Below are 144,179 nucleotides of genomic sequence, written 5' to 3' on the forward strand. Positions count from 1 at the left end.
AACATGCACTAGTATTGATTAGTGCAGTCACTTGTACAGCTATTTTCCTTGTCTATTTCCTGGACAGAGTGATATATTTTCCAAATCTGTATCCTTAACTTCAGGTGCAATGCCTTCCGGCGGTATCCGCTACGTACGAAACTCTTTTGTTGTCGACATAAGCACAGATCCTTGTAAATGTGTTATTATCCGGATATCCTCGACAATGGGTGTTTTTATGCAGGTCTTAATGATTATGTTTACTTACACAAATAGCGCAAAACCGGTTTCGGACCGACTGATTCAGCTTCAGAGGGCAGATCAAGTTTAGGTGCACATTTTTAGATGTTTACATTTAATTTCCGTTCTTTATTCCCGCATTGTTCTGAAAATTCCCTGGGGCGATGGTGCCCTACAACAAGAAACGATTTAAGTAACCTAAAACGAAGCAGTTCTTCTTTAATGATTTGTTTACGTCTCCTTCAATCTTTATTGGCTACAGTACAGTAAACCAGGCCGTCTCTCAAATCGTTTTCAACTTACCAGGAACTTTCACCGTATGGGAGAATAAGAAACTTAAGCTTATGTGAACATCAATAAATGTGCATACAATGTGAACAGCCGTCCGAAGATGAACGTTTCGGTTCTAATCCGGTAACGGCAATATATGTGTGAATAAATATCGCTGTTTAACAGCGCGTTACTGCTTTCATCCTTGCAAATATCAACAGTTATTTTGTACACAGGCACAGTCTCAAAACGTCAGTTTTTCACAAAGTAGCAAGGATGTTTTTGTGGGTACAAACGCGGAGCTACCGACGCATTGTTGTCGGCTGTACGCACATGAAACCTGAGTCCGCATACTCTTTGCTGCTATAAAGTTCCACTGGGACTATACCGGACGCTTGTCTGACAAATGACGCGTCTGCTGCGACTGCCCTGTCCGTCCTGTAAGCGTGGTTTAATTACAATCGTCGACAGTTTCCGGTTCTGTAAATCACTTTGCAGGCCGCTTCTTTGTGCGCATAGAGCAGAGCATAACGACGTTTACGACGAACGAAGTTACTGGCACCTCGTAATTACACATTCACCACCCATGTCCCAAATCGGTCATTTGCGGGTACTTGTTCACTGGGAACGTTTTTGCGTTTATCATTAGATGCTTTCACGTGTGCCCGTTTTCGCTGCTGTCATACAGTATCCAACAGAATGCGGTTTCTGTATATAGAGTTCGCGCTAATCGTCACGTGCGGGTAACGCCCTCCATTGCGCTCCCAAATGACTCCGCACAATTTCAAAATGGCCGTCCGTTCAAGCGCACAAGTCGCCAGTTCGGTAGGCACCTCGGAAGGAAATTTCTTTGGCGTCGTCTTTCTGCCTAAATGGTTTTCCGCTCGACTGCGTCACACAGACGCGGTCTTCTTCCGTGAACAGGAGGCAGCTGCCCCCGACAATTGCTTTCGCTGCGAAACAAGTTTGAGTCGCGGCGGAGGAGGGGGCCGGGTCGGCGCGTCTCACGTGACCAGCCGTGGCGACGGAGTGGGGGTGATGCCCCGCCAGACCCCGCGCTGCCGCTGCTCGATGGACTCAGTGCGCACGCGCGCGAAGCCAGAGTAGGTCGTGTGTGAGTGTAGGTGCGCCTTATCACCCGTTTTATTTCTATATTTGGCAAAGCCCGCCGACCGTGTGTTATGAATCGATGATTCCAGCCAAGTACTGAAGACGCTGTTCCAGTCCTGTGCTGAATTACGTGGCATGCTAGCTGCGGACGTCGCTCGGAGCAGTAACGGGGTTTCTTGTGTTTGTGGAGAACGGTAGTGGAAGGACTGACCATGCTGCAGGTTGCGGATCGCGTCATGGTTTCGCTGTGGCTTCTGGTGCTGATGTCCAGGGGGACGCCGCTGTACGCGGCCCTCTGGACGAAGAGCGCCTCTGGAGGCGCCGGCAAGGAGAATTCCGCGCGATCGCCGCTCACCGTCGCCCAGTGCAGGGCCACGTGCCTTCGAGAGGTCAGTATGGCCGGCCTGTTTGTACACAACACTTGTATTACAACGCTGGCGACCTTGGTCACCTGATCAATGGGACTCCCGCACGAGTGCGCGCGCGCCACATACACCCACTTCACAGTAGTTTGAGTAGAGCAACATGTCGAACACCATAACATTGCGCTACCACCAAATATTTGCGCAGCTTTCGCTGAAAACTTCCTTCAAAGAGGCGATGTTTCTTCACTGATCACGCCCAGCATCTTTGTAAAATTATATCTAACTTGCATTCTTAATGATATCTCTCTGGTTTCATACGACTCTTTGTCGTCAAGATCCTACCACATTCACCAAATAGCTGCCGTTATCGCAACTGACAATAATTACGTTTTTCTTTATTTTTTTTAAAAAAAAAGCATGATTTGCTACAATAACATCAAGTCACCTATTTCAGCAGGTCGTCGTCAGGTGTGTCTGTTATTTGACAAAAACTTGTTTTAACATAGAAGTGACGTACAACTGTTGTGCCACAACATAATTTTTAACAATTAGTTAATACCTTTAAATCATCGCGTATTTGCTCATTCCATGTTCGGTCCTCTCCCAATGTTATTAGATAGCGAATATTTCTGTAGGTCATTGTCGGTTAGTAATGTGTAAACCTCATAACGGCTGGAATTGTAAAAACAAGCAAATAACTAAAAATTTCATATTGTAAAACACCCAGGGCTTGTGCTCTATCTGTAACAATGTGCGTTCACTGATGTGAATTCTGTCGATGTTTCTGAGAGTAAACACTAGTTTTAGGATGCTCTAAGATCTGCACGGTATCGCTTAATTTGCTGTCCGACATTACTCCGACAGATAACACGGTACTATAGTTACATCTTATCTTTATACTTTTGTAGATTGTACACCTATTACTGTCATCTGCTTCGATGTTTTTTTTTTTTTTTTTTTGTGGTATAATAATAAAATATGCCTGAAGCTGGTAAAGTGTTCTGCAGCCTGCCTCTCGTGTCTTCTTGTAATTTACATATTTTGGTGCTTTTTAGTGCATGGTTCAGCGTGTACAAAATTCTCAATTACATGTTTAATTTTGACTCAGATTTTGAGCTAATATGTAACGTGGGAGTGTATAAAATTTGAAGTGTTTAGCATTTTGACGTCTACGTAATGCTCTTATTTACTACGAAATGCGTTTAAGTCTCAGTTGCGGAGTGACAGGTAAAATGATATAGAAAAATGTTGCATAAGAGCTCATTGCTTTAATATGGCGTACTAGTACACTTGCAACATATTCTAAGAAGGTAAATTATCGTAAGTAATACCCCAGTACTTTACAACAACAGTACCCAATAAATGCCTCTAAGTCATTCACAGGAAGTAAATACAGGTGCCAAACAGCCTTCACAACAGACATCTATGCTACATTTGCTCCGCTGCCTTCATTATAAACACAGATTTACTGAGCGCAATATACTGGCCGCTCTCTTCTGGTCCATAACATTTGGCCATGAACTTCCACAACGGCTAACGCCTGAATGTGCAGGCAACACGCACCACGCCTTCAGAGCCCCCATTGGAAATCTATAGCTCGCTTTAGTCAATCGACAACCGTCACATCTACGTCAACGTATTAATTATGAATATCTCGACTGGTAACGCAAGTTCTCAAATAGTCCTCTACATAAACAATGCAGCAGATGACGTACTTCCATGACGTACTGTCATTATTTTCAGCTTGGTTAAGATGACCTCGCTGCCGCTACGGCTGTTGACTCTATTGTAGTCTCAGGAATCGTCGATCAAACTCTTAAATAATGTTCAGCGATGAATGTCGTGCTTTCTTTAATTCCAACGTCGTCCACTGTACAAAAAGTGCCCGAAAATAAGAAAATTTAAGCTCTGAGCAAGTGTACGTCAGTGAGTTTTAATCTCGCACGTCTTAAAAATGTAATTTTAATAATTAGGGCGAAGGTTCTCGAAAAAGCATTGTACCATGAAACGTGGTATATGTAACCAAGAGATAATTATGAAATGGTAGCCAGAAATTTTGCTTCAGCTTAAGCACTCTGAATACTGGAGCACTGCAACTAGCAAGGAGATTTAATATTATTTAAGTATACCTGGTACACTGAATGTACTTTTCCATGCAAGAATTTGTTACCTGCAGACTGAGCACGCATGAAAAAATCATAAGACGATATGTTTCGAAGCTTTCCACTGAGACCTTCATTTAGTTCCCGGCAATCTTGTGAAATTATCCACATCTAATGACCACGTAGATTGCGACATATTCCCTTCTTCGTAAAATTCCAAGAGGATTTTCTCATTTACATTATTCTACGTTTTCAATATACTTTTCATTTACCAATAGTATACGATGCAGTGTATGCAATATACGCCTGCAGCACAGCAAATATTGAAAAGAAGAGATATGCCTAGCACACGAAAGGTGTATGTTATTTGACCTGTTGGTAACTAGCAGGAATCATTTTATATATATATATATATATATATATATATATATATATATATATATATATATATATATATATATTTGTGTGTGTGTGTGTGCGTGCGTGCGTGAATGCTCATGTTCGTAGGGGATTATTCATAGCCGGCGTGTTTGAGTTTCTAACATGCGTTATAAGCCGACACAGAACAGAAGCTTTGCTACAAATTACAGAAGTCACAGCACTGTATGGAATTACCATTAATTCTCGATATGCGTGGAAAACGGTCATTATTACGAGTTACGGAAGCAATGAAGTAAGTCTTTTCAGGAAGTAGTGAGGGGTATAAAGAATTCATACGTAACGAGTAATATAACCAAGATGCCGGCCAATTTTATAACTATTTACGACCTGTCACGGTCCTACGTTTTATTTATAAGGAAAGTACGCTGCCATGTCATCTCTAATTTGATTCACCCGATACAAGCGTTATAAAATCTATTCTCTAAAGGATAGTCACAAGTACATACTACTAATATACTATTGGCGCACTACTGTGGTCAACGCCTTCAGCGATAACTTACTTTCCCTGTAAAGGGAGGGAATATCCGACTTAAAAGCTGCGACACATGATCACCTAAGTAATCCATTCAAATTTTGCCGCGATGTGACAGATTACTTAAGGAGTACCAAAACAAGAACCGAGTGTTATTTTTTTCATTCGTTTCTTCATTGTAAGTAGCTTTTTAGGCTACTGTGAAACTGAATATAAGTATAGAAACTAAATTCTTATTGTATTTGAAATGGAAATTTTACAATCAGTATGTGTTACCAGTTTTTCCTCATACCAATGAAACACAATTTTTATATGTCATAACTAATTGCACATTGAGGACTCCGCAGCGAGCGATGATAAAACCCTGGGAATTATTGGGAAAGCAGGAATTGAATCAAACTGAACAGGAAACAGACTTAAGTCGTAGATACGAGGATGGCTGTAATGAAAACGAAATGGATATGGGCTGTTATCGTTGAAGGCATGATATATGAGCCAAATAAGCTCTTCACTGAATTCCAAGAGAAAAGATCTTGAATAGACAGTGCGGTGACATGGATTCGGAAAATCTTAATATGTGTGAAGCTTCTAGGGGAAGTTATTATCCAGCTGTTGATGGCAGATGTCTGATGTTGGCAGTGATTATTATCACAGTGACAAAGCTCTTCAGAAAGAGAAATAAAGTAGCAGTACAACAATTTGGACCGTGCCATTACAAACACGCAAAGGAAAGTATGTACTTGACATTGTTCCATTGCTGCAAAGGAAAATTCTATAGATATCTGGACATAAAGTGTTGAAAATCAGCGGATGTTTGTAGAATTCAGTGATCCCACCATTATTCCGAAGTAACTGCCTTATCGCCTACGGAATAAGCGAGCGAATGTTTTTCATTTCTAATTGTAATTTATACTGTATCATTTTAGCAGAGAATTTGCCGACAGAGTATAATGTATGTTATTTTAATTTGTTGAACTTTTTTGCTTTAAACAATTCGACTGGTAGGTACTGAATACTGTTCTGTAGTGAGCTAAACATTTTCGTAATTACCATCATATCTAGATACATCCAGATGGTCTTTATATCGAAGATGCAAACCGTTACTCTGAAGAAAGGAGTAATCTATAAACACGTAAAAAACATTGGATGTGACCCAGGGATGCATGGTAGGTCAAGTGCTGTCCATGTTCCTTACTTATGGCTTAGCGGAAAATGATGGTCCAATCTCTGACAATTCGCGGATGACGAAGTTACAGATTAACAGAATGAGGTATGTATTCAGATCTTGATGTATGGCATTGCTGGCTGGAATTTTCTGCAAGGTTGTACTTCTGCGTGTCGGAAAGAATGTTCTTCCTCCCCGGGAATTTGCCCGTTTCGTTGAAGATACGTGAAGCGTTTGTCGTATGCGGATTTTCAGAGTCTAGATTAATGTAATGGATGCGTTTATAATATAGTGTTATGGCTGTGTTGTATGATAATGAGGATGAGAGACGAGAAAGGGTGAAACACAGTGCCGGCACATAGCCTACTTCTCTGTAATAGTACCAACGCAGCCGCCGAGCATAATGTCACCATCCGACGAACAGATCACCAACAGCAGAATTACATGCCCTCACTTCGCGTGAGACACTGCGGAAAGGTTTGGAATTAAGTCCAAGACATTGGCTCAAAGATTGTTGGTCAGGAACTTTCCGCCACCGCCTTTCCTCCATTTGCTGGCCAGGCACTAGTCTCACTGAAAACTTCATCCGTCACAGAATTCGAACAAGTTGACCTCCGAGCCAAGCACTTCGCACAGGTGTACGCTAGCGACCTCTGCAACAGTTACGGGTAATATCAGTATGACTGATATTTTAACGACGAGTTGAAAGCGAAGACAGATATGCAACGTGTCACCTGAGAGTACTTAATGTTGCAGATGTATTTTACTTTGTTGTTCGTAATGGCATACACTCCCGCTATATTATTACTATTATTTGCTTAAACTATACCGTTGCAAGTTTCGGAACTACGAAGTAGTGTGGGGGGAGGCAGGTTATTATTTTCACTGTGACAACGCTTGATTCTGTACATACTTAAGTAAGATTTGTAAATATCAGCTCCAATGGAAGCATGTAGTATTAAATATTCCCAACGAATATCAATTGCAAAAAGTGTAGCGTGAAAAAAATGAAACAATAATTACAGTGGGAAGGAACACTAAATATTCTGTAATAGATAAATATCAAAGATTCAGTCACAGTCTGTTATTCCATTCTAGTCCTTCAGAATTATCGCCATGAAGGAATCAACATTGCATCAGAGCCTTCGTCTACAATATCACAGTTGTAGTCAGGTAAGTCGTGCAAATATATGGAGCTGACAAAACGTCAGCACGCAGTGACCATCGGCTTCATAGGTCCGGTCTTAAGCAAAGTCAATAGCATGTAGTCATTCAGTGCGCTACTCGGAATTTCACTATGTCTAAGGGTGATTGTTTCTTAAATACGTTTTCGGCATCGGCTTCAACGAATCTGAAGTATGAGATACATGTCAGCTAGGACTTAAGTGTATACAGAGTAAAGGGTAACGAAATGTGACAGAATCATGATTGTTGGTTGGGTGGGGGAGGAGACCATACAGCGAGGTCATCGGTCCCATCGGATCAGGGAAGGATGGGGAACTAAGTCGGCCGTGCCCTTTCAAAAGAATCATCCCAGAATTTGGCTGAAGCGATTTAGGGAAATCACGGAAATCCTAAAACAGGATGGCCGGACGCAGGTTTGAACCGTCGTCTTCCCGAATGCGAGGTGACGGAGTAGTGTGGTTTACTGAAGAGTGTGAGACAAAAGGCCGAAGGCCGAAGTATCTGTACTCGACTAGCAGACACTTCTGGAGCAATTTTTTATTTTCTCAGAGAAAAATATATTAGTTTACAGGTGATTATCTTTTGAACCGTTTCAGCCTTAAAACCTCACCTATTGGGGCCATAATAAGTGTTGCAGCTACTCAGATATAGTCTTCCTAACACTTGTTTCTTCGTGTCATTTGAATATTTAAAAAAAAAATATTTCTGATAGATAACAGGGATAAATCAGTTATTGTTAGGTTATTGGCTACTGAGGGCATCTACATATATATTTATATGCATATATACAGATGATTCCACTTCGTTTATGATATCGGAACGAGGTAAGTTAAATGCCCACACAAAGTGCAGAAATGATATTCTGCGTTGACTTCACAAGTCTCTAAATTATAATGAATAATATTCTTAAGATGGAGGTAGTTGCTTGAATAATATTGAGATGCTGACGTTGATGTGAAGCAGCAGACTAATACAAATAATACTCGTGTACATTTCTTAAACGTTGTAGTATTGAAGCGTCTGTTATCTACGTAATCCGATTATATTTTGTAACCGATGGGTCTTGATTCCAAAGTGTTCCAAGTGCAAGAGACTCTTTTCCATTCCTGTGATTAACTTTTTCAAGCCATTTTCGAAGCTTCGGGAACACATTTTTTTTTAAAATCTCCAAACGCATATAACTTCAAAATATTGTAAATCCTCTTTTGTGTAACGTGAAATTCATTATCATACACGATACAGCTCTACAGGTACAAAGCACAGCAGTTTCTCGTATATTTATTTCTTAAGTTCTTAACAGTGTAGACATAAATTGAAAATAATTTAATTACGAAAACGTTTCACTATTTCGCATACCACGGTCAAAGTAATCAAATGAACTTGAACCTCTAAGTTGGGGGAATAGCGTTGCTCGCTGCAAGAGGATAATGCACAACTCATTAATAGCAGGGTTGCATTTGTTCATTTAATTCAGCAACCTCTTGTTTGTCATATAGGTGCACAGAGGTATTAATATGCTGGAAGTTACCAGAAATATCGGGTTTCGAACACTGCTAGCAATAAATTATCTCCATTTCTAGAGTGTATGCGAACTCTTGTTCTGATTTTGCACTTAAATTATTAGTGTTCTGTAAAGGAGGTCACTCACATATTGAGTAACACCTAACACAAAGCGTACGACTAAAACAAACTGTGCTGTAGGTTATTACAAAATGGGAGGTGTTGGAAAGAAAATAACCTCTCCCGGCGGTACAGTATTTAACTCGTATCAATATTAAAAATAGAGCTGAAACATACTGTTTTCAATATCACGTACAAAATGTAAATGTTTCACGTGCTAATGACATCACAGTGATTTGATACCGAAGAAAATATTCTGGTAACGTGAGTGATTGTACTAATAAACTTCTGCATATTTCGGACATCATCTTTGTCTAAAACATAATCACAGCGTTTTTCGCGTATCTTTGACAGTGAAACTAAGGAAACGGAAGTACACAAGTACCTGTAATCAATTTCTGTTGCTTATTTTCAAATCGAATAAGTTTAATTAATGTAACGCAGGCAGTTTTTACTTTTAATTTTTTGTGAAACCTGTGGCATTGTCCTTCGCTGGTCAAAGGTTGATTTCCGAATCATACTTCACGTTACACATCACTTATCTGACAGAAACAATGACAGGTGCAACCTAACTAAGAACCTGGAAAGTAATCCGTGATCGCAGAAAGACGTTGCAGAGTCTGCCCGAAAAAACCGTACGTCCAATCTTTGTTTATGTATTTCAGCAGATATTCCATATAGTCACTTTTAGGTCTAATTTAAAATGCTGGCGTTCAACGAACTGAACGCAATTTCACTGTTGAGAAGCGAGCTCGTATTAGTGGTATCCGTATATACAAATAATATTGTATTAATCATATAGCCATATATAATCATTTTTATCAGTGTAGAGCACTCAAGAACACAGCAACAGCACGCTCAAAGTGAGACTCGAACCCGTCCGCTTTATGAGAGAATGTTGGTACTAAGTCTGTCTACTGAGGCCAGCATATAATGACTGCTCTCAATAACACAACAGTGTCAAGTTCTCCTAATTGCTAGCTGTCAGCGAAGAAGGGGATGCAGATGGTTGTCAGGAGTTCGCTACACGCAAGCACTGTAGTCTATGCACTGAAAAATCTTGACACGTCATTACTATACTTGTACTGCAGGCTCTGCGCTATACATATTTTTGGAGTGGACACGCGCTCAAAAACGCATACCTTAAGAGATATGAGCACTTGTTTAGTAGAACAGATGCACTTCACAGTAGTGCAGACGAACAAGTGCTCATGGTGGGAATAATGCGACCTCACTGAGAAGTGTGTCAACTAGGGGCAGTCTAATGCCGCATTAAATACCGTTGCCGTAAAGCGAATGTTTCATTTTTTCCTCTAAATGTTTCACACTTTACACAACTTTTCTTTGGGATGAACTTCGGCGAGCCCTCCAAATCCTAACGAAGTCATACTCTAGTACAGAACTGCGACGTCTGTGAACCTCTTCACAAGGCTGTGGACATCAGAACATAAGCGACTCCTTCATACTATTTCCAGGTACGCCACACACTACCAACGCTTTTGATAACGACGCCCCATCCAGGAACTGTGTGGTAAAAGTTTTAAATCCAATTGCACTCCTTATTGTATCTCGATTAGTTAGGGAGCAATTAGTATTCTGATTTGTTCTTGCACTGACAACAGACCCTTGGGAAAGCCAAACATTACAAAATTATTTCAGCTGGTATACAAGATATAAAAGCCAAAGGAAATGCCCTCAGACTTAAAAAAGAACGTTTTTAGCTCCAGTGCCAAATGAAACAGGTGCTGCCAGGTGTGAAGGTTAGATTGCAGAGCATTGAGGTTAATAGTCATGGATGAAAAGTACCGACACGAATTATTTAGAGAATAATAGAAGCAGTGTTAGATGCTGACTTCGGGGAAGATCAGTTTGGGTTTTGGAGATCCGTTGGAGCACTGAGACAGTATTGAACCTATTTCACAGTTAGCGAAAGCTTTCGAAAGTGATGACAGGAATTTTTCAGATTCTAATGGTAGCAGTAACAAAATACAGGGAGTGAAACGTTCAACTGCTACGTCAGACAGATCGCAGTTTTAAGAGTCAAAAAATATGAAGGGAAGCCAGTAACTGAGAAGAGAGTGAGTCGGGGTTGTAGCGTATTCCTGATTTTATTCAATCTGTATACTGAACAAGCAACAACGGCAACAAAGGAGCAATTTGGAAAGGGAATAAGACCTTAAGTTTTGCCCATGACATTGTAATTCAGCAGAGACTCTGTGGGTCATTTCAACGGAATTAATAGTGCCTTGAAAAGAAGAGAAGAGCAGACGATATCAACAAGAAAATGATATAATCTTTTGAAATGAGGTGGTACAGAAGAAGGCTGAAGATTAAGTGAAGAGATCAAATAAAAATAAAGAAAATGAAGGCAAATTGAGCATTATGGTACAACTTGCCTGATAGAAGGTTTCAATTGGTAGGACACATCGCGAATAATTAAGGAAAAGTCTTTAACTTGTGGAGGTAGAACAAGGTTAAGTTGCAGTGGATGTGCCGGACGAGGTGGCCGAGCGGTTTTAGGCCCTACAGTCTGGAACCGCGCGACCGCTACGGTCGCAGGTTCGCATCCTGCCTTGGTTATGGATGTGTGTTATGTCCTTAGGTTAGTTAGGTTTAAGTAGTTCTAAGTTCTAGGGGACTGATGACCTCAGGAGTTAAGTCTCATAGTGCTCAGAACCATTTTTTTTAATTTTTTTTTCGCAGTGGATGTAAGTAGGAAAAGTTAGTCAGAAATGAGGCTTGCACAGGACATAGTAGAGTGGACAGCTGCATCTAACTAGTCTGATGATTGTAGACTATAACTACATCATCATTTCGTCAAAAACACCTATAAATAGTATTGTATCATTTTCACAAGCGAAGGAGTTAGCAGACAGAAATCAACACAGCTAAACTTCACGTCCTCCGTTACGAAGACTAGTAGAGCAATTTTGGTAAGCATGAAAATCAGATAGACCCAACATTCTCTTTTTCATCAAAGCAAATATGTAGCCAGTTTCGGCAGGTAAGTATTATCAGGGATGAGGAACAGCATTTTTTCTCTTCAGTTTGTATATCGAAGGTGCAGCGATGGAGAGAAAGAAACATGCAGTAACGGACTGAACTCACGTACAGAGCAAGTGTAGATAACGAGTTCCACAAAAAGCGTATACTTTCTATGCGAAACAAATAACTATAGGAACTGTTGAGCTGTAAAGGAAACGGTGCTGAGCATTGCTCTGAAAATGTGAAAACTGTTTTAAAAATAAAGCAAATGACAGTTAAGATGCTATGAATTGAGAATAAGAGTAAACAAGAAACTAGAAAACGCGTTTTATACTCTGGGTAAGAATAACTATTAACAGTCTCTTGTCACTGAATAAGAGTGATAGTTACCCTTTTGTAAAATGACAAGAAGGTTGAACTAGCGACGATTGTAGTATTAACAATATAACGAAAGGGTCTCTTTTGAAAACCAAATGTACAGATAATTTAGAGTATGGAGAAATAACATACGAAGATAAGTTTTTGTGGTAAATTCTCAGAAGACGAAATAGACGCTATTTCTGATCTTTGATCCAGTTAATTTAGAAAGCGATGGGGACGGTAGTGACTGTATTATCAGCGTAGATTAACGACCGTCTTAACTGAAACTTATATACAGAGGAGAAGCGAGGACTGAAATAACACTATAAAACAGTTCGTTTGTGCAAAATATGCTCGTTAGAAATGTAATCAGGTATTGATTTAAACGTAGTACGACTATCTATCCTAAAACAGAATGTTTATATGACCGTACGCACGTAATCTTTAGACCAGTTATGTGGCAGGTAAATCACTATTCCTCAAACGATATTCAGAGTACTGAAATATTTCTCTCGTGTTTTAAACTAATGTCTACCATATGTTGCTGCTGTAGAACAGGAGACTTTCTTAATTACTTCGCTGATGACCTGCGACAGTACATTTCTTAGTAAAGAAAGCTGTTTTACTTGCCACCAAAATTTAAAATTCTAACTTTAGGATTTTTAAAGAAAAAGTATTTGCTCTCACATCTCTGTCCTCATGCGGTTCACAGTTCGTATATAACTCACCTTAGCTCATATAAATACTACCAATTTTTTTCGTTCAAGTCCTTTGGTGAATGTACAAAGAAAACATGATATCAGAATACGAAGACTACATGTACACTCGTACAAAAAAGGGGGGAAGGAAACGGTTATTCAAGTTGTATATGAACAACTGCAATAACTCAGTTTTCTGAAAAGGAGATTATTTCGCCCTCTTCTCTCTTAGCTTGCGCAAAGATGTTGCTGTGAACCACTTATGAACCAAAATGATTTCAAAAGTCTGTGTAATTGTGTGTTTTTATCCATTGTAGTATGCAAAATTGACTTCCGTAACGATAACTTTACTTACGTATAATTCTGAGTTGCGTCTTATGATGCACAAACCAATGCGTAACATATATATACGGACTTCAAGTGTCGGTGACTTCATATGAGTAGAGAGCGAATGCCGGTTGAGAACTGGCCAGGGCGGGGGGGGGGGATTATTTTCGTTATTCGATTGTTACGTTGAAGGATCTGTACGGCACTTACTTAAATGCTTTATTGAAAATACAATCTAGAAAGGCCGTATTAGGACCCGAATGATGCCCTAGTCGAATACAACTCCGGTGATTTACACAGTGCGCCACACGGTGCAGTAAATTACAGCGACACTAAATCGCCAATTGAAGAGTGAGAGCGGCTTGCATACATGCACAACAAACAATTCTGGCGATTTATAGCGGCACCGACATGTACCAGTCAAGGCGGTGGTTTATTAATCTGTATTCTGCGTGGCCGCCCCCGTCCTCCACATGGTGAATCCATAAACCCGTTGAATAATTTAGTAAATCAATTTAGAAAGATTCAGTAGCCAACATGAGAAGTCATAACCAATGTTAAAGATACGTAAAACCGACTAAAACAGACAGGAACCACATTGCCCTGATCATTGTTCGTTGCTGCAATAAAAAACGTCGTATAGGCCTTAATATTGCTGTCGGATTTATTTGGAAACGTAAAGTTCTTTCAAGGCATTGTAAAACTACTACCAGTCTTGAGAATACCATGGGTACAATTTCAAGTGTCAACATAATTGTCGTCCAGGTTGCTATGTGTACGATTCACAACATTTTGTAAACAAGAATACAGGTTAATAATTTCAGAAGAAGAAAAATTTCTGCCTAACAGAACGGACAAAGAAAATGAAAAACAACAAAAATTATTATTACAAGGGGTTTGTTTACGAATGTAGCTGCTTCAGCGTTCTCTTCGATATTTTTCATTTTTTCACAATAAAAATGGTTGTTTTCTAATTTTGTTTTGTTCAGTCTGGTTTGATGCTATCCTGCACGATATCTTCTCCTGCGTTTATCTCATGATCTCAGAGCAGCACTTACAGCTGACGTCCCCCGTTGTTTGTTGGATATGCTACAATTTATCTCCCCCTGGAATTTTTGCGTGTTCTTTCTCCTTCTAGTAACATGAACGTTATTCTAAAATGTCTTAATATTTGCCCCATAAGTCTACTCCTTCTTGTACTTAATGTTTCCCTCATATTCCTTTCCCCATCGATTTTTCACGAACGTAATTGGTTATGAGCCTATGTAATATGACATAATATCTCAATCCCTTCAGGTATTTACGTTTCCCTTTTTCCTTTGGTTCATGGTTAAGTTTTATTCCATAATTAAGGGGTACATTTGTTTTGGCGGACTTATTTTAGAGAGAAATACCCTCTTTTCCTATGCTGGTTTGCTTCTTGTGCCCTCCTTACTTTTACACTCGTACGTTATTTGGTATCCATGACAGCAAAATTCCTTCATCTCTTGTCCATGGTTCCCAGTCTCGATTTTCAGATTGTTACGTATCTGGTATCTGCTGTTCCTCATTAGTCTCGCCTTGCTTTGCTTTACTCTCAATCCATTTTCTGTGATCTATAGACTGTTCATCGCATTCAGCAGATCCTGCCAGTCTTTCACACCTGCCCAATGTTAGGAATATCATCACCAAATTATATAATTGATTTTTATTTTAACAGTCCTGAGCGTTAAAAACAATTATTAAAATGATGACCGCATTCAAGCTGTTTCTAAGACCATCTTCAGACCATTGTCTGAAATATAAGTACATTTTTAGGTTTGGAGGAACATCTAACAACAAGGGTTACCAACTGAAACATATAAACATAAGAATAATTAAAACTATATGTACTCAGTGGTGAGAGGCGGAGATGGTACTGTATGTAGAGAAACGAACGTCAATTTCTGGATAGTGTGGTGAGGCTATAGGGTAAGAAGAAGCGGCTCCGCCCACCACCTTTCGGATGACATCAGCAGCAGCTGATAGGGCACAAAGTAAGTAAAAACGTTGCAGAAGTTACATAGATACAAGGTAGCAGCATAAAATAAAATACAAAAGCTGAAATCTAAACTAAAAAACAACAAAGCATAACTGCTAGAAGAATTATCAAAATACACCAGGTAAAGTTACAGGCAGTAAATCAATAGCAATTGGTTCTGAGAACGGAGACTGCCCTCTATGGGCAGTTCGTAAAGTCGACTTCGATATACAGTGCGTAACCACACAAAAGGTAAACTAAGGAGACGCCGTTAGTTGCCATGGAGACGGCGTGAAGAGTATCGATATGAACCGTGTGAGGCAACAAGTTGATGCTCTCAGAGATGTAACAGCGACTGACCGCTGATAATGTTTACGCGGAACGGCAGAGACGAAGATCCATTAATGTGTGGTCAGACGCAGCTACCAGTCACGGCGATGTATACATCACGATGAATTGCCAAGCAAAGCAAAAATATCGTCAGGCGTGTTTGCAGCGACACAAATGCAGTGTCGAGTTTTGCAGTGACGACCAGAAAAACGTCGTTGGTCAACAGACCTACAATTTAGTATATACATATATAAAAGCTGCAGTTATAGTCGTAGTAGCAATATTGTTTAACGGAAAAACAGTGGATGAAATAATTAGAGACTTACGATAAAGGATAACACAAATATTCATAGAAATCGCTTAAGCGAAGTATGCAGCTTTAAAATCTTCAGAAAAGGAATCAAACGTTAAAACAGAAAACAAAAGAGCAGATACAATCAACAACAGATCATCAAACAGACCATAGAGATACGGGGATTGGAACTAAAATAGTGGCAACTACTTATACACAACCAAAAAAGAGTTACATGTTTGCACCTGTTACTGTCCTTCAAAGTAGTCACCAGCTTTGTGTAGAATCCGTTGCCAGCGATGTGAAAGGCGTAGTATACCGTTAGCAGAGCCTGTTCTGTTGACGGTGCGAATGGAGCGGTCTAAGGTTATGGTGATTCTCGTGTACGACTGTGATAGTGTTATCCAAATGCATTACGTTCCTCCACGGCAGACTGTCAATACGCAGTATTATTGTTCGTTTTTGGAGCATCACCTGCAACCAGCTTTGCGAAAGAAGCGGCGACACTTTCTGCGCAACTCACCCATCATTTTGCACGATAATGCGCGGCAGCATACAGCGCAAGCTGTGGCTGCTCTGTTCGGTCGATGGGACTGGGAAATACTGTACCATCCACCATACTCCCCGGACTTAAGTCCTTGTGACTTTGATTCCGAAGATGAAGGAACCACTTCTTCGCTTCAGAACTGTTCCAGAGATTCGACAGGCAGTAGACCGCTCCATTCGCATCACCAATAGAATAGGCTCTGCTAATGGTCTACTGCACCTTCCACGTATCTGCCAACGGGTTCTACACAACGCTGGTGACTACTTTGAAGAACAGTAATAGGTGCAAACATGTAACTCTTTTGTATCGGTTGTGAATAAATAGTTGCCACTATTTAAGTTCCAACCCTCGTATTTTACTCTAAAAGATAAAGTCTTATTTATTTGTGTGCATAAATTTCTACCTCTTCTAGAGTACTCAGTATGAGTCAAATGTTTTTTATTCCAGTCTTTGATCGCAATATAAATTCCTTTGACGATGACCGGTTTCAGTCAGTAATGACGATTTTCAGGTCTACAATATAAAAAAAATATATACACCTAGTGGGCAATCTATCTTTCAACACAATACAGCATTTCATATCACAATATACTATCATACAAACTGGGAATGTACAGATATAATGAGGTAAAGCGTACCTGTTCTACACCATTTCCTAATGTCATAAAGCCGTAATGGCATCGTCTAAACATATAAATACACTCAGCATAGCATCGTCACATACATCTAAAACATTGTGTAAAATAGACCACTGGCGTTATTGTACAAAACTTACTGAGGTGCAGTAGCTACCAGAAATCTGTTTGCCCACATCCTTCATAGATGTGTGAGTCCTTTGAGGGCATTATACGGAATTTTTAAATTCCCTATAATGGACCCTTCGGAATGATTTATTTCGGTTAGGTACTGGCAAAATAATGATTTTCCACTGGTGGTGTCTGATGTATGTTTACAAAGATTGCTATATGATTGATATTTTGTCGTCCTGAACTTTAGTCCCGCTTTAGAACTTTTATTTTATTTCTTTCACTGCTTTCTCGATATACAGGTTTAACACTAGAGAAGGCCCACATCTTTTAATCTGAGGACGTTGCGGTTGACCTTTAATTTTTCTCGACTTTCCTTGATTCTTGCACTTTCTTTAATACCTTACTCGATTTCTCTTACAAAGATATTTATTTTTCTGACGGTTTCAAAGATTTTTCGTCGAATGCTTTCTTTAGGTGGACAAAATCTCCTAGGATTTGAGGGTTTTCTTATACATCGCTTTCATTGTCAAAGGAAATTATAGAACTCTTGATGCCTGTGGCCTTTCCTTGAGCCAAACACGGCAATTCTGTACAGAAGTTCGAATGTGTGAGGTGGGGATTGTACGATAGTTCTAGCTTTCAGCAGTTCTTGGTAATGCAGGCTTCTGTAGTGCGATGCCAGGCATTCAGTTTCATCGATTCTACGCACGAACTTCAATAATTGTTCGTTGTTACGTGACAAACTATAAACTAACAGCAGAATGAATCCAAGAAATTCCTGTACTGAATCAAACTTTTATGGCAGCATCAATATAGCGTCATAAAAAAAAGAAGTCACTCACACGTCACCATTCTCCGAGTCTCGTTGTGTGCAGTCTGCGCACGTCGACAGAAAATATTGGTTTTACTTATGAAGCCTCCGCACGCGACGAAATAAGTTGCCATTCCAGCCATGATTCGCACAGATCTTGCATAACTAAGCACGAAACAATCCAGTTACGGTGGAGCGTCTGCAGTTACCCGGAGATTGCCGTCGGTGAAATTGCCCTTCCTAGGCTACCGAGTAACACGTCGTAAAGGGAAATCTAATGAGAATTCTGTAAACAATACGTTTCGTGCGGAACGACCGGCTGTTCTGACAGCTAGGAATAGGCTATGCAGAACTAAGAAAATTGCTGCCAGTTCGCGCGCAATTGTTCAGGAGCCATCTCAGGACTGTTTCAATATCCCGGGTCCTGACTGTGCTGTGATCTATCACGAGAGGTCTTCGAGAAAATGGATGGATGGAACGCTGATGGGGCTGCGAAGCATCATATCGGTACGAGGAACAATAAAAAATCTTACAATAGAGTCTGATTACATGCAACCCTGTGAGTTTTCTTATTATGTGGCTTTTTACAGATGCAAGTCTGCCACCGTCCGTGAGTGGTCGGTTTACTTCTTGTTTAGCGGACACTGCGATCGAATTCATGACCGTAAGTTTGATATTAGTGTGCATTTGGAGATGATAAAGTTACTGAAGGAATTCTACAGTCGTAGGCGTGGTCCATCGACAAAAGGTTGATTAAACGTGCACTGTCTTGTAAGGTCTCTTATTGCTACGTAATTGCAATGTGTTGAATTTCTTGTGCCCCTTGATTTACGACACATTAATATTGCGAAGACCATTCGGAACGTAAGGTCCAATAGGTCGCGAAATGGAGTGAAGATCAGATGAAGCTTTGCACAGATGTTCCCTGTTGACACTACTGCTAGGTGGGGCTTTACTTCTGATGGCCTGCATCTCAATAGAATAAGGATGGATATACTGGCTAGGTTGATAGCAAATTCTTTAAGGGGGGACACTGCAACTCATGTAAGTAGCTCTTTTTTAGGTTAACCTCATTATCTACACATTCAATATTGAAACAAGATGTATCTGAAATACTTGTGAAGAAAAAAAAAGTAACAGTGAATTTACTACATCAAAATATCAGAGGTTTAAAAACAAAATTAATAAATTTCAGATCTGTTTAGATGAGCTACAGTCTACAAATCCTGTTGATATTATTTGTATTCCTGAACATCATTTAAGTAGTGAAACAGAAATGCTTAATATGGAAGGGTATACCTTAGCTTCAAAGTATCATAGAAAAGAGATAGAGAAAGGAGGAGTTTGCACACACATTAGAAAGGGTCACAATTATAGAAACATTGACATTCACAAATACTGTAGTCATCAGCATTTTAAAGCCTGTGCCACACAAGTAGAAACACACAAAAGAAAATAATTATAGGCACAATACACAGGGCTCCAACTGGTAATTTCCAGCTATTCACTAAACATCTTGATGCAGTTTTAAATTTCTTAACTTCTACAAATAATGAACTCATACTAAAAGGAGATTTTAATTAAAATTTGCTGGAGGATAGTCACTCAAGATCCATACTAGAGTCTTTTACCACTTCGTATAATGTCATTCCATAAGAATACAGTTTCCAACCAGGGTTATGGGTACCAGCAGCACTGCTATTGATAACATTTTCATAGATACTACCACACTAGCAAATCATAGTATAAATCCAAAATTTAATGGTCTTTCAGATCATGACGCCCAGTTGCTTACCTTTAATATAGTGGGGCCTGATTCAACTAATAATAGGAAGTGGGAAACTATACGAATAATAAATGGAACAGGAATTGAAGGTATAAAAAACTGTTTGAGGAATACAGAGTGGAAAGATATATACAAATCACTCAGGATAAATGAAAAACGTAACTGTTTCTCCAATACAGTCGTAGGTCACATTGAAAACAGCTGTCCTAAGAAAGTAATCAAATCAAATAGATTAAATGTCTCAAAACCTTGGATTACAAATGGAATAAAAGTATCTTGCAAAACAAAAAGAAGATTGAACTTAATTTCAAGGGAAAACGATGACTACAGAGCTAAATCACACTATAAATTATATGGTAAAATTCTAAACAAAGTAATCAGAACCTCAAAATGTACTTATTATAAAGAAAAAAGAGTAAAAAGTGAAACAGGAAAAACTGATCAGGCAAATGAGGAAATAATGTTAAATGTAAATAATGAACTGACTAGAGATACCTCCAAAATGGCCGACACTTTCAACAACTATTTCCTTTCAGAAACTTAGGTTTGCATTATTCCTCAGAAGATAGCTTTAAAATTTTTAAAAAATGCATTTCTGCAGAAGTCTGACAAAATTCAACCATAACCTACTTCACCAAAACAGATTTCTAATATTATTATATCTCTTAAAAACAAATGTTCCAGTGGCTATGTTGAAATCAGCACTACTATAATCAAATGTTGGTCCTCAGAACTTTGTGACATACTGAGTTAATTATGTAATGAATACCTCCACAGTGGTACTTTTCCAGATAGGCTCTAAATATGTTATTGTCAAATCATTACACAAAAAGGAGACAAATCATCAGTGGGAAACTTCTGCCCCATTTCATTATTGTCAATATTTTCAAAAATGTTTAAAAGGTGTAAGTGCAATAGACTTTCTAAAGACTTAGTACAGAAAAATATTCTCATTCACAATCAGTTTGGATTTTGGAAAGGATTGACAACTGATCAAGCTATATTCACTTTTACAGATGATATATTAGAATCAATAAATAAAAAGTTATTACCACTTGGAATATTCTGTGATCTGGCTAAAGCTTTTGATTGTGTTAAGCATGATATCCTTCTACAACAGTTAAAATATTATAGGATAACAGGAGTAGCAGGCTCATGGTTCTCATCCTACGGTTCTAGGCGCTACAGTCTGGAACCGCGCGACCGCTACGGTCGCAGGTTCGAATCCTGCCTCGGGGATGGATGTGTGTGATGTCCTTAGGTTAGTTAGGTTTAAGTAGTTCAAAGTTCTAGGGGCCTGATGACCTCAGAAGTTAAGTCCCATTGTGCTCAGAGCCATTTGAGCCATTTTTTCTCATACTATCTTTTTAATAGGCAACAGTGTATGTCTGTATCAGGCTTTCCACGTAACAACAGTCATTCAAAATATGAAACCATCAGACAAGGGGTGCCCCAGGCCTCTATTTTAGGTCCCTTGTTGTACCTATTATAGCCGGCCGCGGTGGTCTAGCGGTTCTAAGCGCTCAGTCCGGAACCGCGCAACTGCTACGGTCGCAGGTTCGAATCCTGCCTCGGGCATGGATGTGTGTGATGTCCTTAGGTTAGTTAGGTTTAAGTAGTTCTAAGTCCTAGGGGACTCATGACCACAGATGTTAAGTCCCATAGTGCTCAGAGCCATTTGAACCATTTTGTACCTATTATATATTAATGATCTTCAATATGCAGGTCACAAAATGCAAATTTTGTCTTATTTGCAGATGATAGAAGTATTGGTATAAAAAACAGTACTCGTGATCTCACTGAGCGATCAGGTAATGAAATATTTGTAAGTATCAATGGGTGGTTCACAGCAAATGGATTGTCACTGAATTTTGACAAGACCCAGCGCATACAGTTTAGTACCTCACAAAGAATACCGGACCCTATTAGTATAGTATTCAAACAATAAAATTAAAGCTGTAGAGAGAGTCAAATTTTTTGGGTTACAAATTAACTACAACCTAAATTTGAAAACTCACACTCTAGACTTAATGAAACGCCGTAGTTCAGCTACATCTGCGATACGCATGATACCAGAAATAGGTGATTTAAAAATGAAGAAGTTAGTTTATTCGCCCTACTTCCATTCAGTAATGAGTTATGAAATCATCTTTTGGGGAAACTCCTCTCACAAAGAGAAATTCAGAAACGAGTCATTAGAATTATATCTGGTGTCAGTCCTAGTTCATAATGCGGAGACCTCTTTAAGAAACTTGGTATTCTTACTACTACTTCTCAGTACATATACTCATTGATGTCCTCTGTCATTTCCAACACGTCTGTTTTTATACAAAATAGCGCACAACATGATTATAATACCAGAACCATAAACAATCTGTATAAGAACTATAAAAGCTTAGCATTAGTACATAAAGGAGTCAAATACATGGGTAATCATATATTCAAAAACTTACCGGAGCATATCAAAGGTCTTGTAAGTGATAAAGACCGGTTTCAGAGTGAATTAAAGAACTTCCTGTTGGCCAACTCCTTCTACTCCATCGCTGAATTTCTTGACAAAGATTATAACTCACAACTCTGTCTGCATTAGAATTGCACAAAAAAAAAAAAATGACTCATTGACTCTTTCCACATCCCAGGACTCCTTTCTAAGGGATCCACGAAAAACGAAAAATGTAATGTAATGTGATGGGCAGTTTCTCTAGCATGCCTGTCGATCGCGCCACGTCGCTCTTCTCACTTCCGAAAACGGAGTGAGCACGTAAACGTCCAGAACGACAGCGTCTCCCGCCAAGTATGGATGCCCACTGCGAGACTTTGCTCGATTTCATGCAACGCCACATAACGTACCTCTCATGCATTTCCTTTTCCGTGGCAATTCTCGGTCGCACAATCTAGGGGCAATGAACACGCCGCTGCAGCATGTTTGAAGATAAATGATCACCGACCATAGAGCCCGGACTTGGCTCCCTCTGATGTTCATCTCTCTTCACACTAACCGCTGGCTGTGAAGACAATATTTTGGCACAGACAACGAACTGCAGATCAGCGTACAGAAGTGGCGAAAGCACAGGTGGCTGCCTTCTATAACGAGGGTAGTACAAGGCTACGACAGTGGTCTTACTTGGAGTGGCGACTATGTAGAGAAGAAGTTGGAAGGTTTAAGAAACTGTTGAAAATAAGACATTTCTGATTTTCACTACTGTTTCCATTTCGCAACCGATCGGACCTTACTTACCGAATGGCCCTCGAAATAATAATTTCATGTGGTTCAGTGGCCTCGTGCAACTCTTTCTATTGGACGCCATTTCGGAGACATTCGCGTTCCTAACCTACTCCAGATACCCAGGGGGAGGAGGGGGGGGGGGACCTCGGTGAAATCCGAACCGCGTATCGTGTGTGGCATATCTTGGAAACTTTACTCAGTTTTATATTACTGAGGGTGGTGAACCACTGACCGAATGCGCTGAATTACCGCGCCTGCACCAACAGCTCACCAGACCCCATTATTACATATTGGTTATGATATATTACACAGAAACCAGTGGAAATTAATTAATTTCTATGTCTTTAACGGTAGCTAATCTCCATGTGAGCTCCAGGCTTTAGAACATATTGAGATACTAGAAAGCGATACTAATTAAACTTTAATTAATTAATACTTACAGTTGCATTTTATGGTGTTAATGGTCATATGGCTATAAAGAACCTGTAAACATCTCCATCGAGTAACTAGATAATGCGGGATTAGGCAATAACTTTCCGACATCTCACAGTTTCTGGGTGTAATTAGTAGACCATAGAGGTGGACAGATAGTTTTCCATATTTCCGGGGACCACTGTTTTCTCTGAACTTTCGGAGCTAATTTATGATCTACTTTTTGAAGTAATTAAAAAACTTCAAACAAAGAAGCCAGTTTTTTATGACGTTTGGCAGGACACCTTTTTCGGTACTTTTGACCCAATACACTTGTGCAAATACTTGTCACTGCGAAAATACAATTTACGAGTCCATTGTGTGTTCATTGTACTGCATCCGAAGACGAAAAAATTATGCTTCTGACGTGAATATCAGTTAACTTTCTTAATGTATTCATTATCTCAAGTTTCACATTTCGCGAAGAATATTCCACGCTCGCTTACGGAGTACTGACTGGAAACGTTAAGCTGGAAATTCGTGTACTGGAGCGTATAGTCATATACATTTATTGCATAACGCTTCACTATACGTGATATGCCGCCGCCCTTGTAGCACTTTACCCAGCCAGTTATAGATCTGTGACATATTGAAAACCGAGGCATGATGTAACCTCGGATATTTATGTAGTAATGGCACAGAAGAAATTCACCAACACCTGGTTAGTGACTGTTATCTTCAATCTTCTCATGTCGTGATTCGTACGATCTGAAAGACAGTTCGGTTAACATAAACCACTGAGTTTCCTGACTACCGTAACTTGCCATCGATTCCTAGAATATGTTTCTCGACACCGGCGATCAATCGAACCGTCGATGTCACAATCGTATGCAGTGCATCACGTCACCAGTGAAAGTAGACATTCTCACGAGTATAGTTATGTGACAAGTTATTGTCAACCACCCATACCCTATGTATTTTTCGGAAATCGTTCTGAACTCAAATCAGTTTAGCTTAGTTGTAATACTTGGCTCTTTCCATCGCTCGAGTAACAACTCTCTTCCATTCTCATTACTTTGCTGATCACTTGTCATTATGTAGCAAGGTGTATACTATTAATGAAATACGTAACTACAACGAAAACTCACTACTGAAGAGATTAGGTTCCACAAAACTGACTACATGTTCTGCATTTCGAATTAAAAGCGTAGTTTATCGTTGCTGGCAGTAAAACATTCGCATTCGGGTCTGCTCTAATGTATATAATTTATATAAGCGGGAATGGGCGGACTACATTTGGTACCTAATCTTTCAAAGTCGACTGAGAAAATCCGTAAATAGCAACCGACTAACGGTTATGCAATAGATCTCTCATGACAACATGGCGTTAACTAAATTGTAGTCAGATTGGTTTCGCGAGATTTAACTGTTTCAGATAAACTGTTACAGCTTTCATTCTGTTGTAACTACTGCGGAAAAAATGATGACGTGGACGATAGAAAGTTGAAAGCAGAAGCGTATTTCTACGTTTCGTTTCAGATGGGAATGACATGAGCATTATTCTCTAACGTATCTTTGGGTCATGGAGGTTTCAAGTACAAGAATAATGTGTCCAAGAAAATAAAATACTAAACAGACGGGGAAAATTATCTATTATTGGTAACTCTTCACACATCTTACGGAGACAAGCGGACTATGGAATCCGTAGATACGGGAAGACTTCAAAAATTACGTTACACATGTTGACCCACGCTAAGAATAGCATTAAAAAGAGCAACGCGTTCTCAGAAAAGAATACATATTCCTGATTCCCGCTGACAAAGTTCTACTGCGGTACGAATAACAGATGCTTCACAGCGAGGGATTCCTTTTGGCAAAACGTCCGTATTGCACACAGATTCACCGTTAGATCCTGGCGGTAAATGGACCAAATGCATTTTCGTAATGGAATGGTGACAAAAATTTCTCTCCTCCCGCACAGACCATGAAGGCCCAACGGTACCGACCGGCCGCCGTGTCATCCTCAGCCCACAGGCGTCACTGGATGCGGATATGGAGGGGTATGTGGTAGCACACCACTCTCCCGGCCGTATGTCAGTTTACGAGACCGGAGCCGCTACTTCTCAATCAAGTAGCTCCTCAGTTTGCCTCACAAGGGCTGAGTGCGCCCCGCTTGCCAATAGCGCTCGGCAGACTGGATGGTCACCCATCCAAGTGCTAGCCCATCCCGACAGCGCTTAACTTCGGTGATCTGACGGGAACCGGTGTTGTCACTGCGGCAAGGCCGGCAACAAATTGACCAACGTCGAAGAGATCCGGATGATGCTGATCAGGAAGGAAGGCCGTCAACATCGACCACAGACGAAAATGTCCAGGCAGACGAGGAACTGATTCACAGTAATTGCAGATTTTCCGACAACGAGGACCTTCACGAAACAGTTCTCTAATGGTTCCCTGACCAAACAGCGGATTTCTGCCGTCGAGGAATAGAACGATTGGACGACCGTTCTAACAGTTGTTTACAGATCCTTGGTGACTACGTGTGCAGCATGGCCTGTCATAATAAGGTGCAACATACTTTTTGCAATCCCATTGTTCACTTAATAACATGGAGAATGTGTGTTATGGACGTTGTGGCCATAGTGGATTAGAAGGGTATTGGTCCTACCTCTTGTTTATATAGTGCGTAGTTTTGAACAATTGCACTCAGGATTAAGACTCCACAAGCAAAACTGAAAGATAGTTTCATGGAAACCAGCTCCACTTTATCAGATTCTGTAGTGAAAGAAAATAACCGTGGGTTCTCGCTGTTTCAATGGAAACGTGTTGGGTCCACTGGAAAACCTACAACACCCACACGTGGCTAAATCGCTGACCTTCTAGAGTCTAATGATGAAGAAAGTAAACTGGAACAAAGGAAATGTTGTAAAAATGAGTATACGGGTAAACGTTAATTTTTTGTCTGAAATATACAATAGTACTTCTAGAATCTGGGCACAAATAAAAATTCAGTTTCCTTACATTAAAAAAAAAAAAGCATGCGACGAAATTAGTTTTCAGTCTCCTTCTTACTGTAGCAGATTATAACGTTTGGTTCATCTTGTTCACATGACCGAGAGTGCAGCTAAAGTAGTTAAGAAACAAATATAAAAAAATCCGCTGCCACTTTAAGTCCTTTTTATTTATTTACACACCATCATCGTAATTACGGATTTGTTCTGGCTGTTTAGGGTGTGGTTGATGTCGCAAAATTGTTGATGACAGTACCAACGATACGGTGTCCTTCTGTTTGTTAATTTTCGACTGATTTCCACCTACACATATTTGTCAGAGTGATGCTGGCTGATGCGGATTATAAAGGGCAACTTTGTATGTAGATCGAATGACTCGAAGCCAGTCGTGTGAGTATGAGCTAAAAAGTTCTAACAGCGCCGTAGAAAAGTTTCTACCATCAACCACAGTGGTTGATTAGTTACATGCAGGCTACACATTCAGGACTGAAACCTATATTTTGAAGAACACATTAATGCTCTTTTTCATCCCGAGAGTGGTCTGCGCGTTACAAAAAATTAACACGTGAAAAAAAGTAAGAAAATTCTAAGCTCTAGTTTGCTTTGTGCGAAAATTAATATGACCATCATTTCTTGCATCATACGCAAACTCTTTACACATAAAATTAAATAATCCTAATGAAGTGTTCATCAGCACCTTTAGAACTGTAAACCGTTTCACAAACGCTACTTGCACTGCTTTCATATGTCTACTAAAACTCTGTTAATTAGGTATTCAGCTGGAAGTCAGCGATTGGCTCTGAGCACTATGGGACTTAACATCTACGGTCATCAGTCCCCAAGAACATAGAACTACTTAAACCCAACTAACCTTAGGACATCACACAACAGCTAGTCACCACGAGGCAGAGAAAATCCCTGACCCCGCCAGGAATGGAACCCGGGCGCGGGATGCGAGAACGCTACCGCACGACCACGAGCTGCGGACAAAAGTCAGTGATTCCTTCGTAGTTAGGCGACAGCATTCTGTCGAGTTATAAGAGGGAGTATGAACTCTACAGGAAGCTGTAACTACCTTCATGTGCCGTATTTCTAAGTGAAATCACCTGTACACATTGGGAAATATTTTCTCAGCTTTGATATTACAGTACTCAGCCCACATGCAGCCTCAGAGCTACTCGAATGTCTCAAATTACACAATGTGTTCGTGGAAGATAGGGTGTTTGCAAAACTTCACTCTCAGCGGCTGTACAACGTAATTCTTGCGGTAGGTAAAAGTTCAAACCGAGGAACGATACTACAGAACGGCTCAGTCGCTTCATTGATAACTTTAGGAGTTAGTGTTACTGTCGAAAGAATCTGAACCCAGCATGTGGTTTTGCAAGAATGTGATATTTTGAGACATTTATCTTAAATTACTGCATGCCTAAATATTGGTCCGCGGTCACTAGCTGTAACGCTTTGCTGTATCTTGCGTAGTGAGCAAATATAAGACTTATGAGGCCACGAAGCAAATTACATTACAATCTGATAATTTGTTCTCCACAGGACTTTTATGGGTAACTAATGTCTGTTTAAAATTTAATAACTGATTACGAAGCAATTTGTCCCTTGAATTTAGGTTCACCCCCTAAAGTATTCCTGTTTCTCATTTCGTTGAATTTACGTTCATGGTTCGCTGCATTAAGCATTTGCTGGTTTAAAGACAAAAGAAAAAGGGCTTATTAGCTTCCTGCTGAAATATGTTGTACATTTTACTCTCTTACAGACAGTTCACATCGTCGCATCCATCAAGTTCCCCTACGTGGCCGTAAATGCCACGACGGACATGAGCGAGGATCTCCGAGTCGGAAAGGCGATTACCCGCTGGGGAAAGCTGATCTTGTATGGTTTCGCGGCTCTGAGTTACCGGGTGCTTCATATTCTTGCTTTTAATTTAAGTTTACGGTGCTAATTTCTTGTAATTTAGATTAAAATTGTGACTCATTTATTACAAGAGTAACGTCTAATTCTCCTAAACCATCATCATCATTCGCGATACATTTTCTTCCTCCTTCTCCCCTTCTTTTCCGTCGTCTGCCTACAGCTTGCGTTGATGCTTCCCATCCTGCAGTTAGAGCTTCGAATCCATGTGAGGGCACGTTTTTCAACAAAGTTTGAGATTCCATCTCTAAGCATTTCCGTTAAGTAATTGGCAAGAGCAGAGAGGCAACGATCGATCAACTAATTTCTTGTACCGGACACTTACTGTTTAAATTATTAGTTTAGCAGTGTCTGTGAGAACTTCCAAGGCGTACGTGCTAATCCTACAGAGATACATAGCCTACTTGCAAGTAGGATTGCGTGAAGCTTAGTTCCCAGTGCCACTGACATAGCCCACATATTCTCTATATTGCTTTCTTGTCGATTTTATCGGTATATTAAAATAAGAAAATATTCTCATAAATTTGACTAACATCTTTGGTGTTTGAATTGTGAAGTTTTTGTACGAACAGTTGACGTCAAAGATCCACAGAGACATAAATTCTTGCTTACCCTACTTGTTAGATATATATAGTCATTATATGTGCAAGAGATGAGGAAAGGTCTTTGCAATATGTCATATGGGACACACTAACGAGTGTTACGACATTCTAGATCTGTGATTGTATTTTTCGTGAAAAAGGAAGAAAGATACAGGTTCAAATGGTTGAAATAGCTCTGAGCACTATGGGACTTAACATCTTAGGTCATCAGTCCCCTAGAACTTAGAACTACTTAAACCTAACTAACCTAAGGACATCACACACATCTATGTCCGAGGCAAGATTCGAACTTGCGACCGTAGCAGTCCCGCGGTTCCGGACTGCAGCACCTAGAACCGCACGGCCACCGCGGCCGGCGAAAGATACAGGGAGAGAAACAAACCAGATGATGGAACAAAGTTTACCCTTTTCTAACAGCATCCAATGTTCCAATGTGTGTGAAATCTTATGGGACTTAACTGCTAAGGTCATCAGTCCCTATGCTTACACACTACTTTACCTAAACTATCCTAAGGACAAACACACACACCCAAACCCACTAACGGCATCAAGGGGACTATTACGCGTAACGTCCCTATGTCACAGGTGATGTTCTGTACCTACTGTCACTGTCATATGTGGCCACAGATACACGATAAAGAGTCCCTTTACAATACGTACAATAAACGAATTCCTTGACATGTTCAAATAACAGGTTCCTGCATGCAGATGCTTAGTACAGAGTGAACACTGTTAATATCAGAATGCCATACTTATTACCTAGTATAAGTAGTATGCTATTTGACAGACTACGTTAGAAGATGCCAACAAAGAAACTGTAGCATCGATCAGTTTACTCACCTGATATCCCGAAAAAAATTCGTCACTGGACGTCTTCGTCCTGAGGGGATTGCTAGAAAGATGAATCTACAGATAAAGAAAGGGCAAACTGACTTATGCCTGCAACTAAAAAAGAGTATCCTAATGAATCCCCATTTACTGGAACTGATTTATGTAGATTTTATATGGCACGTAGTTTTAACTTCCCTTGGACCACACATAAAAGTAAGAACAATGTGCGTGAGTGAAGGTGCTCTTTAAATCGGACTGAAATCAGCTAACTTAAGTTGTATTTATTTCAATATTATTCTAAGACGGTTTATATTTGATTTTTGAATTATTCATCTTGTAATTGAAGTGCTTTCTGTTGAAAAACTTTTATGGACTGGCTGTATGGATGCAACCGAAGGCCAACAAGATCTCCTTTTCATTTTTTTTTTTTAATGTCAGTTCTGAAATCCTAAAACGAATGTTATCTGCTGACAGATACTGCCAATGCCTCAGAAAACAACAGAAACCTAGGTTACTCTCCAGAAAAAGTGAAGTTGTGATGTATGAAGTTTTATTGAGGCCATTGCTAATAAGCGATGCTCAAAAAGACTCACGAAATTCCATGAAAAGCAGGTTGGCGTATTGTAAAGAAAGATCTTCAAACAAACTATTGGGCCAGAGGAATGAAATGGTGAGTGGAGGAGCTGGAACTATGAATTATGGGATAATGAAACAGGCATTGTCAGTTTCATTAAAATTAAGATACTGAGTAGAATTATTAAGAAGATATTTAACACAGTCCCTGAAGTAACCAGGAGGATTGAAAAACCAATGCTGGGGGGGAGGCAAATAATAAAAGTTAGAATTAGAGTCAGAATCGCAGCAGTGCGGGACCAAAAGGAAACAATGCAAGGTATCCTACTTGAGGCCAAGGATGAGGAATAGGTGATGTATCACTAATGATGATGATGATGATGATGGGACTGTCGACCTTGGGCATATGAACATGGTGCATATTCGGCAAGGGACCACTGAACTAGTCGATTAGCAAATAATACACCGATTATACAGAAGGGAAGCGGTCACAGACGGGCGCTGGTAGTAAATGCATTGTGCGAATGCAGAGCGGGGAACCTCTTACCGCGACCTTAACGTCAGGAAGACACGCGATTTCCTTCGGACAACCAGGCTGGATGTGCGGAGGTGTACACGCGCCGGAACATCGTCGTCCATTGTGCAGATAGGTCTCTCACAGAGTTCGTTAACCCATACGCAGCTTGCAACCTTTGTAGAAAGTATTTCCGTGGTTCGCTTCTAATCGACTTTTAGTTTTGATACGTGCATATACGGACACAGTGTAAACAAACATTATTTAAGTATAGTTACTTTTCGGTTGATAAAATTAATTGCATATTAATGCTTATCTTAATGACTGCACTGTTCATCGTGACTGTTACGCAGTGGTTGTCATTTATACAAAGCATGTTTTGAGAAAATATGCTATATTGTTATAGGAGAGAGTACAAGTGAAAACTAGAAAAGTGTGTGGTGTAGAAGTGTGTCCAGAAATATACACTTGTTCAGATGTGAGCCATTCTGTCGACACTGCACGAGGTGCTCAATGTGGTTACCACACATTCTCGTATTATTATGTCTCCATGCTCGTTATCAAATACGTGGGGTCTAGGAAGGCAGCCTTATTGGTTCACCAGACAAACAATTAAAAAAATCGCATTAATGACTTTTATTTAAAAAAATAAAACATCCAATACTTAAATTTGTCAAGTACACAGATGTGTTGCAAGCAAAGGCTGAAATATAAAATAAGCAATCGTCTTCAGTACAAACAATCCTAAGTCGCTGCTACTAGTACCTACTCTTGAAGTTGCTATTTGACTGGGGCGACGCCAGTCGGTCACGGCGCGTAAGCCTTCTTCACTTAGGGGCCGCTGCTGTCACGTTGTCGTCCTGGAGAAGAGTCGGTCAGGATACGATTGTCTGACGTCTTCTCACAGCCATCTCTTCTGTATCGTTCCCGACTTTACGCCGTAACACATATCCTTCGACGATCCTACTCAAAGGATCACGATAGAGTTAAAACACGAGTAACTCGTCTTTTCTGACATATAGGGCACGAGCTCCTGTAATGTGCTTGTCTTCGTTTGGTGTACTGTACTACAACGCCTTTTAATTCCGCCCCCCCCCCCCCCCAAGCAGAAACCTAAAGGATCAAGGTCAAGTGTAGACGGTATGATGGTTCTCATTATTGGATCTCTTTAACCAGTGTATGACGCGCAATACGTTTATTTAGGTGCGTGGAGTTGAAAATCGGATGATGTATGACGCAAATTCGTGGTATTTGTGCAAGGTTAATGCTCAGCAACAATGCGTAAAATAACTGGACTCGACTACACTGTTCACGATGCTCACACGGAATCACGTATCTTGTTCTGATGGAAGTACAACGTCGAAACGATCCGTGTAGTATGGCTGATGGCTGTTGTGCTATGTTTGGCGACAGCATCACAGAGTACGAAATACAGCCAATAGCAACCCCGCAGAAATGTTCTCCTGACGGAAAGAGAGAGAGAGAGAGAGAGAGTGAATATTTCCTCTCTAAAAGAAAGTAAAATAAAAGTGGGGAACCAGCTGCGTCAGACCTCATTCCACGTTCTTCGCCAAAAGTTTTGGCAGGCGAACATATTAGCACCCTAGCGTTCGAAATCCTTTTATTCAGTCTCTCTTTTTAGTTAAGCCTCTCTTTCTAGTGAAGCCTTCATACACAACGTTTCCGTATCACTACACTGGCTATATATGTCTTCTCCTTTTTCTCCCTTTAATTTACAGTACATCTCACTGCCAGTGTCTGCTCTCTTGCTTATAGAGTCTCCTTTTGTCTATCTTTCTCATTCCTCTATCGCCACCATACCTCGGCAACTCGGAAATCCTGAAGGGTCCTATTTATTTTCCCCTATGCTCATGTGTTTAAAATTTTGGTCGATAATGTGACTTTCCCTATACCTTAAAGTTCAGCGATCTGGGAGGGTCCAGTAACCCTCCTCGTTACTCCGTCCGGCAGTGGTTATTTTGCTGCCTACGTAGCAGAATTTCTTAACTGCATCTACTCTGTGACGATCAATCTTTATGTTAAGTTTTTCGCGCCTCACTTCTGCTACTTCTCATTACCTGCTGGAAGGTAACCTTAAACAAGTAAGATTATTTTTATTAGAAATACTTTACTGAATCTGCTGCCTTTCCAGTGGTATGTAATTCCTGGTAGACATTTTAAGTTCATTTAGGGCATTTCAGCACTCCTTTTTAGCAATTTTTGGCCATTGCAGTACGACTTTGAGGATACTTTTATAGGTTTGAAGTGCCCTTTACACAGATACAGCGCGTCATAAAGTTTTATTGGTTAAAAAATGCTGACTGAAAACATAGTTTGGTGACCTTGGTGGCCTTGGTATCCTTGCGATGACCCTAAAACCCTTTCCGTACGTTAACTATGTCAGTTAAAACTACATCTACGCCTCAGACCGGATGTTACGTGCATGTCTCACGTTTATAAGGACGGTAAATTTGGACATGTGGATCTCGTTAAAAAAAGTTTCGAACTTCCCAGCGACTACTAACCTAAGACCATACAGCAAAAATATGGACGTTCTGCCATTAACAGAAATAGTGGAAGTGGCCATCCCCGCAACTGGTAGTTTTGGTAGTCAAAAATCATGGTTTTTCGGGGTTTTCTCAGGTAGCGTCCATGAACAAATGGAGCTTTTGTAAGCCGCCCCGTACTGTAAGATAGCTAGAGTATGCCCGTTCTTCCGATAGGTATATAAGTATAAAAAGGGTCGCTAGGCCAAGGGCTATCCAAAACATTTGACCTCTAATATTTGCAATCAGTAAAATTCGGGATATGACCCTCTGAAAAAATCACATTTTCGTGCACGAATTTTTGGAACATATTGGTACCCATCACCGTCGTAATGAACTTCAACATCCAGACAGCCTTTACCATTGGGCACTGTCAGTGCTCATGCAAGTGTAATGACCCGTGTGTCAACAGGTATTTGTTTTCAGGCAAACATTTGCCGGGCCTTCGTTTGTCGGATCTTCTTTCCAGTTATGATCGGCAGCTTTCTTCGAATACCCTTCATGCACTCCAAAGTGTACATTACTAAAGTAGTAATTCAACTTGTCAATGCGTTTGAAGCGTGTACAATAATCTGAAGCAGAGATCGCTACCTAACAACTGTTGTAAAGCGCATGCTGGATTCTGGCAAAATTTCGCTGTCAGTGTGTAAATTAATATAGTTTGTGTGAAAGTGTATGTAGTGATATAACAACTGGACATTAAAATGGAGGCAGACAGATGGACACTAACGGAAAAAGGCCGCCCAAACTGTCGCAAGCCAGCACCCAGCATTGTCAGAAATAATCAAGTAGCTTCCAGAAACCATCTGACGATGAACCTGAAAAGGTTCGAAAACCGGTTCAAGGAATAAAACATATTTATTGAAAAAAGTTACTGGTTGCAGTTTTATATAACTTATTTACATTATTCCACTGTATTACATGAACGATAAAAAGATTTACTTAACCTCATACAATACTTTGCCACAGGAGTGCGTGATAATTTACAACTTTCCTTGATTATTAAAGCATCCTTTGGTGCATATAGTCACAAACGTTTCTCTTGAAGCAAGCTGTTAAGTATTTGGAACAGTACATGCTAATTTGTCGCATTAGTTCCAGAACATTCCTCGTATTTCGTGTAACAGAGCTGCGTGATATTGATTGCTAACTCTGTGAAACTGTTTTCAGTCCTAAGTGTTTTCCTCTTATTACAGCTCCAAACCTAGTAACTGCTGTACTGGCACTACTGATGTTGATTGCTTCATCTGTGGCCACGATCTGGGATAGAAAGCTTCGTTGCTCGCCTCTATATTGACCTCCGTGCGAGGGGTTGCTGAGCTGAAAGGGAGGGTGTGTCTTCATGAGACTATTCCATTTGTCGTTGCAGACTGCAGCAAGACATCGCTAATGTTTGTGGTGCAAATGTACATTGCTGACTCTGGTGTGGCACCACGATCTTAGGACGGTACCACACATGATATTCAGAAAAGCAATCCATCCATGTTTATGATAGTTCATTGTAACGGCAATAGAATTCAGAGAGATTTCTAAGCAACACTATTACCTCGATACATATAAGTTATTTGTGTACGTACAAAACTATGGATGCCCTTGGTCTTAATTGGATGAAATTATGAAAATGAAGAAGATGAATCATGCTGATGTTGATAATTGCCGCTAACTTCTTTCGTACTGCCGAATACGACATTTGTAGAGTGTAAATGTATGTAGAATGACGCGTATAACAGTTACAGTACTTTCATAACTCGGTGGCAGAAATGTTGATCCACTCGGACCAAATCGATATTGCTGAGTGCTTGTCACCGCTTCTGAGAGAAGAACCTTGAAGGCTGGGGGCAGCTAGAGTCGACGGGTAATGCGGCCAGTGCCGAGTGTAAACTTGTGCGGTTATTCGCAACCCGGTAAATGTTTGCTGACGACGGCAGGCGTCTCTGTGTCTTAAGAACCTGCTGCACGCGTAGAGAAATATTTGTTTGTCAGCTTGAAAGCGTTTTACGATGTTTCGTATGGTAGTGTCGAGTCATTCAAGCATGAGAATGGGGCGGCAATATCACGTTACAGCAACATTAGCTCAACGACGTTGCTCAGTGGAATTTCCATTGCTTTTAGTGGTACTGTAGACTTAACTGGTTCCGTACACACAAATACATTTTTTTCGGTAAGGGTACCGTTGCGAGGCAGTACGTAAGTATACAGAACTGGCACTCAGTAGACGAGTTAACACAGTACGATAAACTCGAAAATAAACGAACAAGAATAGCTGTGCAGCCAGTGTAAGCGACAAACTAAACTCTGGCTGTATAGACTAATGTTGACAGGTAACATCTCACGTAAAAAACAGAGTGTTATAAGAGGGTTACCGATATGTGGTAGTAGGATTAAAACAGCCGACCAGTTGCAAAGGATAAAGTAATCTTTACCTAGGTTTCGATAGATGTAAATCTATCTTCTTCAGAAGGCGGCAGTATTACATTAACATGGAGTGATATGTCACTGTCGTTTTTACAATGACATATCACTCCATGTTAATGTAATACTGCCGCCTTCTGAAGAAGATAGATTTAAATCTATCTAAACCTAGGTAAAGATTACTTTATCCTTTGCAACTGGTCGGCTGTTTTTAATCCTATTACGTGGAACCGTTGCTGTTGCGCAGCTATGTTTAAAATACTGATATGTGGTAGCCTATTTCAGAAGAAAACTTCTCTTAATGTAAAAGGGCACACATAAAAACTGGAATAGCATTTCCGTGGGCGGAGCTTGTGTAGTACTCATTCCTGCCACTACGCTTGTGTAGCGCAACTCATCGCCAGTTCAAATGTGGACCTGGCTTGTTCTGTTCATCCGCAGTGATTGTTTTTGCTAGCGCTGTTTTGCTCGTGTTTCGTTTTTATGATGGAAAATTTCAGTAAACAACGCGCAGCTGTGAAGTTCCGTTTTCTACTTAGTAAAAATGCTGCTGAAACTGTTTTAATGTTTAACAGCTTACCGAGATGACAATGTGGGAAAAACTCAAGTGTATCTACATCTACATCTTCATCCATACTCCGCAAGCCACCTGACGGTGTGTGGCGAAGGGTACTTTGAGTACCTCTATCGGTTCTCCCTTCTATTCCAATCTCGTATAGTTCGTGGAAAGAAAGATTGTCGGTATGCCTCTGTGTGGGCTCTAATCTCTCTGATTTTATCCTCATGGTCTCCTCGCGATATATACGTAGGAGGGAGCAATATACTGCTTGACTCCTCGGTGAAGGTATGTTCTCGAAACTTCAACGAAAGCCCGTACCAATCTATTGAGCGTCTCTCCTGCAAAGTCTTCCACTGGAGTTTATCTATCAACTCCGTAACGCTTTCGCGATTACTAAACGATCCTGTAACGAAGCGCGCTGCTCTCCATTGGATCTTCTCTATCTCTTCTATCAACCCTACCTGGTACGGATCCCACAATGGTGAGCAATATTCAAGCAGTGGGCAAACAAGTGTATTGTAACCTACTTCCTTTGTTTTCGGATTGCATCTCCTTAGGATTCTTCCAATGAATCTCAGTCTGGCATCTGCTTTACCGACGATCAACTTTATATGATCATTCCATTTTAAATCACTTCTAATGCCCACTCCCAGATAATTTATGGAATTAACTGCTTCCACTTGCTGACCTGCTATATTGTAGCTAAATGATAAAGGATCTTTCTTTCTATGTATTCGCAGCACATTACACTTGTCTACATTGAGATTCAATTGCCATTTCCTGCACCAAGCGCCAGTTCGTTGCAGATCCTCCTGCTCCTGTGGTTTGCTCGTTTTAAAACTGGCGACATGTCAATTGATGACAAAACTCGTTCCGGACGTCCATCAACCGCCCGGATCCACCAAAATATTGAAAAAATTCTAGAGTTTGCCCCACGTACCTTTCCCGCCTGACCTAGCTCCGTGCGACTTATTATTACTTCCACGCATGAGAGCATGAGAGGACACCTATTTGGCAATACTGAAGAAGGCAAGAAAAAAACGTGGTAGGAGAATCTGGGAATGAAAAGAGTTGCCACCAAGTTTGTTCCTCGGGTTCTGAGTGACAATCAAAACAAACGTCGAGTTGAAACCTGTGGTGCTTTGAAACGACAGCTTGCTATATCGAGATATTCTGTCAAGGTCATTACTGGTGGTGCGTAATGGTGCAATGGTTACGACTCAGAAACAGAGCAACAGTCAAGGCAATGAAAGACGTCATTGCCACTACGGAAAAAAAGTCCTCAAGCCAAATCAAAGCAGTGCTGATGATTTGCTTTTTCGATGCCAAGGGCATACAGAGTTTGTACCCCAAGGTCAGACCGTCAAGCAAGCCTCTTATGTAGATGTTTTAGGAAGATTGCGTAACAGTTTTCGTCAAAAAAGACCCGATTTGCTTCAGGAGACTGGTTCTTCCACCATGACACCGGACCCGCATATACAGCCATCTCTGGTAGACCGTTTTCGGCCAAAAAATGGCACGGTTCCGTTACCCCGCGCATCTTAACCGCCTGACCTAGCTCCGTGCGACTTTCTGTTATCTCTACGCATGGAAAGGGGGGACATGAAAGGACACCGATCTGAAAAAATTGAAGATGACCAGAAAAAAACAAGGTAGGTGCTGTCAGACATTTCTAAAGCTGACTACAAAAAATGTTTCGAACAGTGGGAGCACCGGTGGGACAAATCTATTAGTTGTAATGGAGTGTAATTTGAAGAGAATAAAGTTGTTTTGTAAACGTTTTTACATATATAGATTTTTTGGATACCTTCCTCGTACTGGTGAGACAATTATTAAAAAAGTAAATTGCCTCAGTTTGATATTAAATGCTCATTTTTATCATATATCGAAGGACGTAGACGTTCCTAGCATCATCACATTTACTAACGACTTTACAAAGTAATTATGAGTGGGGCACTGTCATTCCGGATTTACTGCTTACAGTTCTGGTACCGTCACAGCATGCGTATAAAATGGCGCGGCAACTGGAATGTTCGAATAGTCTGAGCAATACGAGTCTTGTCGGCAAAACGTCTCCATCGCACACAGGCTCCCCGTGAAGTTCACGCGGCGTATGGACCATATTCAATCTCACGTCCAGCTGTAGCGAGTGATTACAACAATCTCAAGGAGGCAGCATAAACGTGCGTGATGCTGATCGGTAGTTATAGATCTTGCACCACATGAGTCCCATGTTTGCGGCAAGCTGAAAGAACATCTTGGTGGAAAGAGATTGTCCAACTATGAGGACGTTCACACACTGCTTCTCGAATGGCTCCGTGACCGTGGAACGGATCTCTGTCGGGGAGGAATTGAACGACGCTCGGACCGTCATTTAAAGAGACGTCAAAATTATTGTCGCGTATCAGTGACACTTTTTAAGTATAATGTGGCATAAAACTTTTTGAACAACTTTTGAAGGGGTGCAGTTCGCAAATGCGTGGGCGATAATCAATGCGAAGTTCTATAAGTTGTAAACACCGACTGTTCGATTTCAGTGCTCTCCGTGATAGCTATTTCTCGGTGGTTTACTTCTAATCATCACCTCTCCAATTAGCCTGGTCTTAAAGATCTTCGTAACCTATCACCGCGGATTGACCAGACGTAATAATAAGTTTCTTTTTGAGACCCTCGCACCTGATATAAATCTTCGTAGATCCCATTATTACTGACTTCAGTTGTCCTTGAATAACGATGCCATGACGAATTTTGTGTTGCAACGACGAAATTGTCGATCGCCCGGGATTATGCTACATCTGGAAGAGCATTTCGTCAAAATCCACTTCCTATCGTAGGTCGACACCTAATGAAAGGGTCGTACCCGCATACTCGTATCTAGAAGCATCGTTTCGTCCCATACCGAAATTACGCACATGAGATGAATCAATGTGTGATATACGTGCACCTACAACCGCAGGAGAGCACTAATACTCGTTATTGTCACTCAGGCGAAAAAGGTAGTGACATAATAGCTAAAGTAGATAAAGACCTTTCGAGTGTGGGTTTTTAATTTCCTCTCCAGTGCTTCGAGAACATTAGAAAACAGGTTTTCCAGGTGAAAGAATTACAAATTGCAGTCAGGTTTAAGAGCCACGGGGCATACACAGTGCACATACAGTAGTTACTAGGTTTGGAACTGTTATACGAGAAAAACGGTTTCACGGAGCGAGCAATCAATACCAGACAGCTCTGTTACACGAAACAGGAGGGGCGTTCAACAAGTAATGCGACAGCTTTGCTTCCTGGTCAGTTTCGGTTGCAGAAATGCGGGATGTGTTGTGAGACATCGTATAATATTCCCTCTTTAGCCCCTATAGCTTCATGAAGTTCCTACAGGTGGCGGTGCTATACGTAGCCTTCAAAATGGGGTATGGAGCGGAGGTGTGCACCACGCAGAGAGCTGTCATCGAGTTTCTTTTGACGGAAAACCAAAGCAGAATGTCTGCGGAAACCTGGCAGTGATCAAAAGCACGGTGAGTCGTTGGATGTGGCGTCTGTCATCATGGCAACAAGGTCGCGCAAACCTGTCCAATCTTCGCGTCCCGTACGGCCGCACACAGCTGTGACTCCTGAAATGCTGGAATGTGCGGACACTCTCATTCCAGGCGATCAACGAACCACAGTCGAATACCTCGCTGCTCAACTAGACGTCTCTGCTGGTAATACTGACACACTAGTTCATCAGTTGGAGACCTCAAAGATACGTGCCGCTGAGTTTCTCACGGCCTAACATCTGACCATAAAGAGAACGATAGACCACCGGTGAGAAAGCTGCTTGTCCGTTACGAGATTGATCGTGACATTTTTATGTCGAACATCGTCACATGCGGTGAAACAGGGTTTTATCATTTCGAATCGGAAACACGGCTATCCATCGAGAGGCCCCACTCATCCGAAGAAAACATTCAAAGCCGGTAAAGACTCAGAAGATGTTGTTCTGCTTGATGTCCTCCCTCGTTGTGCAGCGATCAGGTCTAAACTGTATAGCACTGCCCTCAGGAAACTTCAGAAACGACTTGAGAGTGTTCGTCGTCACAAAAATACAAACGAACTTCCCCCGACACCGCAAAGAATCACTTACGGCTGTGCATCCAAGAGGAGCTCACAAAACTTCACTGGATTGCTCATCCTTATCCACCCTACAGCCCGGATCTCTCCCTTCCGCCTTTCCGTTTGGCCTAATGAAGGATGCACTCCGCGGGTTGCATTACATGGACGGTGGGGAGGTTATGGACGCAGCAAGACGATGACTCCGACGTCGACCGGTAGAGAACAAGCCCTCCCGGTTAGGTGGCGTAAGGTCTTCGCATTCAACAGAGATTACGTTGAGAATTAGGGTTACGTATCCAAAAAAGTTGGGAGTAACTTGCTGTACAGGAATTCAGAATAAAACCACCGTGCTTTCTGAAAAAAAAAAGTGTTGCAGTACTTATTGAACACCTCTTGTACAATGGCCGGCTGGGGCATCAAGTATGTCTGCATCTATAGACTACCCTGTAGTTCACATTAAAGTGCCTGGTAGAGGGTTCATCGAATGATTTTCAGACTATTTCTCTACCGTTCCACTCTGAAAAGCTGCAGGCAAAAGGAACACTCAAGCTATTCTGTACGAGTTCTAATTTATTTTATTACGATGCTCATTTCTCCCTATGTAGATGGGCGTCAACAAAAGATTTTCGCATTCGGGAGAGAAAGATGGAGATTAAATTTTTTTAAAAAGATCGTACCCCAACGGGAAAACGTCTTTGTTTTATGTTTGCCGCTTCTACTCGCGTATAATATCCGAGACATTATACCCTATTCCACGATTTAAAAAAAAAAAAAAAAAAAAAAAAAGGGAGCTGCCCTCCGAACTTTTTCGATGTCCTTCGCCTTGTTTTGGTTCCTTTCTCCAGCTAAGACTTAATTTAGCTTAATTGGTTCCAAACGAGCGTTAATAGCGCATAAAGTTTCTGAAATGGCCTACAGAAAAGGGATGCGAATATTTCCAGTATTTAATACAAGAAACGATCGCCATTCTAAAATAACAGAGGCTAACATTGTGCGATTTATATATTTTAGAAATCAATAGTAGGCAGACTGTTGACAGATCTTTTAGCCTTTAGACACACATCGAAAATGTTTCAACGCTGTACAGTGAGCTGTGTTAATGCATGATGCCACTTGCACACTTCTCTTTTCACTTTTAATGCTGCTCTACTGAAATCCCATACAATATTACGGTATCGGAAGGTGGATGATGAAAGCATTTTGTAAACAAATATTTTTCTTTGGTGTGCTGTGGTTTCACAGTTTACTGAAAGTGAAACGAGCCGTACAACCTGTCTAGATCGTTAATACTCTTTTTTGCCACCACTGCAAAGTACATGTGAAAGTTAATTGTTTGCAAACGCGAATCGTTAGTTCCACAGTCGAAACACTACTTTACTGCATCTGATGCTAAGCTTAACATTCGTCTGTAGAAAATTTGTGTTGGATTAAATCGTAATCAAATTTTCTTCTGATATCGGAGCTATGTTAATATTGAGATAAATCCAGTATAACAAATGGTTCAAATGGCTCTGAGCACTATGGGACTTAACTTCTGAGGTCATCAATCCCCTAGAACTTAGAACTACTTAAACCTAACTAACCTAAGGACGTCACACACATCCATGCTCGAGGGAGGATTCGAACCTGCGACCGTAACGGTCGCGCGGTTCCAGAATGTAGCGCCTAGAACCGCTCGGCCACCCCGGCCGGCTCCAGTATAACACTTGGAAGCTTATTGCAACCAGTATTCATTAGATAATGCAGCGTCGATTAATGGAAATCAGACATAGCCTCAGAACGTTTTTACAAGGAGACTGCGCTCCATTACATATACTCTCACTTTACTACCATTCAATCTGAAAGTAAGGAAAATTCGGAACAAATATGAAATGAACGTTAGTCATAACAGATTTTTGCCAAGGAACCTAAAATTAAAGTAAAACTGACTCCCACTAGAAGGTTGGTTTCAGCATCGCAGTTCTTTACTGGGCGTGGACCAACTGGAGATGGTATAATCTTGCCTTATTCATTTGGACTGACTTACCCAGCCAGTTAGACGTAGATCCACATCCACGGAAGAATTTGACAATTTGCATACAAATCAATCATTGCCAGAAGTAAGAGAAGCGATAAACGATAGAGAAAATATGTTATGATCGACTGGGGATCAAATCCTGGACTTCCGTATTTTCTGCCTGGCTCCAAGACAATGACAAATATTACGAGAACGATGAGCTTCAGCCAAAGACACGAGACTGAAAACACCACTTGCACAGATAGAGTAGAAGTCAAGGAATTCTGATCCATAAATAGCATACGAGCCCAATCCCAGTTTGTTTCAGCTCGCAGAAGATATTTGATAGATGGTCATTTAGGAAATAATATATGGAAACGAAGGTGCTGGGACCAAGCACAGTGTACATGTGGAACGTTAACAGTTGAATAATCCTAAATGGTGCTACTGGAATGTCTTGAAATTCTGTGTGTTGAACATGTATAAATTTGGATGCACTGTCAAAGTACGTGTTGAAAAATCGCTTAATTAGGTTGGAAAAGTATTTGTCAACCTAAGTTCGTTGGCTTCCACGGCCGGTGTCATTTTGGATAAAATAGTTTTTGCTATTGGGCCGTGTCATTGTAACTACTAAAACCGCTAAATTGTCAACTTTTCGGCCGACTTGCAGCGGTCCTCTTCAGTAATCCATTCCAGAAGCAGATACTTCGGAAATGTGTTAGAACTTCCGGGACTAGTTATTTTGCCAATACAGGAAGTGATAAACGAGAAATCAGAAACGCACGATGAAGAGTGGGGTACTTTAGACATGTTAATGTTTCGGGAATGTCGTGTGGAGGTTAGGGTAGGAAGAAGTGAAGAATAGAAGATCAGTATATATGTGAAGACAGTAACTGTTCTCGAACAGATACTGTTGATGACCGTGCAGCTGTCCCCTGGAATAAATGATGACTAACTGAAACCCTCAGCTAGTGACAGGTGTTGTTGATATACCTCGATGTGGACAGCCGAAAATGTGTGCCCGGACCGGGACTCGAACCCGGGATCTCCGGCTTACATGGCAGACGCTCTATCCATCTCAGCCACCGAGGACACAGATAAATAGTGCGACTGCAGGGACTTATCCCGTGCACGCTTCCCGTGATACATTCCCAACTGTCCACAATTCTACATATGTAATGTACCTTATAGACATTTGCCCATCCACTCATTACTCGAGCACACTTTGGCGATTCCCGTAAGAGTTTGGGCAGTCTGCGCGCATTCGCACAGATGAAGGTCAATGGCTGGGTAGCCTTTAAATACACTCCTGGAAATGGAAAAAAGAACACATTGACACCGGTGTGTCAGACCCACCATACTTGCTCCGGACACTGCGAGAGGGCTGTACAAGCAATGATCACACGCACGGCACAGCGGACACACCAGGAACCGCGGTGTTGGCCGTCGAATGGCGCTAGCTGCGCAGCATTTGTGCACCGCCGCCGTCAGTGTCAGCCAGTTTGCCGTGGCATACGGAGCTCCATCGCAGTCTTTAACACTGGTAGCATGCCGCGACAGCGTGGACGTGAACCGTATGTGCAGTTGACGGACGTTGAGCGAGGGCGTATAGTGGGCATGCGGGAGGCCGGGTGGACGTACCGCCGAATTGCTCAACACGTGGGGCGTGAGGTCTCCACAGTACATCGATGTTGTCGCCAGTGGTCGGCGGAAGGTGCACGTGCCCGTCGACCTGGGACCGGACCGCAGCGACGCACGGATGCACGCCAAGACCGTAGGATCCTACGCAGTGCCGTAGGGGACCGCACCGCCACTTCCCAGCAAATTAGGGACACTGTTGCTCCTGGGGTATCGGCGAGGACCATTCGCAACCGTCTCCATGAAGCTGGGCTACGGTCCCGCACACCGTTAGGCCGTCTTCCGCTCACGCCCCCAACATCGTGCAGCCCGCCTCCAGTGGTGTCGCGACAGGCGTGAATGGAGGGACGAATGGAGACGTGTCGTCTTCAGCGATGAGAGTCGCTTCTGCCTTGGTGCCAATGTTGGTCGTATGCGTGTTTGGCGCCGTGCAGGTGAGCGCCACAATCAGGACTGCATACGACCGAGGCACACAGGGCCAACACCCGGCATCATGGTGTGGGGAGCGATCTCCTACACTGGCCGTACACCACTGGTGAGTCGAGGGGACACTGAATAGTGCACGGTACATCCAAACCGTCATCGAACCCATCGTTCTACCATTCCTAGACTGGCAAGGGAACTTGCTGTTCCAACAGGACAATGCACGTCCGCATGTATCCCGTGCCACCCAACGTGCTCTAGAAGGTGTAAGTCAACTACCCTGGCCAGCAAGATCTCCGGATCTGTCCCCCATTGAGCATGTTTGGGACTGGATGAAGCGTCGTCTCACGCGGTCTGCACGTCCAGCACGAACGCTGGTCCAACTGAGGCGCCAGGTGGAAATGGCATGGCAAGCCGTTCCACAGGACTACATCCAGCATCTCTACGATCGTCTCCATGGGAGAATAGCAGCCTGCATTGCTGCGAAAGGTGGATATACACTGTACTAGTGCCGACATTGTGCATGCTCTGTTGCCTGTGTCTATGTGCCTGTGGTTCTGTCAGTGTGATCATGTGATGTATCTGACCCCAGGAATGTGTCAATAAAGTTTCCCCTTCCTGGGACAATGAATTCACGGTGTTCTTATTTCAATTTCCAGGAGTGTATATATATGAAGACAGTAACTGTTCTCGAAAGAACAGATACTGTTGATGACCGTGCAGCTTTTCCCTGGAATAAATGATGACTAACTGAAACCCTCAGCTGCCGACAGGTTTTGTTGATATACCTCGATGCGTATAAGGTACATTACACATGTAGAATTGTGGACAGTTGGGAATGTATCACGGGAAGCGTGCAAGGGATAAGTCCCTGCAGTCGCGCTATTCATCAATGTCCTCGGTGGCTCAAATGGATAGAGCGTCTGCCATGTAATCAGATCCTGGGTTCGAGTCCCGGTCGGGGCACACGTTTTCGGCTGTCCACATAGAGGTATATCAACACCTGTCGGCAGCTGAGGGTTTCCGTTAGTCATCATTTAGAAGATTAATAGCCGCATTAATATACACAAAGCAAGATAGTTAAACAGACATTCACTTTGTCACTTTTTCAATCATTAAATGTCCTTACTGTGAAAGCCGACAACACCAATTAACCAATACAAATTCATCATTAGTGACAAATAATAAAGCATCTGGTTGTCCTCTTCGTTTCTAGCCTTCCAATCGTTTGATCTTGAACTCGTCAATGTGACACAGTCAGTTTCCGTGTCACCGGTATTTCCGAAACTGGCTCGAAGGGACAGAGCCAGTAAAGCATGGCAGTCACTGCAACAGATTTCACATTGCAGGCGTCGCCTTCCCGTCGTTTCACGACGTCAGTGATAAATGTCAGAGCTTCGAACCTACGCGCCGGGTCATTGCGCCTAATGCGCCCCGTCTCTCAACAGCTCCCTTGTCTCCTTCACGGTGGGGCTCGACATCGTCGAAATGTCGCCTTCATTAAACGCAACGACCCATACGAAGGCCCCAAGCTCCAACTACGAAAAGAGTTTTCGAAATAACTCCTGAGCGTAGTCGGATTATGTAGTTTCATTATGTTGTGCTTACAAACATGTAAGAAATATAGAAACGTTGGACAGACCCTGTAATCCTACAAAAATTACTAATAGAGTAAATTAGAGGTAAAATGGGCGTAATTCAACGTCTGTTTTGTCGAATTAAGATTATATTTGTGACACTCACTCATTACGCATTCATTTGTGGAAGAATGTAGGCAGACCTGTTCAAACATATGGTCGATTTAGGAAGAGGTAATTGTGTTCGTAAGACTTCGACACGGAGAAGATATCTATACATTTATTAATATCTCATTATAGCATAGGGACTGGCGTTCTGTATTTAGTAGGTACGTATTTCTTTTGGTGTAAGTAAAACTGCATTTTCTTCCGTAAACAAATTACGTTAATCGACCATTAATATAGCGTACTTACAAATCTTCTGAAGTTTGAAATCATTGCTCCTCCTTACCTTTTCCGGGTTAATTATATACTTAGGTACATTTGTAGAAGAGAAGGGATTTTGGAAGCATATATCTAATACCTTCTGTGATTGCATTGAACGTCTGTGTTGGTATCTTGACGATGTTTTCTTCTTTTCCAGTTCTCGGGACATCTGAGTACTGATTCGACCTGCATGCTGACGTCCGACTGCATCACGGTAGGTAGAACTCAAGATTTTCGTTAACGAATGACTCGTGGAACATTTTTACTGCTTTTTCCTATTTGTTCATTGATTTCTTCTTCACGCCCCAAAGAAATAAATTTCTGTAAAATAATACCCACTCTGTGAGTATGAAGTAGAAAGTCCTCATACAGTTTATAGATGGCTCTGCATCATCTGCTTCGTAGATAGTTGCGAAGTTCATATACAGGGTGAAACACTTAAAACATGCTCCGCAAATATTGTATGAATGAAAAGCGCTATTTCTGTGCTGTTTTCACAGATTGGATTGATAATCAGAGACTCGTTCTGTTAGCAAATCAAAAGATTGTAGTAATATTTAGAAAATCTATTTTTGTTTGCAAACATGCACTTTTTTAAATGAAACAATGCCTATTGACACTAAATTAGGATAAATTAGAATGTCGGTGGAGTTTGTTGCAAGATCCTAGCGCCATTCATTTACGAGATATCGTATTTTGTGAAGTTCCCACACCAACACTTGCACATTACCTGTGGTAGCACACACAACACAAGCGCATACGCTAGTTACGTGGATTCTGACCACTCAGAGACATAAAATGGTTCAAATGGCTCTGAGCACTATGGGACTTAGCTTCTGAGGTCATAAGTCCCCTAGAACTTAGAACTACTTAAACCTAACTAACCTAAGGACATCACACACATCCATGCCCGAGGCAGGATTCGAACCTGCGACCGTAGCGGTCGCGCGGTTCGAGACTGTAGCGCCTAGAACCGCTCGGCCACTCCAGCCGGTACTTAGAGACAACTGACCATCACAGGTTTCGTTCAAAATGACCAACGACACCGACTATGTCGTATGGAACAACTGCTACAGACATGCTAGCATTTCAGCGGAGATGTCCAAGCAGCCTGCAGTAAAACGTCGTTGCATACCATCGGATATAGTTAGTATGTAGAGTGTGTCTTTCAGCTTCCCACACAGAAAAAAGCCTACAGCCGTCAACTCCGGGGAATGGGCCAAGGCATAGATCCACTGCGTCCAATCCAACGATTTAGAAACGATTCGTGCACCATGGGCTGGACAGCCAACGTATTGGTAGAACAGGTTCCTCCTAGTCAGCAGAGCAACGTCTCGAATCATCTGTGGATGATGGTCTGTTGGGAGGCTGTGATACTTGTGCACGTTCAGTGTTCCGTCTACGAAAAACGGACATATGAGCTGATGGTTCACAATCCCGTACCACACGTTTACATTCCGTGGGCGGTGACGTTCCACGCGACGAAGCCAACGGGGGTTATCAACAGATTAGTACTACATGTTCCGGTGAGTTACCTGGCCATGACAGGTAATTGTGCCTTCATCACTAAACAAGATACGTGATACATCTGCAATATGCCCATAAGTCAACGCAATTCTGGTAATCGTTTCCATGCACCTCTTGATGGAGAGAGGTTTATAGCGATGGAATCTATGTCGATGGGGAATGAGTAGGACACTTGCCTGATTCATGTCATTTCCTCATCCGATTGTACGGGAGCTAAGGTGAGGATCAACTGCAACAGCACCGATAACATTAATTTCCCCGTCTTCTGTCGTCTATTACGCTATGTGTTGGACTAACACTTTCATCTAACGGGTTGAAAAGGATGACAAATAAAGGCCGAGATGGTTGACATCTATTGCGAAATCTTGCTACATGCAGAGTACGACACTCTAACTACACACCCCATACAACATGACCATGTCGGCTTTTTCTGCGCTGGTACATTCCATCGTCCACTCACGACCTATTGCTTGGACTGTCACACACTAACTGACTAGCATGTTGCAGTACACTCAAGGAACACACAAGCACATTGAGAGCAACAAAATCGTACCTAGCAATTACACAGGTTGAATGGCACAAACAAGTGTCCGAGTGGAAACTTTTCAAAATACGATATCTCGTAAACGACACGCAATACTTTCACTTTGTTAATTTCAAGAGGCATTGTTCCACTTTAAAAAAGGAAAGTGTATATTTGTACAAACATTACATTTTAAGTATTATTGCAATGTGTTGACTGGCTAATAATACGAGCCCCTGGGTAGCAAGCCATTCTGTGAAAACGGCACATTTCAGCATTATTTGCGGTGCAAGTTTTAGGTGATTCACGCCGTATATAATGCTGCTTCCCTCAGTGGTGGCTTTAAAACATAAATCTGTTTTCTCAACTAAAGATGGTCATATCCGGTCATTTCGTTTGGAATTAGTGTTATTGTGTCGGACCATAAATTATTTTTAAAACTGTCAATAACTGTGCGTCTCAATGTGACTAAAACGTCGTTCTTTAAATTAATATGACTGTTGCTCTTCATTGTTGCTGACCGTTTCTGATGTAACGATCATAGTCGCCTCTCTCCTGTAACTCTGGCTAGATTACCATAAAAGACTGACATTCGTAAGTAATGCATAGACCATAGTGATCTTCAACAAAATTTTCTGTCATGTGATGTTACTGATGTTTTGGATCTTATTGATTCAGTAATGGGTCTGATGAACTACATGTTTGAATTACAGATGTGTGATCGATCTGGTTTAGCAACTGTTCTTTAGGATGGTATTTAAGGGTTTTAATTGCCAAGCATCGATATGTTCTATTTGAAATTGCTTTGAGTTGAAAACAACAAACACGAGTAGTTAACGAGGGGAGTGACGACAAGACAACAACAAATTGATTATCTTCTACCATAAAGATGGCGCAGGTACATGGCACATTAAATTCTTTCTCTATAGTTTTGAAGGAAGGTGGTCAATGTTTGATAAACAGTATATTATATTACATTCTTCTGTTGAACTGGCTGGGAACGGATTCCAAAGGCAGAAACGGATATTGACCGACTTCCAAGCATGTTACCTTTTAAGCGTTGTTTGTTAGGGAAAGTGCATCAACTACGTTCGGTGAGATAAATGCACCAGAGCAAACGTACTAAACATGACGATACGGCAACGACGACTATGTCATCACATTTGCGAAAACGTTATTGAGTAGAAACTAATCCGCGGTTATGGAGAAGTCCATCCGTTGAAGTATCAGCGAGGCATAACGGAAATGGAGTCCAACGGGGCGTGCGAGATATGATAGTGTGGTTCAAGAGCCCTCCGATCACAATGGCGTGTGGGGGATGCTAGGAACCGCTTTCGCATTTGACTGTGCAACAGTCACCTTAAACATGCAGGTTAAGATATTCCGTGGCATGAGTTTCCAGCAGTTATTATTAGGTGTCTTATGGGAACATGTTACTTCTATGATACAGATACTTTTTATATGATTTTGGAGCAAGAAAGACGACCAGAACTTGACATGTCGACGACAAGGTGGAGCAAAGTTCCCGACACGACAAGAATGGGAAAACTTATCGGCATTGTGTTTTTATGAGGAACTATCCCGGCGTTTCTCTAAATCAGTTTGTCTGGATCGCGAAATGCTCAAAAATGACTAATCGTGCAGAGGTTCGAATCGCCTCCACCCAAACGCTGGCTGCGACAGCCAGCCACGAATGGTGCCTGTGAATGAGTAGCTCTTAGTCCCTGGCTTCATATGGCACATTGTAGAAGGGCAATTCATTTCAGTAGGACATGGTCCTAAGATGACCACGCTGCGCATAGGTGCGATGTATATGGATAAGATAAATCTGGTGATGATGTCAGAAGATTTCAGTTTAAAGCAGTGTTTTTTTATCCTAAATAAGATATAATAACTTTCTTTGATAATGACATTGTAATCTTATTAGAGACGGCAAAGGAGTTGGGTAGTCCTGTTCATCGGAATGGGTAGTGTCTTGAATAGAAGCAGTATGATGAACACCAACAAAATGGAAAAACAAGGATAAAGGATTCGATTCGAATTCATTCAGGTGACGCAGGCCGTTGTCTCTCTATATGCGTGTGTGTGTGTGTGGGGGGGGGGGGGCGGTGTGTGTGTGTGTGTGTGTGTGTGTGTGTGTGTGTGTGTGTGTTTGTGTGTATGTGAGGGGGAGGGTAATTAGTGTAGGAGATCAATGAAAGTAGTAGCCTGACTGTAGCACATGTGGCTGTATCAAACGCAAACTTGGAATAGTACGAAAAGCTTTTCCAAGACGAGAAAAATATCTCTGGATGTCATATAAATGTAAGTATTGAAAGTTTTTCCGAATGTATCTTTCTGGAGTGTAGCCTGACACGACAGTGAAACATGGACGATAAACAGAGCAGACTAGTTTTTGAAACTTGGTACAGCAGAAGAAAGCTGGAGATTGCTTGGGTATGTCGGATAACTAAAGAAGAGGTACTGAATCGAATCGCGGAGAAAAGAAATTCGTGGTACAGTTTGCCTAAAATAAGGACACGTTCTGAAAGTAATTCCAGTAACGGAAGGAAATGGGGCAGTGGTGGGGTGGCCAGTAGACGGAGAACACGACTTCTTTACAGTACACAATTTCACATCGTTATATGGTACGCTAGTTATGCAGAAATGAACATACATGCTCAAGGTAGACCAGCTTGCAGAATCATGCTACTCTTCAGTCTGGAGACCAGGACAGCAACAACAACAACAACAACAAGTGCTCTGATTAATGTCTTTGACTCCATCTGGTAATGGTTTCAGTAATACGTAAAAGAACTCGGTTGACTCTATGGTGTCGTCTGAAGAGCGAGGTGCCAAAGCAAGGCTAACACCTCGGAACTCAATCGCAAGAGAAGACACGGCCACAAACGTTTCGATGCGCCACCGCTACCGCTCTTCCACTCACGGCCGAGCACAGGATCGCTCAGACCATCTCGCGATCATAGACTAAGATGACAGCATCGCCATCTAGTAGGCCAGCTGTGTGATCAATGTATTTGGCAGAACTCTACGTGAAAGTTATTGTTGAATGTAAAGTAAGAGGTATTTTGTACACATCAAGTGGTACGATAATGCTCATGTACATTTGTAAGTACTGACGACGTTCCTGTGGAAATGGAGTGTACAAAGTCAACTAATTCCTATCTAACTTATAGGCTAATAAAGTGAATTATCTTTGTATGTGTTAATGGAATCTACTCGGTCTCCCTGCGAAATAAATTATAAAACCCACCATTGTACCGACGAGTCCGGTAAAACAGACTGCCCTTCGAGCAAATAAAGACAGTCTGGATGCACCCATAGACAGCAATTAGTAATTTGATGCATGTTCCGCACGTTATATGTAAAACACCACCTCAACTGCTGTTAATAAATTCTGTAATTTCTTTCACTGGTCAGATGTTTTGTATTATAACGTAACAGATACGTAAATTAGTTATAGTAGGTGTTGTAACAAGATAAAAACATTTTAAAACGTTACCGTGTGGTTTGGTACACATGAAAACGGTTTCAGTTACTTGTGATTTTATGCTAACCTAAGCCATGGTGGAACGATAACGAGTACAAATTCCATTGCAGCGTAAAGAGCGAGAAACAAGCCTTACTGAGCCAGTTGCATGCAAACATGTGTCCCCAAGCACGTGACGAAGAACAATTAGTGTTCGTGTATGCGGCCCGACACTGCCACTCAATAGGAAAACAGTGCAAAGACATTATGTAACTCTAGTCTTAGAGTCTAATACAATATATCGATCAGCAAATACTGGTAACCTAAGAGAGTACGAGACAGCATCTTCTAATGTGCCTATTATAATAGGCAAGGTACTAGACATTTGTGAGAGTAGTGACGATTTTTTAAATGTTTTTATAGTGTAACGAAAGCTTCTTTCACCAATGTTCGTATCTGTTACGGTGTAATGGAGATCACTTGAGGATGTCCAATGAAAGAAACCGATAGCGAAAATTCATTTCCTAAAAGCAGCTGACGCGCCATCTTACAAATACCTGGAAGTACAGAGTCCAGTACAAGAATGCTGAAAAAATTAAGTGCTCCACTGCGTTATGTATGCCACAAAATTTTTTGGAATCAAAACCGCATGCATTTCACGACGGGACGCCGGCATCCGACAGCCCCGGTTGCTAGAGTGAATAGTGCCCGTTCAGCTATTTCCATTACCTAGAGAACTACAACGTGGAGAAGGAACGGAAAAAAAATGTAATGCGAAATAAGTTACTCTCGTTAGTGCACCCCAGAACTGTTCTTCACGGGAAACCAGGTAATGACAACGGGCGTCGTGGAAGCAAGACATCTTTGCTGTTTTTCGATCGTTGCAGCGAAATGACGAGAACATCTTGTTTTCTAACGTTGTCAAGAAATAACGATAGCGTCTTTATCACGCCACACTGTAACTGAGCGTTGGACTAATCCTCAAAGCCAGCATAATGTTCCTAACAGTATCATGAGCGGAGTAATGGCTGTAACTTTCACCAAGTCTGCGTTTAACTAGGAGCATAGGAGCGCCGTGGTCTCGTGGTAACGTGAGCAGCTGCGGAACGAAAGGTCCTAGGTTCAAATCATCCATCAAGTGTAAATTTAGCCGGCACGGTAGCTCAGCGTGTTCGGTCAGAGAGCCGGTTGGCCTCTGTAATAAAAAACTGAGTGGAAGGATCAACCACTGAACATGAACAGGATGTCCTGCGACGTCCGCAACGACCAAACACAACGATCAATAACGAAAAAAAAAAAAAAAAAAAAAAAAAAAAAAAAAAAAAAAAAAAAAATGGAGCACAAGTATCTTGTCAGTGTGCGGTCCACTTTCAGATTCTGAACCGTCAAACTACATAATATCGCTATGACAGGGTTACTTCCTCTGTGAACCATCGTCACTTAATAATTTTCATCTAATTCAGTGGCATAGTTTAAATCATCATTCTGTGTCTGCATAAACTATTCGATAAATTTACCATGTTATCTCCCTGAATGGCTTCTTCCTAGTGATAGTTGTAGGAGCATTTATGAGACACTATATTTTATGGTGTGCGATCATCATACTGGTGTCGTATAGGCTGGTACGTTTACACGTTACATGCAATATATTCTAGTGCTTCAAAGCTACTTCCTTTGTTATGAATAATTTAGACATTGTCTCTGCATCTGCAGTATTACGTCATCCGGATGGATTGTGCACATGACGAAAATCGAATGTCTGATGAAATTTTAATTGCCCATTTAAAGAGATGGAATGATCACAGCAATCACAGACTTTCGAATGATGCACCACCGTTATGCAAAGGAAACAACGAACAAATAATAAAATATTGATAACACCTGTTGACACACAGGTCAGTTATCTGGGGAACAGTGCATTACGAAGGCTGTTTCCGGGTACTGAGAACACGACATTCGTGATAGAAATAACTCATGCTTCCACGAAGGAAATAAATAATGCAGAACGTTTACTCACCCGAGGCACTGCAATGACAAATTTACAGTTCATCAGCGTAGTTTCACTTTCCATCCTGAAGAGAATTTAATGCTCAAAACTGGAATAATGAAATAAAATTAAGTTCAATGGAAAATAGTTTACAGCAGGAGACCAACCTTCATATTACCGTCAAAATAAACAGGATTTCCCTTCTGGAATAGACAACACCAGCATTAACAGTTGAATACATGTTGAAGAGTGATGGTCGATAAGGTGACAAGTATTTTGCAAGGATTTAGCACTTTAGTAAAAATCTCGCATCCTTATATCTACCGAGCAATGCAATGTTTTTAACACGACGATGTGTTATTAGCTGGAACTAGTAGCTCGTGAACGGAGAACAGTAAACCAGTACATTCGGTAACTCAAGCTCGTGGAAAGAGAGCAAGAGAATGCCAGTACAACACACGTCAATCTCAGCAGTCAACTTTGTTCAGAAATAGCCGGACATTGTGCCATAGCATTTACGTGTCAGTAGTGGTAAGAATACGCTGTTTTCGTAGCACTCATGAAAGTGTGTTATATGGCGAAATTCTTTCCGCGAGGAATCGAAAGCCGCTAAAAATTGTTTGCATCGTTTAAAAAGTGAACATTTTCCGTTCAGTATCTTGGCACCAAATACGTGCGAAGGTATGAAAAGTCCCTTTGTTTTACGAGTTGTCTATTTCTTGAGCAATTTATCAAGTGTGACAAAAGATATTGTTACTAGAGATTTCCTGTATGCGGAGAAACTGACACTAATTAATTTTTGCTTGAGACTCATTAGTTACGAAAAAAATACTAATGATCGCTAGCGCTGAGAACGAGAAAAATAGTGCTTATTGGTAGATGTCCGAAGTTCAGCAGCAATAGTCGAAAAACATGAGTAGTTGGGTAAGTCGCAATAGTTTTTGGCGCAGGCGATTGTTTTCGTACAATGATAAAAGGAAAGATATTCAGCCACTACGATGAGTGGATGGCAGTTGAAATCTAAGCAGCAATTGCGGCAGAAATAAAACTCTGGGAAACCGACTAAAATTTATTGAGAAAACATGTCGCTAGTTGGAACAGGGTACGAAAAACCGTTGGTCTTCCGCTGATTTATAATTCGATAGAACGAGAAGGAATAGCCCGCACGTTGCGTCCAACGATTTTCTTCACTGCAGCGTCATTTTGGTTTATGTTTAAACTCAGATCTACCCAGGTATCCACAGAATGAGCTATTAGTATCTTGTCGCTCTATGAGGAGAAGAAAAGTTGCTTGTGTTGAACACAATGATGTAAATAGGTAAATACACTGAGGTGACAAAAGTCGTGGGATAGCGATATGAACATATACAAACGCCGGTAGTGCTGCGTACACAAGGTATATAAGGGCAATGCATATGCGTAGCACTCATTTATGCCGAAGTGATGCATGTGAAAAGGTTTCCGATGTGATTATGGCTCCACGACGAGAATGAACAGATTTTGAACGTCTGACGATAGTTGGAGCTAGACGCAGGGGACATTCCATTTCGGAAATCGTTAGGGAATTCAGTGCTCCGAGATCCATAGTCTCAAGAGTGGCCCCAGAATACCAAATTTCAGACATTACCGCTCACCATGGACAACGGAGTGGCCGACGGCCTTCACTTAACGACCGAGAGCAGCGGCGTTTGCGTAGAGTTGTCAGTGCTAACAGGCAAGCCGACACTGCGCGAAATAACCGCAGAAATCAGTGTGAGACGTACGACGAAACATCTCTTGCAGCATCTCTCCTGGGCCCATGACCAAATCGGTTGGACCCTAGACGACTGGAAAACCTGGCCTCAACAGATGATGCCCGGTTTCATTTGGTAAGAGTTGGGTTCAAGTGTGACACAGACCACATGAACTCATAGGCCCAGGTTGCCCGTAGATCACTGTCCAAGCTGGTGGTGGCTTTTTAATGGTGAAGGTTGTGTTTACATGGAATGGACTGTGTCCTTTGATCCAAGTGAACCGATTGTTGACAAGGAAATGATTATGTTCGGCTAATTGGAGACCACTGGCTGCCACTCATAGACTTCATGTTCCAAGAGAAGATGGAATTACTGATGACAATGCGCCATGTCACTGGTCCACAATTGTTGGCGATTGGTGTGAAGAATCACTTGGACAATTCGAATTAATTATTAGGCCACTCAGGTCGCCCGACATGTGTCCAGTTGAACATTTATGGCATATAACCGAGAGGTCAGTTCATGCACAACATCATGCACCGGCAACACTTTCGCAATTATGGGCGGTTGTAGAGGCAATATGGTTCAATATTTCTGCAGGGGCTGCCAACGACTTGTTGAGTCAATGCCACGTCGAGTTGCTGCACTACGCTGGGCAAAAAGAAGATCCGATACGAAATTAGGAAGCATCCCATGAGTTTTCTCACCTCAGTTTATGGGGCAAGAGTATGACAGACTGATGAGTTCCGAAGTAAATTAAATTTCACATCTCATCAGCTGCAGCTTGTACAATAAGCCAAGGAGATGAACTGCACTGATTCCCAAAATCAGTCCAAGCATGTCGTATCTGTGCGCTTTTGCGGGTACGGCACTACCGCAACTGTTCAACGTGTATCCCAAAGACGCAAAGAGGAGGTGTAAGAAAATTTTGAAAAAAGTATTGAAATGTCAGGGAACTGATATCGATGCCGAGATTGTCAGACAATTGGCAGATGACATAGTTCTTCTGGCCCGATGCCAGGTGTAAAGTCTCACCGCTGTTTTAGATTAAAGTTGATCATTGTACAATGACTACTAAACTTTGCTTTAGTATTGGTTTGACGTTTTACTCCTGACCTTGATAGCGTTGGTCGGCAGCCTTACTTCCAGGGTGCACGTATCATGGTAATTAAGTCCCAAATGTAGGCCTATGTGACACGTGCCCAATGAAACTCTTGCTCTCACTATTGCACATAACAGTGGCACACGAAAATGATAGGTCTGTTGAAATCAAAATAGTTCCTACTATACATTGTATCTATTACACTTTGAGTTCATAGGAAACGTCCCTACAGTGTCTAAAGTTCATCCACAGTAAATTTTGCATTTGCACTATTCCACAACTTCAACACGAGTCTAGCCACTGCTTTTCCTATACAATATGTGGTGGCACAAAATATTATTTGTCGACTCATTCATACAAAACAGAGGTCAATCAGCAATTACTATTGTTCGTGCCTACTTTCCGTGCGCCGATGCGTGACTGATAACGCCGCACTGCAGGCTCCCTCAGAAGGAAATATATCCAACTTTACCTCGTGTATCTTAACGAGAAAACTGCACACTATAGAAAGATATTAGCCCCAGCAATCGACCTCGAGCGAAAATTTGGGCCAAAATTCTCATAGTATCCACTTATGACCATCTGAAAGTGCAGCTTTTAAATCTCACGCTGACCGGTTGTTTGGTACTCTCTCTCTCTCTCTCTCTCTCTCTCTCTCTCTCTTCACCCCCCCCCCCCCCTGCTCCCCTCCACGGCAGCCGCCTAACGCCCTAGCGCTATGCACACAGCAGCAGAGTGACAACCAGAGCCCTCATATTCGCTGGATTTTGACTATCAGGGAATAGGAGGGGTGAGGGCATCACGTCTGGCGAATGTGTTTTGAAATCTTGTTCGAGAACACGTCGTTTTAAGCGGAAAGAGTATGAGATCTTTACATACGTATATGATGCTGAGATAATACGTACTATTTTCTCGTAAAGCAACATATAAATGCCTCAGTATCAAAATGAGTAAACCTAAAAAGAATTCGTGTGGCTCCACGGTTTGGCGCGCCTCTTCGCTGACTTGCGTGTTCCTTAAAACCAACGGCATCCAGTTTTCCGCGATCGATCACCCATTCAAATATCAAAATATGACAGTTTCAAAGACCACTGGGCATCCTGCTGCCCGACAATAAGTGGTCTTCAGTTTTCTCTGTGGTGGTGAATCCACACGTTTCCGGTGTTGGCTTTAACGCTTTGTCTTGCGTTTGGTCTTGATACCTGATATTTATTTTAGTATGGACACGTGGCGCTTCTTATCTACGGATTTCTTACATCGTTTTTCAGTAACAGAATTCGTGCACGTTAGTTAAGGAACTTTCACATGAGCTATATTTTACGGCAATACTTAGCCCTAATTGTGTTGCCGTCACATTGAAATAGATAGTTTTCCGGTAAATGTTTCCTCAGCGCTCTAATCTGAGTTTCCTATTCCTCTTACCGACAGCGCTGCAATCAGTTGTCTGAACGAAAACAATATCGTTCCATTTTTCAGGGAAAATTTGCGCCCGTACATACAGCTGCCTGATATCTTAGTTGTTTGTGGCTGTAAGTTTGTTATGTACATCAATAGAGACGTGAATAAGCGGGAGATAAATGCCATTCATGTACGATGAGGGATACGGAAAGTCGGAAGTGATGTATACAAAGATCGCAATGTACAAAAAGATAGTTGGCAAGCATTTAACGGTGAGCTCGGAATCACACATGATAAAGCAGACAAGAAATTCCGAAGTAACTGAACTTAGGCCAAATGCGAAACAATGAACTTGTATAGGAAGTGTGGAAGGCCAGCTGGCTCTTCATTCATATGGTATGCGTTTAATACCATAAGTTCCTTACAGTGTCGAGACGTGTCTGCAGTAGAGGTTGATAGTATAAGCAGTGGTGTGCGTACTGGTAGAAAAAAAGAAAATCTAAATTTGAGTTCTCGAAAAATCACATAAATTTAAAAGCTGAGAATTTAACTAACTACTCAAGGATTACAATTACGAATAATTTAACTTGGAACAATCATATAGATAATTTCTTGGGGAAAGCCACTAAAGAGTGCGATTTATGGACAGATCACTTAGGAAATTCAACAGATCTATTTCAAAGCCTGCCTACATTAAGCAGGCCCGTCCTGTCTTGGAGTATTGCTGCGCGGTGTGAGATCCGCATCAGATACGACTGACGGAGGACATTGAAAAAGTTTAAAGAAGGACAGCTCGTTTTGCATTATCGCGAAAGAGGGAAGAGAGTGCCACGCATATGATACACCAATTGGGGTGGCAGTCATTAAAGAAAAAGAGTCTTTCGTTGCGTTATCGTCTTTTCATAACATTTCAGTCACCAACTGTTCTCCTCCAAAGGCGAAAATCTGTTGCTGACGCCCACCTGCATAGTGATGAACGATCATCACAATAAAATAAATCAGAATTCGCACGGGACGATGTAAGTGTTCCTTCTTCGGCGCCCTTATCGATAGTAGAACGATAGGGAAATAGCTTGAAAGTGAAGCAATTACAGCCCTCGGTCACAAAATTTTAAATTTTGTGTTCAAATCTGTGTGAAATCTTATGGGACTTAACTGCTAAGGTCATCAGTTCGTAAGCTTACACACTACTTAATCTAAATTATCCTAAGGACAAACACACACACCCATGCCCGAGGGAGGACTCGAACCTTCGCCGGAACCAGCCGCATAATCCATGACTGCAGCGCCTTAGACCCCTCGGCTAATCCCGCGCGGCTAAATTTTGTGACCGAATGCTGTAATTGCTTTAACTTCAATTTGTAAACGGTCACTGAACAACGCAGCCATGTTTAAACCTTGAAAGTGGTTCGATGAACCATCTGTCAGGCACTTCCTCGTGAACTGCAGAGTAATAATGTAGACGTAGATGAAATAATAATTGCATTCATACTTTAAACTTACTCTAATGAAATCGTTCAGTCCTTCTGTCAAAACATAGAATACTTTTGGTATCAGATGAATAGTGCTCTCTAAAGAGGTACACTAAGTTTCCGTACTAATCACCAGTAGGTAAAAACTGGAGTGTGACCTCCAGTCGTTTTGTAACTGACAGACACTCTCATATTAGTATCGGTTGTAGTAAATCTCGGACCATTTGCTTCTACGAGATACTCGAAATCGTGTTTTGATATCCTGGTAAAATTCTAGAACAATTATGGATCACTGACGAGTTTAATTTTCTGAAGCATTACGCTTACTTAAAGTAGAACGCATCAATAAAGTCCGATTTCTCTTCTTCTTTATTACTTGTAAAAGTAATAGGGCTGCACTGACTTTCACTGGCTCCCGTTCTTCCATTTCGTGACTATAACAGGGCGTGGAAATGTGTTGCCGAATCATTGTCAGGTAGTAGAGGCTGGTGATGACGTACGTGTGGCTGCAATTCGTATTGCTGCAATACTCTGGACAAAGGCCTAGGTAACTGCACATTTACTACATGTAAATCAATACTTTGCAAGCGACCAGACGGTGTATGGCGGAGGATACGTCTGGTGATAATTTGTAACACGCATTGCCTTGTTCCAGTGGCGAGTGGAGCGTGCGAAGAATGATTGTCGGTACAACTCTGTATTAGCTCCAATTTTTCGAATTTCCGATTGGAGCGTTCGAAGAATGATTGTCAATAAAACCCTGTATTAGCTCTAATTTTTCGTTGGGGTCACTTTAGGAGACTTATATAGGAGGAAGTAATACGTTGTCAAACTCCTCCCGCAGTATACTCTCTAGGAATTTCAATAATAAGCCTCTCCGTGATGCACAGTGTCTTTTGTAGTGCGTGCCACTGGATTTTCTTGGGGTTCTCTGTAACGCTGTCGCACCGCCTAAACGACCCTGTGACGAAACACCACTCTTCGGTGGATCTTCTTTATGTCTTACATTAGTCCTACCCAGGACAGATACCGGAGAGAAGAGCAGTACTCAAGAATCGGTCGAGTAAGTGTTTTGTGAGCCTTTCCTTTCGTGGAGGAGTTACGTTTACCCAAGATTTCCCTTTGAATCTCAATCCGACATGCCGGCCGATGTGGCTGAGCGGTTCTAGACGCTTCAGTCTGGAACCGTGCGACCGCTACGGTCGCAGGTTCGAATCCTGCCTCGGGCATGGATGTGTGTTATGTCCTTGGGTTAGTTAGGTTTAAGTAGTTCTAAGTTCTAGGGGACTGATGACCTCAGATGTTAAGTCCCATAGTGCTCAGAGCCATGTTTTGAATCCGGCATCTGCTTTTGCTGCTACCGGCTGGTCATAATGACAGTGCAGCTGCTCTCAGAAACCCTGTGTTGGCTGCAAATATCGCACGACAGCGAAACTTAGAAGATATTCAAAAACGGAACCCATTTCCGGCGGAAGAAAGTTAGTTCAAATTTTGGACGCCAGGTGCTAATCTGGCACTGTGAATGCAATAGAGACGAGTGGAAATGTTCCCATATGTAATGGATTAGAAACGGGATGTGGACAGAAGAGGTCAAAAAAGTGAGAACGGCTTCATATTGAACTTATTATTAACTGCTGCTGACATAATTTGTTCAGTATGAGACGTCAACGAGATGCTGTACAGTGCCATATTTGCACCTGGTGGCAAAGATTGGAACGAATTTTTTTCCAGCTTAAGTCGATTCCGCGTTACACGTTAGGTCAACTACCAAGTTTCGCTGTCATACGGTAATTACAGCCCTCGCTGGGCATCCGTGAGTAGCTGCACTGTAATTGTAACCACCTGGTACTTGCTTTATGTGGTCATTCCACTTACGGTCGCTCCGCATGATTTAGGTTTAGGTGGAATCAGAGAGCGCGTCAGGTGTGATGTGGCTCCTCTCCCCTACTACCCTACCCCACCGTCTCCTCCGGAATGCGGCGCGTTGCACGCGCAGAACAGTTGTTGCGCCCGCGGCTGCGGCTGCGCCTGGGCCAGCGTCTGGAGCCGCCCGCTGGGGGATCGCCACCCCCCGGTGCGTGCCCGCTGAATTGTGCCGCCCCAATTTGTCTGGTCTGGTGGCAGGGGCAGGAGCTGGGGGCTGTGGGCTGGGGCTGGGGCTGGGGGCAGCTGCCCGCCTACCTGCGGGACCCCTCCTCCCGGCCCCAGGCGGGCAGGACTAACTGCAGGCCCGGCCGCGCCAGCGCAGGCACGTCGCCTGCTGGCCGGAAAATAACTCGTGCCGGCACATTAGGGCGGCAGGGCCCCGGCTCGTTTCCCGCACCGCCTCGACTTTCCATTTATTAGCTTTGAAACTTTTACGACATCTGAGTCTGCTTCCTGCAAATTACTGCAACCTTCCAAGAAGAGAGGTTATCGCAGTGAACCACACATTTTCGTTAGGTCTGCATCGATTATCATCTACATCTACTGATCTGCAATCTACACAAAGGTGGAAGGAAATAGTTGTGCCGCGAGGGGTAGCCGCGCGGCTCCCTCCGTCGGAGGTTCGAGTCCTCCCTCGGGCATAGGTGTGTGTGTTGCCCTTAGCGTATGTTAGTTTAAGTTAGATTAAGTAGTGCGTAAGCTTAGGGACCGATGACCTCAGCAGTTTGGTCCCATAAGACCTTACCACAAATTTACAATTTTTTCCAAATGGTTGTCTGATATTGTTGTCATGGTTACCTCAACAGACCCTTTTAGGAGAAAGTATAACACTCTAATACACAAAAATGATGCACCAGGAAGGAATTGCGAGTATTCGAGTGAAGTGGAAATCGAAAGATGTGATGTACGTGTTCAGACAAACAAATGATTACAATTTCATAAAAACAGGATAATTAATTCAAAAGCTTCGCAAATTGGGTAAGTCTGTAAAGCGTTGGTCAATCTCTGTCCCTCATTTGAGCAGTTATTCGGCTTGGCTTTTATTGACAGAGTTATAGAATGTCATCGTGTCGAATTATGTCCAATTGGCGCTATAGATCTTCATAATGCCGAGCTGGTTGGAGGGACCAGTACATAATGCTGTAAAGCTCTCGGCTGGGTATAGATCAGGCGACCTATCTGGCCAAGGTAGGCTTTGGTAAGCACAAAGAGTTATGGTACACACTCTCAATGAAAATGCTCCTGCAGCGTTTCCGATGGGAAGTGTTTGATCACCCGCACTACGGCCCGTAATAGGCTCCCTCTGTGTTTCATCTCTGCTCGCATTGACTACTGGCAATGAAGACAACATTTTCGCACAGACAACGAGCTACAGATGAGTGTAGAGAATTGGCGGGAAGCACAGGCGGCTTCCTTCTATGACAAGGGAATCGGAAAGTTGGTACAAGGCTATGGCAAATGTCTAAGTCGGAGTGGTGACTATGTAGAGCAGCGGCTGGAAGCTGTAGCTAACTTTTGCAGATAAAATGTTTCTTATTATCACAGTGGTTTCCATTTCGGGGTCAATCGGATCTTACTTTCCGAATAGCCCTAGTAAAATTTTGGTAACACAGTTGATGAGTGAAGCATTTTGTGGTAAGTTCCTATGGGCCCAAACTACTGAGGCTTACAAACTACTTAATCTAACTTAAACTAACTTACACTAAGGACAACATTCACAATCATGCCCGAGGGAGGACTCAAACCTCCGACGGGGTGAGCTGCGCGAACCGTGCAAGGGGCATCAGATCGCGCGGCAGGGAAACATTCCTGAGGCATATTATAAAACCGTGGTTTGAAATATCTTGATAAATACACAAGTCGAAGCCCGCATACTCTTTTCCGATTTTTTTTTTTCAAGCGTCAAGATCATAATGGGGAGATATACGATTCCGCCAGGGTTTCAAAGAGGACGACACTCAACATAAATCGTGCCAAGATGCCTCAAAAATAATCTATGGACTGTCAACAATTTATTACAGTATTATTCTACTCGGATAATCAGAGACACATGCAGATACAAAAGACTGTTCCGGTACTGATACTGCAATCCTGTTCAATTCGCAACTAACGTCGGCACCATCTACAGTATATGAATAAGACACGGAGAAAATGCTATAAACATTCTGACTTACCTGCATTTATTAGTTACATTTTGTATTTGGCTCATCTCCCATTGGAAGACTGGCTGAAGAAAGATGAAAATTCTTTTATAGCATTTGTAGATTTAGGGAAAGTTTTGGGTTAGAATCTTTAAAATTTTGAAAGTTTCAGGGTTGCAGTACAATGAACGAAAGGTTAATTAGCACTGGTACAGAAGCTAGACTGCAGTAATACGAGTCGAAAGGGGCGAAAGGACAATACTGGATGAGAACGGAGTGATAATGGTTTTTTGTCTACATTCAGTGTTATTCAATACGTACAACGAGTAAGCACTATAGGAAACTAAGGAAAAATTTAGAAACAAATTTAAAATCCTGGTACAGGAAATAAAATTTTGAGATCAGCAAATGACTTCGTATTCTGTCAGAGACAGCAAAGAACTTGGAAAACAGTTGAACAGAATGGATAGAGCTGGCCGGGGTGGCCGAGCGATTCTAGACGCTACAGTCTGGAACCGCGCGACCGCTACGGTCGCAGGTTCGAATCCTGCCTCGGGCATGGATGTGTGTGATGTCCTTAGGTTAGTTAGGTTTAAGTAGTTCTAAGTTCTAGGGGACTGATGACCTCAGTAGTTAAGTCCCATAGTGCTCAGAGCGATTTGAACCTTGTGAATGGATAGTGTGTTGAAAAGAGGTGATAAAATGAGCATCAGCTAAAGCAAAACAAGGATAATGCTATGTAGCTGAATTAAGTCAAACGCTGAAGAAGGAATTGTATTAATAAATGATTTATGAAAAGTAGTAGGTGAGTTTTGCCCTTCGGGTGGCAAAGTCGTTGGACGAGGTAGAGAAGCTAAATGCATACTGACAATAGCAAAAGAATTTTTGAAAAAGAGGAATGGATTAATATGGAATACTAATTTAAGTGTTAGTACATCTTTTCGGAAGATATCTGGAATGTAGATCCGTACGGAAGTGAAACGTGGAACATAAACAGTTCCAACAAGGAGACAATACGCACTTCTGAAATGCTGTGCTAGAGAAGCATGCAGACGACGTTTAGATAGGTAGACGAAAAGTGATGAGGAGGTATTGAAACTAGTCTGGGGAAAAAAGAACTTTAAGACACAACAAGAAAAAAAATTAATTGGACTCGTCCTGAGGAATGAAGGAATATTCAGTTTGGTAATGGAGGGAAGTGTGGTCGAACAAATTGTAGAAGCAGACCTAGGCATGGATACAGTGAGCATGTCCAAATGTTTGTCGATAGCAGCAAACTGCAAAAGATAGAGTAGTATGGAGAGGTGCATAAAACCGGTCTGACGATGACAACTACAACAGCATTCGTCTGTTACCAGTTGAAAAATTTTAGAATGCTGGCATGTATTGTTATCGGTGGAAGCTGTCTCGCGGACTTAATATCCTTCTTGCTTTTATATCCTTTCTCCAGTCGATGTTACGCTACTTCCTACGTCTACATGACTAATCTGCAATTCACACTTAAGTGCCTGGCAGAGGGTTCATCCAACCACTTTCACACTTTTTCCCTACCGATCCACTTTTAACATGCGCGCGAACTCCCATTTATTTTATTACGATGATGATTACCGCCTATGAAGGTGGAAGTCAACGCAATATTATCACATTCGGAGAAGATCGTTGAAGAATGAAATTTCGTCAAAATCTCTCGTCGCAAACGCATTTGTTTTAATGCCACACCGTCTCGCGTATCTTATCCGCAATACTCTCTCTCCTGTTTCACGATAATATAAAACGAGCTGCCCGTCTTTAAGCTTTTTCGATGTCGTCCGTCAATCCAATGTGGTAAGGATCCCAAATTACACAGCAGTACTCTAGCAGATGACGGACAACCGTGGTGTAGACAGCCTCTTTAGTATACTTGTTGCACCTTCTAAGTGTTCCCGTGGCAATAAATCGCAGTCTTTGGTTTGCCTTACCCTCACACGACCGCTCCAGTTTAAGTTTATCGTAATTGTAATTTCTAGGTAAATGGTTGAAGTGACAGGTTACATTTTTTTAGTATATCGTGTAAACGGAATTCAACGGACTCGTCACTTTTCAATATTTAACGTCAGTTACCACTCTACGCACCTTATAGATATCTAGCCTAAATCAGTTTGCAATTAGTCTTGATTTTGCTGATGAGTTTACTAGACGGTAAATGTCACCAAAAACAGCAAACAATCAAAGTAGGCTTCTGAGATAGTCTCCTAAATAGTTTATATAGATTAGTAACAGCAGAGAGCCTGTAGCACTCCCCTAAGGAACACCAGGTATCACTTCTGTTTTCCTCGATGATATTTCATCAATTTCTGCTGACTGTGACCTTACTGACACGAAACTGCGAATGCAGCAGCACAAATGAGCCGATACTCCACAGGCAAACAATTTGGTTAGAAGTCACTTTAGTTTTACATTTCTGAAGAGTCGTTCTCGTGTTAAGAGCTAGTGCATTCCTACTTTCCTAAATAACGGCGTCGAACGACATGCCTTTCAGAAACGTGTTGGCTGAAAAAGGACATCCGTGACTAGTTAAGTTTCTTGCTTTTACACCGAGGATGTCAGTAACCGCAAGGACAACGCTTGTCGTATTACCACTCACACTAGTTCTATTGTCGAGGCAGTCTGCAGATAAACCTGAAACAAGACAACGAATTAATCAGTGCCCTGAGACCGGAGTTCGATTTGTAGCCCCACTTTAACAATAATTTACATTTATAGCGTGTGTGCGTCGGGAAACATTTGTCACGCACGCGCCTGTTCGGGTCGTTGTTTACGCTTTATGGCCGGCAGCGGCTGAAGGCATAATTTCTCGTTCTCGCTCTGTCGGCGGGAATTTATATAAAGCATCGGTCGCTTCGCCGCAGGGTGTTACCGATCGACCCGCGAGAGTCTGGAGAAGACCGGAACGCGCTTCCAAGCGACCTGGCGGCGGCAACTCCGTGCTGGGGCGCTGGGATCGCGCGTTTCCGTGCCGCCAGTCTCCAGGGGAGGTCGGAGATGCGTGTTATGATCGCATTTCTGGTCGCCGTACCTCATTTTGGTCCTCTCCTGCTCTCGCCGGGAACGGAGCGGGGAAGTCACAGTTTTGCAGCATTCGTGTCTCCCCGGGAAAGTTGAGAGGTGCGGACGTATTTTACGGAGCGGACTTTTTTTCTTTTTTCGCGCTGTCAGAGAACGGATGTAGCAGCGCCAGTCGCTCGTTTGCTGCGTTTCCAACTCGGTAATTTACAGATGGCAACGATTTGTGCTTCCCCACAGGAGGCGTCTCTGGGAGAGCGATGGCGTGTTCTCACGCTCGCTGAGTCATGTACGAATAGGCGACCTCAATTGACAAGCATGATACATATAAGGCAGGTGAAAAATTATTGGAATTTTTCTGAGTGGAACCTCTGCATCTCTCAGTGTAACAAATGTAGCTGCTGTCTCCTTTCACATTCGTTGACCTTTATTTTCAGTATCGTAGAACGAGTAGGTCCTTCTAAGAATTTATCCATTTATGGACTGCATAAAACGCCCCAACACATTCATTTCATGTACACTTCCTTCTTTCACTTTAATGCTTCATTCTATTTCTTATCTTATCCATTCCTGTGTCCCATAGTTGCTGTTCTTTCTTCTCTTTCTGCTCTAAGGATTTGAATATTTCAAGATTAAATATTTGCAATTACGTAAGCCTGCAAGTCTCCGTGACTGTTGTCATTACGCCGACCTGGGTGACCGAGCGGTTCTAGGCGCTGCATTCTGGAACCGCGCGACCGCTCCGGTCGCAAGTTCGAATCCTGCCTCGGGCATGGATGTGTGTGGTGTCCTTATGTTAGTTAGGTTTAAGTAGTTCTAAGTTCTAGAGGACTTATGACCTCAGCAGTTAAGTACCATAGTGCTCAGAGCCATTTGAACCCAATTTTGTTGTCATTACAAGTAAAATATTTAGGTTGTCAAGCTGCTTTATTCTTCTACTGGATCGACGTATCGACTCATCTACTGGGATCTTCCTAAGAATATTTTTGTGTCTAGCAAACCGTGAACACCAGAAGTTCCTGAAGACCCAACTGAGGGGTCGAAATGTCGATCGTGTAGAAGAAATTGAAGTGTAATCACTTCAGTTTTTGTACGAACTGGTTGCCTTTTTTAAGTCTTCTATACATGACTGAAAAGTATGGTAAATCTAGTGTTCTACATTATCACTGTGCAGTTAAATTACTCTCTCCAGCCTCGACTTTATCTGTTGAGGTCATGGTGCAAAATTTCTGTTATAGTGTCCCTTCACGTCTCCTTTTGTATCAATGGGGAAATACATTCTGCACTATAAGGACTTACATAATGTCTGCTACATTACAGTGATCATATTAACAACCAAATAGTTTAAAATGAAACACAAAACTAATTCAGCCAAATTCATAATAATAAATTCTCGAAATGATGCAGTGTACTATCATTGTTCAACTAACGGGTGTTTCACAATGGTTCGACGATTTCAGATCTGAATAACGTACAAACTAATCGCGATATAACGACCGACCGAGATGGTGCAGTGGTTAGCAGACTGGACTCGCATTCTGGAGGACGACGGCTCAAACCCCCTTTCAACCAACCTGATTTACGTTTTCCGTGATTTCCCTTATTGGCTTCAGACTAATGCCCGATGTTTCCATTGAAAGGCCACCACTGATTTCCTTGCCCATCTTTCCCTAACCCAAGGTTGTGCTCCGTCTGTAATGAACTCGTTGTCATGGCTCTGAGCACTATGGGACTTAACATCTGAGGTCATCTGTCCCTAGAACTTAGAACTACTTAAACCTAACTAACCTAAGGACATCACACACATCCATGCCCTAGGCAGGATTCGAACCTGCGACCGTAGGAACTCGTTGTCGACGGGAAGTTAAACATTTACTCCTCCTCCTCGCGAAACAAAGTGGAACATTGTACACAAGGTAAGACATTTATTCAAGTTTACTTCTGTAATACTACATCGCACAAATGACGACGAATCGCGGCTACACAATACTCGAGATGTCTCACCGTTTTTGAACACATCTTTCGTGAACGCTGCAGGAATTCCAGAGACTATATCCTGAATGCGATGGATTAACTTTTGCAACCTTCTCGGCCGGTCGAAGTACACTGTTACCTTCACATAACCCCACAAGAAAGAGTTTGGAACGCTTAAATCAGGCGGGTGGGGCAGCCGTTCGACAGAAATGCGCTTGGAAATCATGCCGTTACCAAATGCCTCATGGGGAACTTTTGGACACTTTTTCGTAACAAACGACGGCTTACCTGCAAAGTGCTACGCTCACGTTCGACAATCTCGAGAGTTCGGACGGTTTTCTGAGGGCCCGTTAACCTTCGATTCGAGACACTAGCAGTTGGACGGAAGTTTCTTACCCAGTTCAGTATTGTTCCACGAGCAGGAATTGGATATCGCGGCTGAATCTTGAAATACTTAAGCCGTCGGCACACGGACCACGCATCCCGGACGTTGAGCGTTGAACGTGCCGAGTTTCTGACGTCATACCGTTGAAGTTTCTGACTTCATAGCGTTGAAAAGCAGTTTGGAGAGTCTTTCCGAACGTGCAGAGCAGTATCTAGCATGTCAGATATTATGAACGAGCGTTTGATATTTGACCAATGTGATGGCATAATGTACCTACGTCACATGCACACCATCTCCCTTCACTGCAGAGTTGTGAGGCATCATATTTCCTTCCAGTTGAAGCCCGTCTGTGTATATGCTATTTCTGAGCACCAGCAAACTGGTGAGCTCTCGAACCCCCCCCCCCCCCCTTTATTGAATGATTCGTTGTAATAAAATGATGAGAAATTTCATACTGGTGGTAAAATAACTATTGTAACTTGCGTATTATGAGAATATACAATTTGAAAGCAACGACTGTTGAGGATCCGTTAAATATACATGGTGCTGGGTACAATTTGTTATAAATAAATTTACATTAGTAGTATAGTAACAAGTAAAACTTTCAGGACATGCTAAGCACCTAGATGTGGTCATTCCATCATTGTGGACACTTTAACGCAAAGAGTAGCATCATTGCTTTATAGTGAGATTTTGAAGTGTTGATGTACGTATCCCTCTCCATCTAAAATTTTTTTTACAACCTTCCCGTTCTTAATAGGCTCTGACACTTTCTTATTAGTTTAATATAAGTATATACTACAATATTCGATGTTAGTGTAAATATAAGTGCTCTCTTTTTGGGGGGGTAAATTTGTTAGAGTTTGTGCAATCGGCTTTATAAACAGCACACTTTGGATTACTCGCAGTAAGATATTTTGCCATCTTTTTCTTTTAAGTTTTTTAATTCAATTGTAGAGATTCTGCTACTGGGTAGGATACGGTGATCAAGTAGGAATGCCCTTAAGGTTTATGAAAAAGTAAAACATTGAAATAATGTTTATCTTATGTGGAGGATTGTCGCAAATTTACGTCGCACTCGTTGTGATGGAACGTTTAGAAGCTTATGTCCTTAATGATTGGACATGGTACTTTCCTTTTTGCCTTATAGTATTTTCACTGTTACAGGAATTGAAGTTTTTATTTATGTATAGTATAGACAGAACAGCCTGACTAGCATACGGACAAATGGTTCAAATGGCTCTGAGCACTATGGGACTTAGCAGCTGTGGTCATCAGTCCCCTAGAACCTAGAACTACTTAAACCTAACTAACCTAAGGACGTCACACACATCCATGCCCGAGGCAGGGTTCGAACCTACGACCGTAGCAGTCGTGCGGTTCCAGACTGCGCGCCTAGAACAGCATACGGACAAGGGAGAAAAGTACTTTTAATAGAGCTAATATAGGAATTTTACGCCCATCTATTTCGTAAACAGTGTGATCTACGAGCCACACAAGGCAGACAACAGTCGCTAGAGCGCGTTGTGTTCGCGCATACCACGTCGGGGTGTATGTGCCACATGCACAAGTCGCATCGTTTCAGAGTGTTCAGCAGCACGTTGAATTCGGGACGCTCAGCGTTCACGTACGACAGCACGCTACGTTGCACGCTCATGACAGATTCGCCGTAGGGAAAATAGCACTCAGCCGCGAACGCGCCATGTTGCTACGACCAGCGCAGGATGATTCCTGGCCTGTATACGAGATGCAGCTTGACACGCCGCACTATTAACAGACACGGGCACCCTCACTCTAACTTATATTTAGCGCGCGGTATTCAAATTATAATTCGTCAAAACATTGTGAGCTGTTAACTGTCTTTAGTGCATAATATTCCGTGATTTGGACCAGTTTAGTTACAGATAATATATGTGAACTATTTCACTAAAAGATTTTTTTTTAATGGTGACTGCTGTGGAGTTTTTACTAGCATGGTCAAATGCTGAAGTGCCGGAGTGTCCTACCGACCTATTATTCCCTCAGTTATCTCTCAAGAAACATATTTTTGTCAGTTCTATCCGAGGCATACGTTGGGAAACGCGTCAGAATCAACCTCAAGAAACGAAGAAGAATTTTGAAATAAAGTATTTTATATAGCTACCACCATTAGGTAGCACGGAACTTCTTAGCAACTGAAAGTAACGACACGTTTCACTGCGTTATTTTATCTGATCTTTCGTGAAACCCTTGCTGGGTGGTGAAATGATGCCGCATTCCAGTGCTCTAGAGCGAGATCTTAACAAACTTCGCATGTCTTTAGTACGGTGGATATAACTGTCAATGTCAAAGACCAAAGGGCGTCTTCAATACTGTGAAATCATTAGTATTAAACTTTGGTAATTGAAACATAAAAAGAAGAATAGATACAGAGGCAGGCATTCGAGATTATATGTTCAGCCTCTCTTTTGATTCCTCTTCATTGTAAACAACGAAATAGAATATGGAACAAAGTAATGAAACAGAACAAAAGAAATAAATGTCTTACATTACTTCGTACGTAAATTTCTCTAGCTGAGCGTCTGTTTGCGGCTACCGCTGTACTATTCAACTTTGCCTGCGCTGAGTGGGAAGTAGATTACATTTCAGCCACCTGTTCATTTCCCAGATATAATGTGTCTATGCATCTAATGTGAAGTATTACAGATTATAATTTATTGTCCAGCTGTGAGCGACTCGGCAATTGAATCACCACAATTATTTGTAATTTAAACTATCGTACTATTACTAACAACTAATGTGTTTATATTAAACTAAATCACAAATCCATATGTTTTTATTATTCGACACAACAAGGCACTTCACTGATCACTTGGAGTTTTTACGCTACTTGCGAGATCATTTCAGCACGATCGGCACTGTCCCCATACCCCGCTCATTATTAGTATATTCCCTCCGACTCGTTTTCTTCTGTCACTAATTTCTATTCTTTACTTGTTTAGCTTATTTCCAAATATAGTGTCTGTGACTATTTTCCATAACTAGAATGTGTTAGAATTCTTAATGAGGAACGTCTTTCCGTCATGTATTCTAGCGTCCACTTGGAATGGGCATGTGAAAGCCACATGCTCAGAGGATCCTAAATATCCATTGTGACACACTGCAGATCGGTCTCTTTCCTATCCTGTCTACGTACTGGTTGTGAGGGCCGTATCCTGTCGTATCACCGGAACATGGTCATGTCGAATTAGGAAAGGCTTCCTTACGCTCAGTTTCTTTAGGCTGCTGGAAGCCAATAAAAGCTGCACTCGGTAGAAGCAGACATGTACAAAACTAACCAGCATTACCAAGTGCAGCCTCAACTGCTACCTGTTTGAAAATCATCACTCGATATCGGCTGTTACAAAAACATTGACAGTTATTATCTCAGTCATTCTGGAACATATTCTAACATGCTCCATGTAAAGTAAACTGCCTCAGAAGCTTGAAGTACTAGCCTCGACTGTGCAAGAACCTCCCAACCTCCCGCGCTTACCTCCACATCTCCTTCGACGCCTCGGTGAATGCGGCGTCCCGGGGCTCCTGAAGACAGTATTAGAGTTCCTGATGGCGTGCAGCCTCCCTGAAGGCCAGCCGCCATCAGAAGCAAACAAAGCCCGAAAGCTGGCCTTTGTAGTGAACCGGTCGGCCGCGTAATCATCCGGCAATCTGTCACGGTTGCAGGTAGCAGAGGGTGGCTTATGACAAATACGAGGGGGTACGTTCTGAAAGGAGACTTTTACACGAGGTGTCCGGAGAATACTAGCGTGAAATTGAATTGGAAGTTTGTGTGTGAGGGGGAAATTTGTAGGGAGTGACCGCCAGCTGCAGGCTGATCCATCCTGCGCGCAGTGGGGGTGGTTTCTGGGGGCCGAGGGGTGGGGCTGCTGGCACACACCTGGCGCTCGGAAGACTTCCTCAGTATCCTGGATACAGACGTGCCGTGCGTAGCGAGGCAGTCGTCAGACGGATGGTTATTCGGAATTTCAAGGCCTACTGCGGCATTTTAAAAGTACATGTTTGGATAAGCAGGGTTTGGAACATCAGAGTCCGTTAGTGACTGAATCAACCAGATCACCGAGCCTAGCTATCCATTACACTATTATGTGCCAATCTTCTTTGAAAGGGTAAGGTACTGAAATAAAAGAAAACATTTTACTTGCCTCAGCGAGATTTTATCGTAGACGAAACGAGTCCTCATAAAATGTTTAACAGAGGCCACAATCAGAACAACAATTCAAACATTTAAAGAAATTTTCAAATTTTAGCTCACATAAGTTTTTGAACAAGAGCAACAGCAAGAGAATTAATCTTATCAAAATTTATATTTTGAAAAATTTCAATTCAGCGACATGGAACAAACACATTCAATATTATCTTAGGCGCTGACTTAACGTGACCAGCTTGAACTATACCCAGATATCACTCGGTTCCTCTTATTAGTTTGTCTAAAACACATACAGAGTAAAATTTTACTACATACAAAGTGACTACAAGAGAAATAATTCAAAGCTTGTTTTAGATTTTAACTGTTGCACCGTAATAGTAGTGCCAGAGTCACACAAATACTTACGAGAGAACAAACTCTTTCAAAGGTTAACTTCTTCCTAGTTTCAACAGACAGGCCTTTAAAAATAAGCACACAATTTCAAGAAATTAATTTCTTGTTAGTAATAATTAAATGTACAATAAGACTCGCGTAAAACGATGAACATTAAAATCTAAATTCTATTTGTCTTTGTCAAGCAAGAACAAAATTACTCGAGTTGTACTGGTAATCCAGAATACTGATCCCCGTTGCGCGACTAATGCCTAAATAAAAGTCATTTAGTCATTACTCACAGCTAGACAGAATTACATGTGAGAATCTAAATTCAATCTCCATAGCAAAACCTCACTAAAAAAGGAAATGTTTTCGCGAGTAACCACTAACACTTAAGTCACAAACCGTTTTTCTTTCTACTCCGCTTCATCGCCGTGTGCAAATACTGGCAACTCAGCAACCACCCACCAAAGCAGTAGAAAAGGGGTATGTGCCGACTCTGAAAAAGCAAACCCGCGATCACGAAGGCAGAGGAAGGAAATAATTCTTAAAAAATGGTAGGCTCACTTTCCACTGCCTTCCATAACGGGCGAAATAAGCTCGCGTGTGCTCACACCGCGGCTCGCATGACGTCCGCAAACCCGCTGCTAAGATACTAAGAGCAGAGAGCTTTAATGATCGGTGCGTATCGATTCTAAAGCACACAAAGCGCATTTTATGCTGGTTTAGCAACCAGTAATGAACTGTTAACAGAAGTAAACCCCTTTGCGAAGGTATCGCAGACGACTATTTATCTCAGTAGCATCACTCCCGTTGATGGAAGATAGACAAGTAGTATATGGACACAAGCATTAAATACACTGCTCATTCACTGCATTGTTAATCTCAAAACAAACAACAACTATCCACCATCTGTACAATATTGGGCCAAGGTTTTGGGCCAAGGTTTTTGCGACAATTTTATATACGTTTTTGTTTAGTGCAGTAAAAGAACGCACGTATACGGAAACGGTGTCGCATATGTGCTTCCTCTGCATTAAGACTCAGGTACGACACATTTCTTAGTGAATCACAGCAGTATGTATAACTTATCACCGATGTTCTAAAATTAAAATTTTACGCTCTGCGTCGTGGACAATGACCGGTTCTATGTTTGTTTGGCACGACTACCCTGAAACCAGACTGACTGGTGTGAGAGTCTATGAGGCTGTCATTTGTAGGTCTGTTCAGCCCTGGGGCACGTGCCGCATCGTTAGAGGTTCCTACCTTTTTCAGCAGTTTCTAATGGCTTTTTCATCAGTAAGCACATCCGACTTCAAAATACGTTCTTCCTTAACTAGATTAGGATAACGCAATTGTTCGCAGCAAGAAACGTCTCACATTGTCGTTTAATAAGCACTAGTCAATCAGGATTTAAGACGAACGTCTGTTTTCATTGAACTTCAGCTGTTTAGCTTTTTTGAGTCATAAACCTTCCGACTGGGTTGATCTGGTTCGCCACGAGTTCCTCTCATGTGCCAACCTCTTCATCTGAGAGCAGCGTTTGCAGCCTACGTCCTCAATTATTTGCTGGATATATTCCAATCTCTGTCTTCTTCTACAATTTTTCCCCAGGTTTTCTACAATTTTTCCCCAAGGTTCCTCTAATACCATGGAAGCCATTCCAAGATGTCTTAACAGACGTCCTATTACACTGTCTCTTCTTATTGTCAGTGTTTCCATAAATTACTTTTCTCGTCGATTCGCCAACGAACCTCCTCATTTATCACCTTATCAGTTCACTTAATTTTCGACGTTCTTCCATAGCACCATATCCCAAATGCTTCGATTCTCTTCTGTTTAGGTTTTACCATAGTCCATGTTTCGCCACCATAGAATGCTGTGCTCCAAACGTACATTCCCAGAAATTTATTCCACAAATTAAGGCCTATGTTTGATACTGGTAGACTTCCCTTGGCCAGGAATGCTCTTTTTGCCAGTGCTGCTTTTGATATCCTCCTTGCTCCGTCCGTCATTGGTTCTTTTGCTTTCTAGGTAGCAGCATTCCTTAACCTCATCGACTTCTTGACCATCACTACTGATGTTAAGTTTCTCGCTGTTCTCATTTCTTCAGTTTACTCTCAGTCCAACTTCTGTACTCGTTAAATTGTTAATCTCATTCAGCATTCCTCTTCACTTTCACTGAGTATAGCAATGTCATCAGTGAATATTATCATTGATATCCTTTCACCTTGAATATTAATCCTACTCTTGATTTTTTCTTTTATTTCTGTCATTGCTTCTTCGATTTATAGATTGAAAAGTAGGGGCGAAAGAGTACATACCTGTTTTACATCCTTTTTAATCCGAGCACTTCGTTCTTGGTTTTTCATTCTTATCGTTCCCTCTTAGCTCTTTTACATATTGTATATTACGTGTCTCTCCAAATAAGTTACCCCTATTTTCCTCAGAATTTCGAACACCTTGAACTATTTTACATTGTCGAGCGCTTTTTCCAGGTCGACAAATCCCATGAACGTGTCTTGAGTTTTCTGTAGTCCTGCTTCCATTATTAACCGCAAGGTCAGAATTACCTCACTGGTGTCTTTACCTTTGCTGAAGCCAAACTGATCGTCATCTAATACAGCTAGCTCCTAACAGACATCAAAATTTATTTCACGTTCCATATACTCTTATCTGCAGAAGCATGCTACTTAAATATTATAGACTATTACTGCACCTATTTTTCGGTGTAACTATTTTCCTAATAAAGTTAAGACATAACTTCAGGATATAACTCTAGCATTTTCCAATCATTTTCCTATTTTGTTACAGTGTTGGCAAACGTGCGACGTGCTGCAGTCTGGATGGTCGGTGTGGGGAAGCATATGCTCAGGAAAGACGATCTGCGTAAGTATTGCTGCTTACTGGTCTGCATTATAAATCAATATCTAATAAATTCATCTGACATACCATTATTCAACGATATTTCGTATTAATCTTGCTTTAAGCAAGGCCACTAGTAAAAAATAAATGTATCTCAATTTTAAAGTCACATTTTCTACAGAGAAACCAATATTTTTCTAATTAATTATACCTAATTTGGACATTCACCAAAGAACAGGCAACGAATGCACAAGTATCCAGCAAGGGGGAATGGACGGGGACTGCGGAAAGGTGGCGGTAGGCGGGAATATGGGTCAGCCGAGAGGCGTACAGAGAGAGTCCGCGCAATTGCGATTAACGCTGTGTCCAGGTGGCGCAGAGGTTAACGCGACTGCGTAGGAGGCGGGATATCTCAGGTTCGAATTCCGGCCGGGCATGCATTTTTATTCGTCGTTGCTGATTCAGCATAAAGTCCTGTTGCAGCTGCTATCATGAATTCCTTTTCTTTCCGTTCTCCCCTTCCCCCTTCTCCCCTCCCCCCCCTCCCCACCAATTTTCATAAGCACATAAAACTAAAAAAGAATCAGCCTTGATCTTAGTGAGGTCTAGAGCTTAACTCTCACCCTCCTTGGCACTGCTAAGCGTGTCATCTGTCTGGAGTGCATTTTCCACAGTAGCTATAAGAAGAGTACGTTACATCTTAGGAGGGTGCGTAGAAACAGCTTCAAAGCATGCTGCTTTCCAGATGTATGTAGAATTTTGACGAAATAGTGAAGAAACACCACTTTCACTCAGGTGAATTAACTTTAACGATCGGTCAGTTGCTGAGTGATAACTGCATGATTTTGCAGACAACCTTTTAGATAGGGCAACCACAGCTGTGCCTAATCATTTTGACATTAATAAACCGCTTTAGCTGTTTTTAATCCTTTATTTGCAGATCACTACCGGTTTCATGGCACTAAGTGTAAGAGCCACACATTCAAGTAAAGATCTGCATAACAATAAATCAAGAAGGAATAAGAACAGTAAGAGATTCACTTTAAGGACTTTTTTTTAGTTGTTTGACAGCTTCTTATGTAAAAGCTTTTAAAAGTTTTTTAAAAATCTTAAAATAGCTTTAGATAAACTTATCATATCAGTGGATATCTCAGAGTTATTATTTCTTCTTGATTAATTGTTGTGCATATGTTCGCCCGACGGTGTGGTTCTTAATGCCATGAAACCGACATTGATCCAAAAGTAAAGAATTAACTGCTACGGAAACAGTTTATTAATATTCAAGAAGACTGCGTGTTATCTTTGTTACCCACCGCCAAGTTAATCGCTGTCTTAGTCTAACTGGCCGTTGAACACAGCTGATCTTTGGTTGTTCGTACATTTCTATTAAAGGAACTACTTGCATATTGCCACAGAGTTATTTACCACAAGAAGAAAAAGAAGATTGCAACTCTTCCCTCCTATAAGTTCATCGGAACCTCTACATCCTCAGAAGCTCTGAGTTACTGTAGGCCGGTGTGGCCGAGCGGTTCTTGGCACTTCAGTCTGAAACCGCGCGACACGAATGGTGTGCTGTTCCTCTAGGCGCCCTATATATACTAGCCGTTACCCCCTCCACTTCCTCTTCTGGTGTCTTTGGTGCGGCCGGCGCGGCGGCTGCTGGAGGCGGTGGGGGAAGCGGCGCCTGGGTCTGAACTGGGGTCTGCAGTCTCCCTGCTGCAGCCGTCGGGGGCGGTCCTCAATCTCTGGGACCGCATATTTCTCTCCAGGCTGAGTGCAGGGTTCCAAGCCTGACTAAACTGAAGGCCGCTGTCCGAATCCTACCTGGGGAATGAAAGTGTGTGATGTCCTTAGGTTAGTTAGGTTTAAGTAGTTATAAGTTCTAGGGGACTGATGACCTCAGATGTGACCATAGTGCTCAGAGCCATTTGAACCATTTTTTGAGTTACTGTGGTACAAGCGTTATTTGTTATTATACTTGGCTTTGGAGCCGAGGTCGCTGACGCACGCCCTTGCGGTGGTGTTCGACTCGGGGGTAAACCGGTTGGAAATCTTCTCTGACATTATTTGTTCAAAAAGGAGAGGACAGGTAGGGCGGCATAAAGTTCTTAATCACCAACCAGTCCTTGTGCCAATGTCCTGATTTAAATTCCAGACCTCTCCGCAGTATATCTTGAAGTGAGGGCGTGTGACACTGTTAATGGCGATTCGTCCGTCGATTGCGGACGTTAAGTTTGGTGTCCCCTTGGTGCTATTCGGAAGACGTAGGCTACGTGCGGGCAACAGGTTTCGCCCTCTCTCTTCTCACATCATCATCATACCACACAACGTAACACTACGCTATACACCCATCCATTACCCTCATCTGATCCCAACAAATTCACGTACAACACAAATCACACATATCCGCAGAGAAAGAGGATGTGGTTGCGCGAAGGACGAAAACCGAAAATCAACTAAACCCACTCCGCGGATGTCCCAGCCAGCAAAGCCAAACGAATTTTTTTATTTATTCTTTACTATGATCAAATATTGTAATGACAAGCATGAAAGAGTAAAAAATGCGCAACCATCAGCCTACTCAGTGCCCCGGACAGGAACTGAAAATCTATTTATTTATCGACAGAAATATTCGAATTAGTAAACGGTTACACTTTTACTAGCCCACGGCAATGAAGATCATTCAGTGCATGGTGTATTGTTGCACTGTATGTATTCAATTCTGCATGACCGGGTCTCCTTTCCCAGACAACCAAGACTCTGCGCTACCATATATCTATGAACCTCCCATTTGTCTGCTTCGTTATTTCAGGACCCACCGAGTTTCTCACTCTGTCGTCGCTGGGCTGACGCAGCGTCATGTCCTGAATATCCTCATATCAACTATTCTTGGTCTAACAGTCACGAACAAGTAGGACAAGTCAGTTATGCTAATTGTCTTACGGGGAGACAAGTTACCTTAACAAGATAGGTTTGTTTTCTGGCTACTGAACTTTTTTTTTTTCGGAATGGCCGGTTTCTAGCTGTGCCTCCTGTCTACAGATCATATCTAGTAATTACAGGCTTACCTGTGGTAACGGAAGTATCAATTCATTGCCACAGTTCATAGTAACTTTGTAACCAGGAAACATGATCTGAAATGTTCAAATAAAAATAGCTATTGACAGATAGGAAATATGTTTATTTTGGGCAAAGAAAGTTCACTAATAACTCAATATGACAAATATGTCCATTTCTGGTAACTTATTTTAAATTATCTGTCAAAAATCAGTTGTAACTCTCGGTCCATAGCGTTGTGGGAGCGTGTCAGAACTAATTTCCCTAGTCGTGTCGTCTAAATCCACCCGGAACTTGCATGCTCACCGGCTTGTATCATCAAACCGGCAACTATTATTAATAACCTATTCTTCACGCGGTTCGCCTACAAAAAGGCTACTCGTATGCCTAACCGCCAACCACGCTTCATTGAGAAAACACTCGCCTAGAAGTCAACACCAGTTGCCGAATACGTGATACATGATTGACTAGGAACACGCATGCACACAGACACACACACACACACACACACAGAACAGGAAATAAACTCGTATTACAGCCGGTAGAAGTAACAACTGCGTTCGATGTTTTCTCAGTTCACAAGTGAGTAAACACAGCATCGGACAACTGCGTAAACTATTCGAGGCACTTCTGGCGCCTTGAAGAATACTAAAAATACGCAACTTCACTCTGCTAGGATGACGGGGTGACGGATGCCTGTCGCAACAACATGACTTACGTGACTTCATATCTCAGATGCACATGGAGAAAAAACTATTACCACAACTACTAGAAGCGGCCAGTACTGCTGGCAAGACCCGTTCTACTGCAAGCTGAGAGAGGGAAGACCCCCTCTGTGGCCTCTGCAAGCTGCAGGTTGCGGAAAAAGCTGCCAGGTAGCGTCGCTTTGACAGACAGAGGCGCGCGCCGTAGGTAGCGGGATTTTAAAATCCTCGCGGAAGCCAGGTCCACTCGGCACATGACACACTGACATATTTCAACAAGACACGCAGTTGTAGTTTACTAACTCATTAACACAACGTAACTGGATAGAATCTGCAAGTATCAGAGCAGAAAACGTGTACGAGGGGCCTTCAATAAGTAAAGTGACACATTTTATTCTCGGCCAATTTCGGTTGAAAAAATGCGGAATTTATTGTGGGGTGTCGTGGAATATTCCCGCTTCAGCCTCATATAGTTCCATGAAGTTTCGATGGGTGGCAGCTTTACACGTAGCCTTCAAAGTGGCGTCTGTAATGGAGTTGCGTTCCAAGCAGAGGCGTGTCATTGAGTTTCCTTTAGCGGAAAACCAGAGCATTCCAGATATTTTTAGGCGCTTGCGGAATGTCTACGGAGTCCCAGCAATGAAGAAATGCATGGTGAGCCGTTGGGTGAAGCATGTTTCATCGCAGCAATACCTTAAAACTTCCATTTGTTTGGACCAATGAAGGCTGTACTTCACGCGGGAAGAAGTACGTGGATGATGAAGTTGTTATTGATGCAGTAAAACGTGACCTCCGACTTCGACCAGTAGAGTGGTACCATGCGGTCATACAGGCCTTCCCAGTAAGGCGGCGTGAGGCCGTCGCATTGAACGGAGAGTATGTTGAAAAATTGGGTTTTGTGATCAAAAGAGTCTGGCAAAGTATTGTGTAACGAAATCCTATATAATGCTGCCTCCAGTAAAAAAAAAAAGAAAAGAAAGTGTTGCATTACTTACTGAAAGCCCCTTGCGTAATCAGTTAGGAACTGCAATAAGAGGTGGAACTTGCTACACTGCATAGAGAGTACGTGAAAAGTTAATGCTAGCAAATAAATAAAATACATAAAAACAAGATGTCCACTGCAACTGCACGAGTTATACTGAAACGTGAAGAAGAACAGACATCACTGGTGGTGCCACGTCCTTTTCTTTCCCTCAGCCGGCGGGTTGTCGTGCAGCGTGCCACTTCCTGGCTTCGTCGCGCGGCGGGACGCCGGCACCGCAGCCGGTGCTGGAGACGCGCGCCGCCGCCCGCCTGGAGACGCACGGCCTCCAGCTCCAGTGGCCGTGTAGTGGCCGGCATCCTGTCGTCCACGTGGTGCTGTGGCGGCCACGTGGCAGGGACCAATGGGCGCAGCTCACGCAGGTAACCAACATCTCAAATCGAAAGACCTTGTACTTCTGTAGCGTACAGTAATGTTATATATGACCACAGCAGTTTGATAACTTCTAGTTTGTCCGTACACCTTGCCGCACCTACACTATCTAATGCAAAGTATCCGGACACCCCTATGTAATGTGGAATTGGGCTCTAGATGTCACGGAAAGCGAACTGGTCAATATGGAAGGAGGCGAGAAATGTTGTGTTGTCAGTCGAGAAGGAGTAACAATAGACTGTGTCTGTTACGAGAGCTCAGTGACTTAGAACGAAGACTAGTCATTGAATGTTACATTACTAACAAACCCGTAGGGGAGACTTCCACCATTCTAAAGTTGCCCATGTCGACTGTTGGCGAAGTGACTGCCAAGTGGCAATGCGAAAGAAACCAAAACCACGCAGGCCTCATGTACAGACGGACAAGAACCGTGAGCTCTGCAGACGGTGGTTCTGGATAACCGCATGAAATTAGCGGAAGGAATCTATCGAGAGATCCAAAAAGTTAAGAGCAGTCCAGCTACCAAGCGACTGTACGTGGTCTAGGAAGAACAGGGTACAATGGTTAAGCAGCTCCTCATAAGTTACACGTTTCTGTAGTCTGTGCTAAGCGACTCTTGAGGTGGTGTAAAGAGCGATGTCTGGAAAAGAGTGATTTGGAGTGATGTATCACGCTATGCCGTTTGGTAATCTAAGGAAGGGTTTTTGGTTTGAAGAATGCCTGGGGAGCGTTACCTGTCACCATGTGTAGTGCCAACAGCGAATTATGGAGAAGTCGTGTTTGAGGGTCTTTTAATAGTAAGAGTATGACCACTTATCGCGGTTAAGAATACTGAAAATGCGGAAGGATATGAACATATTTTACACCTTCGTGTACTGCTTGGAGGAACAGTTTCGAGACGATGATTATTTGATCCTGTCATAAAGCAGGCATGTCCAGAATACCGACCTGAAGCCAGTGGTTCGCCTCTGAGGTGAGTTAGAATGTCGACAGCGCTCCAGATCCCAGCAGCCAAAATCGCTGTCTTCTCTGGATTCCACTCTTGAGGAAGAATCAGCTGCCACTCATCCACATGACATTCAGACATCGCACTCAAGGTGTTCTCAGCAGGGTTCAGGCCGTCATAAAGGCGAAGGGTGGTTACATCCAACTTTAATGTCCACTAATAGTGTCCGGAAACTTTTGATCAGATAGCGTAAGTCTGTCTTTCACGTTCTCTTTCATCTGCTACTACTCATTTCCACCTAGTCTTAGCCTTGATATACTTTTAGAAAAGTACATGAAATTTAGGTGTGTATGATGGTCATTTCTGATACGTGTGTACCGTCAAAAGTTGCTTGTTACAATGTTGTGACTAAATCTAACGGCACGTGTATGTGGCATTTTCTATTGCTGTGGTCTTAGCTTTTCTTTTCTTTTTTTTTTTTAAATCCATCCACCTATCTAAATATTGGGTGTTTTTCTTTTATATGTTGAAACATGTTTACCGAAACAGTTTCGGGCTGTTTCATCTGTGGATAGAGCGTAAATCATTAGTGGGTACCAAAATGCATCATCTTTGTAGCCTCTTATTGTAACCAGTTGTAAAACTTGTTGTATCTTGGTATAGGAAACAACCATCTACAAAGTAGAGTTCCAGCTGTGCACTATCTGCAGCGTCGTTGCTGCGTAAACGTAAGCACAAAATAATATCGTATGTAACGCCTAGATGAGCTCAACCAAAGTTACGTAGATACTAGCGTAACGACACACATGGAAAAGTTGAAAAGTAGCACCCCCACACGCCATCGCTCCCGAAGTGGAATAGCTGCTATTTTGATGCAATATTACATAAATTATGCACTTCAGTAGATATTCATTCTTTGTTCTCTAGCTGGAGCTCTAAATTGGTCCGGTACAAAATGATTTGGAGAAACAAAATAAAAATGTATACAAGCAGCTTTGGCGACATCTACTTGTCAAAAATGGCCTGTATCGCTTTTTATAGATTGCTCGCTTATCTGTTCTTGTACAACACTCAACTTATTTTAGTTCCAATATCTGAACATAGTATTTCGTTTCGTTTCAACGTAGTACAGTTTTCTTCCACCCATATTTTATAGATGCTGCTGTTCGAGGTACTGTTCATCACCGAATGGTACTTCGTGTTGACTTACCGTTATAATGTATTATCTAGAAAGCTCAGATTAGAAGTAGGATGCTGTACACAGTCTGATCAGCACCACGTTGCTTCAGTGGGACACGGCATTCTGGAGGAAAATTTCGGACTATTTCTCGCTGAACTGAGACCATTACCAATCCAGAGCTGGTGCTACATGGTATTAAAGAGCGATGTCACCCGATTAATTTTTTAATCGACCGGCAATAAATGTGCAAAAACCTGTGTCCACCACAGCGCTGGGGAAGTGACTCCTCAGTGGTCGCCTCTTCTGTGATTCAATAGAGAAACTGAAGGCCATTCTACAGCCAGAGGCTGTACATGATGCTGAACAGTTACTAGGCGGATATGCTACCTTCCATGGCAACATATACTCATTTTGTGAATTTTATCCATAATGGATGCTGCTGAACTCCGTGGCTCTTCCTTTACAGTCTTTAGAGCAAGATCCGCTACTAGTCACAACGAAGGTGACTTACATAAGACACGACCGGTTTCGGATATGTCCCCATCTTCCGGTGATTATTCATTCATTTTCATGTTTAGATGTGATACGCTGCCGCAAAAGGTACTTGCCCCTCTGTGAGAGCACCATTAGAGCCTGCTACAGGGCGAGACGACATTCAGAGTCAGCATGTACGACAAAGAGTACGCTCAGAGTGAAAGTACTGGAAGTGGCGAACTAACAAGTGTTGAAAATATTAGTGTACTTACATATAGCTTGAGCATCCAAATCTTAATTGCATATTTTTACAAAAAAAATCAGTTTTTGACACATTATCTACACAAGTGTCATCTAAGCAATTATTTGAACTGTCACATTACGCCTCTGTCACATAACGCCTTTAACACAGTAATGGCGCTTTGTATGTTATTTGTCACTTAAATAATTTTTGGAACTGCCCCATTACGCCTTTAGTACTGTAATGGCGCTTTGTATGTCAATTACTGTAATAAAACATGAATTAGAATTGAACGAGGTAGCGCAGTGGTTAGCACACTAGACTCGCATTCGGGAGGACGACAATTCAAACCCGCGTCTGGCCATTCTGATTTAAGTTCTCAGTGATTTCCCTAAATCCCTTCAGGTAAATGCCGGGATGGTCCCTTTGAAAGGGCACGGCCGATTTCCTCCCCATCCTTCCATAATCCGACGGGACCGATGACCTCGCTGTTTGGTCCCAACCCCTAAATCAACCAACCAACCATGAATTCGCAGTGTCCAACATGTTTACATTGAAATACAAAGGTTATGGTCAAATAACTTACATCTAGGACGATCAGATATGTTACAAACATGTATACATAACAGATGTGGGTACATGACAAATTAAAATTTGTATTTAGATGTGTCTGTACATTGTTTGTTGTGATAATGTCGCTTTAACAGCATTATTATTCTTTGGAATTAAACGAAAAACGAGTAGGTTGTTACTCCATTGTGATTGTGTTTCAAGTTCAGTTGTGTGCATGATAAGATAATAAAATAAAAGCAAAGATCCAAATTAAATTCAGTCTTTAATTAACGCAGTGAGCAACAAATTGGTGACCCCGACGTGATTAACGAGACGACGAAATTTGCAATGTAATTTTTCAAGCTAGTTGTTTTGACGCGAATTCTCGTCAACTGTGTTTAAAAACACACAGAATGGACATGAAGGGAACAGTCCTGAATGTAAACTAGAAAGTCATGTGATAAGCGTTAATCTGCCGTCGTTTTGGATGAGAAACCAGACATCTAGTTTTCTAAAGGCCCGAAGCGCATTTTATGATTGCTCGTGCAGCTGCCGCTTCGATTACATTCAACTATTTGCTTGCTCATCTGGAGCCAAAATTTGTTGAAAGTATGTGAGATCTAATTACAATTGACTAGAACAATAAATATTCTCTTACCAAAGAACGACTTTTGACCATATTTTAAGAAAGTGAAGAGCGTCAAATTAATAAATTCTTGAGTGAACTTGGTGATACGAAGCCTAATGAATCATTAAGAAAACTGCGGACCTATGCCATTACTTTCATGTCAGACAAGATCTTAAAAACACAGTTTTTCTTGAAAAACTTCCCAATAGCATCAGAAGTATCTTATTTACGTCTGACGAAACAGTGGATAAGGTTACTGAAATGGCAGATCGTATGGTCTAAATGCACTCTGTTGAGGAGGTTCATATTGCACCAGTTCTGTCAACTCCGTCAGCATCATCGTCTATGTCAGTCCGAGGTACTGTCCTAAGGATTGAAGAATCGAAAACTTAAGTAGGCAAAGATCGCGCTGTGGAAGTAGAAGCAGAGCTAAATTCGATAAGAACGACAAATATTGCTAATGTTATTATAAAATTGGCACTCGATATCAGCGTGAAAAAGGTGTTCAGCTTTGCCAGTAGAAAAACAAGATAACTATGATGGTAGCGTGATTTATAATTTTATATATATACAAATTTTCGGTGCCTACAGTGTCACGTCTTTTAGTGTCACAGAAATTTTTATTTTTAAAGGGGATCGCTTAAGACTACGAGGGCAGTTCAATAAGTAATGCCACACATTTTTTTTCTGAAACAGGGGTTGTTTTATTCAGCATTGAAATACACCAGGTTATTCCCCAATCTTTTAGCTACACAACACTATTTTTCAACGTAATCTCCATTCAATGCTACGGCCTTACGCCACCTTGAAATGAGGGCCTGTATGCCTGCACGGTACCATTCCACTGGTCGATGTCGGAACCAACGTCGTACTGCATCATTAGCTTCTTCATCATCCGCGTAGTGCCTCCCACGGATTGCGTCCTTCATTGGGCCAAACATATGGAAATCCGACGGTGCGAGATCGGGGCTGTAGGGTGCATGAGGAAGAACAGTCCCCTGAAGTTTTGTGAGCTCCTCTCGGGTGCGAAAACTTGTGTGAGGTCTTGCGTTGTGATGAAGAAGGAGAAGTTCGTTCAGATTTTTGTGCCTACGAACACGCTGAAGTCGTTTCTTCAGTTTCTGAAGAGTAGCACAATACACTTCAGAGTTGATCGTTTGACCATGGGGAAGGACATCGAACAGAATAGCCCCTTCAGCGTCCCAGAAGACTGTAACCATGACTTTACCGGCTGAGGGTATGGCTTTAAACTTTTTCTTGGTAGGGGAGTGGGTGTGGCGCCACTCCATTGATTGCCGTTTTGTTTCAGGTTCGAAGTGATGAACCCATGTTTCATCGCCTGTAACAATCTATGACAAGAAATTGTCACCCTCAGCCACATGACGAGCAAGCAATTCCGCACAGATGGTTCTCCTTTGCTCTTTATGGTGTTCGGTTAGACAACGAGGGACCCAGCGGGAACAAACCTTTGAATATCCCAACTGGTGAACAATTGTGACAGCACTACCAACAGAGATGTCAAGTTGAGCACTGAGTTGTTTGATGGTGATCCGTCGATCATCTCGAACGAGTGTGTTCGCACGCTCCGCCATTGCAGGAGTCACAGCTGCGCATGGCCGGCCCGCACACGGGAGATCAGACAGTCTTGCTTGACCTTGCGGCGATGATGACACACGCTTTTCCCAACGACTCACCGTGCTTTTGTCCACTGCCAGATCACCGTAGACATTTTGCAAGTGCCTATGAATATCTGAGATGCCCTGGTTTTCCGCCAAAAGAAACTCGATCACTGCCCGTTGTTTGCAACGCACATCCGTTACAGACGCCATTTTAACAGCTCCGTACAGCGCTGCCACCTGTCAGAAGTCAATGAAACTATACGAGACGAAGCGGGAATGTTTGAAAATATTCCACAAGAAATTTCCGGTTTTTTCAACCAAAATTGGCCGAGAAAAAAAAATGTGTTGCATTACTTATTGAACTGCCCTCGTATTTCCATGGGTTCGCCCCTCAAATTTCTCCCCCATATCACAAAATTGTCGTCTGATGTAGTACAAACTGAAAAAATAAATTCCTTTTAAAGCACAGTTTCATATATAATTTATATTCCAAATCTTACACCTGTGCCACAGAACAAATCCTACATCGAGAATACTTTACACAAGTTTAAGGGAAGAAATGCTTCCGATAATTATTACAGTATTTAAAGAACATCGAAATATGAACAGGCTGAAACCAACAAACAGTACATGAGACTATGTTAATCAAATCAACTGTAAAAAGCTAAGGAGCATATTATTAGCAAAGTGAGAAATATGCAAAAGTGAAATCGGAAAATGAGCACTTCTCTACTGGGAGTAAATCAAAACAATCAGAATGGCTGAAAGAGAGCACAATAACATGAGCCATAAACGAGTAAGAGTTAAGCAACTATGCAAAGAAGATAATAGGCAAAAATGAGATGCCAACAAAATGAGAGCTGGCCAAACCCCGCCGGCACTTACATACTGCTGCGCTCGTGGCGGCACCTCGCGGAACGTACGCAACACGCGCGCCTGCGATCGCAATGCACTCTCAGCGCTCGCGGCGGCGTCTAGCGGCCCGTACGCAAGTTGTGCGATTGCTGTCACAGGGCGACCCTTAACATACGATGTTACAGTAGACACAACAGCGGCCGAGTGTTCAACCCCAGTACCCACATCAAGCCACCAATGTCTTCTGTCTGTTAAAAATCGAAGTGGTGGAAGATATTTTCTGGTATAGAGCGGTGCAGATTTGTGCATTATACCAGTTTCAAAATGGATCAGAGATCAAAACCTAGGGTTCAAGGCTCTTAGGTGTTTAGGGCTCAGACGCAATTATGAATACCCAGTTACTGTAGCAGACGTATAAGAAGGTATACTGGCGGCTGATCTCCTTCATCATTATGGTTTACTCGTTGATCTCAAATATAAAAAGTTGATAGTATCACCAAAATATAAATTTTATCGGAGGTAACTGCTGTGAATACTGAAGACTCAGTAAGCTCATTTTATGCAACGTCCTAGTTGTCTAAACTTTTGGAGAAATTTCATGAACTTACAAAACCATCCGCAATGTCAAAAGTGTTGAAGCAAGAAGTGCAGCATTATATCACTGCATCTAATGGCCAACTAGAAAACAATAAGTCTTGTAGATTGGAGCTACACAGATTAGACATTGCTAAAAAATTTCAGTTTTTGTTAAAAAATGGTATTATACGTCCATCAGAATCACAATGGGCCAGTCCACTACACCTCGTTATAAAGCCAGGTGGTCAGTGGCGGGTTTTGGGAGATTATCGGCGTTTGAATGACAGGACTCTACCACTACGTTCAGTAAACAATGAATTTAATTTGTATTTTTCCTTTTATTTTATTTTCTCATCGCGCACGGAATAAAACTTGAATTATAATAACCATGGAGTAACAACCTTCTCTTTTTTTAAAAAATTCCAAAGAATAATAATGCTATTATGACTACATTTTCCGGGCAATCATTTTACAAATGCTTCCAAATAACGCTCCCTAATACAAATAGTGATTTGTCATGTTACCAGACAGATATTACAAATTACGACAATAAATGTTGAAACATAAGAACGAACTATAATTATCTTAAGATGGTCGCAAGCTGGAAACCGGTCGTGGCTGAAATAGAGCACTTCAGTTGTGAGATGTAGCGAATCTTATTCTACGAGATGTACATTCATTTTCGCTTTTTCCCAGGATATCCACTCTTATATTAAAATCACATGGGTTAGCGAAGTCTTCCTGTCCTCGTTTCTTCCCAATAACTAAAATTTCTTCTGCCTCCCATCCAGTCGTGTCAACAACAAGAGATGCACACAAGTACCAAGTACCGGCTTGTTGTAATTCTAGTGCAGATACTCAGGGAGCTCAAGTGAGTCAATAATTCAATAACAGAAACAAATTTTCTGCCGTTATGTAGACGGGAGAGACACCACCAGCAGTCGACCAATGATGTAAACGCCCAGAAGATGACCCCTACGTCGAGATGAAACCGGTTGGCGGTATAATAATAATAAATGCGATTAAGACTGTTTTCGAATTATTGATTAATCATAATAATCGCTGCTTCTCTCCACAACCATGTTGTCCAAAAACCTCAAGTGAGGGCTGTAATTATCAAACGGGAGGGAAACTTGGTAGATATGCTAATACTTTAATGCGGAATCGATTACCTCTGGAAAAATTAGTTGCAATTTTGGCCGCTAGATGCACATCTGGCGTTGCGGCATCTCGCTATCGTTTCCCGTGCTCATAGTGAACAAACTGTTGAAGTGGCGCTTGATAATAAAATCTACATTATGCCTTACTCACTTGTTTGACCTTTTCTGCCCTAGTCCCATTCCTAGCCCATTACATAAAGAAAAATTTCTATACATCTTTCTTACATTCACAGCGCCAGATGTGCACCTGGTGGCCGAACTGTAACTACTTCTTTCGAGCGTAAATGTGTTCGCAGTAATGCGTTAGAATATCTACCAACTTTCGCTGCGATACGATAATTACAACCAATACTCGGGCCTTTTTCATTTTAATTATAATCACCCAGTACTAGCTCCTTGTACCAGTGAGACAGAGGACATGAACTGAGCGCCCCTGGAACTTTGCAGACGGCGGACTGCTGGGCGCGGCTGCCCTCCGCGGGTTCCGCCCGCGTGCTGGCCGTGGGCCCCTCTGGTCTGCAGGCGGTCTACACGCCCGTCGCGGCCTCCGGCGCGGCCCCCGCTGACCACGGACTCGCTGCCGAGGCGGGGGCGGTCGCGGGGGCGGAGGACGAGGCCGAAGGGCTCGGCTGGAAGACCAGGACCGTGGTAAGTCACACACTGGCGCGCAGCTGCCGCGTAGGTTCAGTCGGCGCTGTGGTTTTCTCCATTAACACGCATTGAAAAACGCAATGTATTAGCGTGGCAGCTGCGAGGAGTACGATGACGCACGGGTACTTAATAAACTGAAAATAACTCATTTTGAAAGCATAAGGCCGCTTTGACTGTAAGTCTTTTATAGGGATGACAGATTTCGCAGCTGTTTGGGTTCTTCATCAGATGCAATCTGTACAAACTGGTTCACAAATACTCAAGTGAAGTAGCAAGAAAACATAACTAAACTGAAAAGGTATATGCGGGATGAACATATTCACAAAATCACTATTATTAGCGCCAGTGTTGTGAAAGGTTGACCAAGGAAAAGCAGTGCGTTGATGGTTTCGAAATGAACTCAAGGTAACAACTATTTAAAAGCTATAAACCGATAAATATAACATAATTTATAAATGGACCCAATAAAAGCCGGGTTGTAGACTAGCGTCATGCGCTATACAGGATCCGTGCTTGATTTAAATTGCAGTAAAAAGCATGAAGACATAATTAACATCACAAGGTATTTGAAAATAGCACTAAAGCAAAGCCAAGACAAATTGGTTACCATGCACATGCTGACTGAATCAAGGCCATAGAGCTCAGTTTTTATGAATTTACCTTTTTTTAAACATATTGTAAGGGATTACCCAGTCCTCGTATCAGCTCAACTACCATTCTCCTGGTCTGGTTATTTATGGATGCGCATGCTCATTACACATGGTTCCGCTCTCTCCATGGCGCTATCAGGCGCTTCCGCAATTGCGTTCTGCCACAAATTACACATTGCTAAAAAATTTCAGTTTTTAGGACACAGTCATGTGCGCGCCCTTAAGTTATTGTGTTCAGCCTCTTGCCACTTGGCCTCGCTGTGCGTTGTTTTCTGCCGATTGAGCTGTCCAGGTTCGAGATGATTCTCAGTCCCGTTACTTTCTTCGTATTGGTTGCATGCTAAGTTTCAGAATAATTTTAAACTGGATACTTTTGCGGAAATTAAATACAGAATGAATAACTGGGTCTTTACCAATATATATCTATTAATCCATTTTAGACAAGTGAGTGATCATTAGCTGCTCATTTTTGCATTATTCCGTAGATTATCATCTGTTGTCTATGCTTTGACCACCAATTCGGCATATGAGATCGCCGCTAGCTCACCAGATGCTGTTATTCATCGTGCGTGAATTTATCTACCTGGTGGTCCCTTATTGGCTCAAATGGTTCAAATGGCTCTGAGCACTATGCGACTTAACTTCTGAGGTCATCAGTCGCCTAGAACTTACAAGGGAACCTCCCCATCGCACCCCCCTCAGATTTAGTTATAAGTTGGCACAGTGGATAGGCCTTGAAAAACTGAACACAGATCGATCGAGAAAACGGGAAGAAGTTGTGTGGAACTATGAAAAAATAAGCAAAATATACAAACTGGGTCGTCCACGTGCAATATAGGCAATGTTAAGGGCAGTGTTAGACGAGGAGAGCCGTGGTCCCGAGGTTAGCGTGAACAGCTGCGGAACTGGAGGTCTTTGGTTCAAATCTTCCCTCGACCGAAAATTTTAACTTTTTATTTTCAGTTTATGTCACAAACCCTTATGTTTTCATCACTTTTTTTGGAGTGATTATTACATCCACAAGAAAACCTAAATCGGGCAAGGTAGAAGAATCTTTTCACCCATTCGCCAAGTGTACTAGTTAGGTGGGTCGACAACATATTCCTGTCATGTGACGCACATGCTGTCACCAGTGTCGTATAGAATATATCAGACGTGTTTTCCTGTGGAGGAATCGGTTGACCTATGACCTTGCGATCAAATGTTTTCGGTTCCCATTGGTGAGACACGTCCTTTCGTCAACTAATCGCACGGTTTTGCGGTGCTGTCGCAAAACACAGACACTAAACTTATTACAGTGAACAGAGACGTCAATGAACGAACGGACAGATCACAACTTTGCGAAAATAAAGAAAGCAAAATTTTCAGCCAATGGCAGATTCGAACTAAAGGCCTCCTGTTCCGCAGCTGTTCACGCTAACCACGCGACCACGGCGCTCCTCGGCTCACATCGCCCTTAATATTGCGTATCTTAGGCATGGACGACCCAGTTTGTATATTTTGCTTATTTTTTCATAGTTCCACACAACTTCTTCCTGTTTTCTCGATTGATCTGTGTTCAGTTTTTCAAGGCCTATCCACTGTGCCAACTTATAACTAAATCTGAGGGGGATGCGATGGGGATGTTCCCTTGTTAGAACTAATTAAACCTAACTAACCTAAGGACATCACACACATCCATGCCCGAGGCAGAATTCGGACCTGCGACCGTAGCGGTCGCTCGGTTCCAGACTGTAGCGCCTAGAACCGCACGGCCACTCCGGCCGGCCCCTTATTAGGACTTTTTTTTATTAGTTTTCCTCCTTTCCAGGTACCACGGAAGCGTCGTTGGTGATTTGATTTTTGACGTGTTATACTTAGCGATAATTTGCTGATTATGAACCTTGCCCCGTCGCCCCCCCCCCCTCCCTCCCCATGAACCATGGACCTTGCCGTTGGTGGGGAGGCTTGTGTGCTTCAGCGTGGGTTTGAGAGGCTAGACAAACGTGTTGTTCCTGACGAGGGCCAGCAGCTTTTTCAGTAGTTGCAGGGACAACAGTCTGGATGATTGACTGATCTGGCCTTCTAACACTAACCAAAACGGCCTTCCTGTGCTGGTACTGCGAACGGCTGAAAGCAAGTGGAAACTACAGCCGTAATGTTTTCCGAGGGCATGCAGCTTTACTGTATGGTTAAAGGATGATGGCGTCCTCTTGGGTAAAATATTCCGGAGGTAAAATAGTCCCCCATTCGGATCTCCGGGTGGGGACTACTCAGGAGGACGTCTTTATCAGGAGAAAGAAAACTGTCGTTCTACGGATCGGAGTAGTAAAGGAGTTTTGCTATTTGGGGAGCAAAATAACTGATCATGGTCGAAGTAGAGAGGATATAAGATGTAGACTGACAATGGCAAGGAACACATTTCTGAAGAAGAAAAATTTGTTAACATCGAGTATAGATTTAAATATCAGGAATTCGTTTCTGAAAGTATTTGTATGGGGTGTAGCCATGTATGGAAGTGAAACATGGACGGTAAATAGTTTGTACAGGAAGAGAATAGAAGCTTTCGAAATGTGGTGCTACAGAAGAATGCTGAAGATTGGATGGGTAGATCACATAACTAATGAGGAGGTATTGAATAGAATTGGGGAGGAGTTTTGTCACACAACTTGACTAGAAGAAGGGATCGGTTGCTAGGACATGTTCTGAGGCATCAAGGGATCACCAATTTAGTATTGGAGCTCAGCGAGGAGGGTAAAAATCGTAGAGGGAGACCAAGAGATGAATACACTAAGCAGATTCAGAAGGATGTAGGTTGCAGTAGGTACTGGGAGATGAAGAAGCTTGCACAGGATAGAGTAGCATGGAGAGCTGCATCAAACCAGTCTCACGACTGAAGACCACAACAACAACAACAACAACATCAACATAAACCATGTGTCATCCTATCCTCTTTTTTCGATCTGAACATGACTTGATTTTGTTAGTATGCTCATCACGTATGTAAATCTTCATTTAAATTGTTTACTTGTACACTAACACTAGTCTCAATACGCCAGGTTGTACAAATGTCAACCGTTATTGCAGCTGAAATGGTGTGAAACCGGCCGCGCATAGAAACACAGGACTTTTTCAAAATGATATATCCAGGCTATGGCTGTCCTGACTTGCTGCTGTGAAAGTAACTCCACCATAGACCCGAGTCCTGTGAAGATAGTTTGCCTACTGACGTAAGAGAACTGGACAGGAAATGCTGGTTATATATAATCCATCTGTATACTGTTAAGCGAGCAGCACTCATGGAAGAATGCTACAACTACCGTACACGATGACCAATAATCAAATTCCCCTCTAGCAGTGTGCAACAGTGTGCAGAAAAAATTTTCGTAGAATCTCTCCATTTTCCCTTTTCTTGCGTTAATTCCAATAGTAACTTACGCCTGCATTTAATACCGTTTCTACACACTTGAAGAAATAAAACAATTCCCCTTCCCCAGGGAGCTTGCACATTGCGTCGGCAATGATTTATGAAGCGTGCTGCGGAAGGGTTGGTATAACTTTCTGAAACACCCTTTAGTTGCTTCTTGTGACGTATTGAGGTTCTCGTGACCTACCTTTCATAATGCGTCTACCACCCCCCCCCCCCTCGTGCCCCTCCCCCGCCCCCTCTTCATCGTCACATCCAAACACCAAATTTTATCACTTCATACGTCTTTATCTCATTTAAATGCGGTATACACATTATTAAGTTTATCCATCTTGATTCAACAATAAATATTCATTTCATAACTTTTGAACACTAGAAATCGGCGATTTTTTTCATTCCCGGACACGTGATAATTGCTGGTTCTAGAGACAAAATAACTGACTGTTTTGTAGAAAATTTAATGTAGTTTAATTTTGTACTGCGAAGCATTTCAGTAGCAACCACGGTTTCCTTGTTATTCGAGATAACAATAAAAACGTCACCTCCAAACGCGCTGCCACCCTTAGAATCACACCACATCGGTCACAAGTTTTAGTTAGCTGTTCACTGTACTGTCTCTTACAATTATACGAAAATTTGCGACTACACGAAATTTTCCCCCTATTCCATCTTTTTTGGTCTCCGTTGACTGGGTTATAAGCCTGTTCAAAGTGGAAGTCTTTCGTCTAAGCGGATGATTTAGTAGTAGCAGTAGTAGTAATACTAGATTTATTCATCGGTGCATCACTTTTAGCACCAATAATGGTGTAAGAGCAGCAAACATGTATAAGATACAGGGCGAATTAGCCTGTTACTTCGGGAACCTTTCAACATATGGAAAAATCGGCATATGATAACGCGCATATGGGCAGATAATACTGTGGCATGTTAAATCAGATTAAACCTACCCCGATATACTTCTTTCCGACGCCCTTTCACTCTGTAGTAGCAAGTCGTGCTAGGCAGTGTAAAGCTGCGTTGATGAAACCATTACCTAATACCTACCACGCAGAGGACGCGTAACTTGAGTTGGAAGTCAGTTACTGAAAGTTCATTTTAAGAAAAATCGGGTGTTCGGAGGATGCAGTCTACTTGCAGAAAGCATTTAAAACTAGACTGAATCTACTTTTTATTCATATGGAAACACGTGAAATGGCTATAAAATCCGTATTTACTATGATAATGCTCTCTCATTCGAAGTTCACTGTCTGTACAGCATAGTTTCACTCGAAAAGCAGCCAGAATTGTTGCAAGTCCGATCCGAATAATTTTTACGTTCTACCAGGTACCGACCCACAGCTACTCGCGAGTTAAACATTCAGTCATTTCAGTGGTCTTCTTCGAAAGAAGTGCTCGCCAAAGTATTCCGTACAGAGCACGAAACATGCCACGCGGAATTGTTACTACGACCAGAAAGTTTACACGCTCATAACTTTCGAACTATTTAATTTAGAAACACCAAACTTTCATTAAAATATTCGTAACTCCAGTCGCTTCGGTTGCGACGTATTCGAACCGAATTTAACTCAATATTTTTTTCATTTTTCAGAGTATTTTTACGGAGCTATCTAACACGGTGTTACTCGTAGGCCGGTTACCAAGCGACTCTCTCCAACTATTCTACTCACTGCCCACTCCACTATATTCCCGCGGGGACGGCCTAATTCTGATTGGTTGTTGATCTAAACGACCAATCAGAATGTTCCTTCCAGATCATTCTCGCGGCAAATCTTGCCTTATTCAATCAATAGTCTGATAGTAATTAACGTCATTAAAACTTCAATTTCTAGTATACTGTTTAATCAAAATAAGCGAAGTACGAATTAGTCTTCAAATTGATAAGTAAACTTATTTCGCCTCTAACTTTCATTCTGGCTGATTTTATACAAACGCAAGCTCACACCGGCGTACGTCATCTGAATCAAGGTTGCACCATAACTTTCCCACGGTCTACTTGTACAAGGTTTTATGAAAAATGGCATATTAAATTTTAACGTATGACACACATGCACTCTCTCAATCATTCTCACGCACTCACGCAGCAAAATATAATCAGATAATAATTTTGACCGATTTTTGTATTACGTGATGCACAGGACTACAGTTTTGAAAAGGAAATTCTAATTGACATATTTTATGCACTGGTAAATTTGTAATGGCTTCAAATGATATTGAAAGTCAATCTGTATTTATTCCTGACTTGGTTTTAAAAAACTAGTTTACGTTTTAGGACTTTTAGGTAATTCTTTTTATCTGCAGACCCATAATTAATAAAAATCTGTTATTTTGGCAGCATCAGTCCATTAATAACAAAAGGCTGTGTACCAGATTTGAACAATATCGGATAATAACTAATATGGATTATTTAGATTCTTAGAGGGTATGAATTTTCGAACTGATTGAATAGTACGCTATGCAGTTGTCACGGCAGGCAGCGTCAGCTGCACTGTGAACAAAGCGAAAAAAAAGGAAAAGAAAAGAAACATAGCCATCCTGCAGTCACGGTACCAAATGGCTGCGTGCCTTACTGCACCGTATGTCATCTGGTAATAACTTGCTGTGTTACAAGTTCCACCAGTCACTACCATCCGTGCCTTGAAGCCATTCCCCGTGCCTGCTCGCATCATGACTCAAGCAATAACACTGATGTGCCTCTTCAAAACATTGAAAGACTGGAATCCCTTCCAGGTCAGCGCCATAATCGCCGACAATGGTCATCTGGCGTGTGCAGAGCCACGAGTCATGGCTGAACACAATGTAACGCCATTCATCAGCAGACCGTACTTCCTCGTCATGGCACCATTCCAAATGCAGCCGGTTTTGGTGTGAACGGCATGGGACGTAATTCCGTACTCCGGCTTCTACCAGTCTGGCGCAGGATGTTAGCATGGCAGCCGCAGATGTGAAGGGATTACGATGTGATTGGTGCAAAGTCCTCCATTGCAGTGGTCGTCCCGGCCGCTGTGGTGTAGTGGTTCATAGGCGCCTCAGTCCGGTACCAAGCGGCTGCTACAGTCGCAGGTTCGAATCGTGCCTCGCGCATGTATGTGTGTGATGTCCTTAGGTTAGTTAGGTTTAAGTAGTTCTAAGTTCTAGGGGACTGATGACCTCAGATGTTAAGTCCCATAGTGCTCAGAGCCATTAGAACCATTTGCAGTGGTCGTCTGTAAGGTTGTCGACGAGTACACATGTCCTCACCTTCCTACGCAGTCCAACATCGAGCCATCGGCGCTTCTGAACGCTCCACAAATCTGGGTGTTGCCCCATTCAATCAGCCAGCCAAATAGAGACCCAGAATTAGGCCACATTCAAACACGGTCATCTCCTGATAACGCTATCTCATATGAGTACGCGGCACCCTTCACAGTGATCATTCAAGATCTGATGCTGTTCATGCCCCTTGTACACCCTACCGCTCCTGCTAACGACACTAAACTCAAACAAGACTAATACACTCTGGTCACCGTTTTACTTGTCACAGAGAAACGTACTTCTAGTCATTAATTTACTGCTGCTGGCGTGTATGTACGTATACGAAGTTACATCGACATCCGACCATGTTTTCTGGGTGCTTTACTGTGTCAGGCAGTGCAATTCTAGTTCTGGTTTGAGAATGATGGTACATTAGTGGGCCTTATAGCAGACACTAAGTCGACATTTACTTGGAGAAATTGAAAGGAGCCATGGATACTTAACTAAGGTTGGCTGGAAGGATATTGTGCCTCCATCCTTCCGAATATAAGGCCTATCTATTAAACTCTATGCAACCTAGTGTGGAATCTTGTTCCGTTTACACATTTTTGCATTATATCGTAGAAAACTAGTGTTACATGATCATTCATACTACAACATCATTCACTCTACACGTTGGACACAATTTACACACATTGCTTGACAATGCAGAAAGCTACACTGTGCACTGTTTTAACAACACCAGTGCTGGCATACAGTAGCACACTGCACACGCAGCGTCAGCTGACGAGGGATGAAACGGAGGTGAGCTGTGTTAGAATATAGAATTTGGAAGGTAGATATAAGAGGAATTTTCATCGTTCCATTTACGACGAGACGGAACTTGGCTCCTCGTAGAGAAGGTAATAATTTTAGGAATAATGTATGTCTACAAAATGAAAGTTTCCCACTGAGTCTTAGGGAAGAAAACAGTCTAACAATCTTAACAAGAAACACGTCTTTAAACAGGTCAAGCTGAAACGAAGCTGTAAAAGCAGCTGAAAGATTTGTTAATTAGACTAGTATCTGTATTTCCTACACAGGAGATTACATCACATTTTATATGAACGATTATTACACAACAACTGTCATTAGTTTCGACATAACTGGTATCATCTGACTGATTTTGCTTAAAGTATGATTAACCACTTTTTCACAGTTAAGATGTACACCACCTGACGAAAGCATCTGGACACCCCTATGTATTTCAGACTGACCAATAGATTGCAAACAAGGGGAACTCAAGCACTGGACGTGTAAATCTGAAACCGTTGTTTTATTATTGCATATCAATTTGAAACTCTTACCTACTAGTTGGCATGTCTTCACTGCAAATACCTCTGTATTTTGTGGATGATTATATGAGTCCACTGGACTTAGTCTTGTTATGCAGGGCTCGTTTGAATGATATCGACATGCAATAATAAAGTAACAGTTTCAAATTTATACGACCTATGCTGTAGTTGTCTGAGTACTTCCTAATGGAATCCAGTCTCATGACCATTATATGTCAAAAGTGGTGGACCCGCCAGCATAAAATCAGTATAGAAGCAGTGACACTAGATTTGGTCGGTCAAGAGAGCTCTGTGTCCATCTGAAGCTGCTCAAGTCTCCTGTGGTGATGTGACTGTGAAGCGGAAACGCGGAGGAGCTCCCACAGCTAAACTAAGACCATGAAGACGTCGTGTACCGGCGGGCAGCGATCATTGTGCATTGCGGAAGGCTGTCGTAGAAAGTTGCGGACGGAATCACTCTTGAGTTCCAAAGTGGTATCAGCAGTCCAGCTATTGGATTCTGAGTTAAGAAGAATGTGGTAAAACGGTTGGTGAGCTCCTCATGAGCCACATATCCTGTAGTCAGTGCTAAGCAACACCAGTGAACAGTGGCGAATCACGCTATACCCTGTGGCAATCCGGTGGACGGATTTGGTTTTGGCGAATGCTATCATGCGTAGTGACAACAGATATGTATGGAGGAGGTTGTTTTAAGATCTGAGGGCATTATTTGTTCCAGCGTAAAGTCAAGCGCCGGCTCGCCAGTCGGGAACGACAGAACAGAGAGGGCTATGAAGGAGACGTCAGCCAATCGCATGCTGACCGACCCCTCTCCAGGACAACGCGACGGTAGCGCCCTCTAGGCGAAGAGGACATAACGATTCTACAGAAGCTTCACGACTAGCGAACTGAATAGAAAACTGTATTACTGTACTCGTATTAAGAATTGTATATACTGAAGAGCTTTCTTATTTGCATGTCGCCCTTGGCTTGCGACACTTATGAGCTATTGTCAAAGTTAAGTATTGTCATTGATCATTTCGTAATAAAACCCATTAATACGATTTGTCTGAATGTTGTCTAGCGATCCGAGAAGGCAGTTTTCCAAGACAGCCCACATTTGACGACTAGGCTAAATTCAACATTTTTCGTGGTTAGGAAATGCTGCATGTGATATGATATGAACAATTTTATGGCGTTGCGTACTGCGAACAGTAGAGGAATATTTCGGAGACAGGAGCATCCTGTCATATGCCTGCGTCTGTGAGGCAGTCATTTGTGATCAATAACATTTGTGAAATGACTAACCTGCCTAGAGTGCCGATTTTAATCCTGTGCAACACCTCTGAGATGAGTTAGAACGTCGACTACGCTCCAGAATCCAGCGTCCAACAAAATATCTTTTCTGGTTTTGGATATTGAGGAACTATGTGCTGCCATCTATCCTCAGACTTCAGACACATGATTCAAAGTGTCCCCAGCAGAGTTCAAGCCGCCATACGGATGAAAGATGGACACACCCCTAAATGTCCACTAACAGTTGTTAAACATAATTGATCAGACAGTGCATGTCAAGTAGATTTCTAGTTAGTTGCATTAGAATGTTTCCCTTATATTTGTGAAAACAAGTTTGAGATTATCCATATATCGCCGTGAAAATTAGTGTCCGTGCAGAGATAGCCGTATTTACCGGCTCACTTGATTGCTCCTAGGCATCCTCTTCACTCTTTTGATACGAGAGTGAATATACAGTAAGCAAATAAAACAAGATTCCTCGCTTTTGTAAGCAAATCATACGTGACTTTTGTTTACAGCATAGTGCTAAACAGCATTGCGGTCATTAATGAGTTTCATGCAGTCGATTTACAATCTGTGATCAAAAGTATCCGGACACCTGGCTGAAAATGACTTAGAAGTTCGTGGTGCCTTCCATCGGTAATGCTGGAATTCAATATGGTGTTGTTCCACCAGCCTTGATGATAGCATCCACTCTCGCAGGCATACGTTCAGGCAGGTGTTGGAAGGTTTTTTTGGGGAGTGGCAGCCAATTCCTCGCGGAATATTGCTCTGAGGAGAGATATTGATGTTGCTCGGAGAGGCCTGGCACGAAGTCGGCGTCCCGAAACATCCCAAAGAAGTTCTATAGGATTCAGGACAGGACTGTGTGCAGGCCAGTCCTTTACAGGGATGTTACTGTCGTGTAACCTCTCCACCACAGGCCATCCATTATGAACAGGTGCTCGATTGTGTTGAAACTTGCAAATGCCATCCCCGAATTGCTCTTGATTAGTGGGAAGCAGGAAAGTGCTTAAAACACCAATGTAGACCTGTGCTGTGATAGTGTCACACATAACAAAAAGGGGTGCAAGCCCCCTCCATGAAAAACACAACACCATAACACCACCGTCTCCGAATTTTACTATTGGAACTACACATCCTGGCGGTTGACATTCACCAGGCATTCACCATACTCACACCCTGCCATCGGATCGCCACATTGTGTACCGTGATTCGTCACTCCACACAACGTTTTTCCACTGTTCAAACTTCCAATGTCCGCGCTCCTTACACAAAGCTAGGCGTCGTTTGGCATTTACCGGCCTCGTGTGTGGCTTATGAGCAGCCGCTCGACCATGAAATCCAAGTTTTCTTACCTCCCGCCTAACTGTCATAGTGCATACTGATGCAGTTTTGGATTCCTGTGTGATGGTCTGCATAGATTTCTGCCTTTTACACCTTACACCAACTGTCGGCGGTCTCTGTCAGTCGGCAGATAAGGTTGGTCTGTACGCTTTTGTGCTGTAGGCGTCCCTTCACGTTTTCACTTCGCTATCACATCGGAAACAGTGGACCTAAGGATGTTTAGGAGTGTGAAATTTGACGTTTAGATGTATGACACAGGAGACATCCAATCACCTGACCACGTTCGAAGTCCGTGAGTTCCGAGGAGCGCCCCATTCTGGTCACTATATCTAATGATTACTGAGGTCGCTCATATGGAGTACCTGGCAGTAGGGGGCATCACAATGCACTTAATATGCAAATCATATGTTTTTTGGGGCTGTCCGGATACTTTTGATCACATAGAATATAATTACTGAACCATTACTTCGATATACCCGATGGCAGTTTCCACAACTGGAGACGACGCTAGTGTTGTCGACAAGTGACATGTAGAACTATGGACCATTAGAACTGATGATGACGGTATTGAAGGAACTCGGCATAGTAGTTTTCAAAAGAATCTTCCCTGCAGTGTGCTATGTGGTGCAGAGAAACTATGCTGAATAGAACCTGCTTTGCATGGGTGGTAGGAAGGGAGGGTAAATCATTCTCCATCTGAGTCATAGTCCTGCACTTTAACCATTGCGTCAGCTTGCTCATTCAAATAAAGAAATAGACAAGCTTATACAGCAAGCAAACAGAAATTTATTAGCCCAGATTGCTGCTTAATTATTGCCTTTTTGCTCTTACTTCTGACGACAGCGCTCAATTGAGGCTACATTCTATTACATAACTGATAATTGTTAGGCAAGACATCGCCAGTGACAATAACACAGTAGCAGCTTAGATGGGTAACCTGTATTATCTCTAGACATCGTCTATTTTTATTATTGTAATTACGTACATAGAAGTAATAATAAACTTCACTGTCCGTCCAAAACTTTCCGAGGGGCTGATGTCATTCCTGGTGTAGAAGCGACGTCAGTGAATTAAGAATGTGACGCATGAGTTCAACACAGCCTGAAAGAAGGACGTTTCTGTCAGTTTCATATGTTTGTAAGAACGTTCTGTGCGTTTCACTAAAGTTTGAGTGTGCGGAATGAGGAGGAGATTGGAGTACCATCTTAACTGCTCTCTACTTTCTGTTAATCCAGTCTCAAAACTGTTTTGGACTGACTATGATGATGATGATGATAAGATGCTGTGGGCACACTACAGCAAGGTCTTTAGCACCTGCTTCGACTGATGGCGCACGTGTCGTGTATCTTACGTGGCCAGTGCTTGACCTTTCCATCTGTTGACAGAACGGCAGCCAGTGGTCGTTGCGACTGACGTCCGTGATCCATCAAGGAGCGCTGGTGATCGCCGAGCTGTCGTGGAGACTGCCGGAGAAGGAGCTGCAGGCCGCGAGGAGCGACGGGGGATCCCCGCTGTACCTGGTCACGTGGGAGGTGGACGGCGGGGGGATCACCGGGAACCTCTACACAGACTCCTCCTGCGTCACTCTCTCGCTGTCATCTGACACTGTCTTCCACATACAGGTCAGTGCCTTCAGAACACTGAAGAACGTGCGTTACTGTAAATAAAATGTACCATTATTTATATAGAAATCCTTATCAGACTCCGGTAATCTCTCAGAATTCTTTGGTAAATTCTATGATCACTTGTAGCTGTCAGCTTGGATTAACCCTGTTTTATGGTGAACTTCTAACAGATATTTGCTCCAGGAATTGAGAGTTTGCCTTCTCTGCGTCATGCATGGCAATGGCTCCTCCTGAGTCCAACAATTTAGTTTATGGATGTGTAATACTGTACTTTCTCAACATAATAACCGTATAATCTTTGGAAGGAAACCAAAATAAGCTGAATGCCGTAGCAGAACGTCACAAACAGCATCAAAAAATAACTATCACAGACAATATCCACGTATTAGCGAACTGCCTCAAGGAACAGAAGAAAATCATTTCTACTCCTCTGGAGGGCTCATGAGAAGTGGTCTTGCTCGTTGTTTCAAACAATACACTGAAGCCATAAAACCATTGCCTTTCACGTCCAGAGTAGTAGTGTGGTCGTTTTAGGAAATGGGGTATTGTAGTAGTGTAATGCACTCATGGTGTGCCTCACTTAGTATGAGTATTGCTCGCTTTGTGTCAATATCCATATCCAAACATCTGGTTTTTTATGAGGAAACACGAAATGAGGGATCTATAGTGGGTAGGGAAGATAGTTTTTTGCACTGACATTTGGATTTGAGGGCATGAATGTGAAGTGTGTGTGTGTGTGTGTGTGTGTGTGTGTGTGTGTGTGTGTGTAGGTTATCCAAGAGAGGCTATTTGGTTGGTAGAAACTCGGATTTAGTGATGTCTAAGAAAACGATTAGACTCCATTACCCAAGTTAGGGTAATGAATAGCGTTTCTCAACGTGTTTCAGAAATCCGAGAGAGAGTAGGTATGTAATTAGCAGATACATTATGTCTGTGGGACAACGTAGACTGATGCAGAAAGCGAAGTAGAAAGAGTTCCAATTCTTGTTAAGAGAGTTAGAAATCTGGAAAAACAGGAGCCCAAACGACGCATAGATGTGAATGATTTGTTAAAGAATATTGTAGGCCCTACCTATCGCTCTGATTTATCTGTCGATAGTTTTAGTGTATTATTTGTTGTCTGGTGAGCTGTGGGGTTTCCTGAGTAAGTTAATATCGAACGTCCAAGATGTTTCAGTGTGTCAGTAAAATAGAGAAGATAGTTGTGTATCAGTGTTAAAATGTAGCAAGCTTTCTTCATCAGAATTATTATATACGAATCTATAAAATATTATTATTTATGTTTGTGTCCTTATCGCTTTTATAGATTCTTGTGTAATAATTCGAAGCACATCGATTTTGACGATTTTGCACTGTGAAAGGTGCTTGAGTATACAGGTTAACTGATTTCAACAACCACGACTTCAGTGTCTATTATGGATACAACGAAATGGTTCTATTTTGTAGAGTGGCACGTCACCATGCTCTGATGTGTTTACAAATAACCAGGATCAACGTTGTGTAAAGCAAAGTTGGAAACTAAACTCTAGACTAAAACGTTAAACTGGGAAAACAAAACTTTGGCAGAGATCATGTTGGTCTGTTGGATGGTAACTGTGACGAACAAATCCACGTAAACGAGATAATCCAGTTGGGAAATCATACACGCCCTGTTGTGGATGGTAGCTGTGGCAGGTTGATGTGGTGATGAAGAGGGCGAGATCATTGGTGTGACATAACACGGGGAGGGGGGGGGGGGAGGACAAAGGCGGTTGTGAATGTGACAACCATGCTGCCCAGCTGGGAAACCAGAAACAGTGACTGAAGTACAGTGTGTTGGGTTGAGGTGGTGACAAGGCAGCCAGTTTCTTTGGAGCACAATCGCCTGATGGCAGTTGACACAGGCAGTGCCGATGGAGAAAACAGACTGTTCAGATGAGAAAAAAGAAACACTGACAAACATGCAGTATCGCAGATGAAGTTGGTGATGATGGCGGTGAGCCCGCTGATGTGAAGCTCCGTTGGTGCTGGAGACAGGCAGCGGTGAGGGTGGCACTATGCTGTCCGATTGGGATATCTGACACACTGACAGATGTTGCTGTTGCAGACTGTGGCAGGTGAAGCTGGTGATGAGTAGGGTGGGTCCATTATTGTGCGACAGGATGCTGGTGATGGAAAATAGTGACACTGAAGGCTAGAAGTGCTCAAACAGAAATACTTACAAGTGTCTTCAGTTAAAACTTCCGGGCTAAGAGGCCGTGGTCGATGTATAAAATTTCCACCAAACGTTTCGTCTCCATCTGCGGGAGACATCTTCTGAGGTCATCTGGTTACTGCCACCTAGGGTCCAGGTACTCTCGCATTTATAGAGCGCATAAAGGGCATCACCATTCGTCACGTGATGCCGACGGTATGCCTGTCTTTGGAAGGCGTCATCATTCTCGATTGAGAGTAATCGACTGTCATTCTGCTGGCGCAACGTCGACATCCATATTTTGTCCTACTTTTAAACTTCCTCTTCTTTATTAAAATTATTATGGTGTTTGTGAATCTCTATTTCTTCTCTATACATGCGCATATGATAATGGGATGTTCATGCTAGAACGCTTGTCTCATTAAATTTAATTTCGTGGTTCCCATCTGGAAAAAGATGCTCAGCTACGGCCGATTTTCCGATGTGTCCTAAGCGACAGTTTCTTTTATTTCGGCTAAGCAGGTGTTTACACTTCTTTTCGTTGTTCCAATATATACTTGTCCACAAATGCATGGAATTTTGTACACTCCAGGTGTTGCTAGGGGTGTCGGGCGTCTTTTGCAGTTCTTGAATATTCCTTAATCTTCTTGGTGGGTCTGAAGATTGTTTCGATACCATACCTGGCCAGTACTTTCCCGATACGGTCCGTGACTTTATTAGTGAACGGTAGGAAAACTTTTCCAATAGGTGACCGTTGTTGCTCTTGACTTCTCGCTTCTTTTCTTCTGTGATGGAGGGCTCGATCAATTTCCTTGCTGGTATATCCGTTTTTCATTAAGGCTGACCGTAAGTGATTTAATTCATCTTGCAAGTACGCCGGCTCGCAGATTTTGTTGGCTCTGTCCATCAAGGTTTTCATGATACCTCTTTTTTGCCTAGGATGGTGGTTTGATTCCTTTTGGAGGAATCTATCCGCATGAGTGTTCTTTCTATATACATTGTGGCCCAGTGTCCGATCCACACATTCAGGAAACTGAGTTGACCGTTGCTCTCTTTCTCCACCGTAAACTGTATCTTCGAGTTAACACTGTTCAGATGCACCAAGAAGACATCCAGCTCTTCTTCACCATGAGTCCACACTACAAAATGTGTAGGTACACATGGGTGGCAGAGAAGCTGGCACTGTGCTGCCAAGTTCTGATGCAAGAAACATTAACGGGTATATTGTTCGGGCAGGTGGAACGTGTGATGAAGAATGGTCACTGGTGCAAAGCAGGTATGGACACAGGTGGTACTGTCACCACGCTTTCCAACTGGTTCACTAGAAGTTAAGGCAGGTGTGGTGTGTGACAGGTGGTGCTGGAGGTGAACAGGGCAGACTAGTTGGCATGCTCCATTCCGTGGGCATTAGTGTACTGTCCTTGCAGGCTCTCTGGTGTGCAGTTCCGTTGTTCGTGGTGGACTTGGGCGGCAGAGAAAGTGGCAGCGCATTGTCCTGTTGGAAAACTAGAAACACTGACAGCTGTATTGTGTGGCAGGTGGAGCTGGTGACGAAGAGGGCGGACAAGCTGGTACGCAGCCCTCCGCTGGTGGTGGACACCGGCGGCGGCGAAGACGGCACCACGCTGGTGCTGGTGGCGCCGGCGGAGCACACCGGGCGCGCGCTAGCCGGCCTGCAGGGCTGGCGGGACACGATGCGCTTCTCGCTGGTGCTGCTGCTGGGGCTCTGCCTGCCGGCCGCGTTCGTCGCCACCTTTATCTGTCTGCACAGCTACCGGCGGCAGCGGCTGGCGGCGCAGGCGCGGGACAAGCTGCCGCTCTTCTAACCGCCTACTCCTTACCCAGGTAGGCCTCCGCAACAATGTTGTATGTTGTACATTAACTGGGGACCTCCGTCCCCGCCGCAGCCTCAGTGGTCCACAACCCCACGACGACTACCGCAGTCCTCTTCACCCCTCCGCCGCCCCATATCGAACACAGGGCTACTGTGTGGTTCGGTCCCTGGCGGACCCCCCCCCCCCCCCCCCCCCCAGGGAACGTCTCACACCACACGAGTGTAACCCCTATGTTTGCATGGTAGTGTAATGGTAGTATATGCGTACGTGGAGAACTCGTTCGCGCAGCAATCGCCGACATAGTGCAGCTGAGACGGAATGAGCCGAGGCAGATGGAAAACCGCCCAAAAACCATCCACAGACTGGCCGGCTCACCGGACCTCGACACAAGTCCGCCTGGCTGATTCGTGCCGGGGACCAGGCGCTCCTTCCCACTCCGGAAAGTCGTGCGTTACACCGCTCGGCTAACCAGGTGGGCTTCCCCAGCCATACTCCTTAACTCAAGCGAGAAGTGATGACGAAACTACCACGTGAGAACACCACTTTACTCGGTACTATTGTGTTGGAGTTGTCATTGATTTGTTTTGCTTTTAAGAGAATATAGGTAGGTCACGTACAGGTTCCGACAAACTATCTACATGTCAAATAATACGAGTGTCGAATAGATCTAAGGTTTATGGAGTGTCATTTTTTAATTAAATTGTAGCCCCAGATCTAAGGGTGATTGAAATACTGTGCTGTTCTTCTAGGCGTGGTCGAATTGGCGGTGGTATGCACTCGTCTTCCTCTGACCTCTCAAAAACGTTAGCCAGCTACTTAAAGCAGATCTAAAGTTTAACATAGACTCCGAACCACTGTGCAATTGTGCGTTTTCCAAATTAAAATATTTCCATGCCCAATGGGAAATGGTTACTAGCACGCTTTATTTTATTGCTACATGCCAAAACATGGCAAAGACAAACCCTTAACAGTCATGTATTTGTAATATCTATCTCATGGAGAGATATTACATCTGGAAAAGCTTGATGCTTTATTGAATTATGACGAATTCCATAACCTCTATATTGTGATATGGGATTAGTTCGGGCCTACGTTGACAGAAGTCTTCTTTTCCTTCACTTTAACAACAAGCCTCCAGTTTTCTGATCTCAGTCCACCCATCTCCTGCGTCGTCTTCGAGGATCTCGTTTACTTCTGGTTTATAGTCCAATACCTGAAAAAAAACCGTCAGGTGAAAAGTGTGTGCCGCCCGTTACTCTAAGCGGGCAATTGCTTACCGACTGAACTACCCAAGCACGACTGACGATGCGTCCTCAGCGCTTTACTTCAACCAGCACCTCATTTCCGACCTCACAGAAGTTCTCCTTCAGCCTTGTGAAACTATCACTGGAAGAAAAGATATTGCGGAGACATAGCTTACAAGGTGAAGGCCTCAGACAAATGCAACTGATTCGGCTTATGTTTGGCAGGACACTTGTGTAATACCTAAAAATTAAGTCTGAGACATTTTTACTCAACCCTGCCCCCTCCGTTTTTAAGAAAATCGCTCCAAAATGTCGCGATGTGCATTTACTCAAAATCGACTACATCCATAGATAATTAAAAATTGAGAATTTTTCGTCATTACATATGTCATCCGCAAAAGCATATTTTCGTAGAAATGGAGGAAAGAACTTTTTCCGAAAGGCCCTGTTTAACAAAAACGCCAGTGGCTTTAGCGGCCAAGGTATCTGTCTGGGAAGCAAAGAATCTGTGTCCGATTCACAAACGATATCCACAGATTTTTCATTCGCACTTCTTTCTGCATCTTTGTTGGTAGAAATAGGAGGGTTTATAAAGTAAATAAATCAATAAGGGACAACAACAAAGTAGGAAAATAAATTTCTAAAGCTACTTACATTCGGAAAGAATAAAAACATTAATCCTGGTCCCTTTAAAAGTGCTCTTTCACTCACTCTCTTACATGTCCTTGGGTTCCTTAGAACAACAAGACTGATGACATTTCTCGTACAGATATTCGAAGCAACAAGAACATCTCATCAAAGTAATCTTCACGCAATCGAATAGTTCATCCCGAATATTCAGCGTAACAGACTTGGTCTGTATTTTAAAATATTTCTTTTTCGGTAATTACTTTTGATGCATATCCCGCAGTAGATAACACATCCTGAAAAGTCGGTGCTGAAAGTCGATCATAAATTCAAATTACGTCGTGAATCATTATTGCATTTGCGCGTTTGTGCAATTCTCGCTGGAGTTATATGTAGTTGCAGATTGCCATTTTGAAGCCTCCATATGAAGTTTCTAAAATAAGCAACACATTGCTGGCACACAAGTGTTCAGGTTGACGGTATTATTTCTTCTGTGCAAGTCAGCTGACTTTCTTCGTCTATACATATGAGACCATATATGACGGTATTTATTTGTCCGCCACAGAAGTCCAATACCAGACGGAATTTTTTATCAGCAACGTGTTGTTTTGAAATGTTCTGAAGACACAATTTGTTAATTGTATTTGTGCATTTTTCGGATTTGGAACAAGTGATGTAAACATTTGTTAATGAGTCTTTTAAACGACTGATCTACTGCATACCACAAGGACCAAATTAAACGATAATTTGACGCAAGCACACGAAAACTTGGGGAAACAATTTTCCAGACGATGCGATGGAATGTTGTTCCGCGTGTAAATTTTTGTAATGTATATCACTAAATGCGATAAGGCTTCGTTTTCCTCCCTCATGTCTAACGTGTGTCGAATGTTCGTCTTCTCAACACTTTCACTGGAAATACCTTTCATACAACGAGGACTAATATTTTAATTCTTTATTAATCTGAGTGTCTGAGAAGTTTATTTGCCTATCTTCTTATCATTCCTTATTGATTTGCTTGCCATTTTAATCCTTCTCTTCCTACCAACTTCCATAAGTGAAAAATACAAATGAAACAAGAAACTGCAAAATTTATGTGGGAATCGAGCACATGCCTTCCGCTCCCCAGCCAGACCGTCGTTGCGCCGCCAGCGGCGCTTTCATTAAATAGTGTTTACCTTACGGATGCACAAGCGGCAGTCGAAAAAGTTTCTTTCGTCACTGTCTAGGCAAACACGCATTTGCGGACCCCATGTGATGACGAAAACTGCTGAAGTTTCAGTTATCTATAGACAGTCATTTGCGCATCATGAAGTTTAGCAGCGGTGTTCTCAAATAGGGGAGAGGGGAAGTTGAGCAAAAATATGTATTTTAGTTTAGATTGTACCAAGCGACCAGCCAAATATGGGCGGAGACATATAACTTGGAGATTGTTTCGAGAATGAATATTCATTCTGCAACAGAATGTGCGCTGATTTGTATCTTCAAATCAGCGCGCACTCCGCTAAAACTAACCTAAACTCCATCCGAAGAGGCCTTGGAAGACTTAACGCACCGACCGACCGCCTTGTCATCCTCAGCCAATAGGCGTCACTGGGTATTGTGTTCAGTACAGCGCTCTGCGGGGTGTTGTCTGTTTTCTTGATCCGAACCGCTACTTCTTAATTAAGTAGCTCCTCAATTGGTCTCACAAGGGCTGAATGCAACCCCTTTGTCAACAGCACTCGGCAGATCCGGAGGGCCGCCAATCCAAGTGCTTGCCGTGCTCCACAGCTCATAACTTCGGTGATCTGACGGGAACCAGTGTTACCACTGCGGCGCCGGCCGCGGTGGCCGAGCGGTTCTAGGCGCTTCACTCCAGAACCGCGCGACTGCTACGGTCGCAGGTTCGAATTCTCCCTCGGGCCTGGGTGTGTGTCATGTCCTTAGGTTAGTTAGGTTTAAGTAGTTCTAAGTTCTAGGGGACTGATGACCTCAGATGTTAAGTCCCATAGTGCTCAGAGCCATTTGAACCATTTTTTTGCCACTGCGGCACTGCCGACGGCGCGCATTCTACTACAGAGTAGAAATTCTTTCTAAAGATGTATATTAGTTTTGTAATTCTCCCTCCTGGCGTCGTATCGATACTTGAGAGCCACATTATTCTGTTTGGTTTTGTTTGTTCTTTCATTGAATCGACCCTCAACTCAATACTGCTATATTCATTTCACATCTCTCAAAAAGAATCTGATTTGTATGGTGAGATTAGCTACGTTAAATACTAATTAACGTTTAAGCGTTAGTACTACTTTTATTAAGAAATTCTGCTGCTTACCAAGAGAGCTGGCATAGGGGTTACCACACTGGATTTGGGTTCGGGAAGGCAACGGTTCAAATCCACATTTGGTCATCTAGGGTTAGGTTTGCCGTGGTTTCCTCAAATCGCCCTAAACCAATGCCGGCGTGGCCCCTTTGAAATGGCATGGCCAATTTTCTTCTCCATCCTTGTAAAAGTGTTTGAGCTCCGTCTCTAAAGACCTCTTCCTTCCTTCTTGAGGCCCCCAATGCACATGTTTCCCGTACAGGGTATTTTACGCTGAACGACTCGTCATCTCTGAATGTGACTTTCCTCGCCCACAGTGTGTTCCGGACGCGGGCTGCGCTGCGCCCCTGTGACGTCAGCGCGTCCCGTCAGCTTCTAGTCAGCGCGGCGCGCCGGCCGCGTCCTCCTGGGCCGCCAGAAGCCGCATGGCGACCTTCGACCCAGTGGACCGCAAAAGAGCGCGACGCAATCCCAGCCAGCTCAATACGTCTGCCTCGTGACTGTCCACCACCGCGAACGTGAACGTCCGTTTTGCCACGTTAAAACACATTTAATGCGCCGCAAAAGTTCAGACAAGGTTTTGTAGCAAAACTTGGTCGCAAGAGGCAGTACCGACTTACCTAAGTGGAGCGATCAACTCGGCATCACCAAAGGCGCTGGGCATCTCAACATTGAACGAGACAAAGAAACTGAAAAGTTTACACTCAACTCCAAAAAAATGTTTTTAGTTTGTTAGAAATGTTGTACATATAATTAGAAAGGCGTCTTGGACGATAAAAAATCACTCATTTGATGAAAATGAAAGACGAGTTATAACCCCATGGTAACTGGGAGGATAAACTCTACTACTGTATGGTGCGTGATACGAGATATCAGCGAAATGAGACCACGTGTAAATATGAATAAAAGATTAATTTAGTGTTGTAACTAAGTAGAAAAAAAAGTTATTTCCATCCAGTTTTTCAGTGGCGCTTGCTACGCTCAGTAAATAAGATGATATTTACTATTGTCGAACTGCATTAGTACGAGTTTTAGATAAGCTTCTGTATGAGAAACTGTGTAATTTTTGTAAGTATATATTTTGTCCATGTGCAACATATCTTTACAGATTTATCAATCTATGTTTCCTGAATGTTACAAAACTCGAATTGTACAACATTTCAAAACTGTAAAGTGTAAATTTCAATTGTTTTATAAATCATAGAAGAAAACGAGGAGAACATTATCATTATGCTCAACATGCAATGCTGTGCTTGACTATTTAGAGAACCGTCCAAGGTTAAAAATTCACATACTTGTCAGCCTTTCCACTGTTTCATGAAGCATTTATGTATTTTTGTGTTTTATTTGCCTGGTAATTAGAATGGATTCGAAATTATAGAATTGATATTAAAAATACGAGACAAATGATTATCTTTTTTAGTTATTCTAGTTTCATATTACCTGCAGCATCTTTTTAGTACCGTCAAGTGTCAGAATGTCACCATACAAAACGTAAAAAAAAAATACATATGCCATTTAAAGTGAGACAGTTTAAACATTCCATGGTTTAAGTGAACATAACATGAAACCCAAACAAATTGTTTTCCGTCACGTGCAACTTTGATATGATATCAAGATTTCTATGACTGTCTCTACCACCTTCACCAAAAAGTTCCAGAAAGACAGTGAGATATCCTGAAGTGCAACATGCAGGTCTTCAGTTGTTACTGCTGCTGGATAAGTGAGCGTATCTTATCTAGTGATGTCATCACAAACAGTTATATAGGGAGACCATGAAAGTGTTAACATTTTTCATTGAATCTGAAATCATATTTACAAGAAAATCCAAAAACAATGAGTCTTCAAAGATGATTTCATTGAATGTGTGGTGTGGTCATAAGATGAGCTAAGTACAGCACCAGACCAGATATCTGCAAGTGGGCCAGTTGACCATAGTTATGTTCAATAGAAGATATCAAATTGTAGCACATAGGCTATGCTTTCTCTTAATAAAAAGCCTGTCATGCCAATCACAACACTGGAGTATTACTACTTCCATGAGCATGCCTGCACCATGCATCCACTGAGATCCTTGTCTTGCAGTGAAATGCCATACTGTTCAGTGGCATCCGTAACCATTCCTGAAGGTCGACTTATCAAAAGTACTACTCGGCTCCAATGACTCCAAATAAAAAGGGAAAGAACTGATGCAAGTGTGAGGCAATCATGAAGCAGTGCTCTTGATGTGTGATGATAATGTCTGTTACCAATTTTTCTCAGAATGTCGCAGCAGCAGATGAATATTTCTTCAGCAAAATTAATGCAATTTAGTGTGTCATTTGTGGCGATTTTCTGATTAACTGAATATAGCATATTAGTGGTTTTTTAAATGCTGGACGAAGTTTTTGGCGTGTGCATCATTATGTTAACTCTGCATGGGCTAAAGGCAAGTGCAAAGCAAAACGTGTAGATGCCAAAAATTACCACCATAACGTGTTGAGAGGGCATGTGACATGTAGCAGTGATTGCAAAACTGAGTCAAATTTATGAAGAACTTGTCAGTATGAGCCCACATATCAGTATGACATTGTAAGCTTTGTAACATGGATGCATGTACTGATTCAGGTGGCAAGGGTGTCATAAAGCTGTGTATCAGCCCCTCAGGCAAGCTGGCCCACAACTGTGGCAAATGGTCCTGTCATCCTGGATACTGGCACTGGAATGGAGTTAATGGTCTAGCTGGTACCACACATGTAATACCACTTTTACATCAGGTAGACATTTCACAGAGACCTGTGTGTGAAAGAACATTGTCGTATTGAAAAATGGCCCTGAGATACAGTTGCAAGAGAGGCAAATCATGAGAACACAACATGTCCACAATGTGCCATTGTGCTGACAGAAATCCCTCAGTCTCCATCACACCATGACACCAGGAGTAACACCATGGTGCCATCAAGAATGTTGGAATAATTGGACCTTTCCTCAGGTCACAGCTGTACTCATCATCAATAGTTGTCCAGGATAGTGCAGAGCTGCAATCAATTGCTGAACACAGTGTGACACCATCCCATTCATCAGCAATCCATGCTCCCAGGTCACAGCAAAACTTCAAAAGAGCCATTTGTGTTGTAGTGTTAACTGGAGCCTACTACTAAGATCGCAAGTGTTGCCGATCTGAGCGATGTAGCACTGCTGTGGAGTGATGGCCTTTTGTTTTGTACTGAGTGTCAGCTCAACCGAGAAAAAGCATAATGAGTGAAGAACCCACCCTTGGTCTCTTCAAACGCAATCATGTTATTCCCGTGTGCAGTTTATACGATATCTGCTGCAATTCATCAGCAAGCATGCACTACTAAGGTAGCAGCATTGCATGCCAGACCAGTAAATTTTTCCCCTCTGTCATCCCTATTCCTTACTGTGACTATCCTCTTCTTTTTCTTCTTCTTCCTCTTCCTGCTTTTCCCGTGCTGCTAAGACGGTGAAGCTCAGAGCAACATCGACTAGTAATACATTGTCACATTTTTTAGAGAATTATTTTTTTATATATGAAAGTAATTTTTCAGATAGCAAGACTGTGAAAAAAAGAATTTTTTTGACAATATTATGCAAAATTTCGGAGATACTGGCAGGTTACTTTAATATAACATTTTTTTCAGGTCATCAATCAAATCTTACTAGAACAGAATATTCATGATAAGACAATAGTAGTGGTTACAGACAACGCTGAAGTTATGAAAAAGCGGCCCCAATCTTAAGGATTCGACATTCACCCTGTTTTGCTAACTACTTCAACTTAACAGTACAAGATTGTTTTAAGGCAGAAACTTTTTCTAAAATTTTATGGAAAACAAAGGCTATTTGGACTTTCTTTCATAACTCTACAGTAGCCAGTGATAAACTGCGCAATGTTCAAAAAAGAGGAAACAAAAAACTGAGACTGATACAAGAAGTGCGGACTCGATGGAACAGCTCATGCCACACGCTCAAAAGAATTCTGGAAGGACGAAGAGAGCTTGAGATTCCGATCAATGAAAGTTCAAAAGCACTGCCTATCCTCACAGCAGAAAACTACTTAGCTGTACAAGAGGTAATAGACCTTCTGTAACCTTTTGAAGTAGCAACGACAACGATCTCAGGGGAGTCATACATCACTGCTTCCTTAATTGTAATACGAGGTATTGCTGCAAAGTTTTCAGATTTGGAAGGCACCTTAACAACTACTGAAGAACGATGTATTCTGGATTCCTTTACTAAATCAGTCAATGAAAGAGTGAAACCATTTAACTCGTAGACTGTTAATATGCTTGTGACATTATGAGATCCCAGCTTTAAAAAACTTGTTTCAAGACATTTTAATAGGCAGGGAACGATGTACAAGTATTTCAGAAAGAGTATGCTATCATCGCTTCAACTAAAAGAATAACACCTGAAACAGAAGCATCCATGAACAGTGCTAATACGTCTACGGACATGTCTAAAAGTTTGAAATCGGATAATCTACTTTTTTTTACCCAATTAGGAACAGAGTAATGTCAATGTCGTTACACCAATCAGCGATTCCATAATTGACCTACGTTAATATTTTGTGTATTTGAATATTGCGCAAAATGTAATAGCATGTTGCTTGTAATGGACACTAAACTTTTGTGGTGTCCAGCGACTTCACTTCCTGCAGAGAGGGTTTTCTCCAAGGCAGGATAAATAATTACTGAAAAACGAAACAGACTGAAGGAGAAGAATTTAAACACCTTATTTGTACCTTTTAATATTGTATTTTAAACAGCAGACTAAAAAACAAGAGTTTAAATACCTCAAATTTTATAAAACAAAATTTGCATGTCTTGTATTGTTGTACTGTAAGCAACAACAATTCTTAGGAGCTATTTTTTATTTGATATAACTGCGCAAAACAATTGATAATTTTTAAAAATACTATTGATAATATCGGATGTGTCAGCTATCGATGTTTAAGTAACGCTGCTAAAGGTAGGTGTTGCCAACTGGTACAGATAGTTTGACACAACGAACCAACACCAAGAAACATATGTAAATGAAACTATCTCCGTGTACTTTAGTATAAAAAGCATTTCTCATTGTTAGACGAACCAAGAAACATACTAACATCGCCATAATTGGCCACTTCGTCAATGCAGCGTGGTCCTTGAGTCATAAGCTCTCTGTGACGAGGTTTGCTCAGTGTGATAATTGACACTCACCCCACCCCAAAATGGCTTTCTACGTTTCAGATGGTGGGATACTACATCTCTTAATCTTCTTGGTGAGTTAGAGTCCTTCAGATACAGCTTGATTTGATGTAGTGCGATGCGGAGAAAAATAGGATTTCTGGGCAAATAAGATAAAGGTCTAGTAATATACAAGAAAATGGAAGTGTGGTTGAACTACTGTGAACAGTATGGTGAATCACAGCCAAGATAGACTCAAAGCCATAACCTACTTTGATAATGCAAGTACAATCCCCAGTAGCTTCGCCATAACGAGATACTGAAAATTTGTGTAAACCTATCAAAGAAATTCTTCAGTACATAGAGGGGGACGAAAATTTAATTGTGACGACAGACTGGAATTCGGTAGTGAAAAGAGGGAAAGAAGGAAAAAGAGTTGGAGAATATGGATTCGGGAAAGGAATGAAAAGGGATTCCGCCTCGTAGAATTTTCCACAGCACACTATTTAACCACCGCAAACATTCTGTTTAAGAATCCTGAGAGAAAATTGTATAGCTGGAAGAGATGTAGAAACACAGGAAGATTTTAAAACGCAAAAAAATTCTCGCATTGGTCGTAAATTAAGGAGTTAGGACCTTCTTAAGTTGAAAATGGAAAGTTGTAAATGGAACAACAGACAATGATAATCCGAAATAGTGAATGCGAATACAACAGAAGATGAATCAGTAGCTTCCATAAGTCAAAAACGATGAAAAGACAAAACCCATTTTAATATCAATGGCACATGAGGTACTAAATTTTATAGTTGACAGAAGAGGAAAGAGAAAATTGTATAGTTGGAAGAGATGTAGAAACACAGGAAGATTTTAAAACGCAAAAAAATTCTCGCATTGGTCGTAAATTAAGGAGTTAGGACCTTCTTAAGTTGAAAATGGAAAGTTGTAAATGGAACAACAGACAATGACAATCCGAAATAGTGAATGCGAATACAACAGAAGATGAATCAGTAGCTTCCATAAGTCAAAAACGATGAAAAGACAAAACCCATTTTAATATCAATGGCACATGAGGTACTAAATTTTATAGTTGACAGAAGAGGAAACGATATGCAGGATGTATGAGACATGCGATATACCCTCATACTTGAAGAAAAATGTAATAACGCGGATATGAAACAAGGCAGGTGCTGACAGGTGTGAGTACTACCGAACAATTAGTTTAAAAACTCGTGGTAAACACTAACCTACAGAAGGACAGCACGACTGGTAAAAGCCATAAGTTTGTGTTTAGGATAAATGTAGCAACACACGGGGCAATACTGATCCTACAACTAACCTTCTAAGATGGGGTGAAGAAAGACAACCCAATTTTAAGAGCATTATTAGATTTAGAAATAATTTTTCACCACGACTACAATATATTTTCTGGAACTCTGCTGTTGTCAGGGAGAAAATATAGAGCACGAAAGGTTATCTACAACTTACAGGGAAATCAGGCTGAAGATTAGATGATCGTAGGATGTGAAAGGGAAGATACAGTTAAGTAAGGAGTGAGGCAGAATTGTGATGTATTCTCCATTTTACTCAGAATGTCACTATCGCCAGCAGAGAAAGAAACTAACGAGAAAATTACGAAAACTAAAATTCAGGGTGAATTTTAAGGTTTGCAGATGACAGAATTCTCATACGGATGAAAAGCGGATTATCAGTTAAATGTGGTGAACTGCGTCTTGACAACAGATAATGAGATAAATATCAATAGAAGTAAATTGTGGGTAGTAGGGAGTAGTCTAATTAAGTAAGAGATGTAGGAGAAATTAATCAGGAAATATGAATCAATAAGTAAGAGACGATTTTTGATATTTAGGCAGTAAGATCGGCACAACAGTGGAAGTTAAGTAACAACAACAAATGAAATTTTCTGTAAACGACGGATGTGTTACTACTAGATATATATTTAAGCATTAGAAAGTCTTCCATAAAAGTGTTTCTGTGAATGTAGCTTTATATGGAACGTTAACGTAAATGGTACACAGTACAGACTGCCAGATAATAGAAATTTTTCAAAAGTTAGTTAGTGCAAAACCCTTATGGGGAACTATGTTGTAGACCTCCATACGTACATCAGGTCACAGGTGCTAATTCCAAGCAGCATTCTGGGAAGCACATCAAAGACTGGTAGCTAGGTGAATGCTCCTCTATGTTGCGGCTGAAATTTCCGAACATTCTTTTTTTTCTCGTTATGAGACGGTAGCAGCTGATGGATTCCAGGCTACACTTAGTTGGAATTTTGAGTCTATTTATTTATCAGCTGTGCTAATATGTATTCCCTCTTCTAGCACACAGTCCCAGAAAAAAGACACTGAGGATATTATCTATGTCTCCCTGTAGATCATCTAGTGCCTTCCACCAATGCATTGTTATAGCACATTTACCCCTTTGGCCCAGGATACACAATGAGCCAAAACATTATGGTCATCTACTTAATAAAGTATTGGTCCACTTTCGGAATGTTGTGCAACATCGATTCTGCAGGGAATGTATTCGGACAAGTCCCTTCTTGTTTAATGAGGTAAGTGATAATAACAGATGTCTATGCACAGGCCATAGAAATCCGGGAAATTGCAGGCTGGAGTTTTGAGGAAACAGAATTTGGGGTGTATAGTATTCCACAAGTTTTTCATTACGTTCACATCAGGCGAAACTGGCGGCTGAGACACGAACAGAACTTCACTTGTACTCCTCAAACTATTGTTGCACAATTCTGGACTTGTGCCATAGCCAGTTATCCAGCTGAAGAAGCCATTTCCATATGGGGAGACATCAAGCATGAAGTGATGTAGGTAGTCCGTAATAATGTTCTCGCTGTCTACAGCTGTCTGTGTTTGTGATTACTGACACAGATCTGATGAAAAGATGGTAAAAAGTAAATTCGTATGATATTGGTGGGTGGGTGACCTTGAAGGGCAAGTTCAGTCGTCAAAGATTTCTCTGTCCTTTGCCCTCAATGCCACCTACTCGTTGCAAAGTTTGAGAATTGTGTATTTAAGCTAATGTTAGAAATATAGAGACTAAGAGCAAATTGAGACGCGTATAGCACGTGTGACGTGGCATGACACTACATCGCGACGCACACGTTCCGCACTTGTCGCACTGGTCCAGCGCATAAAGCGACGCCTTCACATACTTCCACGCGCCGATTGGCGATGCTCTCCGCTGACAGAACCGAAGCGCGTGCACCCATTTACCTTTCTCAAACGATTTTACAGAAACTTTACACTGAAAAATTTGATTTTTGCCTTATTTGTAGCGTTATGTTTCAGCTTCGTGGCGAAGTGCCCATCATCTCGCTAATGGTCATGCTTATTGTGATATACACATTTTAGTAAGACACTACGCAAAACTCAAGAAGTTTGCAATGAAAAAAAGGGCTCGCTATGATTTTGCGGTTGGTGCGTATTACACCATATGTCGCTGCGTATGAAATACAGCCAACATACTGAATCTTGGTTTAGAATTGGGAGGAGGTCCCTGTCTGTCTGCGAGAAAATGGACCCTATGTAGCGCGTTCACTCCCGACCTAACGCCCAAGCGAATGAAATATTCTTACATCCCTTGTATCTCCTAATCCGCTAGAGACATCAGAACGAGACTTTGGAGAATAATAGCACACAATGAGGAGAGTACTTTGCCAGTTCGGAAACACACTGAACTTTCCTATCTATGACGATATATCAGTAATTACACTTCCATTTTTATTTTTTTCACTCCAGTGACTGTATATTTTTAAGAGTTATCGACAGCTAGTGGTACAACATTTTCCTAATATGAAAGTAAACATGAAATTCCTTCTCTTATGTTACCACAGGCCGTCACAATGAGGTTTATCGTAAGCTATCGAGCTCTTTGGTCGCCAATTACTTGTTTAATCAGACACTCTGTTTCAGAATACTGTCACAATAGCTGCTGCAAAAATGAGTTTCTGCAAATTATATTGTGTTTTGGCAAAAGAAGTACTCGCAAATCTGTCAACAAGAGAAATGTCGCCGTTACTCGTAAATGGTGATACTTCTTCGAATGAGAAAAGGTTAACAATTTAAAAAAAAATAAATCGCCAATTCTGTTGAAATTTTGGTTGAATCCCGTAACCCATCGTATTTTTAACACTGAGTGACTGGAATGGAATCATACCAAAGGATTTTATTCCTTTTCTTCATCTGAGCAGTAGGAAACTAATGAAGAGCGTACCCTTCAGGCGGAATGACATGCACATGCCTGATGCTGGTGACTCATCTACGCCTCACCAAACTGATAATGCATGATTCGCGGATGGTTGGTTGGTTGGTGGGGGTTGATGGGACCAGACTACAAAGGCCATCGGTCCCTTTTTCCACGATCACGAAGCACCCACAAGGTACAAAAACAAGCAGCGAAGATGACAAGGGAGGACACATAACAAGACAGACAAAGACCAGAAAAGAGGATTTAAAAACACACAGAGTGTTTCAGTGGTTGGCCGACCATGGAAACAAAAGAAGGAAAAGCCAACAACCAAGAGACACACTAAAAAACCCAATCTAAAACCGGAGGCCAAAGTCCAGACTCAACACAAAAAAACCTCAAATCGAGTGATAAAAGCCCCTGGTCGAATAAAACTCAAAACGAAGCCTGCCATTGCAGAGTCATCTGTTAAAAGTGCAGGGAGCGTATGAGGCAGCGCAAACGTCTGTCTGAGTGCAGTTAAAAGCGGACAGTCCAGCAAAATGTGGACCACGGCGATATAGAGGTGTGTCCATGCGGCGGAATAAATAACCGTGCGTCAGTCAGGTGCGGCCAATGCGTAGCCGGCAGAGGACAACGGAGTCCTAGAGAGAGGCCCACAATGAGGAGTGCCACACACCGGTAGTCTCCTTGCCGATCCGAAGCTTGTTGGATGAAGGGAGTGTGCACTATTCATCACCCCAGGTGATAAGGACCTTCTCCCGCAAAACTGACCGGAGATCACACTCCCAAAGGCCAATCTCCAGAGCCGGTGCGCTGACAGCCTGTGTGGCCAGCATGTCAACACGTTCATTACCCAGGATGTCGACATGACCTGAGGTCCACACAAAGACCACGAAGCGGCCACAATGGATAAGAGTATGGAGGGACTCTTGGACAGCCATCACCAGACGAGAGCAAGGAAAACACTGGTCGATAGCTCGTAAACTGCTCAGGGAGTCACTACAGATAACGAAGCACTCACATGAGCAGGAGTTGATATACGAGGTGCATTCAAGTTCTAAGGCCTCCGATTTTTTTTCTAATTAACTACTCACCCGAAATCGATGAAACTGGCGTTACTTCTCGACGTAATCGCCCTGCAGACGTACACATTTTTCACAACGCTGACGCCATGATTCCATGGCAGCGGCGAAGGCTTCTTTAGGAGTCTGTTTTAACCACGGCTGGTGAATGTGCGGCCACAGAGAGTGTCTTTCATTGTTGGAAAAAGCCAAAAGACACTAGGAGCCAGGTCAGGTGAGTAGGGAGCATGAGGAATCACTTCAAAGTTGTTATCACGAAGAAACTGTTGCGTAACGTTAGCTCGATGTGCGGGTGCGTTGTCTTGGTGAAACAACACATGCACAGCCCTTCCCGGACGTTTTTGTTGCAGTGCAGGAAGGAAATTGTTCTTCAAAACATTTTCATAGGATGCACCTGTTACCGTAGCGCCATTTGGAACGCAATTGGTAAGGATTACGCCCTCGCTCTCCCAGAACATGGACACCATCATTTATTCAGCACTGGCAGTTACCCGAAATGTTTTTGGTGGCGGTGAATCTCTGTGCTTCCATTGAGCTGACTGGCGCTTTGTTTCTGGATTGAAAAATGGCATCCAAGTCTCATCCATTGTCACAACCGATGAAAAGGAAGTTCCATTCATGCTGTCGTTGTGCGTCAACATTGCTTGGCAACATGCCATACGGGCAGCCATGTGGTCGTCCGTCAGCATTCGTGACACCCACCTGGATGACACTTTTCGCATTTTCAGGTCGTCATGCAGGATTGTGTGCACAGAACCCACAGAAATGCTAACTCTGGAGGCGATCTGTTCAACAGTCATTCGGCGATCCCCCAAAACAGTTCTCTCCACTTTCTCGATCATGTTGTCAGACCGGCTTGTGCGAGCCCGAGGTTGTTTCGGTTTGTTGTCACACAATGTTCTGCCTTCATTAAACTGTCGCACCCACGAACGCACTTTCGACACATCCATAACTCCATCAGCACATGTCATCTTCAACTGTCGCAATTTGTTTCACACCACGCAAATTCAGAAAACGAATGATTGCACGCTGTTCAAGTAAGGAAAACGTCGCCATTTTAAGTATTTAAAACAGTTCTCATTCTCGCCGCTGGCGGTAAAATTTCATCTGCCGTATGGTGCTGCCATCTCTGGGACGTATTGACAATGAATGCGGCCTCATTCTAAAACAATGCGCATGTTTCTATCTCTTTCCAGTCCGGAGAAAAAAAATCGGAGGCATTAGAACTTGAATGCACCTCGTACTATAGGGTGCAAGAGATGGCAATGAGCTATGCTGTGAAAATACTGCAGCCATCCAGCAATGAGCGTTGTTCAGATTGTTCCCCAAGAGTAAAAGCATACCCAACTCGGCCAACATCAATTGAACTGTCAGTATAGACTTCGGCTGAGTTGGGAAACGTGGCAAAGATGGAAAGAAAGTGTTGGCAGAGGCCTTCAGGAGGGACTGAGTCTTTTGGGCCTTGTGCCACGCCCAGCTGAAGGCATGACAGAGCACACTCCATGGGGGTAGACATATATGGGCCCGGAAAAGAGGTGGAAGAGGGAAAAACGCAAGCCCAGAGAGAAGAGAGCGCATGAAAACCACAATCAGACATCCTGACAGGGGCATCCATTTGGGAAGATGGACGACCAAGATGGGGAACAGGACAGAGTAATTTCGATGCCCAAGCAAGCTACAAACATGTACTGCATAAGAGGTCAGTAATCGTTGGTGCCAGATCCACAATGGAGGGACACCAGCCTCCACTAGGATGCTGTTTACAGGGCTTGTGCAGAAGGCTCCAATTGCGAGTCGGATCCCATAATGAACTATGGGGTCAAGCAACTGCAACATGCAAGGCGATGCCGAACTGTAAGCCAGGCTCTCATAATCGAGATGGGACTGAATCAATGCCTGATACAGTTGTAGAAGGGTAGACCGATCAACACCCCAGCTGGTATGGCTCAAGCAACGAAGAGCATTAAGTTGGCGCCAGCACGTTTGTTTAAACTGCCGAATATGAGGTAGCCAAGTCAACTGGGTATTGAAAACTAAGCCCTAAAACCGATGGATCTCCACCATTGGCTAGAGGTTCACCATCAAGATAAAGCCATGGCTCAGAGTGAACAGTGAAACGTCGGCAGAAATATATGATGCAAGTCTTGGCAGCCGAGAACAGGAAGCTGTGTGTGATGGCCCAAGACTGCACCCTGCAGATAGCACCCTGTAGCTCCCGTTTAGCAGCTGCGATGCCAGTCGAGCTATATTACAGGCAAAAGTCATCAGCATACAAAGAAGCTGATACAGGCATTCCTACAGCTGCAGCTAACCCATTGACAGCAACTAAAAAGAGTCAGACACTCAAAACAGAGACTTGCAGGACCCCATTCTCCTGGGCTTGGGAGGTACTATGGGAGGTAACAACTTGTTCGTGGAAGGAACGAAGCGACAGGAAATTTTGAATAAAAATTCGGGAGTGGGCCCCTAGGACCCCACCCATGAAGCTTGCTGAGGATGTGATGTCGCCATGTTGTATCATATGCCTTCCGCGTGTCAAAAAAGATGGCAACCAGATGCTGACAGCAGGCAAAGGCCATATGGATGACAGATTCCAGGCAGACCAGATTATCAATGGCAGAGTGGTTTTACGGAACCCATCCTCAGATGGAGCCAGAAGGCCCCGAGACTCAAGTAGCAAACCCAAACTCTGGCTCACCACGTGTTCAAGCAAATTGCTTGGAACAGTGATGAGGATAATGTGATAGCTGTCCACCTCCAGTGAGTTCTTGCCAGGTTTCAACATAGGGACAATGATGCTTTCCCACCACTGTGATGGTAATTCACCCTCAACCCAGATACAATTGGAAAGGTCTAGGAGGCGTCACTGGCAGTTCACCGAGAGGTGTTTGAGCATTTGATAGTGGATGCGATCCAGCCCGGGAGCCATAATAGGGCAAGCAGTGAGGGCTCTTTAGAATTCCCACTCTCTAGATGGGGTATTGTTTGATTCAGGGTGGCGCTTATGGATTTAAAGGCTTCGACATTCCAACCACTCTTTCAAGGAGCAGAAGGCCAGTGGGTAATCTGTAGAAGTGGAACTCTGAGCATAATGTTCTGCTAAGAGTTCTGCAATTGTGTCTGATTCAGTATAGACTGCTCCATTCAGGGAAATCCCAGGGACGCAGATGGGGGTCTGATAGCCATGGAGTCACCTAATGTTGGCCGAAACCTGCAATGGAGAGGTACAGATGCCAAATGGTGGAGACATACCTTTCCCAGCACTCCTGCTTTCGTCAGTGAATAAGGCATCAGGCTCAGCCACCGACCTGCTTAAATTCAATGAGGTGGTCAAGTGACAGGTGCCACTTATGACGTTGGAGGACCCACCTGTGATCGCAAATTGCCTCAGTGATCTCTGGTGACCAGCAAGACACAGTCCTGCGCCAAGGGGACCCAGAGGAACAGGGAATTTCAGATTCCACTGCAGAAACATTGCCGGTGCTGACCGTGTGAACCACAACATCAATGGCGTCATGAGAAAGGACTCAGTAGGGGCAATGGATGCAAACGAGTCCCAGTCAGCCTTATTCAAAGCCCATCTGGGGAGGCGCCCAAGTGAGTGACGCTGGGGCATTGACAGAAAGATCGGATAGTGGTCACTGCCGCACAAGTCGTCATGCACACTCTACTGGACAAACAGTAGAAGGCCAGGGCTGCAGACTGAAAGGTTGATGGCTGAGTACTGAAATGTGTGGAGGCAACATCATTTAAAAGAGAAAGGTGGAACTCTGCCAATACTTGCTCAATGACAGTGCCAGGATTATGGATGTCGCAGGTGCCCAGTAACAGAAAAGGTGGCGGCAGTTGGGCTATCAGTGCAGCCAATACATGTTGTGGGACATCACCATCTGGTGGAAGATAGATACTGCAGACGGTAACAGCCTGAGACATCCACACCCTAACAACAACAGCCTCTAAAGTCGATTGAAGAGGCACACACTCGCTGTAAAGAGAGTTAAGGATGTAGATGCAGACTCCACCAGGCACCCTCTCATAAGCTGCCCAATTGTTATAATAACCGTGATAGCCACAGTGGGCGGGGCTTCGCAATGCTGGAAACCAAGTTTCCTGGAGAGCAATGCAAAAGAAAGGGTGAAGTTGTCAGAGCTCAGCAAGTTGGTGGAAAAACCACTACAGTTCCACTGGAGAATGACATTGTCCATGGCGGAAAAAGGCATAAAGTGACCGAGGAGGCAGATTAGGTTGCTGGGTCATCTACTGCCACAGAAGGAGAACCTCAATCGAGGACCATTGCATCTGAGGAAGAGGCGAGATTGAGGTCATCAGGGGACGCCAAAATCTGCAAATCTCCCTCAGATGCAGGCGGCACAGAGGCAACCTGAACCTCTTCCATCACACCAGCTATTTCTTCTTCAACTTCTTCTTCTTCTTCCACTGCTCCTATTCCTGTTCCTCAGGCGCAAACTGGGGTGGGGGGTGAGTCTCAGAAGGAGGGCCAGGGACAGACAAAGAGCGGCAAGATCTGCCACTTCCAGCACCTTGAGCCAGTGACAGATGTCAGCTGTCCAGCTGTCACGCTGGAGGATACCTTAGAAGGTAGACTTCCAAGGTACCTTTCCCACAAGAAAGAAGCCAGAGGAGGCTGGCGTACCTCTGGGGGAGGGGGACTTTGGGGTCTGATATCCCTGTCGATTTTGGGGGTAGGTCTCCCAAAGGAGATACCTTGGGAGCACCAGAAGAAGCAGTGTCCCCCATCACAGACATGGGGGAAGAGCCAGGGCAGCCCTGAGGGCCCATTGGAGGCTTAACAGCCACAGGACAGCCGTCGCCACTGGAGGCAACGAAGTTGCAGTCACGGCAGATGATTTAGTCATCTGCACAGGATGAAGCCGTTCATATTTCCTCTTCGCATCCTGGTAGGTGAATCTGTCCAGTGTTTTTTCTTCCATGATTCGTCGCTCCTTACGGAGAACAGGGTAGTTTGGTGAGCAAGGAGAGTGGTGCTTCCCACAGTTGACACAAGTGGGAGAAGACATACGCGGAGTACCCAGGTGCAGAGGATTACCGCAATTCCTGCAAGTCGCGCTGGGAGTACAAGATGACATGTGACCAAACTTCCAACACTTGAAGCACCGCATGGGGGGAGGGACGTGTGGTTTCACATCACAACACTAAACCATCACCTGACCTTTTCAGGTAACGAGTCACCCTAAAATTCCAAAAAGAAGGCACTGGTGCCAACCCTGTTGTCTTTGGGTCCCCTACGCATGCGCTGGAGAAATGGGACACCCAGTCGCTCTAAGTTGACATGTAGCTCCTCATCAGACTGCTAAAGGAGGTCGCGATGGAAAAAAAGAACCCGACCAAGTTAACGCTTTTATGGGGAGTAAACGAGATGAGAATATCACCCAGCTTGTCACAGGCGAGCAACGTCCGCGACTGGGTTGGGGTGGCCACCTGGATTAAAATCGCCCCACTGCGCATCTTAGACAACGCCGCCACTTCCCAAACCTACATTAGAGGTGGTCTACGAAAAACTGGGGCTTAGTTGCCTGAAAGGTCTCTCCATGAGTCCTGCAGCAAACTAGATACCGAGGCCAATACAGCACACACGAGATCGAGTCGTCCTACAGTCCTCCCAATGCATGGCCAGGGAGGGAACGATCATGAGTCTTATGCCGCAGCATCAAATTCATTTTGTACACGCTTAAAGACTGCTGGGGCCGAGCGACCACACCTTGATTCGATTTAACCCGTTTCATTGCGGGTCACCCGTCCTGATGCCACCCACTCTCACCAGGGCTCTCCTCAGAGGCGCCACCCAGCCTCAGCAAGGGCCACCTGGCGGGATGGCCACTGCTGGGAGTCCTGATGTCCCAGAAGGACGGGCAACTACTCGTTGCCATACGCGGGGAGGTCTCAGCTCTGGTATCAGCAGTGCGATCTCTGTGTTGTCAGGGGGCTACCACCAAGAGGGTACATGACAGCCCCACCACGACGGACTGGCGGGTGCCGAAATGGTCCAGACTTGTCGTGGGCGCGAAGGATGGTATGGCGCAGGAGACGAGAAGCAGGCAACCCATAAGACATTGGGTGCAAAACCCGCTACACAACAATAAGTAGCATGGAAGATCTTGGTGCATGATGAACAAACAAAAAACACCATATATGGCGTCATTCCCCAAATGGTGCGCACTAGCAACAGAAATTTGGAACAGATGGAGGTAAAACCCAAGAGAGGACCAACACATAAAGGCCAAAACGTGTAAGACTCGTTTTAATCGCCTCGTACGACAGGCGAAAATAGCGCCGGCCAGTTCTAACACCCCGAACCCGCAGGTGGGGATTCGCGCCCCTATGGTAGTGTATCGTCAGCAGCTGAGAATAATACGCGCGAAGGAATGCGGAAGCTAGTCAAGTGCGCACTGTGAGCGGAAGAGTTCACGTTGTTCGAAAAACATCGTCATGAAAGTAGACCTGTTTCTGTCAGCAATACATTTCAACAAATTAAATATATCAAATCACCACACACTTTCAGGATATTCATACCTTCCGAATAATACTCACCATTTCTTCATCTGTGTAGCCTGTTGTATGATTACCGGCCGGTGTGGACTAGCGGTTCTAGGCGCTACAGTCTGGAACCACGTTACCGCTACGGTCGCACGTTCGAATCCTGCCTCGGGCATGGATGTGTGTGATGTCCTTAGGTTGTTAGGTTTAAGTAGTTCTAAGTTCTAGGGGACTGATGACCTCAGAAGCTAAGTCCCATAGTGCTCAGAGTCATTTGTATGATTAGTTTATTAATGCTGTTAGCGTGTCTGCACCCACTGTGTGGTATCGGTAGCAACGATGCCACGGCGTATTAAATTGATTAGGTTGGCACTACGACAGACACCGACGACAGCGCCCTCTTGTCGGTGTTGTGCAGATCTACGAGCTCCGCTCCTGATTCACTCCATTTGATGAATAGCAGACGGCCGGGACACTTCGCACCTCATTGCAAAGTTATGTATTCTTTTTGCTAGAGTAAAGGTGATTTAAATTCATACTGCAGTACCGACGTGTAATACCTTCTACTGCTCCTACCCACGCGCCGCCTTCCAGGCGGGATACAAAACACTGAAAAACTTTATCTTGTCACGACGAGCCAATTAAAACATTATTATTCGTGAAGGCTTCTCGATTGTTTCTAGCCTGCAGTGGAAATTGGATGTCCACATACACGTAGTATAATGTCTCTTATTAGACCCACATCCACATAATGATAATGAAACTTACGCACTTTATATCTCGGACCCTTTTTGCCAGGAGCACAGATACCTGTGGAAATTACGCCTTTCCAACTTTTTGTAACAGTGTAATATTTCTGGCTTAGTCAGCCATTATATTAGGCTCCAAGAAGCTGTTCTCAGAGCAGTGAAGATGCAAGAAGTCTATAGATGACGGGATTTGGTGTGAGGTACCTGTGACAGATGTTAGATTCGGTACCATTCCCGTGAGAAAGATCGCCTGCGTAAATGCTACTACTCTGTGATTGGCTGCTGTGTTCGTAGCAAGGGCGCCAAAACGTTAAAGTATAGTTATTATTATTAGTTAAACTACTCATTGGAATGACTCCACTTTTTAATATAAATATCTCTCAACAGCTGACTATCAATCAGTCATTTTAGAATTATTAAAAACAATTTAAATCAAAAACAAAAGACTGACGAAATTGCAGGCAAAGCACTTCGGAAGCGTTCGGGTCACGCCTTATGGCGCGCGAACTGTTTCGGGCTGTTCGTCACTCTGGATTAGGCAGTCGAGAAGAACAGACATGTTGTCTGTCGTAGGATGTGTTTCCAATTTTTTATTTAAGTTCCTGTTCGTCTCTCTGGATTAGGCAGTCGAGAAGAATAGACATGTTGTCTATCGTAGGATGTGTTTCCAATTTTTTATTTAAGTTCCAGTTCGTCACTCTGGTTTAGGGAGTCGCGATGTAAAGTCATGTTGTCTGTGGCAGGATATGTTTGCCAGTATTCAGTATTAAAAGATTCACTCCGGTAGTCATAAGGCATAGACACGTGACACAAATAGTGTAAAGATACAGTTTCGTAAACATTGTGTTTGATCATGTACTTTGCTGTATCAGTAGGTGTTGTGTTAAGATCAGGGGTAGTCTTCTCGTGTGGCTATATTAAAATACGCGAGTGGCATCCCAAAGAAGTGATACATTATTTCAGAACAGAACCTCGCTAAAAGTCAGTTTCAGCCTCAATATACGTGCTGTTTTCTCCACTGGGGACATCAACTTGAAGACAGCAGTTTAGTGAACTATAGCAGAACCTTCGTATTCCACAGAGTGCAGTGGAAACAACTAGGCGCCTCACGTGTACTGCATGAACAGAGCAAATATGCTCAGTGAGACGTCATCTGCAGTAATGCAGAGGAGGTAAAGGAGGATGATCGTTATTAACACCAACAATCAATACATTCTTCCTTTCTTGCCGTAACTGATCGTAGAGATACGTCAGCATTACAGGCAGCAAGTAGATAACCTTGTTTTACTTTCCTGCCTTGCTTCTAGATCACATGATTTTATAACTTTCCTTACTTCCTTATTCACTGCCCTCACAATGAATCGTCTGTTCCTTCGTACAATCTGAAAACATAGTGGAGGCAGAAGATATACTTCCAATGGCTAATGGCTCACCGGTTATTGAACTGTGCACTGATTTTGACAAACAATAAAACAAAAAAGTGTACAGATATATGTAACTGAAAACTATTACGAAATAGCGAAAAGATATGGATCACTTAATCGGCGGAAAACGAAACACTAATCGGTGTCAATAAAACTCATTATACAATAAGGCTGATTTTTCGGCTGGGCAATACTTCCGCTGCCCATAGGCGCTCTGCCGAAGTGAGCATATGGCAGGACTGCCTTCCCTCTCCCCGCCTCCTCCCTCACGCTGTGCTTGCGTGACGCGCGGCGCGAGGAACCACAACGCCGCGCGACCTGGCGCAGTCGCGTGCCGCGTCCCAGTCGGTCGCGTCGCGAACAACCTTTGAAGTTACAAAAACGCGCTCTGCACTGCGCCGCGCCACGCGCGCTATACGCATCTAAATTTGCGCCTAGCCTAATAAGTGTGTGTAGCTAGGTGTCACGTTTGTGTTGGACGATGATAGGAGAAGCTGAAGCCCAGTTCTGGAACATAACCTGCTCCTCTCCAATGGCACCAACCGGGCTTCTGGGGTTAACATCTCTATCTGACCGATAAATTACAGTCATTCATTACACATGCTCTCACCTGGAATTTAATCCAGGACGTGGTACAGTCTGGTGATGAGAAACTTTACTTCACCACCAGTCCAACCTTTTGTTGTGAAGCAATTCGTGTATTCAGACAGGTAGCCATCCAAGTATTGGTCGCTTCCGACGTTACTTAAACTTCGTTGTGATCGCAAATTGCCTCAGTGATCACTGGTGACCAGCAAGACACAGTACGGCGCCGAGGGGACCCAGAGGAACAGGGAATTTCAGATTCCGTTGCAGAAACATTGCCGGTGCATTCAACAATGCAAGGTCACTGGTCATGTTTCAAAGATCAATGTCTCCCATAACCTAATACTGTCACTACGGCCAGCGTCCATGGGACAGTTTGTGTACTGAGCAGTCGCTCACATGGATAACTGCGTACCCAGACAGGACCATCGACTTGGGGCAACAAGAACCGTCATTCATCTGGCCACACAAAGAGTTTCCATTAATCCACAGTCCAGTCTTCAACTTGATTATCCCATTTTTGGTAAAATCGTAACTGAAGACATCACTGGATCAATATAAAAACCTCTGCACTTGTCTGCACCCAGCCACCATAGTTGCGGTTATGAAAGTGAAATATGATCAGAGAGTCGAAAAGCACAGATACAACGAACACAGGCATTAATAACCAGTTCCAGGAGCCGTCAGTCTTCCAGAGGAAGCCCTTGCTCGATAACATCGCTGCAGTCAGTAACTGGAAGTATTTCGTGTCATGACCACAAATCAATTGAGACTTATCGGTTTCACTCCTCACAAAATTTCTTTACCCCCGTCAGATGATAGTTGCCAGAAGTGAACACATTCCGCTGTTGACCTGTCCTTGCTTGTCTGTTAGACAGACAAGCTGCCGCTTGTTTTCAGAACAACGAATAGGTTGCTTTACTCCCGTCCAAGCGAAGCTATGCCTAGCCCAAGTAGGCTAAAGTAATCTTGCTTACTTGCCCGTCTTCCCGCTGTGCTACGTTATGTCTCAGTTTATTCTACACGTTTTCATTGTAGTGTTACGAACAAGTTTCGGTAGCCGATGAAAACTCTTTCTAACCCGAATAATACAAGACGAAGCTCAAATAAATATATATTCATTTTCGGCCATTGTACGTCACAAAATGTGGGTTTTATTTGTCCTATTTTTCCTTTCCAGCGTATTTCCGAATTGCCTATTTATTTCGATATCAAAGTTTACGAGTGCAACATTTGGATTATTTCTTAATTTCCATATCAACCATTACCTGTGAAAATTCACACTGTTTCGACTAGTACTAACTGTTCCCAGTTGGAACTATCATCAGGTCATGTTTGGCTCACGTTTTCTGTCGTAAGCGAAACCGTCACTGAAAGTCGAGATCCTTTATACTTGTGAACCTGAAGAGCGGTAGCCGTGGTCTCGGGGTACCGTCTTTGATTCATAATCAAAAACGTCTTCGGTCCAGAGTTCGATCCCCGCCACTGCCTAAGACTTCCGGCATAAGAAGTCAGCCTCATTCTGCCAACGGCCTTGTCAAAGAGGGCGGACGAGCGGATAGAGGTTCAGGGCACTCTCTTGTCCTAGGGGTGGGAAATTGCCCCTAAAGGCGGAAGAATCGGCAATGATCAACGACATGAGGATGCAGAAGGCAATGGAAACCACTGCATTAAAGACACGTAACGTGTATCCACAGGACATGTGGCCTGTAATTGAAGAAGTGTCATGATGATATCTCCAGTGGCAAAAGATTCCGGAATAGTCCCCCATTCGGATCTCCGGGAGGGGACTCCCAGGGGCGAGGTTACCATGAGAAAAAGATTGAATAATCAAGGAAAGGATAACGTTCTACGAGTCGGGGCGTGGAATGTCATAAGCATGAACGTGGTAGGGAAACTAGAAAAGCTGAAAAGGGAAATGCAAAGGCTCAATCTAGATATGGTAGGGGTCAGTGAAGTGAGGTGGAAGGAAGACAAGGATTTCTGGTCACATGAGTATCGGGTAATATCAACAGCACCAGAAAATGGTATAACAGGTGTAGGATTCGTTATGAATAGGAAGGTAGGGTAGGGGGTGTGTTACTGTGAACAGTTCAGTGACCGGGTTGTTCTAATCAGAATCGACAGCAGACCAACACCTACAACGATAGTTCAGGTATACATGCCGACGTCGCAAGCTGAAGATGAACAGATAGAAAAAGTGTATGAGGATATTGAAAGGGTAATGCAGTATGTAAAGGGGGACGAAAATCTAATAGTCATGGGCGACTGGAATGGAGTTGTAGGGGAAGCAGTAGAAGAAAAGGTTACAGGAGAATATGGGCTTGGGACGAGGAATGAAACAGGAGAAAGACTAATTTAGTTCTGTAACAAGTTTCAGCTAGTAATAGCGAATACCCTGTTCAAGAATCACTTGGAAAAGGCCGGGAGATACCGGAAGATTTCACTTAGATTACATCATGGTCCGACAGAGATTCCAAAATCAGATACTGGATTGTAAGGCGTACCCAGGAGCAGATATAGACTCAGATCACAATATAGTAGTGATAAAGAGTAGGCTGAAGTGCAAGACATTAGTCAGGAAGAACCAATGCGCAAAGAAGTGGCATACGGAAGTACTAAGGAATGACGAGATACGTTTGAAGTTCTCTAACGCTATAGATACAGCAATAAAGAATAGCGCAGTAGGCAGTACAGTTGAAGAGGAATGGACATCTCTAAAAAGGGCCATCACAAAAGTTGGGAAGGAAAACATAGGTACAAAGAAGGTAGCTGCGAAGAAACCATGGGTAACAGAAGAAATACTTCAGTTGATTGATGAAAGGAGGAAGTACAAACATGTTCCGGGAAAATCAGGAATACAGAAATACAAGTCGCTGAGGAATGAAATAAATAGGAAGTGCAGGGAAGCTAAGACGAAATGGCTGCAGGAAAAATGTGAAGACACCGAAAAAGATATGATTGTCGGAAGGACAGACTCAGCATACAGGAAAGTCAAAACAACCTTTGGTGACATTAAAAGCAACGGTGGTAAAATTAAGAGTGCAACGGGAATTTCACTGTTAAGTGCAGAGGAGAGAGCAGATAGGTGGAAAGAGTACATTGAAAGCCTCTATGAGGGTGAAGATTTGTCTGATGTGATAGAAGAGGAAACAGGAGTCAATTTAGAAGAGATAGGGCATCCAGTATTAGAATCGGAATTTAAAAGAGCTGTGGACGACTTACGGTCAAATAAGGCAGAAGGGATAGATAACATTCCATCAGAATTTCTAAAATCGTTGGGGGAAGTGGCAACAAAACGACTATTGACGTTGGTGTGTAGAATATATGGGTCTGGCGGCATACCATCTGACTTTCGGAAAAGCATCATCCACACAATTCCGAAGACGGCAAGAGCTGACAAGTGCGAGAATTATCGCATAATCAGCTTAACAGCTCATGCATCGAAGCTGCTTACAAGAATAATATACAGAAGAATGGAAAAGAAAATTGAGAATGCGCTACGTGGCGATCAGTTTGGCTTTAGGAAAAGTAATGCGGTTAAAGGCGCTTCAGTCTGGATCCGCGAGACCGCTGCGGTCGCAGGTTCGAATCCTGCCTCGGGCATGGATGTGTGTGATGTCCTTAGGTTAGTTAGGTTTAATTAGTTCTAAGTTCTAGGCGACTGATGACCTCAGAAGTTAAGTCGCATAGTGCTCAGAGCCATTTGAACCATTTGAAAAGTAAAGAGACCAGAGAGGCAATTCTGACGTTACGGCTAATAATGTAAGCAAGACTAAAGAAAAATCAAGACACTTTCATAGGATTTGTCGACGTGGAAAAAGCGTTCGACAATATAAAATGGTGCAAGCTGTTCGAGATTCTGAAAAAAGTAGGGGTAAGCTATAGGGAGAGACGGGTCATATACAATATGTACAACAACCAAGAGGGAATAATAAGAGTGGAAAATCAAGAGCGAAGTGCTCGTATTAAGAAGGGTGTAAGACAAGGCTGTAGCCTTTCGCCCCTACTCTTCAATCTGTACATCGAGGAAGCAATGATGGAAATAAAAGAAAGGTTCAGGAGTGGAATTAAAATACAAGGTGAAAGGATATCAATGATACGATTCGCTGATGACATTGCTATCCTGAGTCAAAGTGAAGAAGAATTACATGATCTGCTGAACGGAATGAACAGTCTAATGAGTACACAGTACGGTTTGAGAGTAAATCGGAGAAAGACAAAGGTAATGAGAAGTAGTAGAAATGAGAACAGCAAGAAACTTAACATCAGGATTGATGGTCACGAAGTCAATGAAGTTAAGGAATTCTGCTACCTAGGCAGTAAAATAACCAATGACGGACGGAGCAAGGAGGACATCAAAAGCAGACTCGCTATGGAAAAAAAGGCATTTCTGGCCATACCGGCCTTAATTTGGGGAAGAAATTTCTGAGGATGTACGTCTGGAGTACAGCATTGTATGGTGGTGAAACATGGACTGTGGGAAAATCGGTACAGAAGAGAATCGAAGCATTTGAGATGTGGTGCTATAGACGAATGTTGAAAATTAGGTGGTCTGATAAGGTAAGGAATGAGGAGGTTCTACGCAGAATCGGAGAGGAAAGGAATATGTGGAAAACACTGATAAGGAGAAGGGACAGGATGATAGGACATCTGCTAAGACATGAGGGAATGACTTCCATGGTACTAGAGGGAGCTGTAGAGGGCAAAAACTGTAGAGGAAGACAGAGATTGAAATATGTCAAGCAAATAATTGAGGACGTAGGTTGCAAGTGCTACTCTGAGATCAAGAGGTTAGCACAGGAAACGAAGTCGTGGCGGGCCGCATCAAACCAGTCAGTAGACTGATGACCAAAAAAAAAAAAAAAAAAAAAAAAAAAACCTGAAGATGTCTAATATATTACAATGCCAATTACTATTTTTTGGTCATCATTCTTACGACTGGTTTGATGCGGACCGCCACGAATTCTTGTGCTAACCCCTTCATCTCAGATCAGCACTTGCAACCTACGTCCTCAATTATTTGCCGGATGTACTCCAATCTCTGTCTCCCTCTACAGTATTTGCCCTCTGCAGCTCCCTCTAGTACCATGTAAATCAGTCACTCATGTCCTAACAGATGTTCTATCATCCTGTCTCATCTCCTTATCAGTGTTTCCCACATATTCCTTTCCTCTCCGATTCTGCGTAGAAACTCCTCATTCCTTACCTTATCAGTCCACCTAATAATCAACATTTGTCTGAAGCACCACATCTCCAGTGCTTCGATTCTCTTCTGTTCCTGTTTTCCCACAGTCCATGTTTCACTACCATACAATGCTGTACTCCAGACGTACATTCTCAGATATTCCTTCCTCAAATTAAGGCCGATAATTGATATCAGTAGACTTCTCTTCGTCAGGAATGCCCTTTTAGCCATTGCTAATCTGCTTCTGATGTCCTCCTTGCTCCGTCCGTCATTGGTTATTTTACTGCCTAGGTAGCAGAATTCCTTAACATCATCGACTTCGTGAGCATCAATCCTGATGTTAAGTTTCTCGCTGTTCTCTTTTCTACTACTTCTCGTTACCTTCGTCTTTCTTCGATTTACTCTCAGTCCATACTCTGCACTCATTAGACTGTTCATTCCGATTAGCAGATCATGTATTTCTAATCCACTTTCAGTCAGGATAGCAATGTCATCAGGGAACCGTATCATTGCTATCCTTTCATCTTGAATTTTAATTCCATTCCCGAATCTTGCTTTCATTTTCGTCATTGCTTTCTCGATGTACAAATTGAACAGTAGTTGTCATATACCCTTTTTAATAAGAGCACTTCGTTCTTGGTCGTCCACTCTTATTATTCCCTCTTGGCTGTTGTACGTATTGTATATGACCCGTCTCTCCCTCTAGCTTACCCCTATTTTTTTCAGAATTTCGAACAACATGCAGTATTTTACATCGTCGAACGCTTTTTCCAGGTCGACAAATCCTACGAACGAGTCTTGATTTTTCTTTAGTCTGGCTTCCATTATTAACCGCATCTTCAGAATTGCCTCTCTCGTGCCTTTACCTTTCCGAAAGTCAAACTGATCGTCACCTGACGCGTCCTCAGTTTTCTTTTTCATTCTTCTGTATATTATTCTTGGAAGTAACTTTGATGCATGAGCTGTTAAGCTGATTTTTCGGTAATTCTCGCACTTGTCAGCTCTTGTCGTCTTCGGAAATGTGTGGATGATGCTTTCCCGAAAGTCAGATAGTATGTCGCCAGACTCATACACTCTACACAACAACGTGAATACTCGTTTTGTTTCCACTTCCCCCAATGATTTTAGAAATTCTGATGGAATGTTATCTATCCCTTCTTCCTTGTTTAATCGTAAGTCCTCCAAAGCTCTTTTAAATTCTGATTCCAATACTGGATCCCCTATCTCTTCTAAATCAACTCCTGTTTCTTCTTCTATCACACCAGACAAATCTTCCCCTTCATAGAGGCTTTCAATGAATTCTTTCTACCTATCCGCTCTCTCCACAGCATTTAACAATGGAATTCCCGTTGCACTCTTAATGTTATTACCCTTGGTTTAATGTCACCTAAGGTTGTTTTGACTTTCCTGTATGCTGAGCCTGTCCTTCCGCCAAGCACTTCTTTTTCGACGTCTTCACATCTTTCCTGCAGCCATTTCGTCTCAGCTTCCCAGCACTTCCCATTTATTTCATTCCTCAGAGACTTGTATTTCTGTATTCCTGAGTTTCCCTGAACATTTTTCTACTTCCTCCTTTCATCAATCAATTGCATTTCTTCTGTCACCCATGGTTTCTTCGCAGTTACCTTCCTTGTACCTACGTTTCCCTTCCCAACTTCCGTGATGGCCTTTTAAGAGACGTCCATTCCTCTACAGCAGTGCTGCCTACCGAGCTATTCCTTATGGCTGTATTTATAGTCTTACAGAACTGCAACCATATCTCGTCATTCCTTTGTACTTCTGTATCCCACTTTTTTTGCGGATTGATTCTTCCTGACTAATGTCTTAAACTTCAGCCTACTCTTCATCACTATTATATTGTGATCTATGTGTGCCTCTGGGTACGCATTACAATCCAGTAACTGATTTCAGGATCTCTATCTGACCATTATGTAACCTAACTGAAATCTTACAGTATCACCCGGGTTTTCCCAAGTATACCTCCTCCTCTTGTGATTCTTGAACAGAGTATTCGCTATTACTAGCTGAAACTTGTTACAGAACTCAATTAGTCTTTCTTCTCTCTCACACCTTGTCTCAAGCCCACATTCTCCTGTAACCTCTTCTTCTACTCCTTCGCCTGCAACTGAATTCTAGTCTCCAATGACAAATTTTCATATCCCTCTGCATTTTGTATTACCCTTTCAATATCCCCATACACTTTCTCTGTTTCTTCATCTTCAGATTGCGTCGTCGGCATGTATACCTGAACTATCGTTGTCGGTGTCGGTTTGCTATCGATTCTCATAAGAACAACCCTGTTACTGAACTGTTCACAGTAACACACTCTCTGCCCTGCCTTCCTAATCATAACGGATTCTAATTCTGTTATACCACTTTCTGTTGCTGCTGGTGGTATTACCCTATACTAATCTGACCAGAAATCCTTGTCTTCTTTCCACTTCACTTCACTGACCCGTGCTATATCTAGATTGAGCCTTAGCATTTCCCTTTTCAGATGTTCAAAAGTGTGTGACTTCCTAAGGGACCAAACTGCTGAGGTCGTCCGTCCCTACACTTACACACTACTTTAACTTAACGCTAAGGACAACACTCACACCCATGCCCGAGGGAGGACTCGAACCTCCGGCGGGAGCGGCCGCACGATTAGTGACATGGCGCCTCTAACCGCGCGACCACTCCGCGCGGCTTCCCTTTTCAGATTAACAAGTTTCCCTATCAAGTTCAGGTTTCTGACACTCAACATCACTACTCGTAGGACGTTATCGTTCCGTTGATTATTCAATCCTCATGGTAACCTCATGGAAATCCGAATGGGGGACTATTTCGGAATCTTTTACCAATGAGGAGATAATCATGACACTTCTTCAATTACAGGCCACATGTCCTGTGGATATACCTTACACGTCTTTAATGCAGAGGTTTCCTTTGCCTTCTGCATTCTCATGCCGTTGATCATTGCTGATTCTTCCGCCTTTACGGGCAGTTCCCCGCACCTAGGACAAGAGAGTGCCCTGAACCTCTGTCCTTTACTCCGCCCTCTTTGACAAGGCCGTTGGCAGAATGAGAGCTGACTTCTTGTGCCGAAAGTCTTCGGCCGCCAATGCTGATTATTAATCAAAATTTAAGCAGGAGCGGGATTCGAACCCGGTACCGAAAACGTTTTGATTGCGAATCAAAGACGCTAACTCTTTTTTTTAAGGTACCTCAGCAGGAGCAGAACGACGGGTAGGGCAGGGGTCGAAACCCGAGGCCTGGCCATCCTGCCGCCATGTCCAAGCAACGTGCTCTAGGATCGAAGGATCAGGGAGAGGATGTGGCGGGATTGTTTATGTTGTTTTATTTATTTATTTATTCAATTCTTATAATTTTTGTTTTTTTAAATATTTTATTGTATTTATGGATTTATTTTTGTTTCGTTCGAACAAGATCCTAAGACTGCCGCAGCCGAGCGTTCGAGTCGTCTTCTCGTCTGTTGGGAGGGGTTCCCCCCTATTCCGTCCACAGAGGATCAATATGCTCGAGGACTCTTCTTCAATTTCAGCATCTCATACCCGGAACGCTCCAGTGAGCAGGAGGATCCGCAAATAATGAACCTAAATGATTTGCGGAACGAGTTCTGTACTTCGGGTGGCGGCTGAAAGCTGGATGTGTCGTCATCAGTAGGGACCAAAAGTCGACTGTGCCTTTGGGAGCATCGCAAAATATGTAGTAAACGGCCATGCCTTTTAGCCAGTTAACGGCGTTTGTCCTGGTTGATGGAAAGTATACGCCGTCGGGGCTCAAGATATCATCAGGGGCGATAGACTCCGGCATTCTCCGCAAGAGTAACGCCAGCATGCACTGCGTCAGTAGCCAGTACTCGCTGGTCGCGGCACAAGTCAGACGGTGAGCATTCGAATTAACGACTGAGCATGTCGGACACTAGGGGTCGTCCGTCAGATAAATAGAATGTAGCCTCTGAAGTTCCCATTCACAACCACGTACCACAATGAACGCACCGTCGTAGGTAGAAAAGGCGTGTGTACCGCTCGCCACACCGTGTTCCAGGCAACTTCAGGATGTCTGTGTGCGACCGTATTGATAAGTTGCTGCTATTGATAGAGGTGATAATAGTCTTTCGTGATGGGCACCGCCAATGCGTGTCTTCTTCACGTTGATGACGCTCCCAGCGACCGCCCCGTGCTGGCATAGCCACTGAAACGCTATAGGGAATTCATCTTCTGATCGGACCAGGAACACCATATCATCGGAGAATGCGCCACAACGAAAGTTCACGTCCCGCATGGAAATGCCTTTTAATCACTGCCGTAGAACATGATAAGCTGGTTCAAGCGGTGCCGCAAATAATATACCTAACAACGGGCACCCTTGTCGCACTGACCGTCCAACAACAATGCGACCAGACTGGTAACCACTGACCATCATGCAGGAGCGCGCTCCGTGGACCAGTCGAAGGACCACCTAAGCAGACTCTGGAGAGAGGCCCGTGTGTTCCAAAACTGCGTGTTGGAAGCCGTGGGCGACGCGGTCGAATGCGTGGTCAAAATCGACGGCGACAAGGGCGCCTCGTATTTTGCAGTCTGCCGTCAAAGCAGTTACGTCACGGTATGCTCCTGACGCTGTATGAATGTTGCTGACACCACCTAAACATGTCTGATCGGTGTGGACGGCTTTCCCGACAGCGGTGTGGAGACGTGAGCGGAGGATGCTGGCGAAGATCTTGTAGTCGTTGTGAATGGACGAAAGACCTGCCACCTACAACCACCATTCGGTTTCTATACTAGCATCAAGATGCTGTCTGTGAATTCCATGGGGACAGTGAAATCAGGGCGGATAAGTTCTTGAAACATTTGGAGCGACTCGTCGCACGTAAGGCCATAAAAAGTGCGGTAGAATTCCAGGGGTAAACCGTCCGGCCCAGGCGATTTGTTCGGTGCTCCACGCGTCAAGGTCGATGTCAGCTCGTCGGATTTAATGGGCAACAGCTGAGTTTCATTCGGTACCACGTCCCTACGGACGTGAAAATCGTGCAACAGCTCGTCATAATCACGTACGTTTCGTGGACCTCCCATGTACCAGGTCCCATAGTGCCGGGCGAACGTGGGCGCTGTGTCCGTTTGGGTCACTGCGCGGCATACCTCCTCCGTGTTTGCCGCCATATGAGCTGACGTTTGCGGTGGCGTCTCTCGCGCACAATGTGATTGATGCCGTTTCGTTGGGGATGCAGTTCTTGCGATCCTATGTGCGTGATGTCTCGAAGAAACCGTTCAATTTCATGGGCCTTCGGTCTCGTGTACGATGCGTTGAACGTTAGTTTGATTGTAGCTTGTCAATGTGAGAACGCCATGCCGAGTCGTTACCGGTACTATAAGGCAATACAACGACGCAACCGCGCTCTAGCGGGTAAAAAAACAACGCCTGCTCATGTCAGCAAGGGTCTCACGGCTAAAAGCCGACTGCGCAATCCTCTACTCATGGTATCCTCCCCCTTCGCAGTCCCTCCCGGAGATCCGAATGGGGGACTAGTCCGGAATCTTTTACCAATGAGGAGATAATCATGACACTTCTTCGATTACAGGCCACATGTCCTGTGGATACAGCTTACATGTCTTTAATGCAGTGTTTTCCACTGCCTTGTGCATTCTCATGTCGTTGATCATTGCTGATTCTTCCACCTTTAGGGGCAGTTACCCACCCCCAGGACAAGAGAGTGCCCTGAACCTCTGTCCACTCCTCCGCCCTCGTTGACAACGCCGTTGGCAGAATGAGAAGTGACTTCTTATGCCGGAATTCTTCGGCCGCCAATGCTTATTATTAATCAAAATTTAAGCAGCGAGATCTTTGGTCGTGTTTGTAGTGTTGTGTTGTGTGTGTCTGACTGTGTGTGTGTTTGTGTGTGCGTGATGTGTTGCGTGCGTGTGTTTCAATTGTCTGTTCTCTCATCTAGGTGGGGATGAACCCTAGACCAAAGGTGCTACCAGAAAGGTGCTACTACGCCAACTATAGCAAGGTTAAATTTCCTTTACTTCGAGTCTATGGTCTCAAATTTTTATGTCATCAGACTACCGATTTCGGTCTATAATGATCATCTTCTGATCTGTTTCATAAAAACATTTTCGGGTCACTGTCATTAGCGACATTGTCATAGCTTGTAAATATAGTAAGGTTTTCTAGTATATTTTATTGTGTTCCAGCCAGATATGACCCCAGTTATAACAATTGCAGTTACCTTTTCCAGGACATCTATTGCGGGTTCACTGAATTCATTCAATGTGGCCAAAATAGTTTATTCTAAATCCCACAAATGCATTTTACGAAACACGAAGTTAATTTTTTGTATTATGTACACATCTGAAAGAAGATGCTTTCCTTTGGTACTAAACTATCTTCGTACTTTGTGCAGCACTAGAAACTGGCTTTTAAAATCCAATGAGAAATATGTTTTCCTGTTTCAGTCAACTTTTGTCCTAAATTCAGAAAGCGTATATACTGTCAAATGATTCAAGTCCTTAGTACCCCCCTACGAGTCACTAACTCTACGCCCTCTTTCAAAATATTTAAGTGAGAAAACAACTGATCAAATTTACGAACATGTCGTAACATACTCGACGTTCCCGAATGAGTGTTCAGTAACTTTTTACAAAATTGGCTCTGCGAAACACCAACCAGTATCCATGCATCTGCCTCACACACAGAAGACAAGTTGTTCCCTGCTGGATCTGGGCTCTGTTTCACGACTGACATACAGTCGTTTCAGAAGTAATGGTCAATAATTCACACATGGAAAGTACAAACTAACGTAGCTAAAAAGCTCCGAACACAGATCCGCAAATGACCTTTTGCCGAGGTATCGCGTTAATTTGACTTGGGAATCAATATTAAACGCCCCTGGATACCGCGGTATTTTCGTTGGTATCTCAAGGTTTGGGATCCGTGTACATCAACAAGGAAGATAGCTACCCAAGAGCGTGTCCTGAGTCATAGCAGTGTGTGGCGGGCATTAAGTCGGCAAGTATTCTATCCGTATCATCTCCAGTGAGTGCAAGGCCTCAACAATGCAGGCTTGCCTCCTAGAGAGAATTTCTACCAATGGGTGCCACAACAGTGTACCCTGAATTCCCTGTTTGTAAGCAGTATTCACGGATGACGCTGAATTCAGCAGTGACGGTATTTTTAGCTACCACAACTGGCGAAATACCCTCAGACTTCAAGAAGAATATAATAATTCCAAACCCAAAGAAAGCATGTGTTGACAGATGTAAAAATTACCGAACTATCAGTTTAATAAGTCACAGCTGCAAAATACTAACGCGAATTCTTTACAGACGAATGGAAAAACTAGTAGAAGCCGACCTTGGGGAAGATCAGTTTGGATTCCGTAGAAATGTTGGAACACGTGAGGCAATACAGACCCTACGATATCTTAGAAACTAGATCAA

The 144,179-nt window shown here is 42.8% G+C and overlaps 1 protein-coding gene across 1 annotated transcript; it reads left to right on the plus strand.

Moving 5' to 3' along the window:
- Positions 1-1,556: 1,556 nt before the first annotated feature.
- LOC124622069 lies at positions 1,557-113,211 on the plus strand. The gene is made up of 8 exons (XM_047147642.1): positions 1,557-1,988; positions 46,748-46,804; positions 76,645-76,719; positions 81,654-81,860; positions 90,549-90,749; positions 103,381-103,617; positions 107,332-107,638; positions 112,119-113,211. The coding sequence occupies exons 1-7, from the start codon at positions 1,812-1,814 to the stop codon at positions 107,617-107,619; spliced, it is 1,242 nt and encodes a 413-aa protein (XP_047003598.1). The 5' UTR covers positions 1,557-1,811; the 3' UTR covers positions 107,620-107,638; positions 112,119-113,211.
- The last annotated feature ends 30,968 nt before the right edge of the window (positions 113,212-144,179 follow it).

Source organism: Schistocerca americana, chromosome 7 (assembly GCF_021461395.2).
Source record: "Schistocerca americana isolate TAMUIC-IGC-003095 chromosome 7, iqSchAmer2.1, whole genome shotgun sequence".
Classification (NCBI taxonomy): domain Eukaryota; kingdom Metazoa; phylum Arthropoda; class Insecta; order Orthoptera; family Acrididae; genus Schistocerca; species Schistocerca americana.

Excerpts from the sequence above, each read along its gene's own strand:
- LOC124622069 (XM_047147642.1), top strand. The coding sequence starts at position 1,812 with ATGCTGCAGGTTGCGGATCGCGTCATGGTTTCGCTGTGGCTTCTGGTG. Across the intron at positions 81,861-90,548 it reads AATGGGCGCAGCTCACGCAG|ACGGCGGACTGCTGGGCGCG; the intron begins GTAACCAACATC and ends GGAACTTTGCAG. Across the intron at positions 103,618-107,331 it reads ACACTGTCTTCCACATACAG|GTGGAGCTGGTGACGAAGAG; the intron begins GTCAGTGCCTTC and ends ATTGTGTGGCAG.